The following is a 144,179-nucleotide window of genomic DNA, read 5'->3' on the forward strand; positions in this document are numbered from 1 at the left end:
TGGATAATGGAATTTTTGCACAGCTTTCCTAATACCAAAACACCTAGTGGTAAATCACACCTTAAATTTAGTTTTATAAAGAAATGAAGATCCTCTTTGAAATCAGACTGATTCACAGTCCCTGTCACTGGTATTTCCTCTCAGCATCTCTGTTTGGACAAATTCTTGGGGCAATTAACAGCCAGGTCCTGGGCAGCGTGAGAGGAATGACTAGCAGAGGATAATGATGGATTTCTTCATCCTATCAGCAAACAGGCCATGGCCCGTGCCTGCTCAGCCCTCCCCACCACTCCACCATCTCTGACATCCACCTGTACATCAGCCAGGGTTCATGAAGCATGACCAGAACAGGAGCCAGAGGGGATAAAGGAGGAACATCAGGATGAACAAACTGTTTCAGACTCTACTTCTGCATGCTGAATGCAAAAAAAGTCCAGCTCTGTGAGCAAGTTTCTTTAAAATCTTTGCCAAGTAGCAGTAAGTACAGTTTCTTCTCTATCAATGTATTGATTGTAAGTGTGAAGGCAAATTGAAAGAGACTGCATAAACGTCTTATGAAAGCAATTATGTGGGCCTGGTACCTTCCAGTATGGATGGTGGATTATTGCCTGAAAAGCACCATGGTGCACTGGAAATCAATGTCCATAAGCTCGTAAGCTAACTGAAATGTAGTTGCATACTGTATAGATAATGTAATCTAAGTCTTATTAAAGTATAAATCAGCAAGAACTCTAAGAAAGCATGACCATCTCTGCTACTGTAGCTACAGAGTGGACATTTTGAAAAGTACCTCAAGGGCATATACAACACTGACATATTGATGTTCCAAACTATATCTTAATCATGTTCTGGTTCTTTATTTACACTTTTTATACTTTTGTGACTAGGCTTGAAGATTTTATTTTATGTTAGTTTGTTTTAAGCTGGATCAGATGACCCCGAACCAGCCCTTAGTTAGTATGCTGTAGTAGGCTTAGGCTGCTGGGGGACTTCCCATGATGCACTGAGTGTTTCTTTTTCATAGATATTTCTTCAGATTCTGTGGGTTTATACACCACTAGCACTATTTAACCATTACCAATTATAAAGCTCTCTCTCCTATACCTTGTCTGTTGTCCTATCTCTCTCTGCTGTCTTCTCTGTTTCTTCACCCCGAACCAGGTGGAGCAAATAGGTGGCTGCCCCACCCTGAGCCTGGTTTTACCAGAGGTTTCTTCCCATTGTCACCAAGTGCTTTCTCATAGGGGGTCACGTGATTGTTTCTTTATTTTACTTTACTATATAAGGCAATTTGGTGTGGCAGTTGTTGTGAACTGGTGCTATATTAATCAAATGGAATGGATGTTTTTCTCTTTTTTTAGTACAAGATTGAGCTGATAGCTATACTGAGGGTGAAAATTTGAAATTCCACATCACTGAAAGTGATTTTGTTGTTGTTGGTCCAAGAGTAAGACAGAAAACACCAAAACTATGAAACACACACTGAATTCTCTAGTATGAAAAAGCATTACACGAATCCCAAAGTGTTTTCTTTTTATATTCTTGACTAGTAGCTGCTGTTTCTCATAATGGCATACTAGAGAGCTAGATCTAATCCTATCCCTGTTAAACTTGACAGAGTTTACAGGTAAACCTTTTTAAAGCTTTAACTGTTGGATTTTCCATCTTCCTAATTCTGTAAAGAGCATCAGTTGTGTTGTGCTGAAGTAGTGTCAAGCTTGATTTATACTTCTATGAATCTATGTAGTGCCTACAGTATAGCATATTTAAGTGGCCAACGCTGTTGCTAGCATTTATATTTGCGTGTGGCATGTGTGTGTTGTTCTGCAATTTTGCTACGTGAGATGGGGGTGGGTGTTCTGTCTTTGAGTTGGTCACTTCTCTTGCAGTCAGTTTGAAACAATGGGCACTGAAGAAGTAGTCAGAAATGCAGTTTGCATCACATAGTTTTTTTTTTTCAACTTTGTCACCTTGACAAATGGAAGTGAAGAGAATTGTTGAGTGGCAAACAATTATGTTAATCTTTGGTCACACACACACATTTCTTTCAGTTCAGTTCATTTTTTTCATGTAATGTTTTTGCTGCCAATAAAGAAATAAATTAATTGCATGAAACAATACTTTTACCTCAGAAAAGACTATCAATGATGTAGGAATTGTGAATCTCATTCTGTCCTGTTCAGGGTTTATATTTTGCCCCTACTGGTTATAGTTAGGATCATAACCCTTTAGTAAATAACACAATTGTTGTAGTTTTGCCTTTGTAAACCAGCAAAGTGGATTTTAAACCAAACAATTAAAGTCAATCAAACAACCAAACAAGAAGTTCAGTCTTCAGTTTAATTCAATAATTGCATTAACATTTTCGAAACTACAGCAATTTTTATGAATAGTCCCTATTTTTCAGAAAAGGATTTTAAATTGGATTTTTTTTCTGACCACAGAAAAGTTTCCTTCTTTGCCTAAGTCCATTTTAAAAGAGCTTTGAGAAGATGGCAGTTTTCTGGACTGTATTCATATATGGCGTCTTGTGATATAGCTTTTAACGGCCTCAAGTCTTCGGTACTCACCGGGGCTGCAGATGACCCGGATAATCCTGGATCTACCTGTGTCTGCCTCTGGCTCCTGGGGGCGTTCTACATCACACTTTTCCATTTGTGCTCCTTTTATTAGATTTTCTTAGATTTTCTCTCCCCTTCCCTTTTGTTCCCTCCTGCCTGTCAGCTTAAACATCGTCATACTACACATATGATGTAATAACGGAAATAAAACTAATAGAAATTAATAAAGAAAAACGGGTAAAAGAAAAAATGAATAGGGGGAGCCTATAGAGAATGTATACAGCTCGTCTAGGAAAACCAAAACGTGTTTTGCATATCAGTGCATTCACATCATATTTCTGATTGCAAAAGCTGCCAGACAGGACAGAAATTAATTTAATTTAATTTATTAAATTAAATTGGGTAATTTATTAAATTAAATTGGGGGAAATAAATGGGACTAATGGATTGTGTGAGTAGATTGTATTCATTTGGCTTAAATGTGCAACATTACTGATGTGGTCTTCTTAAGGAAACTTAAACAGAAAAGAATACATATATGTTAGTCTGATGATATATAACATTACAGAGATATAGCTTCCAACATGTATAAAGTAATGACAAAGAAGATGTGAGAGTCTGAAATGTAGGGGTGATCAGCATGCTCCTGCCTCCTAGAGGAGCTGACATCAAACAGGTGGAAGAAAGGGCACTTCTTCCCACATGATTGAGGTGAGGTGGGGCAGTCATTGGACATGAATGTCATGTATGAGAGATCAATGGAGTGGCAGAAGCCAGCAGAGAGGCACAGAGGGCTGACAGCTCTGCCATGGAAATTTACAGCCTGTGTCTGTGGGAGCACAGTTCACCCTCTCCTCTTTGAGTTTGACAGATGCAGCATGTTATGTATGCAGATGTAAATATGTGTGTTCTAATGAGCAAACCCACAGGTGTAAATTGTTTATAATTCATGAAGTAACAAAAGATTTTTGGTTTATTTAAAGTGTAAAGATTTTTTTTTTTTTTTACTTTGTTGGTTTAACAGTTGCTGTTCCCTTTTTTGAAATGTGTCTAGCGTCCTCTAGACTGTGGTACTTACTGGATGCAGTGCAATTTGCGGATTTTTCGTTTTGATGTGATTTAACCAGACGAGGTGGTCTATTGCATGCAAAAATCGAATGTTATAAGCAAGAGAAGCGACAAGTGACATTAAAGCAGAACAAATTATGTCGGTCAGTCAGTCGTACTATTGCTAATATTAGCTGTTCAATATATTCAATTCAGTTTTATTTTTATAGAGCCAATTCAAACAAACTCTTACCTCAAGGCACTTTATAATATAAGATAAAGCCTGTATAATAATTCAGACAAAATAGAGAAAACCCAAACAATCATGAGTTCACCTGACAACAGCCGGAAGGGAAAACTTCCCTTTGATAGGAAAAAACTTCTGGTAAGGCCAGATTCAGGGAGGGGCACATGCAACGACTGGTTGCAGATGGGAGGAAGACAAGACAAACTCCACACTTTGGAGGAGAGCCAGAGATTAATAATAACTAAGGAATAAACGCAAAGTGGCACAGAGACTGAAAGGTGCGTAAAGAAGAAACACTCATAGGAATCCCCCAGCAGCCGATGCCTTACGCAGCATAACTAGGGGAGGATCCAGGGTCACCTAATCCAGCCCTAACTATATTCTTTATCAAAAAGGAAACTTTTAAGGCTAACCTTAAAATGTAGAGAGGGTCTCTGTCTCCTGAATCCAAACCGGGAGCTGGTTCTACAGAAACAGAAGAAAGCTCTGCCTCCCATTTTACTTTTAAATATCCTAGGAGCCACAAGTAAGCCAGCATTGTGAGAGCAAAGTGCTCTGTTGGGGTAATACAGTACTGTGAGGTCCTTAAAAACTTAATATCCTTATAGTATTGTTTTTAGCATAATTACTACATATATCTTTAGAAGTTCCATCCATCCATTCTCTTTGACTTATCTTCATCAGGGTCACACGGAGGCTGGAACCTATCCCATTTACCATACAACATGAGGCAGGATACACCCAGTCTGTTACAGGGCTCTGCAGACATGGCTACTGACAATTTTACAGAAATGTTTAATAACAGCTTTTCAGATTTGTTAACTGCACATTAATTCATTATAAAAGACAGGCTTGAATTCTAATACAATAGAAGGCTCTGTGCACATGCAGGGGTAGTTCATATTTATCAGTGAAGAAACCATTTTAATATCATGCAGGGACTCTGAGTTTTTCTGTTTTGTCTTGTTTTGTTTTTTTGGCGTGTGTGTTTTTTCATTTGTTTCATTTTTTTACTCACCTTTTATTATCACTTTAACTTTTTAGTAAATGTAGGCACTTAAAAATTACTTGGACAGGGTGAGGAAAAAGATCACGGCTCCCCGAGATTAAAGTTTCCCCTTTCAAAACGGGAACTGTGCTTGATGACAGATGACAAGTTGGAGGTGACATATCATTTTCAATAATGCCATAACCCAGTGCATCACTGTGCAGATACAATGACACGCCTAAAAAGCAATGCAATCAGTTAAGTGCATTTTCATTTTTGTGGTATTGTTGATTCATTTATTAAAATCAAAATAAAAGTGCAAAGTGATGAGAGAGACCATAAATGAATAAAAACATATAAAAAGAACAATTAGCCACTTCTTTATTGCATGCATTTTTTTTTTTTTTGGCATACTGTTATTGTTTCTGTTTTTAAAGTCACCTTGATCATAAATTTACAGTTACTGTGTGTTTTTTTTTTTTTTTTTTTTTTTGAGAGCAGATCCTCTGCCTCCTTTTGGAGGCTTTTAAAATTCTTAGTGTTTTTAGTTATTTTACCATAAAATATACAATTGATAGTCATTGTCACACACCTAACTGAAGCTAATTAAAAAAGTTCACCCAGTCACAAATGGCTTAATTGGGAATGGAGAGCAGAAACACAGTTTCTATTCCATTCATCACTTTGGTCAAATTCCTTTTGGAGGTATTTTAAACTGCCTGTAGTATTGATGCCTGTAGTTAAATAGCAAAGGATTATAATTACACAAACAGGCAGCAGTTTTTCTGGATTGTGTTTGGTGTTTTATGTTTTTTTTTTTTTCTTATTATTTTAACTTGCATTTGTGCATGCTGTGATGACGTGTTTTCCTGAGCACACACATTGTTTTCCTTTGTAAAATTATTTGTAGAATTTTTTATTTTTAATGGAGTGCCTCTGAATTTGGTACTGTAGACGATGACATTTTCCTAGGATGTTCTCTTTATGCCAGGTCATGATGCCAGTTATCCTAAGAGTAAAGATGTTTTTTTTTTTAAAGCATTACAAACTCCCTTTAGCCCTCTCCCTAATTTTTGAAACATTTTGCTGGCATAAAATGCCAAGTCAGTTTTAATTTTTCACACATTTCTCAGTTTCATAATTTCATATGTTGTTTTTTTTTTACTCTTTGCTCTACTAAAGTAGTGTTGCAGGATTCAGTTCAAAATAATTCTTAATTATGTTATACGGGGCTACAACCCTGCAATTTACTGACTGCGTGAAACAAGCTGCTTTAGACTTTTTTTCTTTCTGATTGGTTGCCTCCATAAACACAGCTTTTCAGGAGCAGATGCAGTGGCTTGTGTTCTCACAGCCAGAGCTGTGTTGCTGTGATGACCAGGTTAGGGATATGGGCTTACAAGGACATTACACAAAGATTCAAAAAAAGAAAAACAAGAAGAATTCAAAGCTCACAACAAAGCTCACATGGATTCCTTGTATACGCTGACAATGCCAGTTAAGTCCAAGTTCCAAGTTCAAGGCAAGTCTGGACAGAACTGACCCCCTAACATTAATTCAATTTAATTTTATTTCTATAGGACCAAATGGCAACAGCAGTTCCTTCAAGGGGCTTTATGTTGTTAGGTAAAGACCCTACCATTATACAAAGAAAACAGAGAAAAACCCCAACAATCATGAGTAAGCGTTTTGGTGACTGTGGGAAGGAAACATTCCCTTTAACTGGAAGAAACCTCGAGCAGAACCAGGTTCAGGGAGGGGTGGCCGCGACCGGTTGGGGTAAGGGGGGGGAGAAAGAACAAAAGGCATGCTGTGGAAGAAACCAATAATTAAATACAGAGAGGTGTACATTAACCAAATATGAGTTGTGATTATGAACTCATTCAATATTGTCTTAGTTTAAAATTTGTAATACTCATTTATCACTGTGTTTTTGGTACTTATTTGTTTTAGTTTCTCATTTTTACTTACTGTTACACAACATTTGTTGTATAATGTGGATTATACAACAATGGATCGTCTGGCTGAGTGGTGCGACACAAACAACCTGCTGCTTAACACTGAGAAGACTAAGGAGCTCATCGTGGACTACAGGAGGAATGCTGACCCACATCCACCCATCCACATTAAGGGGACGGCTGTGGAGCGTGTGAGCAGCTTCAAGTTCCTGGGAGTCCACATCTCCGAGGATCTCATCTGGACGACCAACTGCTCCAAGCTGGTCAAGAAGGCTCACCAGCGCCTCTTCTTCTTGAGGTCTTTGAGGAAGAACCACCTGTCCTCAAACATCCTGGTGAACTTCTATCGCTGCACCATTGAGAGCATCCTGACCAACTGTATAACAGTCTGGTACGGGAACTGCTCCGCCTCGGACCGGAAGGCGTTGTAGAGGGTCGTGAAAACTGCCCAGCGCATCGCCGGAGCACCACTTCCTGCCATAAAGGACATCTACAGGAAGCGGTGTCTGAAAAGGGCTGGGAAAATCATCAGAGACCCCAGTCACCCATCACATGGACTCTTCACCCTCCTGCCCTCTGGGAGGCGCTACAGGAGCCTCCGGACTAAGACCACCAGGTACCGGAACAGCTTCTTCCCCACAGCTGTCAGACTCCTGAACTCTGCCTCCTGACATCTGACCCACGTTAAACTCATGGACTGAACATACACACACCCACAACCACTAGCACTTTACCACTACTGTACAGTTCTGTGTAAATAATCATTCTGTACATACGATAATTTTTAATCCTACAACTGTTTATAAGTTACATAGTTCACATTTCTGTATAACTGTATATCTCAGATTTCTGTATAGTTTTTATTTCATATTTATATCCTGTTCATAGCCTGTACATAGCTTGTACTCACTACAGCCTGTACATACTTATAGTTATAGAATATTCATAACATACTTCACACTGTGTACATTATAACATACCATAATAGACCCATTTCTGTAATATACTTACACATCTCTATTATTGCTAATATATATTGTAATATATCTATATCACCACTAAAGCACTTTCTGGATGGATGCAAACTGCATTTCGTTGCCCTGTACCTGTGACATGTGCAATGACAATAAAGTTGAATTCTATTCTATTCTATTCTAAATCTACATAACCGATAATGCATACAAAATGCAGCACCTACATGTGCTGGCTAGTAGGAATGAAAACAGCAAGGGCAAACATATTACAGTTATTTGCAAACCATTGCATTCTGTTTTTATTTACATATTTCACAGCATCCCATGTTTTGGGGACAGTTTAAGTGTATCCATACATATATTAGTCAGAAGCAATTAGCAGACACTTCCTATGAGACCTTATGGCGAGCAATCAGAATATAAGGATCTCAGATGGCTTACATTTTTTCACCCAGGTTGTTCTGTAGAGTACATAACTACCCTATTTCCCTCTTGTGGAGAGCCCTTCATCTGAAATGGGAACACTTACCCAAAATGAGCCCCACATCTAAGTACTGTGTGCGGGCGGGACAGGCTTCTTGACTGAAGAAGTGCTATTAACCAATTTCACATACTAAGAAGTCTCCTTTCTAATTTTGAGTAATTCTTAGTGGAGGAGGTGAGGTTGAGAGCTTCGCTGTAGAGCTACTCAGCCAGAGATCAAAGTGCCAACCCCCAACTGGATTAACGGCTGCTCCCAGGGTGATCACACCTCACACACTCAGGTATACGCACAGCGACCCTCGATGTGAAGTGGATTTCTTGTTCTTTTTTTAAAAGGATTACCCCAACACACACATGCGCGCGCCCTCACACGCTGAAGGCAAATAAAAATAGGGATGAGACCACCTCCGTGGTTCAGATTTTCTCAACCTTGACAAAGTGAGGCTGGGTTTAGTTAGAAGCAAAGGAGGGAGGTGTGAGGAGGAAATAAAATGTGAGGCATATATCATCCCTAATGTGGTGATATGTTATACAGCAGTATTTTGTAATGGCATGTATTCATAGTGTCAATGGCTCTGTTAAAGTGACAGGAGTTATCCTGTTAAATTATAGCTCTAATCCCCGCCATCAGTAAAGCTTCACTCTAATATCACTAATGGCCAATATGGTAATTGTACCACATTAAAGGACCCACATGATGTCTTTGGGAAAATTTATGACAATGTTTTGGTTTATGAGTTCTTACACATTCTTGTCCAACTTTAGTAATTTCCATAATTGTGTTTGACACACTTTGGCTTAATGTGATGCATTAAAGAGTGGCACAAACAGATTCTGTGTATCTATTAAAACGCTTAACTGCTTGTTTCTGGATATGCTACTGCCACTGTAAGCTCAGCATTCACACATAAAAGCTGGATCAGGTGAATAATTTATGATTCTCGTTCCTCTCCATGAGAGCATTACACAGTCTGAGTCTGATATTTTAAAAAAAGAAAGAAAAAATATGTTCTATTGCTGCAGTAAACTACAAGGCAGGCCTCAATTGTGCACTGCTGAAATTTGAATGTGGAGTTGCATAACCTGGTGGTGCCTCTGCAGTAGTTCTACGCACTGATCCACTAGTGTTTCCCAGCACAAGCAGAAGCCAGCCAAGTTATCTTACACATGACAGCTTCAGTCTGCTGTGGGATGGCTGAATAATTCAAAGTTCTTACACAGGACCATCTGGCAGGCCAAAGACACCAGCCTTCCTCAAATAGCTTTTGTAAAGCTCGTGTTGGGTGAACCAGCAGGACCGCTGCACAAGCAGACTGAGCTGCTTACCAGCAAAATGAAATATGCTGCGTCAGACTGATGGCTAATTTGTGAGCATATAGGCAATCAAGGCAATTAAGCTCAAATATTGTTGATAGGACATAAAGCCCATTTTCACTTTGCCCTCAGGCTGTACATCAGCTGAGATGTCAAATATATCTCAGTTTCTCACACCCTGCAGAGTTTGCAGAATATTGGGAAAAAAGATATCATTTTGAACAACAGACACATTTGCACTAGCCCACAGTGTGGGCTACACTGCTGCATAAACATCTAAGCAACAGATGCATGCATACAAAATGCAGCACCTGCATGTGCTGGGTAGTAGGAATGAGCACCTTCCAACAAAAAAGGTACCCAAAATTTTATCCTATAAGCTGCTTGAAGAAGCCTATTATGAAGTAAGGTAGGAATATATATACTTCAGTCAATTGCAAGCCAATACCATGCATCGCTAATATAGTTTAAGATTTTAGACATAGCAACTTAGAAGTGGCTGTGGCTCAGATGGTCTGCTCATCGGAAGGTTAGATTTTGATCCCTGGCTCCTTCGATTCTTATGTGTAAGTATCCTTGTGTAAGATACTGAACTTCAATTTTCACCCTGTACACTAACTGTCAGTGTGTGTGAATGTGCATGAATGTTAGATAAAGTGTTTAGGCATAATGTAAAAGCACTGCATGAATGAGTTTATGAATGGTTGAATGAGGCCTCTAGGCTTTGAATTCTCAGTTAGAATTGAAAAGCATCATATAATACCGTTTACCAACCTAAACGTAACACCAGCTTAAAGGTTATACAGTAACAATGAGTTTTCAAGCAGGACCTTTTTGTCTGCATTCACCATCTATTCATGTTGTAAGAACACAGCCAGTTATTTAAGTTACAATTCTCTTACCGGTTTATCAACATTTAAGGTAGTATTGCATTTAGCAACAGTTCACAAGTAATTTAGGGTCATATAAAACAAGCCTATATGAGTCACAAAAATAAAAAAAATATATAGATAGACAGAGATAGACATCATGTTATCTAACACGTATTTGCTCTTGCTTGTGTGAGTAGATTGTCAGGAAAAAATTATTTACCCCTAACGCGTAAAGCCATGCTCTTTAAATTTGCTTCAAGTTGCTCCAAATTTGGTTTTACCCTAAGATTTTTTTCCCATTATCATTTTTTTTTAAAACAACAATAATAAAATAAATAGAATATAATTAGAATATGGAATCTTTCTATCTAACAGCTGGACGCAGGAAAAATAATCCCTTCGTGCTCTCAGAATCACTTCTGCGCTTTTAGAAACTTTTGTGACGTCCTTGCATCCAGCATCGTTGCGCATCCGCCCTCCCTCACCCTCCTCCTCCTTCAGAAATACGCCCCGGCTCCGTCCGTGCCGCCTGGACCAGTCAGCAGCGGTACGGGGTGAGCTCCACGCGTCTCCGCGGCGGAATTGCTAGTGAAGGGCACCGCGATGAGCGTGGACTTCAGAAAAGGCTTCGACTCATAGGGATCCGCGTAAAACGAGAGGAGAGCTGACGCTGTGCTCACTGACGGACGCAGGCTGAGAGTTCCGTTCTGCGTGTTTTTATGATTATTATTTTTAATCTCGCACCTGCTCACCCGCGCTTAGCGGAACATCCCGAGTCGGAGCCAACTTGCACTACCGCACTTGCCGGTAGTTGTCCCGTAAGGAGCCGAACCTGCGAGCTTACGGGGGATGCTGAGAGGGTTTCTGATCTCCGTTACTGCTCCTGCTGAGCGCCGGGCTGGAAGGGTAGCTGGCGTGTCCTGGGGAGGATGCTGAACAGGTAAACACAAGCTAAGAAAACAAAATACGTTCTTATATTAACACTTTGCCCGTTATTTATCCTCAGCCTTGCTGGAGCTGTAGGAGGTGGAGAGGGTTAGTCCAGATTAGCTCTTCTTCTGCCTCTCGACCTTCCTGAACTTGTTTGCTTGTATCTGTGCACAGTCACTCTCATCGCAGGTGATTTATTATTGTCTCAGGCGACAGGTGCTATTTTCATTGCTGCTGCTTGTCATCATTACTCTACATTTACCATCTAATAGGGCTTTTGTTAGTAGCTAAGTGCTTAAAGCTCTGTGGCAGTCTGTGAGAATGAAGATGAAAGGTAGAGTGGGGAGCAGCCAGTGACATTAGGTTAAGGGCTTAGGTTTAATGCCATCAGGAAAATACTGCTGCCTGTGGAAGCTCCTCAGTATCCTTGCTTCTCTTGGCTCAGCCAACTGTATTTCAGGCTTGAACATCCAGTGCTTGCAGTGTTGGACTTCACACCATTCAACAGCTCTGAGACTGGAAATGGAAAAAGTCATTTACATACCACTTCACTAAAATTACACTACAAGCCCAATTCTCCTATAAAGCACTTAATTCTATACATTTTTAGCATTTCATCTCACACTGACAGTTTACCTAACATGCATGTCTTTTATTCATAATGCTCTGAATAAAAAAAAAAAAGAAATTAGGAAGTACCAGCAATATCTGTTTTTGCTGTGGTTTTTCTCAGACATTAAGTTGTTTTGTAACTTGTACCGGTACAAGTCGATATGTTAGCTTTGCAGATCTGAGACCGTGGTTAAATGAATCAGCTGGATTCGTCCTGCAGTGGAAGACACATTTTTCTAGGCTATGCTTTAATATTATTGTCATATTTTTGTTTTTGTTTGTTCCATTTTGTTTAACAAACAAGATTATAAATTTACTGAATTGGTATTTGTTAGTAGGGCTGGACAATATGACCTCAGATCAAATCACCATTAATACATACAGAGTTCATGCGCTCATAGTTCACTAGGTTTTTACTGAAGCTGAGATATTTTTTCCTGTAATATGATTGAGCTCCAAATTTGGACATTGCTTTTTTATTTGGTACAAAGTATGCAAGTTGGGCAGTCGGCTTGGTGTTTGACTTTTCCTCCTTGGTGTTTTCACGTCACAGACTGGACAAGGCAGTCCTGTGACAACACACACATGTATAATAATGAGTGAAGTATTAATTTAATTGAAAAACAAAGTAACTGACACAGGCAAGATTACATCGATTAGAGGTTCTGAATGTCAGTTTTTATTCATTTTCAATCAATCAATCAATTTTCTGTCCCATTCTTCAAACTAGCATCATTTGCTAAAGTTAACAAAAGACAAGGTAACAAGTGAAGGGAAACATTCACAGGGATATGATTCTAACTCTTTAAATGGAATATGTTTTTTATGACATAGCTGGAAGGGTTTTCTTCATTGTGAATACTATTATGTGCCTGCTGACTGGTACACGGGAAGTCTTTAAGCAATAACACTATTAGTTAATAAGCAAAACTGATCCAACCACACTATCAGAGTATGTACAAAGCGAAATATAGAGAAATTCTTATTATGTGTTCCACTCAGTTTCAAAGAATTTTGGTCTGTTTCAGTTCAGTATGTTTAACTGAACTGATACTGTTTGGGCTGGAAACGGACCAAACACTGTCTGTTGTGATACACAGCTATTATTTATGCAGTCCTGCTGTTGGTCAACTGTTCAGACAGCGATCTTATAATCAGTGTGTATTAGGAATGTTTATAGAAATCATTGGTAATGTTTTCAGGGTACTGTAGCATGTGGGTGCAGGAATAATTTGTCTCATCTGTCAAACTGTCGAAATATGTAAAAAGTACTCTGTTGTGTTTGTTTGCTCTGAGGACTTTTTCTTTATTATGCCCATTAAGAAGAGAGAGCAATTATGCAGTCACAATGCAAAAATATTGTTTTGCACTCCCCTATTTTAATCTGGTGATTATAAGTGAAAATATTCTGGTTATGCAGGATCCCCCCCCCCAAAAAAAACTGGGTAATAAATAAGTTATCTGTCATTCTCTATGACTTAAAAACTGGGTTTGCTTGTAAATTGCAGTAGTACCACTAATAACAAGACCATATATTTCTATTTTACCTCAGTAAAACAGTAGACAAACGAAATGCATTAATAACTGTTGTAGCTTTTGTCTAAATGCTAAAAATGGCATTGCCATTGAGCTGCATAATTAGGCTTTGTAATATAGTGGTGGAGACCCTGGGATTTGTGGACAGTGGTAAATTTTTTGTTGTGCTGTTGGATGTTATAGGGACTGTGATAAAAGCAAATGCTGTTATGACTGCATAAAGATGACTTTTTTGCTTGAATGTTATTCTTTTCTTGCATCGTAATACAGTATAGCATATCAATAGACAGTAATATTTCCAACTGTATATAAAAGTTGGATGTAGGCAGCATGATGTCATCCACTGGACATATAAGTAATTTTGTGAAGCCTCAAGCTGAGTGTTTTCGTCCTAGCCATCTTGGCTTTTTTCATACCAGGTGTTATAAGTGCAGCGTGAAGCTGACTGAGACATCGAACAATGTTGCATGCTCATTGGATAACAAGTAGCTTGTTAAGCTTGTTTTATCCTCCTTTCAGATTCAGTAAATTAATCTTTTTTCTTAACTGGTTATCCACTTCAGGTTCATGAAGGGGCGTATTATATCCCAGCTGTCATAGGGTAAAAGGTAGAGTACACTCTGGACAGGTTACCAGTTCATTATAGCTCTAACCTGGTGAGAGACATGGCCAATTTAGAACCATCAATTTACCTTAACAAGCTAAGGAAATCAAACAAAGTAAAATATTGTGAAATAGTAATAGAGATTTGAAAAAGGCTTTCTAAATGTATTTCAAGAATTTTAACGAGGTCTTAGAGCAAGAAAACCGAGGTGGTATTTACTTAGACATCTATATAACCAGGAGTAACCACAGGGGGTACCCCTGCTGGCCATTAAAGAAGCACAGGTGTAAGGCTCTACTGCATTGATTAAACAATTTCCGATTTAATTACTTAAAATTATTGCCATTAAAATCCCTTACAACATGTTGTCAGTTACATTGAATGACATTGAAAAACTGGTTCTCATACTGTAACTGGTTCTTTTAACTTGATGTAAAATTGTAAAGTAAAAAGTCTGTGAAATACTAAATGCTAAACTTCCTCCTGGATGTGATCTCAGTGTCCACACTGGGTAATGTCAAACACTGTATTGGTTTAATGACTTGCATAATCTGTATTTACTGCAACCTACAATTTCTGTTTCACCTTAAAATGACACCCATACATCATATTCTTGAGCATGGATCTCATCAGTGGGTAACTGTAGATGTGTTCCCGAAGGTCTGATTTGAGTTATCAGAGGTCATGATGGCACAAAGCTAGCAGCAGCCAGGACAGCATATTGCTCTATTCATCTTAATAACTCCTGTGGGCAGGGTGGCCACGAAAGTTGAGGAAGGGCCTGAAAACTCTCTCCTGTGACCTTCTGAGAGAAACAAATGGAGCAGCACATGGCTGGCAGACGATCCAGTTGAGCTGCCAACTGCAGTAAAACTGTGAAAAGAAAAGCGAACAAGAGAGAATTAGTCTATCGGTCTGATTTTACAGAACCTTCCTACACTACATTGGTTTGACCTCTTGCTCAACCACACATTATATTTCTCTCACGTTTGTCTTTGCAGAAGCACTAATTGAATTCATCCAATATTAAGGAAAGGACCCACATACTATACTAACTTGACCTTGGCTAAGAGTTGCTAACAACTTGCGTCAAAGTAAGGCCTGCTGTGTCATCACTCCACATTCATGATGGTCAATCTCCTATGTCTAATTTAGAAAACATGTTTGGGTTACTGCAACATGGATTAATTTCTTGCTTACTAAGCAATTATGGTAGCTGACAAAAAGAGAGAATTCTAACTATAGAATTGAAACCTGAGGATGGTGCAGAAATTTGTCAGCCCTCTGCACTGACACCATTATCCAAGACAACTTCTCACGGATGGTGATATATGACTAAGGTGACCATAATCATTATTCACAGAACAGTCTTCTTCTTTTCCCTGGCACCCCTTCATCCTGGGTCTGATCAACTGTGTTCCATTATGCTGCTGTAATGATTTGTGGAGGTCTGTGTTGCTATAGCATTTGAAGGACGGTGTGTTGCAGAGCTTTCCAAAACAATATCATAACCCATATCCATTAGCCATATGGGTTCCATTCCCCAGATTTGCTTGATGCAATTTAGGTGTCCTCGCACAGTAGACCCATGTGACACGCCTAGGATTCAATTAATTAGACGGTATTGTTTTCTTTTTCTAGCTTTTACACCCTGGTTTAAATGGTGGTTTCCACTTTGTATGTCCTATGGAAAAAGCTGATGATCTTCTTTGAGATTACTTTATTCATTAAATGTTTAATCAGTGAATGTAGCAAAAACAACGCTACCACAGTTTATTAAATTACTATTTCTTTTTCTGTATTGATTGTAATGGTCAAAAAACTCCATCAAGATGGCATATGGGATATGTTGCATCATATCTTGAAAAATACATGACAAATTGAAATAAGAAAAGTGGACATTGTTTTAAAGTTCTCTAGCAGATATTACAAACTAATCCCAATGTAGATTTTCTTTTAGATCTAGGGACTCATTTTATGTATGGTGTTTAGAGCACTGATGGAGGTTTGCAGTATTGGACTATTCTTGTACTTGGACGTGAATCTTAACCACGCAATTACCACATCAGCTAAGGTCCTGCAGTAATTGCTTTGTTTTCTTGCTCTCTTTCAGGGGAGTGATTTGCTGATACGTCATATACTGCAGAATGAAATGGCATTTTATCAAATTACCCCAACAGGTAAATTTTTGCCAGGGACACTTCTTCCTCTTTCTGCAGTGTGTAAAGAGAAAATACAAATACTGAATAAATAACAATATTAAATTGTAGTTTACCTTAGAAACCTACTGCTTTCTGATTATACACCACTAATAAAGACTGCATTTCATGGATGGAATTTAGCATGGGTAGTTTTAAGCTTGAACAGTTCTAAATTTTCAAAGAAATTTTGAAACAGATGCTCTGTGTTCCTAACACTCGCTGTAGTTTTCAATTAGAACAGTAGAGTGGTCCTATAAAAAAACAATCTTTGTCTTCATAAAATGTTATAAAAATATGTCGTCTCCATGGTTTACGTTGCAATGAGTCTTGGTAGTTACATCAAATGATTGAAATGGACGTAATAGGTATCTCTCTACCCTACAGGAAGAATAAAAAATGTTTTCTGTTCATCCTTTTCAATTTGAGCGTAATGTAACTGATGAGGAAAACATACTGGACATTGTACCTTCCTTCTCTCACCACAACCGGTCGCGGCAGATGGCTGCCAACCCTGAGCCTGGTTCTGTCAGAGCTTTCTTCCTGTTAAAAGGGAGTTTTTCCTTTTCTCTGTCGCCAAAGTACTTGCTCATAGGGGGGGTCATATGATTGTTGAGTTTTTCTCTGTATGTATTTTTGTAGGGTCTACCTTACAATATAAAGTGCCTTGATGCTACTGTTGTTGTGTTTTGGTGCTGTATAAATAAAATTTATTCAGAATATCCGTAAAAATGGAACACGATCACAGGTGGTGAACATGGGACAGAATTATTGCTGACTTTGCCACAACTTCTCCTTTAGGACAAATGAAAGTAAGGAGATTTGTTATGAAGAGCTCCCATTTCTGTTATCAACTGTTTGAACTAAGCTTGTGGTTCAAACTCATTGGTATTACATGAGGACAAGCAAGCCAAACAGTGCTTGCCATGGTTTTAGCCAGGCAGTGCTTGCCTCATTAAATTTAAAAAGATACATAAATTAAAACATACAAACAACCATAAATTAAAAAACAGTTCTGTCATAAAGCTCCTCCCATACATTACTTCTATCTTGTGTCTTTGGCTACAGTTGACTATTGTACTGAAAGCTCTGCTTGTTTTGTACTCTGAAAATTGCAGAAAGCAGATGTGTCTGTCTCCTGAGCTGAGTTGAGAGCGCAGCAGCTTTCTTTTTTGGTTTGCTCATGCACATTGTGGATAAATCTCTGGTCTTTCACAGGAAACTGATGACCAGCGTGTGAGGCAAACTGGTGCAGGCCCTACTGTCATTGCTCTGAGATCAGTTGCAATCTGCGCTTTGTGTGAAAACACAGCTAGCATTAGCAAGTAAATGAGTATCAGTGATTTATCATTGTAACAGATGAGTTTCCTCTTACTACCTAACAACTTCGCTACCTTGGCCAATGTGTGATGGAGTGTGAAAAAGTTGTTAAAAAGGTCTAATGATGATGGAGAGGGACAGCACCTCTGACCATCTCCAGTGTAATAAAAAAAAGCAAACTGACCATGTGCAGGCTCAGCAGCACTTTCAGATTAGTGTCTATGAGAAATCACTTGGTTGACTGAATGTAACAAATTTAACCAGCTGTTTCTGAACACTGCACCTTCATTTTTCATTAATATGTTTATGATATTGTGGATATTGATAGTTAATGATGTGACACACAGCTCAAGCCTTTTAATTCAAATGATTTTTTAATTATTATATTTTAATACACCTTAGAAAAATCAAGATGTAGACCTGCAACTGTTTTTACTTTTAATACCTTATGTCTCGAAAGCCAGGGATTGAACTCAGAATCAGAATCATAATACTTTATTGATCCCTAGGAGAAATTATGTTGGTTACAGTGCTCCAGTACAAACAGTAACAAAAACAGACAATACAAGAAGTAAGAAATAGCACAATATATACAATATATACATATATATAAGTCACTTACTAATAAATATCTGAATAAGAAAGAAGAGCATGTGCAAAAAGAGTGTAGCTATAGCAGTATACAGTGTGTTAGGTGGACGAGTTGTACAGGGAGATGGCCACAGGCAGGAATGATTTCCTGTGTCGTTCAGTGGTGCTTTTTGGTAATCTCAGTCTCTCACTGAAGATGCTCCTGTGGCTAGCCAGCACGTCATGGAGTGGGTGGGAGGAATTATTATTACTGCCAGAGTTTGCGCCCTTGACCATCATCTGACACACATTGTACCTGACTCCTAGAGTTCCCTAATGTCCTGAATGTTGTAGGGCTGTCTCGGCTCACATGCCTCTGCAATGTCACTTGGAGATCTGCAGTAGTGCCACCGGATTGGCCGACTAGGGTGGTGGTTCTCATCTTTAAGAAGAGGAACTGGAGAGTCTAACCTCGGTTTCAAGAGGAACAACATGGTTTTTGTCCTGGTCAAAGAATGCTGGACCAGGTCTTTATCTTTTCGAGAGTATGTGAGTGTGTGTCGGAGTTTGCCCAACCAGTTTACATGCATTTCGTGGAACTGAAGAAGTCATTCAACCACATCCTTCAAGATATCCTGTGGAACCCTGTGGGTGACCCAGGACACCCCTGGAGAGATTATATTCCTTGGCTGGTCTGGGAATTCTTCTGTGTTCCCTAAGATAAGCTGGAGGACGTGGCTGGGAAGAAGGAAATCTGGGGTACTCTGCTTAGGCTGTTTAGGCTGCATACCCTACTATACGATCCTGCCCCTGATAAGAGAAACAAATGGAGACTTTATGGATACTCTAGAATAATTTTCCAATAATACAGTTTGAGGCATAGCCAGGAATTTTCTTAGTTTTTGATTGCATTTCTTCCTAAATTAATAGTTTGAAAAACTCTTCCGCCACTTGTCATTGTCAGTGCACAGTAAAAAATGTTTGGTTATATATTTGATAATTCTTTTATTCTAGAATTCTTCAGCCAGGAAAAAGTGCTTAAAAGTGAAGACATCCGTCTGAAGTGCAGATAGTCAGCGAAAAGGTATTTTTTTAATGTGATCCAAGATGTTTTTTGTTTCTGTGTTTGTGGTGGTGGGTGGGCAATCATCTCTGCTTGCATTTCACTGCATGCCACTGTTCAAACTGATGTTTTAAGTTCAAACATATTCAGTGACATCAGAAACTACCACTGAATGCTATAAGATAGTCATTCCTTATTTTTTAAAATCACTTTTCTGTTCACTTGCAAAGACAGGGCTGTATCTGTAAACAGAGTTGAAGCATATTTGCTGGTTACTGTACAGCTGCATCTGACATGTCTGTTTTCATCCAAGTAGCTGCACCAGTCTTAGCTAGAGAATACTGAACACAAATTGTTGAACTGACATTCCAGATTGTCTAGTTCCTCCATTGTTGTCCATTGTCCATTATCTAGAGTCATGTAGTGCTATTGTCATAGACAGCAGATAGTTTACTACCTAACTACCTAGCTGTGGACCATCTAATATGTCCCTTCTTTATTGTTTCTCATCAAGAACTCCAACCTTAGTTGAATCCTAACCCTATGTTTTAGAGACAAGCTGAAGATGATGCATTTTGTTTAGAAATATTTTTTTTTGATTGCCAAGAAATATAGGGATAGTGTTAGGAATAGGTTTATCCCCAGTAATTACTTAGAAAGTAAATTAAATTTATTTTAAGCCTCTGAAGCCTAAGAGCATTTAGTCTCCTTATGAAAATTCTAGGCATAGCTTTTGATTTTAGTCATCACTTGCTGAGAACACAGTTTCGGGTCTTTTCTCTTAGTTCTTACCAGAAGTATTATTTCACTTCAATGTCTTTTTATTAACAGCAAAGCTGTAAAGCTTTTCAGAGTTTGTATGCTTTGGGCTGTTAAAAATAGCAACATGGGAGACTTGCAAGGTGAAATAGCCATGGTTAATTTTAAGAATATGTTAAGAAAAACCGAAGAATTATTATATAAAGCTAATTATTAAGAATGCCGCAACAATAGGAAATGATAGTATCAGAAGGCTTGTAATGTGTATGATTTATTTATTTTTCATTTTATCTGATTCACTAGATTCAATTACTGCTGTGCTTGCATTTTAAAACTGTTAAATTGAAGTTGCGCTGCTGTTTTGCATGGATAGTTATTTATTACCACTGCTTTGTTTGCAGTCTAATTGGCTTCTGAACACATAAATAACGACAGCAGTGAGAACTTCCATCCAACTTGTTCTTGCTGCATTTCAGTATCTTTCTGTCTGACTGACCTCTCCAGCATAGAACCTATAGCCCAACAAAGCACATTAAGTTTGACACATAGAACAAACAAAGCTGTAGTCAAGGTGGACCACAGATGTTATTTCCAGGTATCTGAAAATAACACGCTATATCCCATCTAGCAGTGAAGATTATTTAAAGGCCTGTGTTGCTCACTGGAATGAGGGTGAGCGGTTAAATTCCCTTAGGGGGTCACTCGTGTGTAAAATGTAAGCGTGTTCAAATGGCTCTTTTCACTTAGCACTCTTGTGCTCAAGTTAGCTATAGACCATATGACTGACACTTTCAGTCATATGGTCTAAATTGTTCTTGTAAAAATGACAAATCAGCACCCATCCCAAGACAGTAAAAATAATAAAAAATAAAATGCGGAGCTTTTAGATCCGATTGCTTAAAAATGATTTTGGCTGATAAAGACTGGTCAAACACATATTTCAATGTGGATTAAACACAAAAGTTTGCTTATTTTATAATTGCTATGTAAATTACAGAACTGCACATCATTCACCTATAAGCATCTGTAGAAATTAAATGAGTATGAATACAAATAAGAATTTTGATAACATAACTAAAAGTAACAATAAATATTAAACTATTGTCTTGGTCAAAATCCTGTAAGTGAACCCTCTGTTTAATTTTCTTTTCTTATCTATGGTAAAATTGGGTTAAAAAAACACTCATTCACATTAACCCCACAGGCGTAAACATTATGCTAAATGGTACAGAGTGTATTCAAAGGGCTAGATAGCTGATACATCAGTGCCTAATTGAAGCTCCTTTTGACACGTATAGTTTTATTATGTCAGTGAGAATTATATGAGCCATATATTATAGCTTTCCATGGGTTGCAGCACATTAACAGGGTTGGTGGGTCTGATGTTGACACATCTTATACATGGCCTATGTAAGGTGGTCATGTGGCTGAGGGCAAATATGGCTCAAAAGCTGTGGATAAGGAACATGTTTGGGCTGAACATTGCTATATACAGTATACAATCTCTTCAGTTCACATTTATAAATTTAGTTCAGTTCAATTCAATATCAGTTCAAATTTATCTATTTAACAGTGAGTGGTGTGTAAACACATAGTGAGGGAAAAAAGCTGTTCAAGGGAACCCCACAGCAGTGTATGCCTATTGCAGTGTAACTAAGGCAGCATTCAGGGTCACATGATCAAGCCCTAATGCTATGGTTATCAAAAAGGAATGTTTCATGCAAATGGAGTCCAAATGGACCATGTTTCCCACCTCTGTTGGTGAGGGGGCTGTACAGAGCTAAAGCCAAAGGCAGGAGGTGGACACTCAAAGTGAAGGGAGCCAACTGATGCAAGAATGAGTCCTATTGGGCTAAGTTAGCTTGTGGGCCTCGGAGGCAGCTGTCAGGTACAGAGGAAGCAGAGTACAACTTTGTCAGTAGCTGAAATAAAATCTTTATTAACCCCAGATTGCCAGAAGGTAAGAAAATAATTTCCGAAATCCAAAAAGGACATAGTTAGGCCACCCATCATCACTGATGATGACTGGTTGTTTTAATGCTTTTCTTTTGCATTCATTGATGGCGATTAAAGGCTAAGATTAGATTCATATTTGACTTACACTCCCTGTGCAGACAGCTGAATTAATTAAAAGAGAAGCATGTCTTTAATTAGACACTCATGATAAAGATGACACTGTTAGCACTGTCAGACACCTTGTGGCATTTTGGTGCTGAATAATGTGAATATAGTGACAGATTTCACTAAAATTGACTCTGTGCTCAGGGTTGCATCAAGTCCAGTAGATTTGAGTTAACATGCCTGAACTTCATTGTACTTGGAAATATTTCATCACTATTATAGTCTGAGTCACATTTCATAGGTTGCATTTCTGCTGGTCCATCTGTCATGTCTGCGTTAAGCCTTATATAAATGTCTAAAAAGAATCTATAGACAAAAAACCTGCCATCCTCTGTCTGTGTGAGCTTTTTCATGCAGCCCACTGTGTTGACAAAAAAGCTGATGTCTATCTGCTCCAGCTGTCTGCAAACAGGCAGACTGAAAGGCAGAGACACCATCTTTTTTCCCTCTAAACTTTGGCTTCTATTGCATCATGGCTCAATACTTTCTCACTCAGCTTTAGTCCTGCTGCTGCTGCTGAAATGCAGCCATAAAAAAGACTTAAGCTTAAGCTTTATTGACACGCAAGGATATAACACTGTCACACTAAATGCAAAAATCATTCATAATCATATTTCCTGTGGCACGATGAGTTACCCAAAGTCATTTTAACAAAGGGATGGCTTCTGTAAACAAAATGAGAGGCAAGTTCATCAAATTTTGTGGCAAGTGCTATTTTCCTTGGTGCAGTAAGCAGAAGACAGAACAGGTGTTAATTTAGAGAATGCGTTCAGATGCAGTTTTCACTGTACACATAGAAATGAATTAGTTTCTTGTAGGCCTTCTTAAAGGAAGAACGAGGATTCACACGTTGGTTATATACAGCTTCCCGATCATTTTCCTGAGGCCATGCATGTGTCTGCAGACAGGTTTTGTCTGACCATCAGCACCTTTGTCTGTACATATAGCCAGCGATCGGGGCATGATGCTTAATTCTCTCTAGCTATCTGCTGCTATCAATTAGAGTGTTTATGGGAAGGTGCTGTCAGAGTTACCATGGCAACTAATGTCATTGGCAGTGCATTGCATCCCCTGCAGGCCCATGGATGGAGCACTTGCAAGTATCACTGCACAGTGCATTTTAAAGATTCAAAATCTTCACCACTTGGGGATAGAAACAAGAAGTATGAAATACTTACTCGTGTTGGCAGACTGGTGTTATATGTAGACCCATTTTCTCCTCAATTTCTGATCTTTAAAAGTTGTGAAGGCAATTATAAATGTTGATAGAGAGCTCTGACAAGTTATAAGATATTCCAAAAGTATCTAGGAGGCAGAAGCGCTAATTTACTGGGAGCAAGCCCGGAGTTATGTGGCATATACTTATGAATTACCTGCTCCCACACTTTTACAAGCTGCTTTAGGATTGTGTCAAATGAAACTGTCTGACTTTACAACAGGCTATTCTTCTGTAACACACTTTATGACAGGAAATGCTAAGATAATTTTGAGTCTCCAGAATCAGAACCAGAGCTGCCTTTCAGAATGCAGGGTTAGAAGAGTTCTGTAACTTTGGTCTGTGTTTAGTACATTTCTAATTGGCTTTGAAAAAGTATTCAGTCTATCGTTGTGGGTATCTCCCTATTAGACAATTAAAATGCCAGAAGCTTGTTTGATCTTATTAGAGTATATTTCATGTTAAGTTCAATAGAACTTTACAATAACAAACTTGAGGTGTGAGCATGTACATGCGTCCATGTACGCACACGAAGGCTGTCATGATATTAAAAGTGGATAACAATACCTGGAAAAATACTCCATACCATTTTTAATATCACAAGTACAGAAGAGGATTAGGGCCAGCAAAAAATAAAGACACATCTTTTTTTTTTCTCTTCCAGACTTCTGAGAAAAAAAGTCATAATTCCCAGAGTTTCTGAGATTAAAGTCAGGATTCTGACTTTTTTCTCGGAATTCTTTTTTCTCAAAATTCTGACTTTAATCTGGGTGAGGGACCAGACAAAGAGCGATTCAGAAGACCCCTATGACAAGACCATCGAGGAAACAGTTCACCCTGCCCGGGATAGGGTTACCGGGGCCCCGCCCTGGAGCCAGGCCTGAGGAGGGTGCCCGAGGGCGAGCATCTGGTGGCCGGTCCATAGTCCATGGGGCCCGGCCGGGCACAGCCCGAAAAAGGGACATGGGCCCATCTTCCTGCAGGCCCACCACCCGCAGGTGCCACTATAGGGGTCGGGTGCAATGTGAACCGGGCGGTGGCCAAGAGCGGAGGCCCTGGCAGACCAATCCCCGGCTACCAAGACTGGCAATTGGGACATGGAATGTCACCTCTCTGGTGGGGAAGGAGCCTGAGTTAGTGTGTGAGGTTGAGAGGTACCGGCTAGATATAGTCGGGTTCACCTCAACGCATGGCTTGGGCTCTGGAACCAGCCTCCTGGAGAGGGTCTGGACTCTGTCTCAGTCTGGAGTCGCCCCTGGTGAGAGGCGGCAGGCTGGGGTGGGTATCTTGGTATCCCCTCGGCTTGCTGCTGGTATGTTGGGGTTTCTCCCAGTGGACGAGAGGGTTTGTTCCCTTCGTCTTCGGGTCAGGGAACGGGTCCTGACCGTCGTCTGTGCTTATGCGCCGAGTACCCAGCCACCCACCCAGGTGCATGGAAGTTTGCCCAACCAGTCTACATGTGTCTTGTGGACTTGGAGAAGGCATTTGACCGTGTCCCTCGGGGGGTCCTGTGGGGGGTGCTTTGGGAGTATGGGGTGTCTGGCCCATTGCTATGGGCCATTCAGTCCTTATACAACCGTTTCAAGAGCTTGGTCCACATACCCGGCAATAACTCGGACTAATTCCTGGTGGGTGATGGGCTCCGCCAGGGCTGCCCTTTGTCACTGACTCTGTTCATAATTTTTATGGACAGAATTTCTAGGCATAGCCAAGTGGCGGTAGGCTTGGGTGGTCTCAGGATCTCATCTCTGCTTTTTGCAGATGATGTGGTTCTGTTGGCTTCATCAGGTGATGGCCTCCAGCTCGCCTTGGAATGGTTCGCAGCCGAGTGTGAAGTGGTGGGAAGCACCTTCAAATCTGAGGTCATGGTCCTCAGCCAGAAAAGGGTGGAGTGCAAACTCCGGGTCAGGGACAAGTTCCTGCCCCAAGTGGAGGAGTTTAAGTATCTCGGGGTCTTGTTCAGGAGTGACGGGAAAGGGAGCAGGAGATTGACAGACGGATTAGTGCAGCGGCCGCAGCGATGTGGACACTGTACCGGTCTGTTGTGGGGAAGAGAGAGCTGAGTGTAAAAGTGAAGCTCTCATCAGTTTACCGGTCGATTTACGTCCCTACCCTCACCTACGGTCACGAGCTGTGGGTAGTGACTGAAAGAACGAGATCGCGGATACAAGCGGTGGAAATGGGCTTCCTCCAAAGTGTGGCTGGCCTCTCCCTTAGAGATAGGGTGAGAAGTTTGGCCATTCGGGAGGGGCTCAGAGTAGAGCCGCTGCTCCTCCACATCGAAAGGAGTCAGATGAGGTGGTTCGGGCATCTGACAAGGATGCCTCCTGGGTGAGGTTCTCCGGGCATGTCCCACCGGGAGGAGGCCCCGGGGCAGAGCCAGGACACGCTAGAGAGATTATATCTCTCGGCTGGCCTAGGAATGCCTTGGTGTTCCCCACTCCCTCTCCTCAGGCTGGGGAGATGGAGGTCTGGGCTTCTCTGCTTGGGCTGCTGCCCCCGCGACCCGGCCCCGGATAAGCGGAAGAAAATGAATGGATGGATTCTGACTTTAATCTCAGAATTCTGTCTTTTTTCTCAGAATTCTGACTTTAATCTCAGAATTCTTTTTTCTCATAATTCTGAATTTAATCTCAGAATTCTGACTCCCCCCCGGTGGCCCCTATCCTCTTCCGTACACAAGGGTAAAAAAAAAAAAAAAGGTAAAATAAAGGATTAGAACAACACAAACAGTAATGTCAGTGACAAAAAGACAACAATATTTTTAGGTTGTCTATGATCTGGTGACATGGAACAATATTTTTATGATGATCAAATAGCGTTTGTATTGTAGGCTGCTACTATTTATGTGTAGTTGCTGGTAGACTTTCTTCAGCATTGATCTGGGACTTCAAGAGAAATATATCATATTTAGACCAAAATAACTATCTTACTGTTAGAGATGTGCTGTATGTTTGCTGCCTTCCTTAATGACAACCGCTTTTGGGTCATTTCTAATAGCTAACATTAATGTGAGCATTGGCCAGGTAAACATTTATAGGAACTGCTTAATACTTCCATGTTTTTGAAACGGAAGCTGTACTGACTCCTCAGAATTCCCCATGAAGTGTCGTTCAGTGTAGTGAATATCACCTGTTGTTCATAGGATGGCCTTCCTGTGAGCAGTGCAGCTGTGTGAAGCTGTATCAGCCAGAGGAGGTGAAGACGACACTGCTAGCATCAAAAGACTAGTCATTTTTAGTTTGATTAGTATCCGATAATCTTGTTTTTTTAAGCCTTTAAAGGAGCATGTGGCACAGCTGAGTCTTGTCCTGTCCAGGTGGCTCTTCTATGTTGTGCCATGCATTTATGAAATGGCTGTTTGGTCTCTCCAATGTAGGGGTTAAGCATTGCACAGCATACACTACGTTGTTAAGTTTGTGTTTGGGATGAACCATTTTATGTCTGAATGTGTGGCTGGGTCTGAAGTACACTGGGATGTCGTGCTTGGACAAGACTCTCCTGAGTTTCTGACAAACCTGCTACTTAAGGGATAATGATGTTGTTCTGTTTGTCCCTAGTTGGTGTCTGACCTTCTTTTCTGTGCCTCTTTGCTGATTTCATGAAGGCCCAATTAGAATAAACACATGTTTTTAGAGCTTTCTTTGCATGTGTGCGGTCCCTCTTTCGCCCTTCTGGCTTAGAGGAATTTTTTTTTAACCGGTGTTGTACGGTCCCGATTACTTCAAGTTTGTGTTGTAGAGGGTGGTGGGAGTCAAAGAGAATGTACTGGTCTGTGTGTGTGGGCTTCTGGTAAACTTCAGTGTTGAGGTTTCCATTCGATGCTTTGCAATTTCTATCCAGCTCTAATATTGAATCATTTTGTATATGGTTGTGGCCAACAGGGCAGAATGTTCAAAAATGACCAAAAATTCATATATATGCTACAACTAGGCTTAAAAACTTGTATTATGTGTATGCAATTACAGTAAAACGTGAAGAGTAGTATCGGTATCATGTTATATATCATAATGATAAATATAATGATATATCATAATGCTTGTGTAAATAACTCAACATAAACTATTTGACATTTCAAAAAGATTTTAGTGTTAATAAAATGGCTGGACGAAGGGAGGTTTGTAACTTCTGATGGTGCAGGCATGTATTTCTGGGAGAGCAGACAGGATCATCATCTTGGCCTATTTTGTTTGCCTGGAATGCTGTAGTGTTTTGATTTCTTTTTTCTTTTAATTCCTGGCAGACCAGGCCACATATTTGTTTTTCATTTAAAATGTATGCAGACGATCAAATTGTTGGTTTCAGTATCGAAAATCTGGCTATAATAGTTTTGGCTATAAGTGTTTTTAAACCTTATTCTGACATTTAACAGTTCTGAAGAACTATCAGGTCCCTGGTGACCTGTTTAGAGTTAGACGTATGGTTACGGTGATGTTCACATCAACCCCTTTATACCTAATTTCTATCTTTCTTTTTTTTTTCCAAATGGAAATTGTAAAACAGAAGAATTCTAAAGAAGAAAGACTTGACCTAAAAACTAACATCTTCTGTTAATGAAACTATGGTTGTTCAGAATGTGGTAAAATATAAGGACACTGTAACCCAGACCCTAAGTGTTTCATTGGTTAATGTAAACGTCGTATTGTTTTCAAGGTAAAAAGCTCTCACAGTCTTCAAAAAGAATTACTGCCTGGGAGTGGGTCCAAGTTGTTTCAGTGTTTAGAAGAAAAAAAACATGTTGTGAAAGGTAATTGAGATATAAAATGAAATGTTCTGACTAAGCCTTCCTGTTAGAGGAAGGAAGCATTAAAATGTGTGGCTACCTGTCTGTGGAAGGTGACACTGATGAGATGTAATCTGAACCGTCTCTGGGAGTAAGAAAAAAACCACTAACCTCCATTTATCTCCACTGTGAGTTACGGCTCCTCTTTATCTGATGGAGCACTTAAGTCGCTAGCCCTGCCTTGTTTTCAAGTATTCTTTTCACTTACACCCGATCGATCACTGTTGCCAAGTGTTAATGATGAGTCATACTATTAAATGTGATGACCTACGGCCATTCTCTATTGCCTTGCTTTCTTTCACAGGCAGACTCCTGTAATTAAGGCTCAAGTAGATGCAGTTTGAGAAGTGGGTTGAAGCCAAAACTCAATTATAAATAGCCTTTGCATGCATGCTGCCGAAGAAGAAATGTTAAGCACGGTTTAAAAGTATTAATGTTGCACTGGTTTCTGTCGCCTGAGGTGATTAATGTTTTCTTTAAACTGATGGCGAGATAAAATACTGCTGTACAAGTGGCAGGATAATCATTTACTGAAATTAATGGACAGCACCAGGCTTCTTAATTCATACTGTTTTCATTTTTCCATGAAGTCTGTTGGGAATATATGATGAAAGGCCTAATGCAGAGGTCTCTGGTTGGACTGAAGGGGTTTTCACACTCATTAATAAAGTAATTTGACAAAACAGGATGTGACATTATTGCATAATGAAAAGACTCCCTGTGCTCTTAGCGGTCTGTTCTTAAACTGTCAAATGTGTGTGGAGGGGGGAAAAAAAGCAGCGTAGATAAGTGATCTTTTTGACTTTTATCAAGTTAATGTCAAAGGTCACTGAATCCCTTTAGACTGGCTGTCACATGGGACAATAAAACCATGGGAAACAGCCATTTGTGCTGGTCGTATGTGGGCTATTTCAGATAGTGGCTGAGCTACTTTCATTTAATACCAAGCTGAATTATTCATACGATAAGAGCGAATCAAACGCTTACTTTAGAATTAGTGATGTCTGGCTGCTATCAGCGTGGGTTTTCTTTTGATAAAAACAGTCAGTAGTCCCCCTGAAAACCTACACATGTTTTAAGGCTGGCTTAATTATGGCTTTATTTTATTTTGTTTTAGTGAAGACAGAAAAATTAGAACGAGAGATGAAACACAAGTCAAACTCTAGAAGTGAGACAACAGAGACTCAAATTCCTCAAACCTGTCTTTGACAACCCTTCTGTTTTTTTAATTCTTCTTATGAAATGTTATTGTTCATTAGAAACCAACAGTGGATAGATGAAAAGAAATACAGGCAATTCTTTGAAATGCTTGAATTTGAAAGTTTTTAAAGTTTTAAAATTGTCTTAATAAATTGTAAACCGGCACAGCAGTGATATTGGCGTTGTGTACAAACCCAAAGCTTAAGATTGATTTATAACTCCATCTGTCAGTAAAATGACTGAACCTCACTTCTATGGCGTTATTTCTGTGCCTCTATTCTGAGCGCACGCAAATAACTTTTGCAAGTACAAATGTTGCATTTTGAGGATAAAATTATTTTGAGCGAAGAAAAGCTTCATTGCTGCGTGCAAGAATTGTATGTCAGCGTTTGCTATTATCCATATACACCCACAATAACAGACCTCTTGCTCAGTTGTTGACATTTGCTCTTGCTCAGATCTCTGTTCTGTGTGCTGACAGACATTTGCAGACCTGCTCTCAGTGTGTTGCTCCCGCTCTCAACATCTCTGCTCCCTGCACGCTCAACTCTTTCTGTACACCGTTATAAATGTGCCACAAAACCAACCAAACACAGACTTAGATGGAAAAATTCTGATTGGCTGTTTTGATCTCCAATCAGCTTGCTAGCTATGGCATTCCGGAAACATGGTCCAAAGTGTAGCTAAATCCATTTTCGGTTAGTATGTTTAATTAGTTTATTTTAAAATATAGACCATTATTGGTTTTAATCTAGTTTAGACCAAACCACTCCACTAGATTTAGCTATATTCTGGACTGTGTTTCTTAAGTCTAATTAAATGGCTTGGTAAATGGTCTGTATTTGTATAGCGCTTTACTAGTCCCTAAGGACCCCAAACGCTTTACACATCCAGTCATCCACCCATTCACAGACTGGTGATGGCAAGCTACATTGTAGCCACAGCTGCCCTGGGGCGCACTGACAGAGGCGAGGCTGCCGGACACTGGCGCCACCGGGCCCTCTGACCACCACCAGTAGGCAACGGGTGAAGTGTCTTGCCCAAGGACACAACGGACAAAACACAAGTCCACAAGAAGCCCTCGAGCTCAAGAAAACAAAAAGGTCCGTGGAGAGCACTGGAACTCAAAAAACCAAACAAAAACAGGCTCACGACAGGCGCATGCGGCCAGGAAAACAGTTCTGAAAAAGTTCAGGGAGCCGGCCCGGAGGTCGACGGCCCGAGAGTCCAAACCCGGGCAGTTCAGGAGGCCGGCCGCGCGCAAGGCAGCAGCGGCGACGGAGCAGGTCAGAAGGCCAGCCACAACAGCGATGATGTCCAGCCAATGACCTGGAAAGTGGCCGGACAGGACGAGGACGTGCAGGCCAGACACAACAGCGATGATGTCCAGCCAATGACCTGGAAAGTAGCCGGACAGGACGAGGACGTGCAGGCCGGACAGGACGAGGACGTGCAGGCCGGACACAACAGCGATGATGTCCAGCCAATGACCTGGAAAGTGGCCGGACAGGACGAGGACGTGCAGGCCGGACAGGACGAGGACGTGCAGGCCGGACAGGACGAGGACGTGCAGGCCGGACAGGACGAGGACGTGCAGGTCGGACAGGACGAGGTGAGGCGGTGCTTCCACTGTGCTCAGTCCCACAGACATAGCCCATAGGCTGTCGGACTGGGATATGCGGTCCAGCAATTTAACCAGCCTTTCCATCTCAGCATCCAACTCCGAAGTGAAAAGGTCTGCGGGGTCCATGTTCTGGTCGCGATCTTCTGTCAAGTGAAGGCTGTGTGCAGGCAGGAGTGGTGATATGGAGGACCCAAAGTGCAGACACTCGGAAGTAAAACGTGAACTCAAAACAGCTTTAATGCTGAACTCCAAAAAAGTAACAAAACTGAGAATCCAAGACAGACAGACAGACAGATCACAACACGGACACAGAGAAACACAGGGCTTAAATACACAGAGGGAGCAATCAGGGAATGGGAAACAGGAGGGAAACACAGCTGGGGCAAATCCTTTGCCTAACGAGACAAAGGAAGCAAAACCAGACACATTAACATGAGACATGGACTTTCAAAGTAAAACAGGAAGCATAACACAGAGACGCAGACTTGACACGGGACTACAGCAGACAGGGGAGACAGCAACTATGGATACAGAACAGAAACCAGAAGGCACAACTCTGACAAAGAAACCAAAAGACTGGAAATGATAAATAAAGGCAAAAATCAAAAAACTCAAAACTCTGGATCAACGACCCAGGCACCCCAACATCGACGAAACGTTTTGCACCGTCAAAGGCACCTGCGGGTTTTGGTTTCATTCTATAATACTGAACTTATTTTTCTACGAAGGTTTGAACTTTGAGAGTGTTTAAACAAGAGAGAAAAGTGTGAAAATGATCATGCCTGTTTGAGAAAAGTGTATTAAGTGTGTAGTGAGGGGTTTTACAGCCTTAAAACATCTGTAATAATAATTGTAAAAAATAAAGTTGGCTACTTTGCAAATTTCACCTATCGCGGGTTATTTTTAGAATGTAACTCCTGCGATAAACGAGGGACCATTGTATACAAGTTTCAAGCAATTACCAATCAAAGCTGTCATCGTGATGTTGCACCCACGTTATGCAACATCACGTTAGACATTAAAATCAAACTTATGAGTAACGTGACCCCTTGAACCCAAGTCAACATGAGTAAAAGTAATAATAATGACAGAAAATGTCTTTGGGAAAAATTTGTCTAAGGTCAGTTTTTTCAGCTTTCAGTGTTGCAGACTAGATGGGGCAGAGTCACGTGGCGGCATATGCAGCTGTTACTGTACTGTGGATTTAATATCAGGCTTGCAGTCTATTTGATCCTAGACAGATTTCTGACTCCCACAGACTGATTGTGTGCCCATATAGCAAACACACTACAATCAATCAAATAATCAGTTAATCAATTAAAGATCTAACTTTGATGTAGGCATTAAATTTTCAAGTTACAACTCACCTTTCCTTCTTTTCCTGGTTCTCAAACTAAATCAATTTAAAAAAAAAAAAACCCACATCCAACTCCAGATGGAATTCACATTTTTAAAATATGGAAAAGCCACAGCCAAAAAGGTGCAACACCTGTCAGCATTTACTATAACAAGTTGTCACCTTCTGTCACAACTCCACAAAACCTTCAGTAGTAAGAAAAGACAACATTATGCAACCTGTTAGAATTGAGAATCGAGAAACAGGTGGGAAGTGTTTCTGTGTCCCCTCAGGACAAAGCTTTCTCCTACAATACATCAAGAGTTTTTGTCACAGGATAGAACGAGGCGGAAATTTGTTTCAAGTCAGGGTACAGAACATCCACTGGGATGTAACCTAGATGTTTTTATCTGCTCAGATCTGCTGCCATACCTGCTGTGTCTCTGACTCAATACTGTTGCTCTGTTGACCTTGGGGGAGACGTGAGGCTGGCAGAGAAAATAGGATCTACAGTTTATTACCCTGCAAAAAGAAATCTGCTAACCTCTGAGCCAGTTTGTTTTAGATTGTATTTGCTCACAGATGGGAAGAACATTTACACAAGCAACTGCAGACAGAGTGTCTGGATGCTGCTCCTGGTAAGGAAGTAGATAGATTGTGTAAAATCTCTGAGGCTGCAATTAGAAGTGCTGAAAGAAACACATCCCAGGCCAGAGGTCTCATTCTTCAGCCCTGTTCTGCTGAGTCTCCCCTTTCACTTTCTTCTCACCTGCACATAGTACAGCGATGAATGAGCATTTCCCTCACTTTTGCTTCTTCAGCACAAACATTGCACATTATCACCTTCTCTCTCTCTCTCTCTCTCTCTCTCTCTCTCTCTCTGTGTGTGTGTGTGTGTGTGTGTGCAGAAGTCTTGAACCACCAGTCACTGGGAAATAAGGGCAGCAATTTATTGAACATGCAAATGTACACGGAGATACAGAATACAAGGCAAAAACAGAGATTGTGCAAATGTAATGAGGTGGTCATACCAATATTTGGCATGACCATCTTGATGCTTCAACACAGTCAAGTTTTCTTGTAATTTCTGTAAATATTCTTCAGGAATACATCTCCAGGATTCTTAAAGGACATTCCAAAGCTCTTCTTTAAATGTTGGCTGTCCTTTCTTCCGTTCTCTGTCAAGATGATCTAACACTGCTTTCTAACATTGTCATTAAGTGATGATGTATGAACCCTGCTCCCAGGCCCAAACTCTTTATTAAGTCTGTTGTGTTTTTAACATGTTTTAATGCTCTGTATCTTGTTCTATTTATTCTGAACAAGCCTCTAAAAAAAGTCACCACTGTCAGCCTGTCTCTGTTTTTATTATCACTATTAATTTTAAAGCTCAGTTTTTAAAACCTTATGATGTAGATACAGCCCAGCCCATGCAGCAGTATATTAATGACTAACCTCATATTGTGGATGATTTTCATGCTGAAAATTTGGCATTCTTCAGCATTTTCTAAGACTAAGACTATTTCTGGAGGTTTTGGTCAACAAGAAAGAGTTTGTAAGGACACACTACAAATATTTCACCTTGTTGCTACAAAAATACTACCCTGATACCTTATAATTGTGTTATCTTTGGCATTTCTTGATTCATCTTAGGAAACTGCAACAAATCATGTGCTTTGTTGAGGGAGTGGTAACAATAAAGTGACTAAAGATTGGTTCTTTAATAAGTTTGCACCTTTTTAGTTTTGAAAATGCTTTGAAACTGACCCATAGCCTGTATTTGTCTAAATCGAAACCTCACATTAATAATTAAAAGAGAGTTTTTCCTTTCTACTGTCACCAAGTACTGCTAATACACACATTCCTTTAAAGCTTGTGTTTTTTTCTTTGAATAGCTGTGAAGTCTCTTCAGGCTATACTGAGTAACCCTCAGTTATGAATGTGACTGGCTGCAAGTAGGAACAAGGACAGTGCCATTTGTGCTTAATCAGCCTATCCTGGATAAATTGTTAAACCAAAAGGAATGAAGGAAATGGGCTAAAAAATGGAACTGACTTAACCAGTGAAGCTGAGGGTGTGCCCTATTATTTCATGATTGGGTGGGGCTTCTCCTACACAAGCACTGTGAAATGGGGAAAATGCTGGTGGAATGAAACACCTAAAACTAGGACAAGAGTCACATATAGTAGGGCCATCCATTCTGAACTGGCAGCTACACATAAAATGTGGATGAATGCCTAGAATTTTAGTGGTTATCTTGAGTAGAGATCACTGACCTAGCACATTGCTCCCTTCTTTGACAAGCGGCAGCCATTTGATCATTTTTCACCATTGAAGTTTGAGAAGATTATTATTGAGCAGCTTATAATCTTAACTTAATAAGCAAGTTAAATGGAAATGATTTGCACATTGGTAATTGCAATCGGTGCTGTACCTGCGTATGTATGCAAAGCACAATGCATTAAAGCTGCGGTCAAAATGAATGACAACAGGCAAGACTTTAATTTGTTCAGTCAGAGGTTGTTGTAATGTGCTTTTGTTTATTACCAGTATTAGTGTCAACATATTCATGCAGATCTTGGTTCTCTCTAAAGCTGACTTGCATCTCTTTTTTTGCCACCGTGATAAATATGTTGCCCAGTGAACACTTAGAGTCCCAGTGGTATGATCATTTTCCACTCCACTGATCTGACTTTGGTTTAATGAGGCTGACACCTTCACGCTCCACATAATGAACCCACCTGTGACTTTGCTAACTTATGCGACCTCATTCTTTAGATGTGAGTGGGAAGTATGTGTTTCGTTGCATCATTTAAACTAATTACACCATGCTAACTTTGCATTTAGTGGTGTGACTGCTAATTTGTTACGTTACAGAAGAGATATCACAGATGTTACCTTCAGAACAAGGTTGATTCTCTCTTTGTCTGCCTTTGCACTTTTCCCTCTATAAAAAATGTATGTATATAAACACACCTTCTCTCAGGTGACCGAAGTGTGTGCCTTTAGCCTATAGTCATCTACTGCATACCAAGGTTTATAAGCAGGCAGTCTCTCTTCTTTGGATAATATATGTAGTTCAGCCAAACAGTGTACCTTTAGAGACATAATCCACAACATTTTAGTTCTTCATATGTGCTTGCCATGTCTTATTGCTTGTAAAGCATAGTAGTGTCAGTAGAGTTGTTAGCACTCAAGACGTTTTAAAGGTAGTTCTAGTTTAACACAAGCTGTGTTGTATTTTTTTCTATTATTTGTCATTGTCAACCTGTCTTTTTGCAATACTTTTTATTTTCTTTTTACAGAAATGTCCTTTTAAAGTCCTTAGTCGTTATAATCTTAATCTAATATTTACTGTTTCTGCAACTCTTTGCCTCTCAGGCTACACACCGTGCACTCTGCTGATATAGTTAGTGGTATAGTTTTATGGTGGAGTTCCCTCTCTTCAGGGCTAGAAAAAAATAGTTGCAATGTGCTCCTAATCAGACAAAAAACCTAACAAAACAGAACAGAATAGAGTTTTGACTGGCTAAAGGGATGATTGGTGGACTCAGAAGCAAAACCCAAGCAAGCATAGGGAACATATGAACATACTAAACAACTAATTGTGACGAAGGGGAGATTTCTTGCTAGGGGATAGTGAACAACAGGGGTTGGGCGTGGTCAAAGGGAGAAGAGACGGGAATTAGTCCAGGCAGAGTTTATATACTTATATTCTCAGAGTTAATATTCTCAAGGAGATTTTCACGAGTCAAACAGGAACTAGTCAGAATGGTTACTGGGGATCCACGTTTATCCAGGCAAAGGACCAGACTTCCACTGGTCATGATTATGGGAAAGCAAGAGCTATCGGACGGTTGGCAGGTGAATAATGATGGCAGTTTGTAGAATGTTGCTGAGGAAGCCAACAGGTGAGTATCTGATCTAGGTAAGGTGAGTGCCAACCAGTGTCCTATGGAGATGAGTGAGTATGTGGTCTGGAACCGCACACAAGACCGGCAAGGCATATGTTAGAGATGAGGACTACGTTGTCAATATACAAAGCAGATGTTAATGCTGGTGGTCTTGCCACACTGAGTAAGATGATGATCTGGCAAGGTCTGGATGGCAGTGCTGGTCTCTTTGATTAGGCTGATGAATCCCAGGTGGTTTAGCCAGGGAGTGGAAAGACTCCAACATCTGCCGCACACCTCCAACACTCAAAGGAATCAAAACATTCACCGGCCAGTGGCAGACTATAACAAATAGAACATTACATCAAGCCAAACAGTGTCACATAAACACAATTTCACGTGAGGTCAGGTTTAAAATACTCACATATATTGGTCAAAATCAATATATACTTTATATATACTGAGCTGCTGAGGATGATGCTGCTGCTGAGAAGAAACCTCTAACTGCTGTAGACAGTGCAGAATCCAACTCTTCTGCTGGATTACACTGTACACTGTCATACAGGGAGGAGACAAAAGCTGGGGGCAACCTCCCCATTGGCTTTTTGTCACAATAATGTTTTTTACTGTATAAGAAAATTAATGCAGTGAGTCTTTGCTTATGTCCACTGGCATAGGGTTTATATAGTCAAAAAATATTATTCATGCATAGTCAAAGTGTTGAAGAATTTGAGTAAATAATATTTTTTAACATCTTTAGCTATTTTTAGGTCTTTGGCATAGCTGGGCAAATGGTTGTTGGCAACTGATAATAAAGTAGGATGTAACTGATATAGTTTCTGTCCGTCTCATGAGAAAAGTGGCATTCATTACAGTTAGACTGATAAATCAGCCAGCCTGATATTAGCTCATTATAGTTATGTTGGTATTAGCGTAGTTGCTAATAAGCCAAAACACCTGCTTAACAGGCTATTGGTCCTTTGTCTGCCTTAACATGTGCTATTTTTGGTCAAGACAGAATATCTGTGTGGCTGAGGACCCACTGCTTTACTTATGTTCTGGCAGCAGAGTAGACTTCTAACCTCATGTTTTAAGTGGGCAAAGAGTGGCCATCGTGCTTAGGGAGAGAAAGAGAGCATGAGCTCCACAAATCATCAGTAGAAGTAACTGAGTCTCTCAGGAATAGAGGGTTCAGTGTCCAGAAAACTGTGACTTTTTTTTCTATTGGTTACTGTATGCAAGCTGTCCCACACAACTTTAATAACATGGTTTTAGAGCTTGTTATAGATACTGTAGATGCAAGCTTTGGTGGGAACACATGTAGACTCACAGAACTTGATATACACAGTCAGCAAAGGTGTTGCTATGTCCATAACAGGTGTTACATGTTCATAACACCTAAAAACACTTCAGGCAGTGTGTTGTCAAAACAGTCTATAAGTAGGTCTAGAAATGATATGCTTCCAGTACGAAGGACTAACACTGAAACCAGAAACCAGTGTTTTATCCAGCCTGGTGGGAATTTGCAGACTTGTATCTATGTAGAGCCTTCTTTATGATGTTGGCTATCATCATAAAAACGATAGACAATTCTCTAGGCAGATAAAAGGGTGTGCAGTTAACTGTGAGAGAATCCAGGTTTAGTGAGCAGCTGTGTGACAGGGTTTTGATTTCATACACCAGTTTTGGCTGATGTAGAACCCATCATCGCATCCCACTGCTCGAGAGAGCCACTGGTAGAGCAGTAAAAAGTCTTGTTCACACGCAGCCTGCTTTCTGTTAAATGGATTTGAGAGAGGAGAGGATGGAAAATGGTAAATGGACTCATTCTTATATAGCGGTTTTCTACTCTATCTGCGTTTTACACAACTTACCTTATTCACCCATTCACACAAGCACTTTTTTATGCTGTTTCTAAGTGCAGAGAGCAGTAGGCTCATCCTGTCTGCCAGAGAATGAATGTTGGAGAGGATCAGGCTATACGGTTTCCCTAACGTCTTAACCGAACTAATGCTCCCCCTCTCTTGCCCCTCTTCTGTGGCCTTTGTTTTGATCATGGGAAGATCAGTGATAAATTAGGCAGAAGTGCCCAACAAAAACTGTCCCGTTAATGGACACGTTCAGAATTGTTTCATTCCAGGGACCCAGAAACACACAACAAACAGGGAAAGCAACACCACCATAGGACTGCACCATCTTGGTGCATCTTTTGCATCTTTCTTTTAGCTTTTTTAAATTTTTTAACCACTGAGATCGCCACTTTTTTTCTGCTGTAGAGAAATTGTAACAGAAGTTGAATTCCATGTATGGACATGTCTTTATATTTTCTTAAAATCTGGAACTATTCTTTTAATATTACTGTAAATGACATTTCAGCATTATATTTACATATTGATAGATGTCACAGCAGGAAATAGTGCCGTCTTCACTCCAGGCCTCAAGAGAATTATATGCATTTTCCTTGTCTAGCGATGCATCTGTAGATCGCTCACAGGCTGAGCTCCCTTCACTGGAATAACTCCTGATTTGGCTTTGGTGACTTTCACTGCCTCAGTTGATGTGATTTACTCCAGGCCTCCAGCTGATGATCTCTGCATTATTTGTCAACACAGCCAAGCATTACTTATTAATGAGTTCTTCATACTTTATTAAACTTACTGTCATAACACCTCATCAGGGACCAGGCAGGGAGTCCGCTCATCCTCCTCCCGCTGGTGAAAAATAACTCTGTCAAGCTGAAACCTGAAGTTGTTTATTTCTCATATTTACTGCATTTTGTTCCCGGGATGTGACATGCCACTGATCACAGAGCCCAGAGGAAGTTAGATCAAACTTTAAAGGATGGAGCTGCTTGCCAAAAGCAAAACTTGATGATGTGTGCTGGCCATCTTAGAAGAGACTGTGTAACTTAAGAGGTGTGCTTTCATCAGTCATCTGGGCAGGCAGGACATCAGCTTTGGCTCGCTCGTTCATCACCACATATCTTCAGTGTTGGCGTCCATTTACAGAGCTTCACACCTGATGATTTTAGCAATCTAAAGTTATCACCTGCTCAACAGCAAGTGTCATTATGCCAGACTGGCCTAGTGCCAACCAACAGGACCACAGTCACCATTGTCATCTACCCTGAACAGCTTGCTTTATTTTAGGACAGACCTCTGCTTCGGTATCCCATGAAGGCATGCTGTCATCTTTATTGATGTCACTCGTTCACAAACACAGCATCCATGTTTGCCATGGCGTTTGTTAAGAAGTTCTCTAGAGGAGGCTTAGTGCCAGGGCCAAATTATGTGAATCCCTCCCTTAAAGATCCAAAAATGGCTGAATGCCAGCTCAGTAGTGTCAGTCTGTGTTTCTGTAACACACTTACTTCGCTGTTTAATCCACTTCAAAACACCACGGGTTATCCTCAGAAGTCTGTGTCTGTCATTTCTTGAATCGTGTTTATCTGCAGTGTTGTAATACAAACACCTGGACAGAGCAGATGTGATCCAGTTTCCCTGAGTACTTTCACAAAGACAAAAAGGAGATAATATCATCTTTACCTGAATCTGGCACAATGTTGCACCATCTCAGGCTGAATGATCAAAGACAAGAAAAACAAGTTAATTGGCACTCCCCTGAGACTCTGAGCTGGAGGATAGAAGCAGCCTGTCTGCAAACAGTAAAAATATTCTCTTTGAAATTATGTAGCAAAAAAGTTTGTACAGTATGTCATTCAGACAGGCTGTTTAAAGTTGAAACCAGACAGGACTCTAAAATATTTTGCTGTTGTCCAAAGTTTTTACTGAACTGGCACATTACAGAGCTAAAAGTTTCACTCATCAAACCTTGGCTCTGTCTTGTTAGCCTAAAACGAATCTGCAGTAAAGAAATCTTCCATAAAATCCATTCAGAAAGTATTCAGAATTCTTTACTTTCTGTACACTCAATTTAAATTTTAGTTCGTTTTTCAAAATGTTCTAATCATGTGGTGTGGTGCCATTTTCTTATAGCCCAGCTGCATATCTCCATTATGCTCAGTATTTCAGTGTTTGTACAAAGTCTGTGGTAGGACAGTAGAGTGGCAGTTGTCATAAAGTTGGTGGAGACTGTGTCTTTGTGTTCCATTTTATGTTTACTTAGCTTCACCTCACCATGTGGTCTGGGATAGTCTTTGAAAAGGATTTGAAAGTATTTTGAAAGGTACTAGAGTTAGGAACTACATCAATTTGGCTACTAAAAAAAAGGACCTAGAAATGACCATTTGGTTAAATTTAGGAAAACAACATAATTCACGTTGAAATCTGATACTGTACAACGCTACTCTGCATGTTTAAAATGAATGCAGTTTCAGCTTTGCTTCACTTTTACACCAAAGGACAGCTTGTGGCCAGCTGAGACATGGCTTTGACAAAACTCTATTATTTGAATAACAGATTAATAATGTGAAAGCAGCTTTTACAAATTAAAAATCAGAAGCTCAAAATTAATTTATTTGTAAGTTTCAATCCTTAAATCAATCATTTATAGAATCCACTCTGGCAGCAGCCAGAGGTTCTTTTAAACCTGGATCATGCCGGATCCGTTAAAGCCAACTGAGCCCATAAGCTGAGCCAGACTTTGTTTGGGGGGGCAGGGCATGGCAATCACAAACTAAAGTTTGGCCACCCCACACTAGGGGTGGTTGGATTGATCCAAATATCTATATAATTGACTTAAAAATGTAAATATAATATTATAAACTATTTGACCTACAGCCACTAGATAGATACACAAACAGACATCAGTTTTCCTCCATTGCAATTACAGTAATGGTTTCATCCATGCCACCCTTTCTGAAGATTTCATCTGACTCTGCCACTGCACAAGGTCCAAGGCACTCCGAGGTTCATTGTCCATAATAGTAGGTGCCACATTATCCTGTGACAAAAGCACAAGTCTGACAAAGCTCAGTAAAGACAGCTAAATGTCTTTAGTATGTAGTTCAGTTGTAATCTAAGTATAGTATGTGTCTTTTGTGGCCAAAACATGCACAGATATATTCTATTAAGAGCGTAACATACAGTAAGTCCTCATTGGCAACTCACAAGAAAAAAGACTGATAACTTCAGGGCCTGCGCCTCATTGTTTCTTTTCCGAAAAACATGATTGTTGAATCATTGACCTGTGACTATCTATTTTCACAGAGGTGAACTATTTTAATATAGCTTGTGATGGTGTGATGTTGGATCACATGATGACAGCTCCTAGGTGAAATAAATGGTTAATGTTAGGAGTACCTTGGCAGTCCATGGGCAGCTACAGAGTGCCTGTCTACCTGTAGCGAGCATCTGGTGTTAGATGGGGGTTAGTGTTAAAGAAATGTACTAAATGTACACTGCTTACAAGGAGCTGTTACAAACAATCCAAAGTATTCACTGCAGTCAATTTCTATATTATATTTAGTATGCATTTTATTTATTACTATTTTTGATCTTAATGGAGTTTTTTGTTCTTTTGTTTTGCATTTCTTCTGTTCCTGTTGATGTTCCTGTTGCTCCCTTTTCTTTTTTGCTCCACTTGTCAACCAGTCTACATTCAACCAAGACACACTCAAGACACACTCATCCATGTCAAGCAATGTGCACTTGGGTGTTTGAAGGACTCCAAGAAGCACGTTTGGATTAATTGACAACTCCTCTCTATAGGCTTTTCATAGGCACAAATCGACATAATTGCATTATCAAACATAGGGTGCTTCATGTCCCTACTAGACCCCAAAAAAGTCAATAGCACAATTCCTAGTCAGCCAATTCCTATCCCTGATTTACCTAATTTACCTAATTTTACTAAATATTTCCAGATGTCAGGTCATTACTAAGAAAAGTTGTTTTAGATCTTTATTTAATTTCTGAATCTATAAAGATATTTATGTTTTTCTAGTTTTAATACTTTAAAGATTTTAGGCTTAGCAGTTTAGCAATTAAGTGCACTACAGTGAAGGCTACATTACTCTTTATGGAGCATTATCTTAGCAGGCTACAGAATCAAATTCAGCAGCAATCCCAACAGATCAGCTAAAGTCAATGACAGTCGTCAGCTGATGTGGACTATCTTTCTGCTGGGAGGTCCATGAGCAGAGACATGCTGCCAAATATACCCAACTGCAAATGGAATAACAATCCTATTTTAACAAAAGTGCACCTAAAAGAAGTGACATGCATTCTGATAAATGTGTCAAACCTTATCGTTATCAAGGCATACATTTTAGAAACGGGATTGTCTACTTGTTTAAAATCAACCAATTACAGCACACTGCATTTAGTCATCAGTCCTGGTCAGACTGTGTGCCTCTAACAAAATAGTGGTGTGTGCAGAGTCTTTATCATTTATCATTTTATTTCTTTATCTCATTGTACCAACGTCTTAGTTTCAATTAGACATGGGTAGAAATGCACGTGTATTCAAATTTTCTTTAGCTGAGTTTTCAGGAGTTCATGCTGCAGTTTGGTAGAAACCTGCCTTCCTTGTAGACATCCATTGATCTCACCATCCATAACAAGGGAATTACACCTTGTTTTATAGGCAATTTATTTCAATTGCCTGCCTTTCAAGTTTTAAGAAGGGTAGTTAATAATAAGAGCTGTTTTGTGGGATCAGCTGTACTGACAGTTAAAATTACAATTAAAATTATAAATGAAAATTTGACAACAAACAACTAATAAGTACTAAACATTAATGAGAAGTAAATACAAGGATATTCCGATGTCTAAGCGCCTTATTGAACCACAGGCAGTGTTGGGCAAGTTACTTTGAAATAGTAATTCAATTATAGTTACTAGTTACTACTTCAAAAAAGTAACTGAGTTAGTAACTGAGTTACAATATTCTAAAAGTAATTAATTACTTGGAAAAGTAACTATTGCGTTACTTAAAAAAAAAAACAAAGAACGTTTAACCCCCTGGGGTCCAGGGTATAATTGGCCATTTTTTTACTACTCTTGATTTTCTCTCCACATTTTACCTTTAAAAACTATTTACTTTGCCTTGTTTGGTATCATTCTTTTTAGCGCAACCTCACGTGCCTGAATTTACAGTTCTGTTTTCATTTTGACATACTGTATAACCAGAATTGATCTAAAATCAGACAAAAAACATAAAATCACAGTAGAAAAAGTTATATTTTTACTGTAACAACCATAAACATGTTTAATGAATCATATTTCATAACTTCAAATGCAAATATTAATTGTCAATTTTAAAATCCTATGCACAAGTTTTGCAAACAACAAAGTTATTTGCATCCATTTACCTTTTACCGTTTTTTTAAATAACCATTTCAAACTATTTAAAGAACAATCAGCTGTTCTTCAATAAGATGCCACACAAATTATTTGTGCCACTCCAAAAAAATAATTTCTGTTCACTACAAAGGAGAACATCACAGCCTGATACCTGCAGGTCTGACAGCAGCAGGTGTATCACTCCTGTTTCTACCTGGAGACAGCAGTCGCCTCATTGTTCTGACACACAACACAAAACTATCCACAACACTACACACTAACTACACAAGACAACACATTAACTACACACTCCAAACACGCTAAACGTCACAAATCTCACATCTCAAAACTCGCTCTCTCTCTTTTCCTGCTCTCTCTCTTTCTCTCTCTCCCTCTCTCTCTCCCTCTCTTTCTCTCTCTCTCTTTCTCTCTCTCTCTTTCTCTCGCCGTCACTCCTAAAACTTTTTTTTGTTTTGTTTTTTTGCTCATAAGCAGAGAGTGCTTGCTAGCGCTAACGTGGCGAAACTATTGAGGAAAAAACGCCGCGTATATATTGTTTATCATATCTGGTTTTACGTGGTCTATCAACACAATTTAAAAACTGGTACCTTGTTGCTTTGTCTTTAAGTGGTCATGTGATTGACTTACCACGACTACTTTATTCTTCCTCAGTCAAACAGCAGCACTCGATTGTTTTGCCTCCTTAGCTCCAGGTGTTGTGCTAGACAGTGATCGTGATTACCATCCGCGGGAGCGCGCAGCTGCTTAAAGCTGTAGCGTCCAGATTACTTACAGCTACTTCCGTGCAGCTGATATAAGATGCGGTAAGCTGAACACAGCTTCAACCGTCTGTTTGTTGAAAAATAGTAACGGACCGCGTTACCTTGTTAGTAACTGTAACGCCGTTGTAACGATAGGAATAGTAATTAGTTAGATTACTCGTTACTGAAAAAAGTAACGCCGTTAGTAACGCCGTTACTTGTAACGCCGTTATTCCCATCACTGACCACAGGGCAGGAAAAGTAAAGAAAATACTTGAAGCTGCCACTCATTTATCCTCTGTGTGAGCAAAACAGGCAAACACAATCTGGCTTCTTAATTCTAATGAGCCTAAATGGGTCTAAATGTCATGGAACAAGAACAGTGGCGGGAGCCTGGCAGACCCCTGTCATAGTAGTAATAGTTGACTGGCACATACAGGCTGCCATGGGAGCTGGGCAATTATGTGTGCAGACAAACTCCCTTATCTCTAATGAACACTTGCAGTAGCCTTAAAAGCTTTCACATCTGTCCTAGCAAAGAGGGTGGTTGGGTGGAGAGGGTGGGGAGAGGAGTTCTAGATGTCTTTTACCATCATGCAGTCTCCTTTGAACTGCTTCAGTAATCTGTCTTTTGAGAGAAAGTGGGGAGTTGATTGTTGCTCTTGAGGGTTATTTAAAGGTTGAACAGAAAGTTTGGGCACCAAGCCCTAATCTTGGTGTCTGGTCTCTTAAGGTTCCCTTTTCATTCCTAGCGCATTCTATTCATACATCAGCCTGCTGATCGAGCAGTTTCTTCTGTTCTATGTACCAAAAAAAATGTTTAAATTAACTTCAGCAAGCAATTAATTATCATCCTTGTAGTGCTATATAGCCACAGGCCATGTGCAATAACTGCACACGGCTTAAAAGGAAACATGCATTCCTCTACCCAAGCACATGAATAGAGTCAGTAGCAGTCATCCCACCATTAATATGTTTTAGTTTCAACATCTCGAATTTGTTAAGGAATTTTTGATATTAAGCTCAGTAATTCATCTGGTTATAGAAATTTTAGAAATGTTCCAGTATTAAGTATGCAGCATCATGTGGGCAAACACAGGAGAAAAATAAATCACTCCATGTTGCAAGATCAAATATGGTGCTACATAAGTGTTGGACATGGACAGAGTTGACCAAGGAAGTGGTTGGCCAACAATGCCTCGCTGGTGGACATCTGTGTGGATTTATATAATTGGTTGATTTAAATATTTTCTACTCTTCGCCTATTCTATTTAAAATGTCTGTAATAGAACCTGACCAATTTATTGGTGGGATTATATTATCAGCTAATATTAGCTATTTTAATCTGTTTTTATCAGCATTGATAACAGCCAGTGAATAAAACTTAAAGTTTGTCTGAAAGAGAAAAAACACATCACCTTGTTTAGGTCAGATTTTTAAATCACATATTGTAAAAGTCTGTAGAGCTCCAGTCTGTAGTATGTTTTTATCTGTAGTATTCTTTTAGGACAAGCAAGACACACAGTGCTTGCCTTACTTGCCATTAACAATGACTGAAGCTGGGCAAGCTGAGAGGCCAGCACCTTTTTTCTCTGTAGTTTGTGAATGCACATTTTGGATAAACCGCAGGTCTTTGATGTTAAACTGATGGGAGAGCAAGGTGCAAGACAAACGAGAAATCCCTGACTGCAGTGTGCAATTGGGAGGGAGGCTCAATGTAGTTTGGCTCAAATGTTTGACTCCGCCCATCTGCCACTACATTCAACTGGACGGGGAAGACTGCATGAGGGCAGTTGAACAGCTGCAAATGCCTGATGGCCTGAGGGACTTCGTAGAACTGAAGGAACTGTTTATGTTCTGTTTTAGTTCCCAGCTGATTCCGGGCCATTTTGTGCTGAAGTTATTAAAGTGAGCCAATTGCGAATTTTTCTGTATTTTAAAAAACATGAATAAAGTCATGTTCGAGTGCTCATTGTTCAGTGTTCATAAAATGGCACAAGCATCACTTCAGTCTCTGATCTCCTTCCTTAACTGATATAATGTAATGTATAAAAGAAATTCAGCATTTGTACATATATGCACATGTCATAGCCAACCAGGGTAATTTTATGTTATACTTAAAAAAATATAGGCAACATGGAAAAAAACTATGGATTGTAAAAACTTCAGCTAACTAATCAACTGCGTCCTTACTTTTAATATTTAATCAATAAGTGAGTTTTTTGACTGCTCTGTCAAAAGGTGATTTTGCAGTATTGATGATTATGGCTGTACTGCAAAGCCTCCACCACCAGATGGTTCCCAAGAATGAATCATGTAAGGTGGAGTCTGCCCATGTTTAGCACCGCCTCGAACTGCATACTGCAGTTTTTACTGCTAGTATTAGCCAGAAAATGTACCAAAGTGACTTAGAATTGTGACAGAGATACTTTTGCTAACTACCTTGGCTAACATGTGCGAAGAAGTTGTTAATAAATGCTTTAGTAAATTAAGCAGGAAAACTTTTATGATGGCGCAAAGGGGATGGCAACTCCATCTCCGGTTTAATAAAACAGACAAGTTGAGCAGGTTGCCTGTGAGTCAGTTGCTTGGTAGATTCGAGAACTATTGATTCCAAACAATGTGTGTCTTAATCTTGTTATCCACCAGATCCTGACTTTGGTTGTGCTTACACACTTGTATGTTCACACTCACTGACTGTCAAACGTCGGGCTCAATCGGCAAATAAGACACTTGAGCACTCAAGAATCCTCAAGAACGAAAGAGAAACACATTAACCTCGCTCCTAGTTGAATAGTTTTGTCTATGTGCTTTACAAATTACATCAGATAAGATAATGAGCATGGATTAGTATGAAAGCCTGACATAGCAAAATGAAAGGCTGAGACAGAGGGGATGAGTAGGTGATCATTACGGGAAATTCTCAGAGCAGACCTATCTCTGGCACACACACTGATGATTACTGCGCTATCATAAGACCAGCCAGCACAGGAGCCAGCAAGGAAAAAGAGAGCCAGTGGTATTAACTCTGTATAAAGGCAATGCAGAGGGCTACACACCCTGTGGAAATGATCACTGGAAGCTGAGGAATAAAGCAGAATAAGGCCAGCGCTATCAAACGTCTCCATCCGCCACCGCCACCAGTCACGAGAGACCAACGGACCGTCTGAGGAAATGTTACTGTGGCGTCTGCGATAGCAAGCACTTACATTTTTCTTTGAAGCTACACAAGGCAGTCTAGAATGTTAGCAGCAACTCATCAGCAAGAGGTCACGTCATGTACTGTGATGTAAGTAAAATGCACTGAGAATGCTCGCGTTTACAAAGCAAGCTGCACAACAAAATGTTCAAAAGGACATTAAAGGTCAAAGGTCAGAGGTTTGTCAGCTGTGCTTTTTCTACACTCAGTCACACAGCTGTTTCAAAGACCAGCAAGAGTACTGACAGGGACTAGAAAGAGAGAGCATATTTCTCCTGTTTTGGCTTCCCTTCATTGGCTTCCTGTTAAATCCAGAATTGAATTCAAAATCCTGCTCCTCACATACAAGGTCTTAAATAATCAGGCCCCATCTTATCTTAATGACCTTGTAGTACCATATCACCCTATTAGAGCACTTCGCTCTTGCACTGCAGGCCTACTTGTTGTTCCTAGAGTATTTAAAAGTAGAATGGGAGGCAGAGCCTTTAGTTTTCAGGCCCCTCTTCTGTGGAACCAACTTCCAGTTTGGATTCGGGAGACAGACACTATCTCTACTTTCAAGATTAGGCTTAAAACTTTCCTTTTTGCTAAAGCATATAGTTAGGGCTGGACCAGGTGACCCTGAATCCTCCCTTAGTTATGCTGCAATAGACGTAGGCTGCCGGGGATTCCCATGATGCATTGAGTTTTTCCCTTCCAGTCACCTTTCTCACTCACTATGTGTTAATAGACCTCTCTGCACTGAATCATATCTGTTATTAATCTCTGTCTCTCTTCCACAGCATGTCTTCTATCCTGTTTTCCTTCTTTCACCCCAACCGGTCGCAGCAGATGGCCGCCCCTCCCTGAGCCTGGTTCTGCCGGAGGTTTCTTCCTGTTAAAAGGGAGTTTTTCCTTCCCACTGTCGCCAAAGTGCTTGCTCATAGGGGGTCATATGATTGTTGGGTTTTTCTCTGTATTTATTATTGTGCTATCTACTGTACAATATAAAGCGCCTTGAGGCGACTTTTGTTGTGATTTGGCGCTATATAAATAAAATTGAATTGAATTGAATTGAATGGCTTTTTCCTTAATGTAGCTGGAGAACCTTTATATAAGGAGTCAGAAATTAAAAACAGCCATATCCACCATGCTTAACTATTATGGTTTTATGCACTATTTTTCAATGTTGCGCTGGCAAAGTATAGCAGACAAAGGTCTTGTCAGCAGTTCAGATTTTTTTCTTGAAAATCGAATTAAACCAGTCTACACAAACATAAAACATCTGCTTGTTGTATCTTTGATATTTCTCAAAGTAGAAATTCTAGTACTGTGTTACAATAACATATAACAATGAAAAACTACCAATTGCTTATAGAATCTTTGTAACTCTGTACTTTGAAACAATGATGCTACACATTTTATAAGAATTCAGCTTAGTGTAGCTAAATTCTTAGCTTAGTTTAGCTTTTAGTTTAGCACATTAGCATGCTAACGTTTACTAAGTGCTGCCAAACAGAAGGTACAGCTGAGGTTGACAGGAATGTCATTGCAGATCCTGATTACTGGACAGAGCAAAATGGAAAATCAGAGGATGAACACAATTCATTCAGCTGTCCTTGAAACAGATTTCTTGTGAAAATGATTAGCATTTGCCCTCTGGAATCCCAACAGCTTTCATTATTAGTATTTCAAGCCTTTAGTGTTTTCTGGTTTCAGACTGTTAAACCTAGCAGTAGTCAAGTCCTTTAAAAAAAAAAAAGACAGACAAAAGCATGTAAGGTTACTTGTGCATCTTTCAAACAGAAGGGGTTTAATCTTGGATATGTTGCATTCCAAATGCGTCTAAATTTAAGCTTGATTAGAAAGAACACATTTTAACCATATGCTTGAGAAAAAGACAATATACAGTTGTGGTCAGACGTTTTACATTCACTCATCAGCGGCATAAATGTCATGGTGATTTTGGGATTTAATGGTGTCTTTTAGCTGACCTTTTCCCATTGTGGACTAATTGTACAGCATACCTGCACTCGTTTAAATTCATTTTGGATTTTCTTTAATCCACACAAATTATATATACACAACAAAAAGAACACTTCTTTGACTGAATATTTTTTACTTTTTTGACAGCCGGCTTAGTCTTTAAAGTCTACTCAGTAGATCTGTTCCATAAATTAAGTTGTACAACCGAAGTTGGTTTATCCCTTTTAGGCCAGTCTCTGATCACTGGTGCCATGCAACTGATGGAAACAGCTTGTAAAAATCTAACAAACAATTCTCTTTGAGCATTGAGTCCAATTCAGCAATTACTACAGTTCATTGCTGAATTGGACTGAAGTAGCCTCTGATAGAACTAGTAATTCTACTGTTATCTGCAAATATTTGGAATTAATACAAAGCAACCTCTATATTACAAAAAAAATTATATTGAGTTCTATATATGGCAGCTGTTGGACTGTGATCTCTTAAGGGATCAGTAAACTCGGGCATCTTTTTCATCAAGTGCCACGGAAGAGCAAATCAGCCCCAAACCTCATCCTTTTCAGTCTTTATGGAAGCTGTCAAGTAATTGGCTGTCTCCAGTTATGAGTTTTGTACGTATATTCTTGAAGGCTGACTATCTTTTACTAGAAGCACTTTAAAAGGCCTTCCCATAGAACTGGGTCATGCCCCCTGTTCAACTAGCCCCTGGCATTACAAGCAGCAGGACATGTGGCCCCTTGATGAAGCATCAAGTGATGATGGTGAGTTTGAGTGGCCTTTGTTTGAAGCTTGTCATATTTACAGCTGACCTTGAGAAGAGATCCTCCCAGTAATTTATAGCAAATAGCGTTCTGAGTCCCATTTCAAAGATTCACTGTCACTTTTTATGCAACTGTCACCTTGTCTTAAAAGACAATCACAGCTCCTGACAACACAGTCTTATAAATTATTATACTAGCCAGCTTGCAGTCCTTTCCAATTATATGAAGATAGAATGAATGCTTTTAAAAGCAGATAGTTTTTAACAATACAAATGGTTGTCTGTCTTTCTGTGTTAGCCTTGCAATAGACCAACAACCTGTCAAGGGTGTACCCCACCTCTTGTTCCATGACAGATGGGATAGTCTGAGCCTAAGTCAAAGTCCGTTGACTTAGGGAGTCACAAACAGAAGTAGGCTCACTTTTAGTGCTGCACATATTGGCCATGTGACAGAAATGACATATTACATACACATTAGCTCCTAAGATGAAAGAAGCCTCTGTAATGACCCCACAGGTATTTGTTCAAAATCTGAACTGAGGTCATTGTATTTTGTCTGCTACCAATTAGGATTTCTTTTTTGACTGCTCCTCCTATCACTCTTCTTATTTTCACTTTCTCACTATTTGAACTCATGGGGACAGTTCCCTTATAAAGATTGTCTAATTTACAGTTACGATTGTGACAAAAAAGACACCAGACCCAGCAAACAGGCCCATGGTTTGCTGGCACATTATTTATATTAAGGAGTGATTGTTCTGCAAAAGATATAAGGTCATATTAATCCATAATAATTCAAGTTGTTCAAATTGTCAAATTGTCTCAGACTAACTTGTTTGATTTGATTTGATTTGTTTTACAAAAGATTGGAGAGACGAAAATCTCCTGGAGGTTGTATCAAGAGCCATGTGGTGACCCTTTGTGAATAAAGATTATTTTTTTTCTTTTAGAGCAACATTCTGGTCGACATTCCTTACCAATTGCTGGTATTGTACAGTGGGGCACATGTAGGCCTCGCTCTATGGTGCCTTGGTCAGCAGCCAAGGAGGGGTGCAGTAAGGAAGCCCTCACCTACGGTGTGGACATGTTGTGTGTACACTGTGGTTGCCCACTGTGGGCCCCCTCTCTGTTTAGTATGGGTGGCCCATGGTGTGGTCTTACCACTGTGGGCAGTGTGGATTTGCCCACAGTTCCCCTAAATGGGTTTCAAGGGGGCATGTTTCCTGGGAAAGTAATAGTCAGCAATCAAGTTGATCATTTTGATTAAGTAAGCGAGTCTATCCAAAATCTGACATACATACCGTGTAATATATTTTACACTAATAGGTCATTACTGCATTTGCATCCAAATGTAATGTGATTACAACAATATGTTACTTTGGAAAATCTTATATCCCCCAAAAGGTAAAAATGCCTTTAATTAAGTGATAATGCTTTTCCCTGTTTCCATCCTGCTTTTCAGTCCACCTAAGTGATTGTAAACAACACAAGCAATCCTACTGACAGTAAATAAAAGTGTAAGCCACTGCACAGCTCTGGCTTTGATGAAAACCAGCAAGTCTTGCACAATAATAATTGCAATCAGTCACACAAGGACATCTGTTTCCCAAGGCTGTATCAGCACATACAAAGTAACTTGATGCAAGAGGGCTAATAGTGGACTCACGTGGTTACACTGCAGTTTTTCACCCGATCAGCCTGCCTGTATTTCCCTTTCAGCAGCTGTCTTGCTGTCTTGCCAGCTTGTGTTATAAATTAATGCATTAACAGCTTTGGTTTGGCTTCTCTAGCATGATAAACACAAGCTACAGAAGAGCAAGATCTCCACAGCTGTGGAGGTGGGATAGGAGCAAGTGGACACGAAAGCTATTTGTCTTTGTTAATTATTTGACATCATTTGACATCCAAACTAATTAACAACCATAAGCAGGAGAGCAGCAGGAGAGTAGCAGGGGACATTGTGAACAGGTTAACACAGGGGATTGTTTTAGGCATTCTTCAAAGACTTTAACTTTAATAAACTGACTTTATAATTGAAACTTTCAAGTACTTTGGGTACAGAATTTGCTTACTTAAAATCATGTTTCTAATATTAAAAAAGCTAAATACTTTGCTAGATATGAAAGAGATTGAGTAATGAGGTTATTATTATTGTTTTATATATTGGCCTGCTGGCATTATCTCTATGTATGTATACACCAATGAACCAAATCACTCTGACTCTGCTTGCACAATATACCTTTAGTCTCCTTAAACAGCTCCAACCATTGAAGTATAGACATGCACAATGCTTCTGAAGGTGTCTTTCTGACAATGGCACCAAGGTGTTAGCTCCAGATCCCTGTCTTTGAGTAGAGAATGTTCTATGGGTCAGTCTAGTTCCAGCACATTCCCCAACACACTCTTAGCAGTTAGGAGTGTATCTTTGTAAATCCTTTAATTCAGTAGTCTGTCCATAATGATCTGGCTCTTGTCAACCTGGATCGGATCTTTACATCTACCAAGTTCCTTTACATCTAAAGAATGACTACAATAAACAATACTACATTTTTTGTACACAGAGAGACTGGTTTCTCTCCCAACTTCCACATATGGACACCATATACAAATGCTTAGTCAGGACCAAAACCATGCTGTTTTCCAAAACCTCAGCACCCAGGTGTGGTGCCTAGAGTTCACCAAAATGATAGCCAAAAAGAAGTGCACAAAAAACCTCACACATGGGACGCAGTTTTGTGACATACTCTAGAACTACCAATCACTGTGCAGAGTCATATTGTAGGTGTTTGAATAAGTATATTATTCATATAAGGTAGATTTAACCTCTTAATTTCCACAAGGTTGCTAGTCGACCACTTAGGAGTAGGCTTAGAGTTAGTTTTGCCTGACTATAATCCGCCAAGTATTAGATACATCAGTTGAATTCTTTAGGGTATTAAAAAATACTAGGGGGACCAGACATAACAAAGAAAACTTCAAAGTGATTTATGCTAATGCAGAAAAAGAGTTGGACCCAATCTCAGAATATGTAGAAATGTTTTTTGTGTTTCATTTTATCAGGTAACACTAATGTAGTGCACCAGCTCATGTCCATTTAATGTGAAGCAAATTACACTTTTCTAACCCACATTCTCAGGATAGTTTCTCTGATACTTGATGTAATTGCATGCAATAAAGTTTTCCATTTCACCAGTGGGAACCTTTTATCATTATGCAAGAGCCCCATCAGCCCTATACGTTCCATTGAATGATACTTTATGCATTAAAATACTATTGTAAAGCTGGGAAATGTGTTTGTCAAATTAATCTTGCTCATGCTTCTTATCATAATAGCAGGGATGCATTTCTTCTTATTATTTTAGGCTTTAAAAGTAAGCAAGCATTGAGAGTGAGAAGTGGTGCTTGCAGATACTTTCCAATAGTGGAGTGACAAAACTATTCAATGTTCCCATTTTCTCACGATGTACCACTTTATATCTCTTAACCTCTGTGTCCTTCATGCATGGTGCTGTATAATCAGTGACAATGAAACTATGTACTTTTATTCAGAGCATCAGAGCATTCAGAGTTGAGTTCTTAGACTCTTTTCTATGGCAGAGGTTTGGGTCTTTCATAGTTCTGCATAGTATTTCTACCTGCTTTGATAATACTATCTTCTTAAATAATTAGGGATGCTCTGATCCAACTTTTTTCCAATCTGATATACTTAATGCTATTTGGCTTTGGACTGGTCCCTCTTCCCCTCTGTTTTTCTTTCCCTCCCTCTCTTTCTTTCTTTCTCCCTTTCCTATCCCCCAGTCATGCCTGTCACATCTGTAACAACTGAAAATAAAGTAAAATAAATAAATAATAATAACAAAGGTCAATCAAATGGACCAATACGGCAAGGCCGTGATGATCCACTTGGTAAAGTAAATCCGTTGGGCATCTTTCTTGGCCTTCAGACAATAATTCTGATGGCTAAAGAACCAAACGAGTCAGGCAAAAGAAAAGAAAAAAAGTAGTGGGTATGCATAAAGATCCAAAATATTCTAAAAGGCACCAACAGCACCAATGCTGTGAGTGGAATAAGCCGTGATTATACCAAGCAGACAGCTTTAGGCTACAGTGGCTTGTATCTTCTAATACAAGCCACTGTATCTTCTTAAGATACAAGATAGATGCTAACTAAAGCAGCCCTGCTTACTATGGATAAAGGATGCCTATTTATAAGACACTGTAAATATTTCAATTTTTGTTGTAAAGCTGACTATTTTAACATGGGACTCTATGTAGACTGACTCCATTTTAAAGCTAGCCTCAAGTGGCCATTAGAGGAACTGCAGTTTTTGGCATTGGCATGTTGTATTTATTTTTGCCAGCTTAATATAAGCACTCATTTGGAACGCAGCTGAAATGTTTCCTCCTTTCAGGTCTTTTTGAGTCTTCTATACCCTTCTGCCCATCAAACAACATACTTAAAGACTCTGTGCTGACAGGAACTGCAGAGTAAGATGATACTTTTTTGTAATACTGTCATTACGAGTGACCTTTTTTCATGCGGTTATTTAGAGCCATTGTAAATGGCAATTGATTGATATACCTTTATTGATTGATTGATATACCTTTATTAATCCCACAAGGGGAAATTTCATGTTAAGGCTGCCGACCTATTGCACGCAATGGCGGCGCCATCTTACCCATCCGACCATACATACATTACACAAACATCACATGGGGAAGACAGGTCAGAAGGGTATAACATGGAAAAGCACAACATGAGGAAAGATAAGGAGAAAAAATAACTCCCCCCAGACTGAGCTCCAACAGGGAGGTCAGTTTGAGAACAGAAAAAAAAACACCTCTGCACATAGCACATGAAAAAACTCTTAATACACCAAAGAACACATGACAAGCAACAGGGGTGGGTAAAGGGTGAGAGACATCCAATGTAGACAGTACATCCGGGCCTGCAGCCTGTGCGCTGGTCTCCATGATCCACCGTCAGCATCGGAAGGGAATAAGCGTCGAAGGCGTTTGGAAGGGGAGGGGGGATGAGTGTATATCTGCATGTGTATATGTCTGTGTGCGTGTATGTCCAGAGTTCAGCTGAGACAGTGTCCTTCGCCCTGCCAGGCTAAGTAAACAGTCTTCCAGCCAACCCAGGTGGCCTTGCATGGAATGGGAAGGAACAGACTCAACACAGTCGTTATCAGGGAGTTTTTGTTCAGCTCCAGCCTTGAGCCCACAGCTGGTGCCGAAGGGATAGCCGCATTATGATGGTGATTTTTCTTTTACAAACAACTCATGAGAATTTCGAGCTGTTTTTAACACTCCGACACTGGTCTCTCAATCTCCCGTTGGATAGCTGCCAGTTTCTCCATGATGTTATTTACCTTCAATTCCGTGGTCTTGACACTCTTTTGCTCACAGAGCAGATTCTGAGACCTCACGACCACAGCCAACTGATCCATGATGTATTCCAGCTTCCGCCCATAGGTGTTGTTCTGAGCGTTGTATCTTCCCTGCTTAGCTTCTTATGTCCTTGTCTAGTCTCGTGTTTTTTTGTATTACTTTCCCTGGAACACTCTCTCACAGTCTGTGTCTAAAACCTAAAAGAGAATTATGGATTTGATCAACTGGTCTCTGAATGCTATTGACACCCTTTTCTCAACGAGAAGTCTGGGCTCAGGAGAGCCCAAGTGCCCTGGATGGACTTTCCCTGCCGGATACACGATGGATGGGTGGCAGAAATGGAGGATCATGTGCCTGGCGGGACTGTCGATCGAGGACGCTGAAGATATCTACCTATTATTAATTAATTAAATTAATTAAAACCTGCTCTATCTTTTTTTGTCAAAGCAACCACATTCCCAGATCTCATCAGTGGGTGAAAGAAACACCTATGCTATATTTTATTGAAGTAAAATTATCCAACAAGTTAGAGTGCACCAGTTTTAATCAAAGCTCAGCTTGGGGAGTTTAAGATGGAGAGAGACAAAGAGAGTTGGGAAAGAGACAGATGGGCCAGAGAGAAAGCTAGATATCAACATAGCATCAGAGTGTGAAAAATATGTTATCTCCTTTTGACTCACATTGTGTTCCGGCCACAGGGAATCCTGCTCCCTCCCAGCTCTGTTCTGTTTCATCCATGTACAACACTGCTGTTAGTAATTAGAGAGTAGGTGTAAGATGCCGCAGATTCACCATCAGAACAATCTGTTGCACACAGAGCTGTCTCATTTAAATAATTAAAATGAATCTACTCTTGTTCATATTTGCATAAATTAAATTAATATTTTCCCGCAAGGCTCGGTAAACACATTCTTTTCACCACAATGTGTAAGTATGGTCATGATTTTCAGAATCTGAGTCAGGGTCTAAAGCTTCTGCAATCTGCACACTGCGGCAGTGACGCAGAAGGGCTTCACTGCAATATATGTGACATTGTAATGTGTGATTTATTGATCTTCCTCTCCATACAGTCATTCTTTTGCATGTTTTATTTTTGGAGCCCCCGACCTCCTGGGTTAGCCTTCAGCGTTATAATCGGAACAGATCCTGGCAACTGTGTCCAGCTCTGCCTCCTGGCCCCCGTTTAGGCAAGGAGAACCACTACACATCGTATGGTTGCTATGTGATATGCTATGTGCTAATAAATCAGTTTTGCTGTACTAAGAAGCCCTGCATGGGATAACATATCTAATTTTAAGTAGAAAACAGAGAGAAGTCTGTGGATTATTTTTTGTGACAGAAATTTCATTTCTTTTCCTTAAAGGCAGACTTTTTGCCTCTTTTCTTTGTTTGTTGATCTTATAGTAATGTTGTTCTACACAGCGGCTGTTGTTGTGGCAATAGGACTAGCACTGGATTGTTGAAGCAGACCATGATATCAGTATTTAAGAATATAAATTGTCCACAATAATAATTTCCTTATTTATTATTTGTTATTATTCGCTGTTGATATGTTAAAAAAATATTCCTTTAGAACCTTTTAATTGGATTCTCAGAAATAATGACATTTTCTTCACACGCCCATTCTCTGTACACCATCTGGGCCGGGGGCGGTTTGCTTGCCTCCACCCCAGGGAAAAGGGTAACATCTCCTAGGTCTGGGGGTTGATTGCCCCCCTGGGGACCGTGATACCTGGATCTGGGAGTATGGAGTATGTTTGGGGAGTGTGAATGGGTATATAGTGTTCATTTCTGTTTGTCTCCACGTTGGGTGAGTGCTGAGTATTTGTATTTATGTGCATGAGGGTGGGAATGTATGCTTGTGTCTATTTGTGCCAGTTTGTCTATGTCTATATGTCAGGTTGAGTCTCCACCTCCGCCTCTCTGGGAACATCTCAGGCCCACCCAGGTGTGGAGGCCTGTCTCCACCCACCACACTCCCTACCGGTGGCTGTTGACCTTGGCTGTTGGTGCATTAGTGGTTTTTAGTGTCCAGGGCTGGGCGCTCACTCCCGGCGGCTGCTTGGCGGGGCTAAAGCACCGAACGGGACAGGCAAATAAATAAACAAAACAAAATAAAATAAAATAAAATAAAATAAAATAAAATAAAATATTGACATTTAACTGATATATTACGTTGATATATTATATGGCCAGATTTTTTTTAATCCAGATTCCTAAATCTAGAGTAGAACATTATTAAACAAATACTACAAAAGCATAATACTACTGCATAAATTTACTGTGAAAAATGATTCAATATTAAATATGGTTTTAATCTATTTAAAGAGCCCAAACATTGGTCTTCTGTCGTGTTCTACGTTTATAGAAGTGTACCATTCATTAATCAAAGTCACAACTCTCTTCCAAACTGGAAAAGGTAAAACAATTTCCATGGAGTGTGTACTCCACCAATCTATGGTCATGAAGGCCTTTTACAATTCAGTTGACTTACTGCTCTGACATGAGTGGTTGTCCAACAAAAAGGCCAAAGTGTTCATCAAGAGCATAAGGTCATGTCTGAGGTTCAACAGGCCTCTCTGATATTGGCTGATATCATTGTTGAAGAGTGTACAATCAGACAAAAAGCTACTGAGAGAACGTCGTATACATCCATCCCAAAATGTTACATTTTTACAACATTTTCTATTCTGGTTTTGCATAAGTGTCTTTTTTCTTGCGTAGTTGACTTAGTCTTTAACATCTTAACATCCACAGTGTCTCCAGCAAACCATTGTCATATTAGGGGTATGGTTTGGATCTACACCCATCTCTTTCCCTTTTTAAATGACTTTTGCCTATTTGGATCAACACAACGGAAAACCACAGCAAATCTGCAAAGCCTGATTCAATGCATTAGGGTTCATTTCAAAATTTTGATATTATTTTCAAAATCCAGCTCCACTCCAAACCCTGGATGGGTTGCCACTGACATGGTGGATGTGAAGAAATCAATCTCTTTGCAGTAAAAACCTCCATCACTGGATGAAACAGTTTACAAACCAACACATCGTTAATAATGTTATAATGAATAATTTGAGGTTGTTACCCATAAACTACCAGAATCTTGCACCAGGCCTGATGTTGAAACATGCAGCACGTTAGTCGGGATCTTTAATGTGGTGCAGCTTATCACAGAAAGCATTTGTTAACCTACATAAGTGGAGCATACACAATTTATTTAAATAGCATGACAATTTCATTAAAGTCATTCGTGTTGAGATTAACATTATCTATAGGAGGATGTTTTGTATTCCTTTTAGAATGTCAGATTGAGCTGGCCGGGCTATATTTTTATATTATATTATATTTTGATGTCTCAGTGCCCTTCTGTTCTAAAATTCCAGACTCTGATGCCGAAATCAGGGCTTTGTGGAACCTGTCACAGGCTCCTCTTGTAGCTGAAGAGGGTTCTTTAAGACCCTGATGGGATTTTTCTGGGCATTCTCTGCAGAGCACCAAATATTTGGCTAGGTTTTACACAGTGGTGGTCATGTTTACATCACCTGTTTTCTGCCTTTGAAATATTAAAATCCTTAGGGCTGCTTTTTTAATTAACTGAAGAGGGGAGCAATTTTACACCCATGAGTTGTGTTTTATTTCATTCTGTGAGTATATTTGAACTATGCACACAGTCTCCCAACTGCATGCCAAGTGTAGCTTCCCATTTGTCATGCAAACTAGAAAGTAGATGAACCTCTCCCTGGGCTCAGGAGCTGAGTTTGCTTACACACTTCCATGATGTGATGGTTTGTAATTCAAGACAGATGGTGGGAGGATATTTTTCATTTAACCCTCTGCTTGTGTGCTGGAATAGAAATTAGTGGTTGTCCATTTGGTGAAGAGTAAATTTCAGTTTCTCTATTTTAGATACTGGAGCAACGTGAGTACATAAAGAAGTATCCAGGTGCAATACACCAGCTCTGGCAGTCATGAGGAATAGAGGGTATGTACGAGCTCTACTTCTCACTTCACATCACTCCTCTCATCCATGCTGAGTGAACAGAGAAACTTTCCGGGTTTAAATGCAATGGAGATGTCTTACCTGCGAGAAAATAAAACAGTGTCTTTTAAGAAGTATAACACATAAACACACTCAGTGATCTTATTTATGTACTGCACAGTCAGTACTCTGAAATGCATTAAATTCATATTTAGAAATAAATTCATTTATAAACTCAGATTTATGACATGTGCTATAAGTGTAGCTTCACACCAGGCGAGGTACAACAAGAGAATGAGATAAATCATAGTTTAATATTTTCCAAAGGTGTCATTTGTCATAAACTAGCTTTGTGAAGCAGGTGGGATTGTACCCGAACGCAGACTCGCAGACAGGACTTTAACTCAAAAGACACTGATTTATTGCTGGACGGGAAATAATAGAAACTAAACCAGGAGACACACACAACCGTGGGGAAGATCGCGACAACGGACAGAGGGCTTAAATACACAAAGAATCATGAGGGAATGAGAATCAGGAGAGAAACACAGCTGGAGCTAATCAGACACGACGAGACAGGGGAAGCAAAACTGAACATGACATGAGATCAGGGACCTTCAAAGTAAGACAGGAAGTGACATTCACAGTGAGAACCAGACAAAGACACACGAGCTTGACAAGAGAAACACGGGAACAGAAAAGGGAAATGAGACACAAGGACACAAACACAGAGGGGTACAGAGGACAAAAACACAAGGGGAACCTAGCTCAGAGACACAGAATAACTCGTAATAATAACTAATGAAAGAATAACTAATGAAATGAACCTTAAACCAAAACATAAGACATAATAGTCACCAAAAACATAAGTAACTCCAAATGCTGGGTCAAATGACCCAGAACCATGACAATCATTAATCATCCAGCACACTACTAGAAAAACTAGAGTTATGTTAGGGAACTGACTGACCACATGCACCATTCTTTGGTTTACAGTGCTCCCTCGCTATAACGCACTTCACCTTTCGCGACCTCGCTGTTTCGCGATTTTTTTGTGCAATTTTGCATATTTGCATGTTGGCTGTAGACCAGTGGTTCTTAACCTTGTTGGAGGTACTGAACCCCACCAGTTTCATATGCGCATTCACTGAACCCCTCTTTAGTGAAAAATAAAATATGATTTTTTTCAAATTCAAGACATAGATATGTTTTTTACTGGTGCACAAATTAAGTCACGGCGGAGGCTCTGCCGAACCCCTGAGACTGGCTCACCGAACCCCTAGGGTTCGATCGAACCCAGGTTAAGAACCACTGCTGTAGACCATTGTCAATCAATCTCCTCCGTGCTCCAGTACAGAATGCTGGACAGCATTCTGTACTGGACAATTTACATAAATCTTTGACCGCTAGCAGTTTGACTCTGAAGTGCTGTACCGTATGTTTGTGAGTTTTCTCCCCAAAGCCTTGGGTTTCATTCTATAATACTCGACTTATTTTTCTATGAAGGTTTGAACTTTGAGAGTGTTTAAACTCTGTTCATGCCTCTCTGAGAAAAGTGTATAAAGTGTGTAGTGAGAGGTTTTACAGTTTTTGTGCGAAAATGGATTTGTGCTAACCACAAGTGCAGAAACAAACTGCCACCCCTTGCCATTAGAATGCAAACAGAAACGTGCTGAACAAGTTAGAATTCCACTGGCTCTGTGTTAAAGCATTTTAGAATGAAAGGATCTGCTGCTAATGTGTTGGTGGCACTCTACATGTACATGTACTGTAGTATTGTCTGTGTGACTACTCTATCTTACCACAGATGTGGTTCAACATGTTTGCCTGGATGATGGCTCATCTCTAATTGTTGTAAAATTATTGCATTTATAACGGCTGATAAATCCAAATGAACAAAAGTAAAATAGAGATGAGCAAAACACCCTCCAACCATGATATGAGTGTTGGTGTCACATAGTTTATCCAGCAGAGGGCACGTTGCACTTGTTGGCATTGCGTGTCACAAACTCAACAACCAGCTGATCCAAACAGAGTGGATTCGAATAATCCACGACTAACTTACTTCTTTTTTTAAACAGCATTGTCAGTTTTTCTAAAAAAACTCCATATAACTCCAATAACTACATATAAGAAATGCTAGGGAAGTTTATGTTAGATTAGCTAATATATCAGATTTTTAAATCTCCAAATGTTGGTATCAGTATCAACATTAAAAATCACATTATTGAGCAAGCTCTGCAAAAGAAGACGAAGTATAACATTTTCCTCTTAATAATAAACACCTTCATTTATAAATGTAATTGTATTATCTTTGTCTTACATTTAAATTTGTTTGATAATCTGAAACATTTAAGTGTGACAAACATTCAAAAAATAGGAAATCAGGAAGATTTTTCACACCACTGTAGGTAATGTGACTAACAGCATGGTCCAAGTTCAACATCATTGTGCTGTTTTAAAAAGCTTAAAATGTGAAAAAATTTGTTTTCATGTCTTTTTGTCAGTGCCATCACGCAAAGATTTGCCAGATGTCCAGAGATGTTGTAATAGCAGGAGAAGGACCAGTTACTTAGTTTTCCTATGTTTTAGCTCATATAACTTTTAATAAACATTAAATCAATAAAGAAATGCAATTTTTACTGAGAAAAATTTGGTGTTTTAACACATAACACCAACGGAAACACACTCCCATGGCTGTAGTCTCCCTGTATAGGAAAATGCACATTGTCATACTGCAAAAACTGCTCAAGGAACACAACCTGGTCTCCAGACTTCCCAGTTCCAGTCTTACTGTGCACCTGTGGGATGTGCATGAAAAACTTGATCCATAGAGGTCCCAAGCTACAACATACAGGTCTCAAACGATCCACTACCATCATCCTAGCTTCTGATTACACATTATACGCAATATTAGACAGTATTAGGTTTTTATATACTGGCTGAGCATTATATTAGTCTACTATCATCTCTGCTCTTATGAACACAGATGCAAATAGTACTTCCCTGCCTGACCTTGGCATTTGACTTTGTCCTGTCCACCTGTGTTGCTTAGATGGCTGATGGAACCTGCTGCTGCTTCTTCTGGCACATGCTGTTACTTTAGTACCAACCTCAGGTGGGTGGGGGTGGAGTTGAGTGTAGGTAGGCAGAGAACTAAATCCACACCACACTCATCCATCAGTGTGCCCCATCTTTCTTCCCTCTCCCTGCATCCTATTTCCTGCAGCTTAGCTGAGGTACGTCCCTCTTTATACACATTCTGTGGCACATGATTAATCCCACCTCTCATATCTCTTTTCATGTGTCAGCACCTTCAGTGCTTTATAGGCTTATTCTGAGATGAAGTGACAGCTCTACTCTGAAATATCACCAAATTAAGACTGCTGGCATGTGTAAACAACGGAAATATACACCAAAACCCACAAATCAAATGGAGGGCAATGTCTAACTCTCCTATTAAAACTTTGTTGACCCTGTAATATTTAAAGGTTGTTTTGTGTGGTTCAGCTGTTCTAGGTTGGTTCAACATTAGTCATGTCTCAGCTGACTCTTTGTGATGCTGGGTGCATTCCTTCTTGAAAAATTGCATTCATAAGTCACAAGTGGATTTATAGGTCCCAAATAAACATGGGCATGTGGGAAATGTTAGGAGCCATTTGTGTTGCATGTGCCAGATAATAATATAAATCCCATCTAATTGACTTCTTTATATAGAACATTTATCTGAATAACAAAAGAACTGCGAGTGCAGAACATAGATTTGAAAGGTAATATCTTCTAGTTTCTGAAACTATGCTTGCTAAGTGTTTTTTACTGACCTGGTGGATGTTGACAAGTGCCCCAAAACAAGAAGCGACTAAAGCTTTCAAGCAAGTACAATGTATGAAGTAAAGAATTTGCATCCAAAACACTGCTTTATTGTGTTGTGTTTGACCAGTTGTCCTATCCATGCTGTGCTATGTCCATTTTTGATATACAGTCTGTGGTCAGGCAGTGTAAAATAGCTGAAGGCTTCAAAAGATTTCCTAGATTCTGGGAGATTACACACAAGCACTATAATTTACATATTTGTGATGGAACATTACGCAGCCATTTACATAAATGCATACATGAAGGAATAAAAGAGTAGAGCGTAATGGTTATCCATCTCACTGACACACATCTAAATGTATCTGTGTTATAAAGGTTATTGCATAGTCTGTGGAACTAAAGAATCATCAAGGAGATCCAGATACATTCAGTGAGAAATACTGTTGACTCTTTTAGGGAAGAATGAGTGTCATCCCACCAAAGTCACTGCAACTGATTCATATAAGAATGCTAGTCAACAGAAGCACTTCCTAGACAGGATATATTTACAAAAATTTTCTACAAGAGTGCTGAAATGATACCCCTTGTTAGTCTGAAGTCACAGAAAGTTCTGCAGGTTTATATAAGAAAGGAGACATTTGATAAGGGAGAAAAGAAAGGGAAATTATATCTCTAGAGCTGGGGATTTAGCAGGCAGTATTCTGTAAAAATACTTTCTTGGCTTCTGAGACCAACACACCTGCATATGCATGAAGTTAAATGTTGTGAACGAATGGAATTCACTCAAAGGAAATATGACAACCAATTTTTATACAACTGGCATGGAGCCAGCTGAATGTAGCGCACATGCACATGCGCATACAGATGCCTTGTTACTCAGAACCAGCTGTTCCAGTGTGTTTAAATTATCACCTGTCAGCACAAATTTACCCTGATTCTGAAGGAGCTGGAATTCAAAATTTGCCATACTGTTGAAATCACCCACCACCCTCCTTCTGCTGTTATCCATCATAAAGTGCAGGCAGTGAAGGGCTAGCCATTAATTTTCCTCGTTTCCTTTTAAGATCACAGGGATTTAGCTCAGTCTTTCTCTGGCAGCTCTGCATAGCGACCAAACAGGGAGTAGGGAAAATGTGAAGACTTTTAGAAACTAAAATGTACTGTAAGGCAGCCAAATTATTAGAAACATGGAAAATCAATAAAGGCATGCTTTTATCTTTATCTTCTAGATAAATAATACATTTATCATAAGACATTTTCTCCTTCGTATTGGACTCTTTTGTAGGCCTTCATTAGCTCACAAAAAAAGCACTAACATCCGTCAGCTGTAGCTTCCTCCAACGAACATATGCAAACTGTGTAGATAAAAAAGAAATTTGTACTAACCTTAATGATAGCCAGACAAACTAAGAAGATAGTAAAATCTTGGTTTCCTTAGACACCGAAGATATAATTTCATGTGATGATTGATTTTTTTGCATTAAAAATTTAGAGACTACATACATATTTGTTCGAGATGACAGACAGAAAAGAGTGTTCTTTTCACTCGTGTACAGATTTTTGGGGGCATATAAAAAAGAATAAAATTCACTTCCCTAAAGTGAGTTTTCCATTCAGATGTGTACAGACTTCCAGCTTTTAGCCTCACTGTTTATGTAAATGCTGCCAGGTAGTTTACCCTGGACAGTCTCACCATACACCATACACTCACAGCTCATGCAGATAGCATCATAACAATCTATGTTAAGATCTGGGATATCTTAGACAGCATATAAACTCTTGGTGCTTTTAGTCATTGTGTTGGAGCTGGATAACATTGACAGTGGCGAGTGGAATGCACTCAGTCCAGCGTGGGACCAGCTTGCAGCTTACATGAACTTACAAAGAGCTGTTGCTGGAGTAGTGCTAACTTGTGATTGCAAAGTTTGCGTATCAGTTTTAATGACACTTCTGAATAAATGAAAGAAAAGTACTATAAAATACTTTGTTGGTTAAAATGTTTCCATGTAAGTACTGATCCTGTATCACAAGACTCTGGCACTTGACAGACTTTCTTGTGTCACGCGAAGGGTCAGCAGACAATTAGTTTATTTGGGTCACCAGTGTCCACCAGCTTTGTTACTTTTATACACTATATTGCCAAAAGTATTCACTCACCCATTCAAATCACTGAGTTCAGGCGTTCCAATCAATGCGGTGTGTTAAACCAGCTGTGGAAACCGTGCCACTGTTGGTCAAAGACAAAGGAGAAGACAGGGAAGGCATGTTAAAAGGCAGTGAGAGAGAAGGAAAGGCAATGTGGAGGTGAGAGTAGGGTCTTTAAATCTTGAACTATGACTGGTAAAGGGAGAAAGCTGGTTGAGATTATAGGGAGAAGGAAGTCACATATATTAAATGAAAGAAATGACATTGGATTGGAAGAGAAAGAAGATTTCTGGAGTTAGTTGGAGGAAGTGGTAGAGAGTTTCTCCAACACACAGAGGGTGATGATTGGAGCAGACTTTAATGGACATGTAGGTGAGATGATGAGGGGTTGGGTGGGTATGGCGTTAAGGAGATAAAGGATTAAATGGTGGAAGCTGAAGAAGGAAGAATGTGATAAGTTGAGGAAGGAGCTGACATAGGCTCTCGGTGGTAGGGGAGAGTTACCTGGTGACTGGGAAGTACAGCTGAAGTGGCAAAGGCAAAAGAAAAGGTTTATAGTGAGTTGTATGTGAGGCTGGATACTGAGGAAGAAGGAAAGGACTTGTCTTGGATGGATGGAGAGATCAAGTTGGAAAGGATGTGCAGCTGTAGTAATGAAAGAGAGATAAAGTTAATGAGCTATACCACGTGGATATTGGAAAGAGTTGTAGAAATTAGCTTAGTGGCTTTATTGCCATAATAACAGAAGAATTGTGACAATTAGTCCAACAATAACCAAAAAAACAAAATCAAAACCCTCAAATGAAGATAGGAGATGGGACAGGACTGATGGATTATACCTGCTAATCAATGCCAAGAGAAGTGAAAACTGTTAGAAGTTTGTCTGCTGTTGTTTGTCTGCTCCTCTGATCATTCAAAGAGTTTCCCATGAAATAGACATCATTTATTCTTATACATTTCCTGCAGCTGTACTAGTGTTTTAATTAAGTGATCAAACACTCAGGAGCAGCCAGGGCCACTGGTCTTTGGCTGTGTGGTGAGCAAGGTTTGCATCTTTCTCCCAGAAGCTCTGGAGTTGAAAGCAGATCAATTGCAATACACCCTCAGAGGGATCATTTTGATCTTGTTTGTGGCTCTGACTCTGGTTTCTCCTTTCCCAAGCCTCTGCCTCATACATAATGATAATGGTAATAGGTATAATGACACAGTTAGGACTAATTCAGTGCAAATTTGGAACTCCGACAAACCTCAAACCTTTCGTGCTTCATTCATCCTCAGGCCATGTCAGGTACCTGTCCTATTGTGGCTTTATTGTTTCACAGTAACCATAAAAGAATGAACAATTTTACAAAAGATCTTGTGTAGTCAGCTTATTTATGGGTCCTCTTTTAGTTTGCAGGGCAGTGCTCTGCCATGGTCTAATGAGGCAGAAGACAACCTGAAATCAATAGCTGCTCACAGCACAATTGAGAGAACAGCCCCAAAAGAGGACTCCAGTCATTAAATGTATTTTACTGTGTATAACACACGACTGTTTAAAGGTTGGAGGGGAGTTGTTTTTTAGAGTTTGTCTGAATGTAGGTTAAATGTATTTCTTTTTCTTGGCCTTATCTCCTACTCTAGCCAGTAGCGAGGTGCTTTTAGTCCACAGGGTAATGTGTCTCTTCTGGCCTCGTTAGTGTTAATGCATAGAGATTTAATGTCTTCTCTGCAGCAGACTTCCTTGGCCTCAGTGTAGTACTTGATGAGGTAAAAATGAGTGTTTCCGAGTATTTACCTTGACAAATCCACAGTGAGGTTGAACTGGCCTTACCACACACCAATCTGTTTATTATGGTATTGCAAAGAGGAAGGGTTTAGAAGTATTTTCTACTGTCCAATTATTCTGTTTCAAAGCTAAGCTGGGAGCAGCACAGACTTTTAAAGTAATACTGTAGGTTATTATATCCACTTAGACTGAGAAATCTAATTTTTTCATCAATTTACTTAATAAAACTAAACAGCTCCATATATTGTAATACTCAAGTGCCTCATCGTACATTTTTATGGAAATTAGGTGCCTGAGCAAATGTGGAAGTCTTTAATCTGCTGGAGCTCTAGCCTATTTTTGCTAGAGATTCTGTTTCAAGTCATGTCAGAAGAACTTCAACTCTTTGTTTCTTATTCAATCCCCTCACCCCACCCTGCTCATGTCATGACAGCTGAATTATTCATAGAAAATGAATGCCTTCCTCTGACAAATAATGCCGACTTCAGTGATTCCAACACAGGCTGTACTTGGGTGGGCTATCAAGAGTACATTAATATTCACCAAATTATACTGAGCAACAAATATTAGATTTTGAATTTATCTTTTAATCCGACTGATTGAATGACTACATCAGCAGATGATTTGCTAGATTTGCTAGCTGTTCAGCAGCTTAGTGGCTGCTGAACAGCATCTGCCCTTCTATTTCCCTACTGTCTGGCTTGCTGGCCACGTTTCTCTTCCAGAGGCCTTTGACTTCATTCAGCTGCTTCTTCAATGAGACTCATGCCCTGCTGTCGGACTAACTCCACCTTCTTTACAATAAGTGGTCATTCATTTCGACACCTAAGCAATCTAAGCAGAACCTGAAACCAGTTAAGAACTAGTTCTTATGTGAGATAGATCAAATAAAAATGACACATAAAATAAATATAGATAAAGTGAGGAGGTAAGAAATAATAACCAGTCCAGTTCTGGGAGAAGACACAAATCTCAGATCACAAATCAAACACGTTAGCTACCTGCTGTTGATGATCCCTGATTAAGGGAGCAAAAGAAGTGACAAAAGAAGCTGTGTCTAACGTAAACAGAAGGTCTATTGTTATGCTGTGTAGTGTCATACCTACAGAGCATTATCATTCCCAATGCATAACATACTGATGATTTGTCACGGCCCAAGGCGTGTCATAGTAACGTGAAAGGTACACCTCTGCGTCCTTATTAAATGCTCCGGATTCTTGATTGAAGCGGAATAGAAAGCTGCCCGCTTCCCTTTTTATTCGCTTCACGGCTTCCTATTGCAGCACTAAACCTAACTTTAACCCTAACCTTACATTTATAGATTCGCTCCAACCTGCTCTCATGCCTCGGAATGCGTAACATGGTTGGGCGCCCGAAAACATAGCAACAATTTGTCACATAGCGTTGGTATGTTATGTTTTGGGATGAGAACGTGTTGCATACCTGTTATGTATTTTTTTTTTATATCTTTAACTTTATTTACTTAGGTTTATTTGAAAATATTTGCATTTACATCCAAAGCGTTACAGCGAAAAAAATGATTTACTTTTTGCAAATTTGTGAACTTACTGGCAGAAATGTAGTGATAAAAATGATGAGCAACATTCAGGGTTATTGCCTCAGGCTTTGTGCCTTTTTATTGTTGCATATTTCTGCTGGCGACTCCAACAAGCTGCTGGTGATGAGCCGTAATTGAAGTTGATGTTAAGAGATAGAAGCAATTGCTGAGTCCTGTGAGGAAGGGACCGGGGTCATTGCTGCTCAATGACACGTCGGTGTAACTGCAGTCACCTTTCCAGTATACTTGATAAACTGCTGCCACCGGGCTACACAGGGAGCAAAACAGACACATAAACTACTGCCCTTCACACAAGCCCTTAACTTCATTGCGTTGGCATAGCGGCAGCGTCACCACTTAAGATGTAGTCACAGGATGGTAACATGAAGGAGAGAGTAAAATGCAAAATGACATCAAACTTAGCTCAAGCTGTTTGTATGCTCCATGAAGGGTAACTGCTGCATTACTGAAACACCTGCTGGGCATTATAGCCCACAGCCATCAATTTTCAGCAACATTAATTTTTGGCCATGCTCATTTCAGCTTAGATTCTGCTGACAACATAATTCTGATAGAAGGCAGGAAACCGTTTCGTCAAGTAAAGACTAAACAACAGGTGTGCAGCAACAAGAATACTTCGGCATCTCTTTGACTTTATGATGTGCGGTTGCACTTCATAAAACTTTTCAGTGCCTGAAAATGTGCATAGAGATTTTTTTTTTTTTGCACCCCAAAAAGTGGTTTTAGCCCTTATCACAGCTTAATCCTGGGTGTCAAAATAAAAACATTTGAGAATATAAATGAAGCATTCTGAGATTACAGTATGGAGCTTTCTTCTCATACGCAGCAGCTGTATTTTCACAGGTGCTGGATCAGCCAGCTAAGCTGCAGCATTCTGGTTTTGACAGGATCCAACTTTTATGCTGTCTGAACACTGTGCAGGAAATCCTCTCGGTTACAGCCCAGACTCACCTGGTAGTTTTATCAGTAGTATATTAAAGCATATCCACACCCTTTCCTGTGTCACAGATGCCCATGTGTCATGTTTCAGCAGCATTGCAGGTCAATATCACATACTCCTGGTATCTGAGCAACTGAGGACCTATTGGATTTACTTAACTTTCCACAACTACACAGAAACCAGTATGTGTTTACTGTAACAGTTATCCACAGCTGATATTACATCTTTTTGCTTCTGCTCTGTTTTTTGTACTCACATTTCTGTACTTTCTTTTTCATGTCAGACGACTATACGGGCATGAAATGCAACAAATTCCGACCAATTAAGACTAATGTGACCAGCCTTTAATTTCAACACATTTTCCAGCGTACTTCTCTTCACTGCTGAGGCCCTTTCATCAGACGAAAGCTCTTTTCAAAAATGTTAAAGACTTGAATGTTCCAGTGTTTCATTCATATTCATGTGTAAAATGGCCTTTCAGAAAGAAATTGGAAGTCATATGTGGCTAAAGCTTCGTGTTAGCAGATTTACTGATGCTTGTTCTTAGTTGTTCTTTAGAACACTACGCTGGTTACGCACGTAATTAAAGCTACCTCATTTTCAAGATGACTACTATCTGGAGAGTGGAAACAGGCATTTTTCACACGGAGTGAAGACGAATGTTGTGGAAATGTGAGTATGAAAACTAGTATTTTTTTTTTTAACATTAAAGCATGGAACCATACCCCAATCCACCATGATAAAATTGTAAGCCTATAAAAAGTCAGTTCATCAAACAGCAGATATTAAAAGCCCTCCCTGATAACAAATTGGAAAGTGGGTGCTTGGTTTTCTTTTCCTTTAAAACTCTTATTTTTTACTTGTTCTATTTTATCGACATTGTAAGTGTAATTAGGTACCTGTGGATATTTTTAGGTACTGGAATTTGTACCCTTTATTGGATCATAAATGTTGGGAAATTATACCAAAAGTTGCAGACTGTGAAGTAAAGTTATGAAGTGCTACCTAATGTATTTTTGTAGGTGCTACAGAAGTCCTCTGACTCAGTCTATTTCTAGGATCATAGGTACAGCGAGGTCTTTGTAATCTGTCATACTGAGCTACTAATGTCACTGAGATCCCAAACTCCCAAAGCATAAAATATGCACTATACAAATGCTTTCTGTAAATTAAATTATATCATGTAGGAACACTTAATGATGTTTTTTTTCCCTTAAAAATGCAACAGCTTGATTTTCTTAGGAATGCTAAAAGCAGTTTTTGAAAATCTGATTCAGTGCACATTTATTCCGTAGGTGAGTTTAAAATATGATTAAAGTGAAAATTTTTCCAGATTGCCTCAGACTGTCTGCTGTAATCAGATTTCCAGCTGTGCTTTATTCCACTTTGCAGCACTTAAAGCACACAGTGTAGTCAGCTGGACTTGACATCATCTGCCTCACTGAAGTTGTGGGCACCTATTTGCCTTTCTATTATTCAAATACTTGGTTTTCTTTGTAGTTAAGCAAAGCAGAAACCAAAGCAGATTTTTGAATCAGTGGTGGCGGAGAGTCTCAATCTGTCTTAATAAAGCGTTTACATAATTCAGATGGGTCTTTGTTAAGACTGAAAGACTGAAATCAGCTCAGCTTTTTCATATATGAGCTAAACTGTACTGTCTGAGAAGGAGACAATATTCCACATGAACAACATGTTTTTCACAAGCATAAGCCCAGAGCAGCCTTACCTGTACGTTTTTCTTTCATTCTAGACATTGCCGAACAGAAAACAGCCCATTGATTTCCATTTTTGTTTTGCAGTAGTTGGTCCCTCCACCCTAATTTCGGTTAAATTACACTGTCTGGCTGTAACAAACAGAAATACTGTGAAGTCTGAACTGGAATTGTTTCACACTTGTCGACCAAGAGTTCTAGAGCTTACTCAAGATTAACTAGTCCCACTGTTTAGTGTATTACGTTATCCACCTCCTTTAGTTTTAGTACGCTGATTTTTCACGTGTTTATCAATTTTTTTAAGTAATTGTAGCTTATACTGCTGATGTTTATATGCTTACATATAAACCAATCAGACTGTATTGACTGTATGTCACTCAAAGGTTCCTCTTGTGCTATGGTTGTTCTTTGGTTTTCTAGATTGCATCTTTAATGTGCTCTGGATGTATCCTCAACCCATCGTGTGCAGAACTTAGAAGAATGTCCAGGTGTCCTTTTTCTGCCAAATTTAAAGCTACCTCATTTTCAAGATGACTACTATCTGCCAATTTGAAGTAAAGCAACAGTCTCTTACCCGTGTTTGGTGATCATTGTGTTCATCTAAAATCAAATCTATTATTCATGATCCGTGCTCTTGCTGCAGTCATTTTTGGCAGTAACAAGCTCTTTGGTTCGGTCTGCCCCTGGTGGTACCCCTGCACATACTTACCACACACTCTCTATTCCAGCTGTGTAAGATGTAGGGTTTTGCCTAGTTAATGCCGTCAAATGAAATATTAATTGTAATAAGTGGAGTTTACAGGCTCTGAGTTTTATTGCGTCCTTATTCGCCACTCTGTGACATTACAGAAATGGCAAATGTGTCCAAGACAGACGGAGCCCATTAATAACAGAGCTTTGTTTCCTTTGTGACTCCAGGCCTTTCTTGACTTGAATGAGCCTTCCAGTGTCTGGCTGTGGGGGATCAAGAGACTTTTAATGGATTCTCCTCCAGCCCTTGCATTATAATCTTATGGCTTGTTTACTGAAGGACAATGAGGATGCTTTGCAGAGCGCAAAGGTTATTTGGACCAAATAAAGAGACAGTGTATAGAGCTTAAGCCAGTGGAAATTTGTCAAGGTCTGTGATACCATGTCACCTCCACCACAGCTTTTTAAATGGGTACATTATCAGCTGTGGTATCGTTCTTTGAAGAGGGCGGCAGATTTTTAGATGGATTCTTCGCTTTATTGTCATCTTGATTAATCCTTTTTCATAAGGAATCATAATTAAGAGAGGTCCATATGACTCATGTCATAATTGACTACGAATCAGAGGCAGAGTCTGATTTATTACCTTCCTTTTTTTAAAAGCACTCACTACACTAAGGATGAGGCTGTTCTAGTTCTCAGCTAAGGGAGTGATAGTGACAGAGAACTGAAACACGTATCACATATGTAGTGCTTGTATTTTCATCTTCTCTGTCTAATAGTGTGTACTCTCACAAAGTATGCTATTGAAGCTAATTCGCTGGGGTAGCGCACTGACATATAACAGTGGTGCTATGTATCCTTTGCAGGGGGTAAATCTTTGTACCCTTATGGTTTGTACAGTCTTCTAGTTTCTGAAACTATGGCTGTTTAGTTTCTGGTTAAAAGGAAACCCAGTCGTAACCCTCCTCGGTTAAGTGGTGACTGGGTGAACGTGAAAGGTTAAAACACTGTAAAATGCTTTTCTCCTGTCACTGACCTCTTCTTACCTATCTCACATCTGCACATCTCTGCATATCTGCAGCCATTCTGAATCATCAGTTATCCTGATATTCATATTCCTTGGCACCTCTGGGGCGGGGGGTGATTTGGTGTGTTGGGGTGAGTACCTCGGCGGTCATCGGGGGCTCTCTCCTGTGTTATCTCTTGGCTCCAGGTAGGGCAGGAGTTGCACTGGATATGTGGGCTTGTGGGTGAGGGGACTGCTGGATCCTGCTGGTTCTTTCTGACTTGGCTCTCTGGCTCCCTCCCCTTCCCTTCTTTTGCCTTTTCCTTGCTTTGCCCACCATCCATTGTCCTGGCCCGTGTGGTGCGGTTTTGGGGTCCTCCTTGCAGGCCCGCTGCTCTGTCCCTTCGCTCAGCTCTTTGGGTTGGGGTGGGTGTGTACAACCAGGCTATGAATGAGTAGATACAGCTGGTGATAAGCAACCCAAATGTAAACAAATGACTTCACTGAGCATCGTTGGACCACTCACAAGCTGTACTTGCTACCTGCACTCCAGACAGAGCAAATGTTGGATAAAAATGACTGATGCTGTTGCATTGTTGGAAGCAAGGACTTTAACCAGATACAAGATCCCAGGTAGAAAATATTTTACGGTTTTATTATGTGACAACAGGCTTCTGAAACGTCCCAAAGTTATGGTATTTTATTTGTGGTTAAGCTAAAATGTTAGTGAGTTATGTTATACCATCCATCAATCCATCCATTGAGTCATCCAATCATGGGGGCAGCAATCTCAGTAGAGAAGTCCAGACCAATCCAGCCAAAAGAGATGTAGTCTCTCCAGTGAGGCCCCAGTCTGTTCAGGGCCTCCTCCTGGTCTGACATGCCTGGAATACATCACCGAGGAGGCATCCACCAACTTCCCGAACCACACCAACTAGTGTCTTTCGAGGTGGAGGTGCAGTGGCTTTACTTTAATTTGCTCTCAAATGACCAAGCTTCTCACCCTATCTCTAAGGGAGGACCCTTCAAACTTTCTATGGAAACTAATTGACACCCCTTGTATTCATGGCCTTGTTCTTTTGGTCACTACCTAGAGCACGTGACCATAAGTGAGGGTAGGAACGTAGATCAACCAGCAAATCAACAGCTTCACTTTAATGCTGAGCTCCCTCCTCACTACAACAGATTGGTGCAGCACACACATCACTGCAGGCACTATACCAAGCTGTCACACAACCATCTAATCATCTTTCTTTCTTTGACAGAGACTATGAATGTTAATGAACATCGAATGCTAAAAAATATATAAAGTAAACATGCCAGATTATGGCAAGACTTCTACTTTACATTTGTAGTCCAACGGCAAGTTACATAAAACTTTATAATATGGAAAGAACTACATCAATGACAATGGCTTATTGAAAAAAAGGATGGTAAATGCCCTTTGTGTATTTATACTCATAAATGTTGCTACCTGCAAGTGGCAAAAGTTATATCATGATATTTTGAGGCTATATTGCCCACCCAAGAACATTCTTCTAGAATTTGTAGTTCTTTAGCAAGTTTAAGCTGTGCAGCCATGTTTCTTGTAGTCTGAATAGGGTTTTTTGGCAAATATTTCAAACAAGCCATATTTGTTCAGTCTTTTACTAAATATGCTGTCATGAACTTTAAATGAGGCTGTAGTCTGAGATGTAGGTCTTGAGTTTTTTACATGCTCTGAGCATTGAAGTGACTTTGCTAGGAAATCTTCTCCCGGGAAACTTGTGACTTTGTGTTAAAACACAAGTAAATAGCCAAAACTTATGCTTTTATAGAGGTGAATCAATTAGTCAATTGTGTTTGATTAGCAGCATCTGGCTGTTATTTATCCTCTTCAATCCTAATGAAGGGTGTACTTAGTTTTCCACAGAACTGCAAAGAGTCCTATGAAAACTTCCTTTTTTAAGCTACATATTAGCTGTCTGTTCTGTCGTCACTTGGACTCCTCTCTAACAGTCCAGCTGTGGACATTGCTAAGCTGTAATTCTGATCATGAGTGGTCAATAGAGGCATTCCTACATATTTTAGTGTAGGCAACACCAAACAAAAAGAACCTGACAGATATTAAGTTACTTTAACTTGTAGTTCCACAATTCCATGAAATCTGGCAAGAAACATCACCAAAATGAAATAAGGCAGGGGCAGTGCAAAATAAGTTAAGTGCTTCTTTTCAGCCTTGAAACACTCAAGCAGTGCCTCCCTTAAGCCATCTTTGTAATGTGGTTTGTGCTGGAAACTCTGGCATTACTTCCCATCCTCAGTCAGATTTGATTGAAGGACTATGGGACTGGGATGATGGATAGTTAGTTTCAGAATCTGGCAAATATGACTCGTGAAAGTCACACTGTCTCACACTATCTCACCACCTTTTCTTACGACCTCTTAACATGCAGCAAGCCATAGGCAGACCACTTAGAGGTAAGGTAGTGTTTTAAGGGTACATTGCATTTCAGCCATATGCTAAGCAATCATAGTTCCAGAAACTAGAGGTTGCTGACCCTCAGATCAACAGTCGAAGATCCATTTTGGCTTTACAGTTCTCCTAAGATTTCTATTTGTGGATAACAATAAATAAATAATAAATGGAAATTCTGCATAAAGGTCTAAACCACTCAGAAGTGGATGCAGCTAAGCCACATGATAAGTAAGCATAATTTCAAAAATTGGAAGTTTTTACCTTTCAAGTCAAAATTTGCATAAGTCCTTTGGACTCACAATTCTTTTGCTATAAGATTCCATTTGGGTGTCCAGATACGTGAAACTTTCAAATGACAGATGTCAGTCAGGTGGTTGCCAACCACTTGATAGATGTTAAGAGATTAAATCTTGACATTTGTTTAAGATTGTTATGAAAGATATGAATTCCCACAATGTTAATAATGAATAAAGTGATGCATAGAATGAAGAATATTGTGCTACATAGTTACTCTCCTTCGCAATGCTGTCTGCTGGGCCATGTCAGTTCACAGTTCACTGATGCTAGGATGAAACTTTGCAGGGAGACACAGTTAAATGGACATGTGAAGAGGAATCTGCCTAACCAAGCAGAGCTCCCTGCCCTGACTGGCAACAGCTGACTGGCTCCCTGAGCAGATGATGGGCAGCTCATTGCTGCTTTCTCTCACAGTGTGAAAACAGAATCCTGCAGTCTTTGAAAAATAACCTCTCTTTTTTGTGTACCATTGCATTTCACCTCCTACTTAAACCATTTTAGACATCAAGTGCACTTCTAGAGTCACCTCATTTTCAGGCAAATTTTCAAGAGCTTTATGGGCAGACGAACTGCCACTTCTAGGCAACACAAAACTGTTTCTATCCCTTGGCAATTTGGACCTTATTTCCTCACACATTTGTGGTGAATTTATGACTAGTGATCCATTCAAGTGCCAATTTTCTACTCACTGATGCAGAGTGCATACTGGCAGAGCATCCACAAAAAGTACACACCCTATGTCTTTGCACAAAGTTTGCCTTTAAACATCTGTATCCAAATGTGCTCCACCCCATATGAGAATATAAGAGCCAGTTTGCCAACAGCAAAGAATATAAAGATCTTTCCTGTGTGAAATTTAGCAAAGAGGATAGGACCGAAATGCAGGAGATAAGCATCAAAGTCCACATAACCCAAAACATTAAAATGTCCTTTTTAAAAATATAATGGGAGCACTCAGAACAAAATTCTTCATTGGTCGTCTTTTATTCCTGACTGGGATCTATAAATGAGCAGTAAAATGAATGTAAAGTACCGACCATCTTCAAGCCAGTACATCAGGTGATTGCCACCCCCCATGAGCTGATGACTCAGCTGAGTGGACAATCTATTGGACACACTATTACATTTCTTTAGTCGGCAAACACAACACACAAATCTATTCATCTTTCTTTCTTTGACAGAGACTATGAATGTTAATGAACATCAAATGCTAAAAAATATATAAAGTAAACATGCCAGATTATGGCAAAATGTCTAATTTACATTTTTAGTCCAGTGGCAAGTCACATAAGACCTTATAATATGCAAAGATATACAAATATACAACAAAAAACACAAAACAAATCAAACAATAATTAGTTATAACTGATCTGATTCACCATTGTTAAAGTCTTGATTACCTCTGCTGAAGAGTTGTTTCACCAGTTGTAGAAACATTTTAGCTTGAGTGACTATCAGGAATAGCTTAATCTATTTAAAATTCTGTGAGTGAAATTTTACAGCATCTTTTTATCGTGGCTTTTAAATGTAGAGTCCAAAGTGAGCCCAAGATAACCAAGTTCATTTACAATTCCAAGCTCCTCCCCTTATATCAGTTCTACTGTTTTTAACTAATGAATTTCATGTATGTAGATGAGAGTAGTAAGGTAGTGTACCCTCTCACAGAGAAGAGAGCCACCCTTCCATTAAAAGTTGCAGTAACAAATAAAGGCCATTTTTGTTCACTGTGGTTATCCTGACTGAACTATTGTTCAGCTATGGGACTTCAATTGTAGCCCACAGATCAAGAAGGGAACAGTAACTGTGGAGAATTATGAATTAAGATTCAAGATTCAAGATTCTTTATTTGTCACATGCATGGTTATACAGGTATAACACGCAGTGAAATGTGACCAAAATTAATGAAAATACAAAGGTATAAAAGTTGTGAAACTGACTCCTTTTTATGTGGCAAACCATTTTACAAAGGTGGCTTGACCCAGGAAAAATCCCAGCAACCGAATGTTAGTATACATACAGCCAAACAATGCATGACTAATGTGAGATGATGATGATGCGACTTGACAGAGTGTGATAGGGACAGAGTCACTTCAACATGGAAACATGTTAATCTAAGTATCGACATGAACAACAGCGCAAAGTTATTAAATATGAACATGAGAGCTATCTATGAGTTGCACTGACATAATCAGCATTTTTTTTCTCATCTGTGTAAAAACAGGGAAAATCTGACAATCCACTTATAACTATGCATAGTTAGGTTTCCTTTGATTTTAGAGTAACGAGTCAAACCAGCTCATCTTCACCCAATGTAATTAATTGTTAAAAAGTTACTATTAACAAACAACTAACAATATCCTATATATGCATTTTAATTACTCTATGTTAGCTGCACAAAATTATACAAAACGTGTTTTTATACATGTGGGCCTTTAAACTGTTATAGGTGTCCTCACTTTGGGAAATTTTCTAACTAATCGTCATTTTCTCCTATAGATCAAGGTTTTTCCTGGCTCAGAATGAACTGCATTGGGTTAACTATGTGTGTAAGGCAGTCAATTCTCATTCCTGGGGAATGAGATACTGCAAAATATATTTAGAAAAATGAAATAAAAATGCAAAAATATAAATCAATCTATACATACAAACCACAATTTTAACCTAAAACAAAACAAGTCGAGTAAAAGCAAAAGAAAAACATTAATGAAACAAGTGGACATAAAGAGGTGGCTGTAGTTCAGAAGGTAGAGCAGGTCATCTACAGTTTGGAAGGTTGGTGGTTCGATCCCTGTGTGCATACCAAGATACTAACCCTAAGTTGCCCTGCGATGCATCTATTGGAGTGTCAATGTTAGCTGGTAAGCATGTTGTATAAAGTGCTCTGGGAAAGTAGAAAAGTGCTATATACAACTTAGTCAATTTACCAAATAAGAGAAAATGTTCAGATTGACTTTGGAACTTTCTCCTGGCAGGTTGTACTGAGGCAGCAGACAGTGACAAGAGCCTGAAAGTGGTTTTTGACACAACAAACTGCAAGATGAAGCCCACTGATTTAAAAACCTTTAGTAATGACAATGAGTCTTTGCTTGTTATTTCTTGTAAACAGTAATATCTGTACACGACTACTTTTTTGGCTATGCTGGAAAAGGTTCTAAAATGTTCTAAAAAGCAAAAAATCCTATATGTTTATTAAAATGGGCAAAATTCTTTCCTGTTCTGACCTGTCTTTATCAGTGTTGCCAAATTAATAGCAATTAACTTAAGTATGGTGCTGTTAGTGATGGGATCTCTATAAAAGACCACCCGAAACTGAAGGATATTCTGTATTGGAGACATCCTGGCTCCTTTACTAAGTAAAGGAATCAAATATTTAGAACATATACTAGAAGGAACGGAATTTATTTCATTTGACAGACTAGTTACACAATATGGGATCAACAAGAAAAGATTTTTAGAATATCAACAAATTAAATCCATAGTAAAAAAGAGATTTAAACCGGGTCAAGTTGAACTACAAACACCACCAAGTGTGGTTCAATTTCTTACTCTTAAAACCCCCAAATTACTATCCAAAATATACAGAATGCTTTCTAAAACAGATGAATCAATATCACTTCCTATTGCAAAATGGGAAGCGGATTTATCAGTTAACTTTGACCAAAACTTCTGGTCTCAGATTTGCTTAAAAACTTTTCATCTAATTAGAAATCCCAGTCTTCAATTAATTCAATACAAAATACTACATAGAGTGCACTATACAGGTCATCGGATGTTCAAGATGGGCTTTACGTCTACCAACAACTGCTCACACTGCCAAACCAATTCACCGGACAATTATATCCACGCACTTTGGTTCTGTCCACCAGTTCAGAAGTTTTGGCGCGAGATATGTGAAGACTTATCAAAGTGTCTGAAATGTAACATTCCAACTTCCCCTTTAGTATGTTTGTTGGGCAGCTTAGATAATGTCACTCCGGAAAAGAATATAGCCCATATGGTTTTTACTGCCCTATGCATAGCCAAGAAAACAGTCCTCATGAACTGGAAAAATAAAAATAATCTTAATTCTAACCAATATAGAAATTATCTATTAGATCACATTAGTCTTGATACAGCCTCTGCCACCACATCAGATCAATTGCTCTGGGCTCCTTTGATCAGCTCCATCACCTAGTGGGGGTGGGGGGTCTTAGTTTGGTCCCACCTTCACTGTTGTGATTGGTGTGGGGGTAGGGACAGGCTTAGGGCATCGGGGGGTTCCCCGGGAGCATCTTCCTTGGGGGGCTCAACCGGGGGTAGCGGTCATGGCCAATTAGGGGCTCTGTTGGCTCTTAGGTGACGGTTTCCTCGTGGCTGCGTGCAGCAGGGCTAGGGGAGGGTCTGTGCTGACGGACGTGGGTTACTGACCTGGTAGCCTGGCTACCCCTGGGTGGGTCCGGGATGGGCGTGAGGTTCTGGGGGCACTCCGTCTCTGGGCTGGGGCCCTGGCCAAGCCTCAGGGGCTTGGGTCCTGGTTGGTGTGTTGCCGGGGTTGTGGGCGGGTGGGTGTATGGGGGCCCAGTCCTGGCGCAGGGTGCCGCCTGTGCATCGAACCACCTGGGGGGCTCTTCAACTGGTGGGGGAGGTTGTCACATCCTGCAGGAGCCTTCCTCTCTTCAGGAACTCTCTCTGCAGGAGGGGGAGATACAGGAGAGGTGGAGGAAGATCTCAGCCTGGGCGTCTATTGTCTTGTGTAGTCTGGAAGATGAGTGGATGATGGGGTGGGTGCAGTTTTCTCTGTGGTGGGGTCAGGTGGACTGTCCCGGGCTCTGTGGGGCCGGGAGGCGCTGCTCCACTGGGCCCCGGTCTGGATGGGCCTGGGCCCCCTTTCCCTGGCGGGTTGCAGAGTATGGGGTGCCTACTGGGGTCAGCGGGGGAGCTGACCCCAGGGAGGGGTCACTTGCCCCTCCCTTCCTTCCCTCCCCATCTCCAGCTGCCTCCCTCTTCCCGCTCCACCACAATCACCCACACATGCAGGGCCTTGGGGTAGGGGTGTGTCACCAGGGTGCAGAGGAGACATCCCCCCCCTCTGTCCCCTTCTGGCTGCCTCTGCCTCAATTTGATCCCACAACTTAGACATTCACATTACTCACACTCTCATTACACATACATATAGGATCTTGGGGGTGGGCACGCTACACGGATTCCAGTCACCATCAGGGTGTACACCTCACCCCTGGCGTCGCTGCCCACCTCTCAATTTTAAATACACGTAGACATTGAGGGCTAGCAGGAGGGGCTATACGCTTACCTGCTGCTCTGGCAGGTAGCTCCATGCCCTCCTGGGTTTTAAATGCACCTTAGAACACACATACATCAACACTACATATGAGCGGGTGGAGGGAGGTTTGGAGTCTTCCTACACCCCCGTTCTCTGCGGCCTGCTGGAGCGGGGGGGCTAGGAGGAGGAGTTGGCCGTCCGACTGGGGTCTGGAATGTGGGGCCTCCCTGCTGCTGCGGAGTCGGGGCGGTCTGCTTCTCCCCACCGCAGGGAAAAGGGTAACACCACCTGGGTCTGGGCGCAGTTTTCCCCTCCAGGGGCAAGGGTACCTAGACCCGGGGCTTAGAGTACGCTTGGGGAGTGTGATTGTGTGTACAGTGTCTCTCTATGTCTGTCTCCACGTTGGGTGAGTGTTGAGAGCATGAGGGTGGGAATAGATGTTTGTATCTGTGTGTGCCTGTTTGTCTGTGTCTATATGTCAGGTTGGGTATCAGACCCCACCTCTCTGGGGACATCTCAGGCCCTCCTGAGATGGAGGCCCATCTCCCCCCACCACTTCCCCTGCTGGTGGCAGACGCCCTCAGACATCGGTGCATTGGTGGTTCTTTGTGTCCGGGGGTGGGCGCCCAGGTACCCACCGGCTCACTCCTTGGCGGCTGCTTATCGGGGCATGGAGCCTGGGGCTCGCTCGGGCCACTTCGGGGATGGGGTGCCCTCGGCCTCTCGGCCCGGGGCTCGGTCACTCAGGCACAGCTGGCTGCCGGCGGAGCTCACGGGCACGTCACTGCAACCCCCCCTGGCTTCTGCTACGCGGCTGCTGAGTGACCCCTCATCTGGGACTCTCCTCAGCTCTTTCTGGGATAGTGGCGCGGCTGCCCCTCTGTTGGTCTTCCTTGGTCTCTTGTGTTCTGGGGGCCTCTGGATGTCTGGAGTTTTGATCTCCTCCATACCTGCTTCATGCCCTGGAGGTCGGGGCAGTGGCCCCCCACACCCTCTAGCAGATCATTACATGAAGGAACCTTTTAAAAACAAGCGCGTTCATGCTCACAGGTGTACACACGGGTGATCACACACACAAACTACACCCTTTTGGGCTCCTACCTCAAAGCACACTGTGCGCTGTCGATCTCACGTGCTGCACCATAATGTTTAATATTTAGTATTTACTGTCATATTCCCATATATCATTGTGATCTTGTTTATTACTCTCGTCTTCTTCTGCTTGCTTTCTTTTTTCTTTCTCAACAGGTGATCCAGGTGATCGATATATGTATTTTTTTTTGTCTGCTTATTCTGTTGGTTTTTGTTTTTTGCCCTTTTTCCCCGTCCCTCTTCTCAGGTTTTTTTTTTTCTTTCCCTCTTTCTTTCTCCCCTTTCTTTCCACCAGTCAAGTCTGTCCCGTATTCAGCAAGTGAAAATAAAATAAAAGGTGAATCATATGGACCATTACGGCAAGGCTGGGATGGTCCATTTGGTAAAGTAAATCCGTTGGGCATCTTTCTTCGCCTTTAGACAATAATTCTGATGGCAAAAGAACCAAACGGGACAGGTTAAAAAAAAAAAAAAAAAAGGAGACATCCTGGCTTTAAGAGCCTGATATATATTACATCCCAAGTTCTCCTTTGTCAGATAATTTATTGATGCCCTGTGAATGGTGCACTGTGCCAAGCAATCAACTGGGGAGACAGGTGGATGATGATGAGTTCACTGGGGACCAATATACTCCTTCTGATCAGCATATTTAGATTGCGCCAATGTTAAGATGATTCATAGCAGCTGCAAAATTTTTTGATTACATTCTTGTGTAAAACAAAGAAAGAAATGTGATGGATGAACTGAGTGGATGAGCTGAAAGGGTTAATGTCCTGCTGAGCTGTGCTTCTTGCTGACAGCCTGATGGAGAAATAATCCTGGACAGTGATGATAGGCCTCTGCTGAGAGAGACAGATGAAATTTTAAACACCTACGCGTCTTTATGCAAAGTGGAGCAGAGGGTCTGTCAGAGTAAATCAGAGGGTGCTTGATGGCTGGAAACAGTTAAAAGGCTTTTGCATAAGTGCCGCATGGCCAATTAGCTCTGTGCACATGTCAGCTTCACTGCAGGGCTGCCCCTACACCTACAGCTACCTCTGCTTCCCCCACCTTCCCTCCCTCACCTCATCTTCAACAATCCCCAGGATGTTCACACAGGCTGTCAGACCCAGTTTGTCGAAGGGCATACACATAAAGCATTCACTGCTGATGCCTGACTGAAACTGCACGGTCAGGATGCCCCCAAGGTTGCTGCATTTCAACTCAAGATAAACCAATCAGAGACTGAGTTGATGGTCAAGAAGGTGAATGGCACAAGCTGGTCATTCAGCAGGGAGATATCTCAGCAGTCCCTGCAGTGTTGTCATGACTGAGATTCTCATCACTTACACATTACTCAGCTTTAACCTCGTCCTCCCACCTTATTGTCACTCCTCGATCCCCCGAGGCCTTTGCTAGTCCAGGTATGAATGCCATCACAAGGTTTTTTTTATTGTGAATGGTGCTGGAGTGTTTTTCAGTGGCTGTGGCTTAGGTGGTAGAATCTACCAACCAGATAATTAGTGGATTGATCCCTGGCTCCACTAGGCCATGTGTCAAAGTAACTAATTAACTAATCCTAACCCTTGGGCAAGATTCTGAACCCCAAGTTTCCTGCGATGCATACGATGTAGTGTGTGAGTGTTAGATAAAAATGCTCTGACTATGTGTGACTGGGTGATTTTGTATGGTGACAGTAACTTTAGTGATATTTTAATAACAGGAACCCCAAAAGGTTGATTCTGTTCATCTGGACATAACGTTTTCAGTAGGAGAAACGTTTCGTCACTCATCCAAGTGACTTCTTCAGTCTCAGCTGACTGCAGGTTTCCCCAATCTTATAAATAGTACATTTGCACAATGACTGAAACCAGATCACTGAATGAACAATGGGCTGTGAGGTCAGTTCCTTGATCATTAATATGCAAACTGTCATGACCACTGATCAAATCCCATTGATCAAAGACCATTGTTGATCAACAATGACAGATATCCAGGTTCTGCCACCCACACAGGTACTTTATTGAGTGAGGATCAAAGATGGTGGCTAAATATTGATGGTGTATTGGCAGTATAACTTCACATGTGTCGCTGTCGCCATCACATTTTGATTACTAGCAAGCTAGCTAAGCGCAGTGATGTCTAGTGATCGATACCCTGAAAAAAAGGTGTTTTTTTAATGAGATTGATTGTCCTTGACTTAACTTAACGAAAAGATGATAGGTTACCAACATAGATAATTTAGGATAAATTAAATAATTAAATTAAATAAATAGCTTAAACTGTGCTCCTTTTTGTTTTCTTTATTTTTTTTAACCTTTTTTCAACAAATGCTGCATAGCAACACCTAATCTTGTACTTTCTTTGTTCTAGATACAGTGATCTCTGAATATTATGTCAAACAAAGCAAATTAAGACTAATTTCAAGTTATAACTTTAAAACATGACATCAGGCTTTTTAAATAGCAATAAATATAGCTTTCTTCATCACGAGCTAGCTGGTGTTATCTGTGCTGGTAAAATTCTAGAATAACCCAATAAATTGAATTCCCTTTTTACTTACCATGTTTTATTTCATAGTAGAGGAGAGGTTCAGTGATATCTGATCAGGTCACAGTCTAATTTAAAATGGTCTTTTGTGAAGAATGATGTGGCTTCTTCTAAAGCTTGTCCTCAACCCAACCATTTGGGTATAATTTTGACCCAATATTTGATCAAAGCTACCCAACCTATGAACCGACAAAATTATTCAAGCTGTGGAGTTACTAAAAGAACCCAGCAGATCACCAACCCAACTCCAGAGTCACAACTTTTGGCCTAATATTTGGTCAAACTAACCCAACCGATGACCCTACGGCTTTTACCCAGAAGTCGAGTTATGTGTGTACTTAAAACACATCAACACAGAACTTCCCTTGCTAAATAAATCTGGAGGTAGCTTTGGATAGAGGTACTTTCAGCTGTCAAATCAACAATTTGCAAAGATGTGTCTTCTTCTAGCTTGCTCTTCCTGTACATGTTGTGAACACACTATGGAACTGAATGTCCGAGTACCTGAAGAAAATCAGATGATCTGAAGCTGCAGAGGCAGGCTGCTGTTGAGAGTTCTGGGAACAGAAAGCAAACACAATAGGTGGCATCAGGAGGCCTGCCATCACTATCTTTATGTCTGTCTGTATGCCTGTAGGTCTGCAACCATCCACCAACAGCTCCTTAGTCCTTTCGAAACCAGAAGGTGGACGGTTGTTAGGACACAGCCTCTCCTCTCAGGGGGTTGTTCAGCATCAGCAGGTGCACAGATGCTGTTGAGGCCTCTCAGCTATCAGGTGTTTGTATCTTATGCGATGTAGGTTTCCCCAGAGACGGAGAGAATCCAGAGCCCTTTAGTAACACACACACACACATACACACTTCTGGATATCCCTTTTTACATGCCCTCCACTCACAAATCACAGTGCACTTGGCTCAAAAGATAAAAACAGACTCACTTAATCATGTTACTTGTCAAGTACAGTGATATAGGCAAAGATGTGACGTGAAGCACGCTCGCATGTCAGCCTCAAAATACAAGGCAGTCACAAGCCTGCTACTCAAGCTTAGTAAAGGATGAAATCTGGCACGTGCTAGTCAGCCTCAAGATTAATAGGTTCTAGAAACTGAAAACAGAAAAGCACCTTGATAAACTTAACAACCATGATTTAACCTTTCCTGTACAGTAAAGCTCCAATTCTTGAGACAGTTCTTTCATATGCTTATTTCATTATAAATCCCACTAAAAACCCTGTAGGGTTCAGATCTCAGGTAGCATGATTACAATGATTACAATACATAATTGCATTATTACAATATGGTGATTTTTAACCCAGTTTTAAACCAGTGGTATGATTAATATTCTTTATAATAATTTAATCTCAGGATTAAATGGGACATTTAGGCGACCAACACTTGTGCAAGGTATTCCTGAGGATTGCCAGTAGGGGTGCAAATGAACAGGAAGAAGGGGAGTCTTTGGGAATAAAAAAAAGTAAGCATACTTCAAGTTTGCCTTTTTTTTAATTGAGGGGAATTTTTCACTGTTGAACAAACAGGTAAGCTTCTCATGCTACCTCAGTGTAGAGGCTGAACTAGACCCTTTTAGGTGTCAATTGACAGTGTGTACACATTATCAATTCTTGCACTTCCACCATTTTTTAAGTGAATGTCCATGTTTGTGGAGCAGCTTTGCTGATCTGTCATCATCATCTCTAAAAAAAAGCAAGTTGAAAGCAAAGACATCAGATGATTGGTGGAATTCTTGTTTGGTTTTGCTGGACACAAAAGGAAAGGGTTTGGATTTTTTAAAAGAAAAGATTTCAGGTAGAAAGGCTTAAAGATTATCTTTCATCTACTCACCAGGTACAGTCCAAACACTATTTTAAAGACTGCCACGTAATGAATGTTAAACATGCAGAATGATGCATTCTGTCCATATCATCATACTTCAAAATCTTATCCTTCTGAAGGGTTTGGACTTTTTCTTACTACCACTGGGTCCACATGTATTATAGTGACATGAGGAACTTTGGCCCAGTCTTCTTTGCAGAATTCTTTCAATTGACCCATTGGAGGATTTTTTAGCTGAATGGCCTGTTTAAGGTCATACCAAAGAAACTATCTGATTTGAATTCTGAATTTGAATAGGTCATTTCAGGACACAAACTGATGCCCAGACATGACCTTCTGGAAGAGAGTAAAATTCATGGTTCCACCAGATACCTGTTCAGGTCCCGAAGCAGCAAAGCAGCCCAAGAACATCACACTACCACCAGCGTGTTTGACTAATGGTATGATTTTTTTATGAAATGCTATGTTACCTTTACACCTAATAACTGAAGCCTTCCAAAACGTCCAACTTTTTTCTTGTCAGTCCACAAAAATGTTTTCCCATAAGTCTTGGGGATCATCAAGGTGTTTTTTGGGCAAATGAACCTTTGTGTTCTTTTTGGAGACCACTGCACTCTCCCATGGATGCCATGTTTGCCCAGTCTCTTTCTTACTGTTGAATCATGAATGCTGACCTGACAGTTTTTGAAACAAGTGAGGCTTGTAATTCTTCAGATGCTGTTCTGGGTTCTTTTGTGACCTCCGAGATGAGTAGCTGATGCACTCTTGGAGTAATTTTAGTAGGCTGACCACTCCTACCACTCCTCTGTTCACCACTCACTAAGACCAGGCATGAACCCAGGACCCACTGCACCAGCATAGGATCTGAGAGTGGGTCCAAGGATTTCATCCCAATAACCTGTAGAGATCTGTGCGTCCCTCCATTGATATGCATCTCCAGACCATCACTGGCCCACCATCAAACATGGTGAACAATGTTACAGGCAGCATTACATTCTCCACGGCTTCTACAGATCTTTTCACATCTGTCATAGGTGCTCAGGGTGAACCTGCACTCATCTTTAAAAAGCACGGGCACCAGTAGTGGACCTACTATTCAAATTCCAATCGGGTTCCAGTGTGCCAGGCAGTGAACACAGGGCCCACTAGAGGACGTTGGGCTCTCAGATGACCTTCAAGAAGTCTGCGTTTGGTCAGAGACGGTCACACCGCTGGCATGCCAGAGGTCATTTTGTAGCTTCTTCTCCTGTTTGTCTTCCAGCTGAATGTTTATGATTGCTGTCTTGTTTGAAGGTGACACAGCAGTCCAGCTATACTCCTGCCACGTCAAAACTTGATCTGAAGTTTGATAATTAGCAGCTTATGTTCGAAGATGAACACCAGCATTGCAGCTGTCCAAGGGTTTACATCCAAGGTTGACTTTTCTCACAGCTGGAGAGCATGCAACCAACAGAGCAAATCAGGTTTAGGATTTCGAACAACTGTTAGATTATTGTCAGAAGCTCAAGCAAATTAGAGCTATCTCCTTTGTCAGCAATGGACAGTTTCACCTAGGATCTCAACCTAAAGCCACTGGCCAGTCTAAGAATTTCTCTCAATATCTTAATTTTAACAAATTTCACTGATGTTAGTTTCATGCTTTGCTTTAAAATCGGTATATCTCATTCTCTCTTTTTAGTCGAATAGCAAAACTCGCCATTGACCGTTTTTGATCCAACAGTTATACTCAGCAGAATGTCCAGGTTATCATCATATGAGGACATCAAAACTGTGAAATATTGTTTTTTGAGAACACCTTCCCACAATCCCATTCACTCAGCCAGTTTCTATGAAGCCATATGGGATGCATCATCTGGAATGCTTAAAGAAATTCCTGTATTCTGATAGCATAGCACTTCTCTGCACTCTGCTGTGTATTTGTTCCCAGATATCCTCAACTGTAACATAGTAACAGTTCATAGTAAAATGGTAGCAGTTGCCTCAAAGCACTTTATATTGTAAAGTAAAGACTCCTCTACAATATTAGAAAGAAACCTCAACAGTCATTCGATCCCATATGAGCAAGAAGGTGAAAGGACAAAAGGCAAACTTTTGAGATAGCCAGAGTTTAAGAATTGGTAAGGATTAACCACAGTACTGTTGTATTAAATAGTTGATTTGTACTATTTGCTTCGTGGGAAATAAAAGAAAAAAAAACAAAAGCAAAAGCTAGATATTAAATCTGGGTATCATCTTAATTATTTTGGTCAACAGTGTCAAATGCTGCACTGACATCACTAGTGCTGTTTCTGTGCTAAGATGCGCTCCTGCGAATCCTGACTGAAACTCTTCAAATAAACCACTCCTTTGGAAATGATCAGTTAAGCTGTTTGGAAACAACTCTTTCAAGTAGTTTTGAAGTAATTTGAATATATAATTTCATATATATTCAATATATGAAAATGATCTGAAACATTGTGACATATGTGCAAAAAATGAAAAAATCAGGAACATTCAGTTGTTATTTTACATTTCGCATATCCATAGTTACTTACCGATTTTAGTACTTGTTAAAAGTAATAACCCCTGAGCGGTAACGTTTTCAGTTATAAAATAATTATCCTTGAAGTTAATTTAGATGCTACTCTCCCTGCAGTAGAAACATACTTCCAACCAATGCCTTTGGTTAACTTGGGAAACGTTTTTTAAATCTATCAGATTATAAGAGTTCTGCATTCTGTCCAGACTGGTGTGCTGGTGTGTACTGTATGGTGTGTGTGTGTGTGTGTGTGTGTGTGTGTGTGTGTGTGTGTGTGTGTGTGTGTGTGTGTGTGTTCTTAAAGATGAATACACTCTCCAGGTTATTCAGTTTCAGATATGGGAATTCAGAGATGGTGCAGGCCGATTATATTTTCCAGAGCATATTGGCACATATGCAAATGCATTCATGAGCCTGTGTGTATTTCCTTGCCTTGAAGCTTCTTATAAAATACACATATCACAATGAGGATAAGACGCTGGCAGCGTAGAGTTGGAGACAATGGCATCTGCAGCGACGGGTGATAAATAATGTAAGTGTAATATCACAAAATGGGCGTCTGGTTTGGAAGAGTAGACTTGAGGTCGGAGGAGGGCGGAGCTCAAAGCTGAACAGCAGAATCATTCCCTTGTGCATAAGGCAAAGATCTATAACAATAATAAAGCACACAGTGGTGAATAATTCATCAATGCTCTGCCCTCTCTCTTCATTCCTCACAATGTCCTCAGCTGACTATACTACAGCTGCTGCTGCTGATGTCTGTCTTCATTTAATTTTGGAGAAATTATTTTCACCACCAAAGAGCCAAATCCATCTCGTTAGCTTTGTTTGCATGTTTGAAGAAGCCCATCACAGGCATAACCCATGACTAACGATAGCGCATGGCCCTCAATACACTACATTGGTAACTTCAATTGTTCTGTTACATCTAGCTGGCAAAAAATAGAGTTGTTGTTTTAGTTGGAAGTGTGAGGCCAGGGCTGCCGTGATACATGATACATTACTGATTTGTCCTAGCTAGGTTAAGTGAAATACATGTGAACTGCTCTGAAATTTACTTCTGGTAATTTTCTAAGTATTAGCATAAAGTAACTACTCAGTGAGCCCACTCAATTAACATAATTTATTATTGTAAATTCATTTCAATTTTACCAAAGTATTTGAGAACTGGATGGCTGCTTCATGTTGCCACCCTTACAGATCCAGATTGTCAAACAAGAAATTAATTTTATAGTACGGGGAATTGGCTGATGGAAAACCAGAGGGGAGTATGGATGTACAGCTACCTTTAGATAGTTTTTTTTTTTTTTTAACATCAGTGGTAAACTTATGCATTTGTGGTTCTCAAAAATGATAAACGGAATTACTTCTTTACACTTTTGTGTAGAAATGTTAACTATGTGAGTTAAGTAATAAAATGCTTAAAAGGTTTTTTTAAAAAATGCGGGAAAGTAAAAGTACTGCTTTGTTTTCCCAATAGAAATAGGGCTTTCCCAATAATACAGTACCATTTAACAACACCACTCTGGTCTGTCCTGACATCTGTGGACACTGTAAATAAATTGCACATCAGCTGAGGAGTATTCCTGTCTCCAAGTATGCTTCCTCCATTCCATTAAAAATGGTCTTGGAGAACCAGTTGTTGCTGCCCATTAATTTGGGAAGGGTTATGTGGCCATTTTCAAAAGTCCATCATTCTACAGTGAGAAAGATTATTCACAAGGGGAAGACATTCAAGACATTTGCCAATTTTTACAGGTATGGATATCCCAGCAAATTCCCCCCAAGGTCAGACCATGCAGTGCTCAGAGAAAATGCAAACAATCCAAGATCAACATTTCAGATTCTATAGAGTTCAGTTTGCATGTTAAATGACAGGAGAATTAGAAAATTTAAAAAACAAATATTTAAAGCTATAAAGGTTATTACTGAATGCTATTGCTGCTAAAGGTGGTTCTACAAGCTCCTAAGTTATGAAGCGTAGTTTTTCACACATCGCTTCTGTATTTTGGCTTAGTGTCTGTTAAATAAATAATAACGTGGTGTAATATGTCATGTTTGGTTGTCCGTCTGGTTGTGTTTAAATATTTTAAGATCGAAGAAGAACCAGACGACGTTTTAGTATTTCCTGATACAGAAAACTTTGGAAATGAAATGTAGTGGGTTGTCTTTTTACTATGACTGTAAGTGGGACTGATACCATACTTATTTATCACTATTGTTTTTAGACTGATACTGAACTCAGCTACAACAAAAACAGAGGGGTTTTTTATGTAGATGAGGATAGCAAAAGAAAAAAATTATTGGAAAAGGTTTTTATACCTTGGACATGAAAATAGTCCCACTGTTTGTCAAGTAACTAATGTCCTCTCCATCTAGCTACACAGTCCTTTCCCCTGTTAAAACAACAAAATAAAAGGGTAGAAACTCAGTGTATTATGTAAAGTGGAGAAAATGACATTGACTTGATAGATCTTAGCACGTCCCCATGAATACTCTTCCATCATACCATCCAGCTGTTATTGCTGCTGCCATCCTTCTGAGTCAGTCTCAGAGCCCCACAGTTTGTAGTTAATGTGTGAGACAGGTACACTAAAGGGAGTGCTGTTCTTCACCTAACAGGAGTGTTTTCAGTAATACAAAGAATAAACAGAAAAGGAAGGATTCTAATAAGAGCTCAGCTGCTGTGGTCTATTTTTACGATTGCCTTTGTGTGCTCCTGCAAAAATGAGAACAGTGTGCAGAATATTAGCACAGCACAGCATAGGACCTTTATAAGTAAGCACGTTTTTTTTTGTTGTTGTTGTTGTTTTGCTTTTTCTGCAATGACATCCTAAATAGGCACTTTTTTTAATTCCACATTCTGGTATTTGGAAATTAATTATACTTGTTATCTGGGCTGTAAACAGCAATACTCTTCAGTGTTTTAATTAAACAAAAACAGGCCAGTCAGCATTCTTCTAATCGCTCAGTGTACGTGTGTTTTTTAAGGGTTTACTATTAGAGTTTCTTCAGCCTCTTAGGGTCAGGGTTAGTGCAGTAATGCTGTGAGCTCATGCATGATGGATCACTAATGACACATGTCAGTCAAAACAGTGAAGAGCTGAAGAAAAGGCACAGTCCATGGAAGATTTCGCAGGAAAGCAGGGTGATCAGAGTGAAAAAAGTGATAGAGGATGGTGATCTGTTCAGACTAGATGTTTGCCATCTCCGTCCCCATGAATAACACACATCTTTCAGCTAGCAGTCTTTTTAATTGCCACAAGAATTGTATTTATATGCTTCAACAGACAGTAAAAATGCAATAGTACAAGGGTTTGAACTGAGTTATTAAATTAGTGCCTTTTAGAGATAAAAAGATAATAGAAAAATTAAAACTGATTTTCCTTTAATTTTTTTCCAGAATACTTTTGACAGAAGTGTTAAGTTTAGATTCACATCTCCATAAAAAAAATGGAAATTTAATAACAGCAAATCTGTGAGTGTCACGGTTCTGGGTCATTTTGACCCAGCATTTTCTGTTTTGGTTTTTTTTATTTTATTTACTGTTTTATGATTTAGGCTCTGTAGATGGAGATCAGGGGCAGTACCCCTGGACTGGCAGACCGGGGTGGTGGTCCCCATCTTTAAGAGGGGAGACCGGAGGGTGTGTTCCAACTACAGGGGGATCACACTCCTCAGCCTCCCTGGGAAAGTCTATGCCAGGGTGCTGGAAAGGAGAGTTCGTCCGTTAGTCGAACCTCGGATACAGGAGGAACAATGCGGTTTTCGTCCTGGTCGCGGAACACTGGACCAGCTCTTTATCCTCTCAAGGATACTTGAGGGTGCATGGGAGTTTGCCCAACCAGTCTACATGTGTTTTGTGGACTTGGAGAAGGCATTCGACCGTGTCCCTCGGGGTGTCCTGTGGGAGGTGTTGCGGGAGTATGGGGTGTCTGGCCCATTGCTACGGGCCATTCGATCCCTGTACAACCGTTGCAAGAGTTTGGTTCGCATTGCCGGCAATAAGTCGGACTTGTTCCCGGTGGGTGATGGGCTCCGCCAGGGCTGCCCTTTGTCACCGGTTCTGTTCATAATTTTTATGGACAGGATTTCTAGGCGCAGCCAAGTGGCGGAGGGCTTTCACTTCGGTGGCCTCAGAATCTCATCTCTGCTTTTTGCGGATGATGTGGTTCTGTTGGCTTCATCAGGTGAAGGCCTCCAGCTCGCACTGGAGCAGTTCGCAGCCGAGTGTGAAGCAGCGGGAATGAGGATCAGCACCTCCAAATCTGAGGCCATGGTTCTCAGCCGGAAAAGGGTGGAGTGCCCACTCCGGGTCGGGGATGAGTTCCTGCCCCAAGTGGAGGAGTTCAAGTATCTCGGGGTCTTGTTCGCGAGTGATGGGAGAAGGGAGCCGGAGATCGACAGACGGATTGGTGCTGCGGCTGCAGTGATGCGGACGCTGCACCGGTCCGTCGTGGTGAAGAGGGAGCTGAGTGTAAAAGCGAAGCTCTCAATTTACCGGTCGATCTACGTCCCTACCCTCACCTATGGCCACGAGCTGTGGGTAGTGACCGAAAGAACGAGATCGCGGATACAAGCGGCAGAAATGAACTTCCTCCGAAGGGTGGCTGGCCTCTCCCTTAGAGATAGGGTGAGAAGTTCAGCCATCCGGGAGGGGCTCAGAGTAGAGCCGCTGCTCCTCCACATCGAAAGGAGCCAGTTGAGGTGGTTCGGGCATCTGACAAGGATGCCTCCTGGGCGCCTCCTGGATGAGGTGTTCCGGGCATGTCCCACCGGGAGGAGGCCCCGGGGCAGACCCAGGACACGCTGGAGAGATTATATCTCTCGGCTGGCCTGGGAACGCCTTGGTATTCCCCCGGATAAGCTGGAGGAGGTGGCTGGGGAGAGGGAGGTCTGGGCTTCTCTGCTTAGGCTGCTGCCCCCGCGACCCGGCTCGAATAAAGCGGATGAAGATGGATGGATGGATGGATGGATGGAAAAACCTTGTGGCAATCAGTTCTTAGCAAACTGTGCTAAATTTAACAATGAAAAGCAGGTCTTATTTTACACCTAATATCTGAATGATAATGGCCGCTAGGAAAATTTATTTGGAAAGAGAGGTGGAGATGTTGTCAGAACAAGTGCATAACTGGCACAGCTGGATGGATCAAATCAGCGAGTGTAGTGTTATTTCACAGTGTTTAGAGCTGAGCCCCACATATTTCTACTTTGCAAAAAAACTGGGATTCTACTGAAATAGAAGAACAACAGGACAGAGCTGAATTTAACAGAGCACTAGAGGGAAGACTGTACACAATGAAATCTCTTCCTGACTTTTCCCAGCAGTGCACACACAGAACAACATTCATGCTTCTTTTTCCTTTTACTTCCCTTGATAGGCTCTATTACAAAACATATCTGTAAAAAATATATATATTAATGGGACTATGTTGGTACATTAGACTAATGCTTGAATCCTATAATTTGTTAGAATTAGGATTAGTTAATATGTGCAGTACTCTCAGTCTCTTTCCTTTCTCTTCAGATCCTGACAATTGGACACAACACCAGAGGTTTAACCTGCCGGAGTTAAATCAACCATTTAACTATATTTCCTATTTGACCATCTGTGCCGCTTAACTTCAGTGTTTAATAGAAAATGAGGTCAAAATGCATCAGTACAACATGCTGTCAGTTTAAAGAAAGGATAAATATACACTGTAGTAAAAACCAGCCTACTTTTATGACAGATTTTTTTTTTCTGCTTCCCTCCAGCGTGCGCTCGTGGGGGGTTGCAGTTTGTTTGTCTTTTTAATTTTTTTTACCCACATATGTAAAATACCATTACATATGTGAAAAGCTGCAAACTACAAAGAGCTAAAGTGAAAATGAATTTTAAAAACAATCAAATGTTTCCATTGCAGCCACCACCTCTACTTTTTATGCTGTATTTTTAATCATTGATTATTTTTTTGATGAACTCTCATTGTCTTCCCATCTTTACCCGTTTTACTTGTCAAGCAATCAGCATTTGACTGACACATACAGTTAGGTCCATATATATTTGGACCCTGACACAAATTATTTTTTTACCTGTTTACTGGAACATATAATAATTATAGTTATATTTAGACATGGAGAACGTGTAGACTCCCTGAAAAGCCTTCACACATCCATTCATTCTCTTCTGCTTATCCTTGTCAGGGTTGTGAGGGGTGTGTAGCAGTTCATTATCTGAACTGGTCTGTGTAGCAGTTCATTATCTGAACTGCTACACGCTGTTTCAGAAAGAACCACTAATTATTTAGAAATCAATTTGCTCTGCTTATGGTAGAGTGCTGGTCATGAATTAAATAAACTAGCTCCAACTGTTTGTTGATGAATGTAAAATTATATATAATTTATTTATAAATTTGCCCCACCTGTGGCTGAGAGAGTCACATCTAATGTGGGGATTCTGCATGGTCTACTGCAGAATCTGCGTGTTGATGCACCAACGTGTGTTTGACGAAATCAACTGACTGTGAGTGTCAGTTGAGTAAAGTTTGCCTTATCTGACTGTTTTGTTTCGCTTAATGCACCTTATGGTCCGAAAAATATGGTAACTTCTACCTTCCCTTAGCATGTCCAGAAGTCCACATGGTTAGCATCTTCCTCTGCCTTTTGGGTGTTACCGCAGGTGCCTTTGACAGTGCAAAACATTTCATCTACATTGTTGTGTTTGTTGGGGAGAAAATTTACAAGCATACAGTACAGCACTTTAGAGTCACACTGCTAGCGATCGAAGATTTATGTAAATTTGACAAGCTGTAGCATTCTGTACTGTACAGGAGACACGGCACGGAGGAGATTGATTGACAATGGTCTACAGCTGATCAGGACGCAGAACACAATGTGCTGTAACAAAAAAAAAAAAAAAAAAAAGCATGCAGAATTGCACCCCAAAAAAAAAAAAATCCGCAAAAAGCAAGGCCGCGAAAGGTGAACCATGTTATAGCGAGGGACCACTGTATATGAAGAATTATTATAAAAAATATTTTTAAAAATTCTCTCTGTAGCTGTAGGTTAGGTCCAGATACCTAGAGCTACCAGTGTTCAGGATGTAACTCAGTGACAGAAAGCTGTGTATTCTTATCAATAAATCATAAAGAACTTGCAGTAACTGATGTTCTCTATTTATTACTACAATATAGTATCAGGTAAGAGCTTCTAAATGTTTTTGCAAGTCAAAAGACCTACACTCCAACAGTTTGGACCTTAATATTTAATGGGTTTGATTTTTTTAGTGTTTAGAACAAGCTCATTTGACCTTAGCTAAATATTCTAGCTTTCAGACATTCGCTTATGAGACAAGTGTAGCTTTTGAGCAGGGTGACCATTTTCATTAGCTTTTGGATTATTGGACAAAATATTCTCTGTGGGAAGTAAATATTTTTTATACTTGCATGTTTTATTCAGTGAGATAATATCGACACACTTTCATCCCTTTTATGATTTTTAAAGTGCAGTTGCAAACATTAAAACACTTCCTGAATTCCATAGTCTCGTTTTGCTCTGTGTTACCAATGTGTAAATGATTTTAATACTTGAAACTGTATTTAATCTGTTTTGGGGAAATTAATTCAAATCAAAATGCAAGTATAGACGAGACAATAAAGTCTGTAACCATAACTCTACAACCATGCAAAAAGAAAAATTACACAGTGTTGCGGTCCTGGGTCGGTGACCCAGTGTTTTGTATTTTGAAATTCCTGTGTAGTCTTCTTCTTACACTCTTCTTTGACAGGATGAAACCACCAAACTATTCTCAGAGAGAAAGTATCTGACTCAAAAGTAGAAGAAAGAAAAAACAAGCACTGAGAAAAAATAAAAGCTGGTCCGGTTGGTGAAGCCATTAACTACAGAGCAAAAAAGGAGGGTGGGGAAACAGAAACCTCTGAGTGTACTGAATGCAGATGGGCTGAAATGTTGTTATTATACACAAATAATAGATAAGAGGCTCATTTTAAATCAGTTTATAGTACAAGGGGAAAAAAATCACCTTGATAATATAATCTCAGTTCTTGTTGTTTTGTTTTTTTTTACAAATTACACAATCTGAATTGTGGATTGCTTGGCACTTGGAATGGTCTGTCTTTGCACAAAAAAGTATTAAACTGACTTTTTTCCCCCTTCATTGGAATTGACTGACGTCCCACTTGTTTTAGTGATACAGGCTGTAATGAAAAACATTTCTTTTCTAAATGGGACTCCACAGCCACAGGGCTGGCCCCTGGCTAAGTGGCTTTATTCTCCTGCTTTGTCAGACTGATGAAATTGCAGTTGCTTTGCAGGTCTCCATTCAGAAGTCACTACGAGGCATTATGAGCAAAATGTTTTCCACTCATGGAGGGGTCAAAAGCCATCCGTATTTATTTATGAGGCACTGGAGGACCGCTCTGTCGCGAATGCTGGCCTGTTTTAAGGGCTGGATTAGACTGCACTTTCAGAGGCCCGTTTTTAACAGTGCCTCTGCCTTCTGTATTGAACTGCTATTTCATAATGTAATTTACCTGCTCATGCTGTGCAAAGATTGCAGATGCACAAAGGGTTCAGACACTGAGAGCGAAACAGAAATGGCAGTGAGACCAGTGCTTCTGCACTCCACTGAAAGGATGGAGTGCCCTCTCTTGGCTGAATATGAGATTTTTTTTCAATTTTGAAGGTCAACAGTACAATATGCATCACCATAATGTGACTAAGCTTTTGGGGGGATTTTTTTCTCAACTTCTCTTTGAATGTTTTTACAAATACAGATATGATGTTTAGTTTTAAAGTGAGGACAGACATTAAGGACACTAAGAAGCTAAGAAACATCATTTATTTATTGAGACAGTTGAAATAAAACAGTCACAGTTTCTTAATAAATTCATTATGTAACAGTCGGGATGCAATTATTAAACATTGTTAATTAACAATGGGTCAATTTACAACATGATCGAAAAGCTGAGTTCAGTCATGTGAATTTGTCATTGTAACACATAGAAGGCTCTCCAAGGCTGCTTCTTGGCTTCTCATCAAGCAATAGAAAAACCTTAACAGCAGTGTAGTGTTGCTGAAAAGCTATTTAGACCTCAGGGTAGCTGCAGGACTGGCAGTTATCTGCAGGTTATTCAACAGAAGGACTTCTTTCAGAATATTCACCGTCATGTGGTCGTTCTCAAGAAGTATTGATTAATGAACTGAAACTTGTACATACAGAATTGTTCATTTGGAATGCTGAAGACAATTTTTTAAAACCGTAGCAGTAACTGATCTTTCTCAGCATGCCAGTGTATTCCATTAAATCAGATTCTCAGCTTGTCTGAAATAAATAAATAAATGTAACAAAGTGGTGGTTGGGCAAGCCTTTCCTTTAATGGCAATGCAGCACTTTTCAGCCTTATGTGAGCGCGGCTTAATCACTTGTAAGACTTGAGTGAGTGTGTGTGTTAATAAACATTAGGCTGTCTCTCTTCCCTCGGTGATTAGTGGTTTATGTGCTTGGCTCTCTGCAGGCTGAAGTCACAGTCCTGAAGATTGATGGAGGGCCATGCTATTCAAACAGCAGGCATTGCTGAGACAGAAGCTCTTCGTTTTGGGCAGCCTTGCTATCGGAAGTGTCCTCTATCTCGTGGCCAGGGTTGGGACTTTGGATAGGTAAGTCATGGCGGGTATATTTTAAAACATACATTGCCTTAATTTAAAGTTGCATTGCATTACACTTGCATTACAAGTTTCAGTGTCCTATACTTTTTAAACCAATCACAGTGTATTCCAGAAACATTTCTCTACTTTATAAAATCTTGAATTTATGCATTCATAGACATGCAACTTGGCAATATCTAGTTTTGACAGGTACACATTTAAATCATTTGTGAAGTTCTCCTGACTGAGGCAGATTTTTCTGCTTTACATTAAATGAGAGACATTCTTCCTGAAAGACTAAACTTTGGGCAACATTTCCCCAGAGAAGGAGGCGTAACTGCTATTTACTTAGAAAGACAGAAAAGAGAAAACCTTTTAACAGTTTCAGATGAAAATACAATTCTTTTCCCCATCAATATTAAAAACAATGACCTGGAGCCAATTGACTTCTCTGATATGCTCAGTCTAATCTGTGCAACCTTGTTATGCTTTTGCATATGTACTGGACTTTTACCATCTACTGCGGTTTTTATTTCTCGAGGTGAAATTTTTCCGCTAATAGGTGCCATCAGTTATTATGAAAACAAACAAGTCGTATTTCTGGTATATGCACTGCTGTAGTCATCTTCATTGACTAAAATGTGGTGCTCGCAATTTTGCGTGTTGAAAAGGTGGTGTGGTGTGAGGACTTGGGTATGCATAAGAGAAATAACATTCCAAAGAAATGAATACCATAGTTGATGAGGAACTAACCATGAACCAGTTGAGGGATCTGTTAGACACAGACTGTAAGTAAAATATGAATGCAGCGTTCAAGTCCAAAAAGTGGACACAGTTTCTTAAACCTGCAATCTTATAATGGCCAGCAGGGGGCAGCAGCTTTGGCAGTTCATGGCTGTTTGTGGTTACTACTCGGTGACTGATAAATCACTATACTTCCTTGTTTTAAAAAAGCCTTTTGGTGACAGTGAGAATATTCAGTTCAATACCCCAGAAACAGGACAAACCAGTGGGTGACTTTATGCTTGCTGTGTCCTTGGTGCTAGGACGAGTCTGCTGTGGTGGCTCTAACTTGCAACTCACAGTACTTTAAATATCTGCTGCAAAAGCCTTTGTCTTAACATACCACAGGCTTTTCAGAGGTCTCAGAAGGTCATAGATGTTTCAGGATGTTTCTTTGCATTAGCTTCAGAGAATTGTTCCATTAATAATAAGTTTTACATTCAAGTAGCTTATTTAGTCAAGATTGAAGTGATAAATGTATTCTATGAGCGATAAAATTGCTTATAGAATGAGATACAAAATAAGATACATGTGTTCTTTTTGTCTTTCAGGCTACAGCCCATTTGCCCAGTTGACAGCAGACTGCCCACCCCTGAACCAGAGCAAATTCCTCTCCGCACTCTGCAGTTTAAGCGTGGCCTCCTACATGAAATCCGTAAGGGCAATGCCACCAAAGAGCAAATTCGCCTGCACAACCTGGTCCAGCAACTGCCTCAGGCCATTATCATCGGGGTGCGAAAAGGTGGCACCCGTGCCCTGCTGGAAATGCTCAACCTGCATCCAGCAGTTGTCAAGGCTTCACAAGAGATCCACTTCTTTGACAATGACCAAAATTACGCTCGTGGCATCGACTGGTACAGGGGGAAAATGCCCTTCTCCTTCCCTCAACAGATCACCATTGAAAAGAGCCCTGCTTACTTCATCACAGAGGAAGTCCCTGAACGGATATTCAAGATGAACTCTTCCATCAAGCTGCTAATCATCGTGCGCGAGCCTACCACCAGAGCTGTGTCAGACTATACCCAAGTGCTGGAGGGCAAGGAGCGCAAAAACAAGACCTACCACAAGTTTGAGAAGCTGGTCATTGACACCAACACCTGCGAGGTGAACACGAAATACAAAGCAGTCCGGACCAGCATCTACACCAAACATTTGGAGCGTTGGTTGAAGTACTTTCCCGTGGAGCAGTTTCACATTGTGGATGGAGATCGCCTTATTACAGACCCGCTGCCAGAGCTGCAGCTTGTTGAGCGCTTCCTTAACCTCCCCTCCAGGATCAGCCAGTATAACCTGTACTTCAATGCCACCAGGGGATTTTACTGTCTGCGATTTAACATTGTCTTTAACAAGTGCCTGGCAGGCAGCAAGGGCCGCACCCATCCGGAGGTGGACCCATCAGTAGTGACTAAACTGCAAAAATTCTTTCATCCCTTCAATCAGAAGTTTTACCAGATCACTGGTAGGACATTCAACTGGCCATGATGAGCTCAAACTCCTCTGATGAGATTCTCTGAATTGGTGTTTATTTAAAAATGCCAAATTCTGGGACCTCAAAAGACATTAATAGCACTTTGATGGCATTTAATACCAGGATGACAGTGTGACCAAATATAAAAGGAACTTGATGTAAATTTGTTTTCAAACGTGTGAAAGAAAAAAAGAACAAAATAGTTCCATGGTTTGACTAAAAGCTGCAGTTCAAAGCACTTGATCTTGCAAATGAACTCACCTGTCTGTCAATGTTTTCCCCATGTAGAGAAAAAAAACAGTGCTGAGCTGTGTGATTAACTAAAGAGATTATTTTTAAGAGACTATCAAACACTGACATTCATGCTGTTAAGATAAGCTATAAGTGTGATGCTTTTTTTCATGAAAAAACACCTTCAAAACCGAACAGAAAATGTTCATCATTCCTTATTGTGGTGTTTACCTGGCCAAAACTGCATGTGAAATCCAGTTGCCGGTATAACACAGTAGTCTTTTGTGTTTGCTCATTGTGTTTTATTTAACGCCCGCTGTGATCAGTCCTTTAGAAGGTGGCCTCCTTTAGTTTTTAACATAGTACCTAGTCTGTAGAACAGACTGGCTTATCAGAATAGGTATAAGTGTTGCAAGCTTGGCTGTCACCATGTCCAAAACCTTTAAAGCATTTAAGACTTGAGCTTGTGTTATTAAATGTAAGTATGCTGTTCTTTTCCCCTTTCTCAGCTTTCTCATTGGGTTACCAACACTTAGTGGAGAAAAGAAGGTGTCCTCTGATGATTCATGTCAAACCAGCTGTTTGTTCTATGCTGATTTTTTTTTTTTAAAAAGAAGTCTGTTCTGTGCAAATATTCATTCTGTATCATAAGTGTGTTGTTAAATTAATAGAATGTGTAAACATTTGTGAGAGGATTTCATGTGTATTGGTGTATTTGAATATTCTTTTTGGGGGTACTAGATCAGAAATAACTGATCTGCAGACTTACGCCGTGGTTGTGATTCTGAGTGGTGGAAAGAAAGAAACTACATGGGGTACAAACCAAAACCACCATCGGTGTCTCCCTCAAGAAATGTTCTATTGATTCATGTTTCTGGACACAAACGTCCCTACATTCATTTCATATCCCTGAATATTATTTTTAATCTTGCTTTGTACACAATATTGTGGCGAGCTCAGACACGGAGGAGACAGAGGTTTCTTTGGGAGCACCCGTTTATTTACAACCGGCCCAGAACACTGCCGCTACCTCCCTCCTCAGCGCGGCAACAACAACATAACAACAAAAACAGGCGCTCTCTCCCCGGAAAACACAGTCGCCGAGAGAGCGCGTTACTCATCACCCTGACAACAGAAAACAGAACTATAATAACAAAACCCCAAAACAACCCTGACCCGCTACATAGCCCCCACCTAAGGGGTCAGTCATCCCCGACAGCCCCATTACCCCACACAAAGCCCTGTAAGTGTCCGGGTGCCTTCTTCTGGCGCACCGGCCGGTCTCGACCGGCAGGGGAAAAGTCACTCGGATCAGAACCTGGGGTGTCACCAGCATCCCCTGCCCCGGCGTCTGCCGGAGCGAGCGGTCGGTACGGTGAAAGCCTGTCCCGGTGCAACACCACCATGCGCCCTGGGCCTGGCATACGGATACGGTACACCACTTCCGTTAGCCGCTCCACGACCTCCGCCGTCCCTTGCCAGTGACTGCACAGTTTGGGGGACACTCCTCTCTTGCGAACCGGGCAGTACACCCAAACCTTGTCGCCAGGCACAAAAACCTCCCCCCGGCACTTGGTGTCGTAGGCTCTTTTCTGTCGTACTCCGGCGCTGGCCTGGGCCTGGCGGGTGTAGTCGTGAACCACCTGCAGCCGCTCCCTCAGCCTCCTGTAGTAGTCCATCTCTGGCCCACCGTCAATCTCCGGCTCGGGGGGGACCCAAACACCAGATCCACAGGCGTCCGGAGCTCCCGCCCAAACATCAAAGCGGCAGGCGTGCACTGGCTGGACTCCTGAACCGCAGTCCGATACGACCAAAGGACCAGGGGCAGATGTTGGTCCCAATCCCGCTGGTGGCGGCTGGTGAGAATGGCGAGCTGGGTAGCCAGTGTGCGGTTAAAACGCTCAACCAAGCCATCGCTTTGCGGGTAGAGCGGTGTGGTTCTTGTCTTCTCCACCCCCAGCCGCCGGCAAATCTCCCCAAAGACCTTCGATTCGAAGTTGCGCCCCTGGTCACTGTGGAGCTCAGCTGGGACCCCAAAACAGGTGAACATCTCCTCCACCAGCCTCTCTGCCGTCGTCGTCACACTCTGGTCCGGTACCGCGTAGGCCTCCGGCCACTTTGTGAAATAGTCCATCGCCACCAGCACGTACTGGTTCCCTGACTCCGTAACGGGGAAAGGCCCTAGGACGTCCACTCCCACTCGCTCCATCGGGGCCCCCACCAAGTACTGCTGAAGGGGGGCAGTGGAGCGTTGAGTGGGGCCCTTCTGCGCCGTGCAGGTGTCACAGCAGTGCACGTGAAGTTCCACATCCCGTCGACAGCCAGGCTAGTAGAACCGTCCCCTGAGGCGGCGGAGAGTTTTGGCGTTCCCATAGTGGCCTGCCCCCACCGAGCCGTGGACAAGCTCAAGCACCTGCGACCGCAGCGACCGAGGCACCAACAGCTGCAGGAGATCTCTGCCCTGACCGGGGGCCTGCCATCTCCGGTACAGGAGGCCGTCGTGGGTCTCCAGGTTGTTGTGCTGGGAGTAGTAGGCCTTCACCTCGGGCTCCTGACCCGACACCCCCGTCCAGTCTGGGCGTTGCGCCGCCTCCAGCCAGGCCCCCACCTGAACCAACGTCGCGTCGGCCTCCTGCTCCCGCTTCAGCTGCTGCATTGTCAATGGGAGCCACCCCCCTCCGCTGGCTGTGGCCTGAGCAGTAGCCACCCCCAGCACCTCCTGGGCCCGCTCCTCCTGTTGCAGACAGTAGCGGCACTCGACGGCCATGCAGGGCCGTCTGGAGAGGGCATCAGCGTTGCCATGCTGCCGACCTGCCCGATGCTGGATCTCAAAGTCGTAGCCCTGAAGGACCTCCAGCCAGCGGGCCACCTGACCTTCTGGGTGTTTGAAATTCAGGAGCCAGGTCAGAGATGCATGGTCAGTGCGCAGGAGGAACCGGCAGCCGTGCAGGTATGGCCGGAAGTGCCGCACCGCTAGCACTACGGCCAGCAGCTCCCGCCGGGTCACGCAGTAGTTGCTCTCGGCTCGCCCCAGAGCACGGCTGAAGTATGCCACCACTCGTTCTCCAGCCTCGCCCTGCTGGGAAAGGACCGCCCCGACTCCTACATTGCTAGCGTCAGTGTCCACAATGAAAGGTTGCCGGGCGTCGGGGTAGGCCAGAACTGGGGCTCTGGTGAGGGCCTCCTTCAGCTGTGCAAAAGCCGCAGTGCAGGCATCACCCCAGCCAAACAGCTGGCACTTGTCAGTCAGGCGGTGGAGGGGGCTGGCCATCATCGCAAACCCCTTGATGAACCGACGGTAGTAGGAGGCTAGGCCCAGGAAGCTCCGCAGTTCTTTGACGTTCGAGGGAGTCGGCCAGTCCCTGACCGCAGCCACCTTTGTGGAATCGGTGGCGATACCTTGAGCGCTGATCACATGGCCCAAGAACGTAGTCTCTCTCGCCAACACCCGGCACTTCGCAGGGTTGAGCCGCAGCCCAGCTCGACGGATGGCGCTGAAGACCTCGCTCAGGTGAGACAGTGCACTGTCGAAGTCGCCACCGTGCACCAACAGGTCATCCAGGTACACAACACAGCGGCTACGAGGGATGTTCACGAGCACCCTCTCCATCAGCCTCTCAAACGTCGCTGGCGCATTGCAAAGCCCAAATGGCATGACCCTGAACTGCCACAGCCCCTGTCCAATGGTGAATGCAGTCTTAGGCCTTGCTTCGGGGGCTAGCTCCACCTGCCAGTAGCCACTGCGTAGGTCGAGGGAGCTGAACCAGCTGGAGCCGGTAACGTAATCCAGGGCCTCGTCGATCCGTGGAAGCGGGTACGAGTCCTTCTTGGTGACTGCGTTCAGACAGCGAAAATCCACGCAGAACCTCAGGCTGCCATCCTTCTTCACACCAGGACTACGGGTGCCGCCCATGGGCTGTTGGACGGCTCGATCACCCCAGCCGCAGCCATCTCACGGATCTTTTCCTCCGCCACCTGCCGTTTGGAGAGGGGCAGCCGGTGCGGGTGCAGACGGATGGGTTGAGCAGAGCCGGTGTCGATGGTGTGCTGGACCAGCCCCGTCTGCCTGCAGTCTTTGTCACTGGCGGCAAAGATGTCCACATTCTCGTCCAGGAGGCACCTCAACCGCTGGCGCTGGTCAACGTTGAGACCTACGCTGCTGCGCTGCCACAGGTCACCAACAGCCTCGGTTGTCTCGGTCGAGGGAGATTTGTCGGGCTGAGAGGCCGGGGCTGAGGTGAGTAGAGATGACCCGGAGCCACCAGCACCCGAAATCTGCTGAGCGGCAGCCGCCCGACGCCTGTCTCGTCTGGCTCTGGTTCCCTCTGCTCCCTGCTTTTGACCGCACTGGAGGGCAAGAGTCTCTGTGCCAAGAGTGATAGCCCGCTTTGCGGTGTCGACGCAGGCCCCCCAGTGGGTCAGCAGATCAAGGCCGATGATGCACTGGTCTTGAATGTCAGCAAGCCAGAAGTCATGCACCAGCTCCAGATCCTTCACTCGGACCCGCAACGGTTTCTTCCCCCGCATATCAGCCCTCTCACCCGTCACCGTCATCAGCTGGGTGTCGGTGGGCGACCAACCCTTCACCAATGGCCCGGACGTTCCAGGGAGCACGCCAGGTCGTATCAGGGAAATGGTGGGGCGAACATCTCCTCCATGTTTGGGGGGGGCACCTGCTGGTTAGGTTGCGAGGTGAACACCAGCTCGGCCCTCTCAGCCTCAAGGAGCGCCTCACAGAGAGTTTGAGGCATGGCCAGGCGGACGTGTTGGCATAGTCGCTCTGGAAAACGTCCTCGCAGAAAAGCATGCAGGCTAAGCTCCTCATGGGCTGCTGCTGGGAACTCCGGGTAGCCACGACGAGCATGCAGCAACACGTCCACTGCAAAGGTGCCCAGGCTCTCCCCCGGCCGACGGCTCCGGTTGGTCAGCTGCTCTCTGCTCTGATCAGTGGAGTGCCGCTGCCCGAATCGCCTCTCGAGTGCTATGGTGAGGGCCTGGAGCTCATGCTGCTCCGACGGGGCTAGGTCAAGGAGTACCTGCAGTGCATCTCCTTCCAATGCTAGCGCTAGGTGTGTAGCAGCCTCTTCGTCGCTCCAGACATTATGCCTCGCGGCTAGCCGTACTTGTGAGAGGTAGGGCTCTAGCGGGGTTAGCCCGTTGTATTTCGGTACCTTAGCTGGCGTTGCAGGCATCACTGCTCGCTGTCGGGGGCTCGGTGTGTCGGTCGACAGAGGCAGCCCATGAAGCATTGCCCCAGCGTCTGTCGCGATGGGCCGCCGCTGCGGTGCGCTCGCGCCGTCGGGACCCGTCGGGGGACTTACATGGCTGCTCGCTTCCTCTCTCCTCGATCGCCAGCTTCCCAAGCAGCGGATGCTCTCCTCGACAGCTTGCTCCAGCCTCCGAATGTCTCTCTCCATTATGGCGAGGGTGAGCAATCCCACTTCTGACACCAATGTGGCGAGCTCAGACACGGAGGAGACAGAGGTTTCTTTGGGAGCACCCGTTTATTTACAACCGGCCCAGAACACTGCCGCTACCTCCCTCCTCAGCGCGGCAACAACAACATAAGAACAAAAAAGGCGCTCTCTCCCCGAGAGAGCGCGTCACTCATCACTATGACAACAGAAAACAGAACTATAATAACAAAACCCCTTAACAACCCTGACCCGCTACAATATCAATATTTTTTTTAAAGTAAAAATGTCTGCATTTGGAAAATGCAGGGGCAGTGGAGCAAAAAATTTACACACTACACATATAGTCATATATATCAGAGATTTCTACATTGGCATTGATTGCGTTGTATCTGAACAGTACTGTACAGGATTACCGGTGCACAAAGAATTTGGAACCACTTATGTCAAGCTATGAGAGGATTCTGTCTGCCATGATTTTCTTTAAGTGGACATTTCCCCAACTTTCACTATATAGATATATAATGTTCAGATATCAGACTTGTTAAAATGTGGTCTGGTTCTCAAAAGCCTTCCACTCAGATATAGCTCCATAACAACACTTTAACTGTGGATAAGAAGAAGAACTGATTAGTACTCTTGTACAACCTGATAAGTTAACAGCCCCAGCTCTGCCTTAAGTCCATGTGCAAATCTATACTGGCTTTTTTGATATTACTCTCTTAAAATTCCTTTAAAGCGCAGAATAAAATCAGGGCATTGCCCAAAAATGACTTTTGTGATATCTAGCACAATGCAGGAAATCAGAAAATTCTCTCTGGGATAAATATGCAACCAAACCAGGTGAAAACTGGAGAAAAAAAAATCTAATTCTAATTCTATTGCATGGTAGTAAGAAATTAATTAATGTAAAGGATAAAGCGGTGGAACTGAATTTTATGAAGCGCGTTTTTACCATGTTTCACACATCCTTGAAAGTCCATTTTACCATACTCTGGGTTGAGTGGGACTCCTCGCGGTGGGGTAAGTGGCCTACCGAAGTTGTCTGACCCGCCCCTCCCCGCCGAAGTTGCGCCTCCCATTCACCGACTTTCCGCCGTGTGTAGTTATGTGTTGATGCCGTCCATCCCATCTTCTGTCTGCTCAAGCACATTCAAACCAACTTTTTATTTCTAGAGGAACTTTTAAAATGGCTTACACGACCGCAGGTGGGACAAAGAAGAAGGTCTGCTACTACTACGACGGTATGGGACATCCTGAGCGTGTGAATGGGGAGCCCAAACTGAGCCATCTGGCAGGCTAACGCTAGCCAGCTAGTCAGTGTAGCTGCTGGTGAATGGTGAAAATAACACTAGCAAGCTAACGAGTAGGCGCTAATGACCAGCGTTTGAAAGGTCTCCGCGGTGCAAAGAGAGTATTCGTGTGTTAACTGTTAAAATGAGTAAAAGTTTTAAAAAATCACCTTACGTAAACCGAGCCAGAGAAAAGAGGAGGGCTTCGGTTAAATTAATGTTGAGAATTAGCGACACAAGCATTCATTGTCACGATTGTATAACTTTGTGCACGGGCTTTGTACACCTCGTTACCTCTGTCAAATCAAAATGATTAGGAACTGATGAGTCGACGTCAGAGTTACATTCGTGAAAATAATAAAGCAAAATGTGCCACTGTTGCACACAATTAAGTGCTCAGGCCTTATTAGAGCGTATCACCGTGTTGTCTAACATCACACTATCTCATAAGAGAAACCACTTATTTGTATTCCTCGTGTACAGGGAACATAGTTACAGTGTCTTGTCAGAGGTTTGCAGAGACTCGCAGTAAAAACTAACTTTGTTCACACATAGCCCTGCATTCAGTTTACATGTACTAGAACTCAACCGTGCATTCAGTTTTCCTCTGAATGTTTAACAGTCAAATGCTGTGTTATTGTTGTTTTTATGTTGCTTTTTATGTCTCACTAAACACAACAACCCAGTTGTTTTTTTCTCTTTTCTACTGTCCGTGCTATTCCTCTGAGGTTGCATTTGCTCTTGCACCCGTGTACTGGGTGGTTGGCTACAGCCTCGTGAACTTTATACTTTTTAATAATATTGGCAACTGAGATCAGGAGTTCATTCATAGTCTGAAGAAGGTGTAGTGAGCTATTGTAGGATAACTGCATGTGCAGGTAAAATTGAAGTAAACATCACTGTTTGACCTGCACAGTCTTGTGATCTACTTCTTGGTGGTAAGCAAACATAGTTTTCCAGTTACATTAAAAATGCTTGAATGATACTTATGGTATTACACCGTGACTGATCTTGCTGTTGTTGCCCGCTGTTGTTGTTTTGAGAAAAACTCTGTTCGCTTTCCTTTTCTGTTATTTGCTGTTCTAGCATTATGCTTGTGTCATGCTAGTTGTTAAGTTAGCAGCCACAGAATATCTCAAAGATTTAAAACAGCTAATACCTTAACATATGGGGGTTTTATTTGGTCTTTTTGTTTGGTGTTTGTGGTCACTATTAGAACAGGAACAGCCAATAATTAAGAAGGGGGAAAAAAGAAGCACAGTGCACACATTTTGCATTTTGTCAATTTTGATGAAAAATACAAAATGTGCTTTTTTATAGAATATGTAAATGAGTGACTGTGACTTGGAGTGTAAAATCTCTTTTGTTGGTCAGAGAGACCCTGAAAAGCATCCATTTTTATTTTCATTCACAGCTTCAATTAATAATTATTATCGGATGGAAATGTGTTTCTCATCTCGTTCCTTTTGTCTTTGCAGGTGACATAGGAAATTATTACTATGGACAGGGGCACCCCATGAAACCACATCGTATCCGGATGACCCACAACTTACTTCTGAACTATGGACTGTACAGGAAGATGGAGGTCTATGTATGTTTTCCAAGCATGTGACACTAAGCATACCGTAAGTTCTGGCCTTCCTTGTTGTAGTTTCCACCCAGCTGGTTTGTCTTGTGTTTCAGAGGCCACACAAAGCCACTGCAGACGAGATGACAAAATATCACAGTGATGACTACATCAAGTTCCTCCGATCCATACGACCAGACAACATGTCAGAGTTCAGCAAACAGATGCAGAGGTGTAAGTCATCGTGTCCTCTTTGGGACATTACAGAATTTTGTAAACTATTCCAAGTACGGAATACAAGGAGCTCCTCTGCTCTTCTGTTTCCATTCATACTGCTCAAACTATTTACTCAGCCAAAGAGTGTAATTGTCTGAGATGTGAACACTGAACAGTCAGGAAGTTGTGGAGTTTTAGGTTATGGTGTATGAGTAAGAAAGTTCTGTAGTAGGAATTTTGAACACCTTCCTGTTTTGGGGTTTCCTATTTATTTATGTATTTATTTACTCTGCAGTCAATGTTGGGGAGGACTGTCCGGTATTCGATGGCTTGTTTGAGTTCTGCCAACTGTCTGCTGGTGGTTCAGCTGGTAAGTTGTGCTAATGATGAATCAGATGTTGCTAAGCGGTCATATAAAAGGTCTTGATAAGTCAGTTGAGTCAAGCTATCTGAATGATTATGTTAGAGATATACTGTAAAATAGATACTCAGATCCTAACTGATACTAAAACTGATGATCGGATTAGTTACTCATTTATAGCAGTATCAGTGCCCACAGTGCTGTCTTTGCCTCTGCCAGCTGACACACTACTTCCCACAGAGCCACAGCAGACAAGCAGGAACATGCACCACGTGATGACATTCACAACACTCACAATATTTTGTGAGGAACATCAGGAAGTCATAAACCTCCTGTTTCAGCGACATTGTACCTATCTGTAACAACAGTCCTGCCTATTTGTAACATTAATAGACGCTGTCAATTTAACAGAATAACACAATTATTTGTATCTAAAAAGTCTTGTGGTTCTCAGTCATTTCTACATTGTATTTGGAAGGATAATATTCCTAGAGACATGACTGTCATTGGAATAACAGGTCAGGATTGAATCCCCTACAAGACCCTATAATAATGAATACTAATCTTGTTTTGCGTAACTTTGTGAACCACCTTTGTAATCCTGAGGATTTGGTGGGACTCCTGAAGTTCCCTCACTAAACCCCAAATCCTGCTTTGTGGTACAAGCTACAAGCACTGTGTTTGTTGACAAGTCATCAACCTGAGTAGAATGAAACATGATCTGTATAGTTAGCCCCAACCATTTTTATAAATAGTCCTCTATAAAAGGACAGACAGAAAGCTGTAACTGCTCATGTAGGACCTCATTACTGTCAGTCAAATCCTTGAGAAGCAAAGTCAGTGCAGTGGTCATTAGACTGGGGCAGCAAATTCTTTTTATTGTCACCTGTTCCTGGAGAGCACAGTTACAGGAACAAGTTCTTGGCTTTCTGTTGTCCAGCTGTTTCAGTGCCAGCCTTGACTAACAATTTTTCAGGTTATGACAACAAAGTTAGACTAAGTGATTAACTCATCAGATATATATCAGTTTCTTTACAAACCACATAATCAAACATGTTTCCTGTTCTGCACAGCTGGCTCAGTGAAGCTGAACCGACAACAGACAGACATTGCAGTGAATTGGGCAGGAGGACTCCACCATGCAAAGAAATCTGAGGCCTCAGGGTTCTGTTACGTCAATGACATTGTGCTGGCCATCCTGGAGCTGCTCAAGTGAGAATATTTCCTGCTTTGTTTCCCATCTACATATAAAAAAATCATTAAATGAAAGCAGGTGAAAGACCCATTTCTCACAACATTGTTTCTATGCAATGTTTGTACTCATCCGAGCTCTGTCTGTGGCCCTCTTTACCAGGTACCACCAGAGGGTGCTGTACATTGACATAGACATCCACCATGGAGATGGAGTGGAGGAGGCCTTCTACACAACAGACAGAGTTATGACTGTGTCCTTCCATAAATATGGGGAGTACTTCCCTGGAACTGGTGACCTTCGGGTGAGCCTTACACTTTTCCTTCAGCTGGTTACTAAGAAGTTATAATTTCTTAATTGAAAACAGCAAAACTCTGTATGATGATATCATAGGATAGTTTTGCATTTGTGTTAGTATTTATTTTTTGTTTCTGTTCATGGAAAGATATAAGGGCCTTGTTAATTTGTTGCAGCTAATACATGCATTTGTACACTGCTGAGGAGTCTATACTTTGAGATTACTCAGTATGCACTTGTTGTCGTTTTTACCTTTAGGATATTGGAGCTGGAAAAGGCAAATATTACGCTGTCAACTTCCCACTGCGGGATGGCATAGATGATGAGTCATATGAGCAAATCTTCAAGCCTGTGAGTTCCACAAACGCTTGTGTTCCACTGCAAATATAACTGACCCTTTGGAAGTCACAGCACTTCGTTTGTTCGCTCCTACCAAATGGTCTAAAAATCTGAACTGATTCAGAAGGAAATGATTAAATAGTAATATATATAATTTAGGGATGTCCGCAACTAGTTTCCCAGCTGACTAGTCGTCACTAGTCAGTACCAGACTTGCTAGTCTAATTGTTATACTTGTTGAAATTTTAATTGATGCCCAATGCTGCCATCTGCCACCATGTGGCAGATTGTTGTTGGGAAACACCATGAATCTGTCATTCTAGGCCAGTGTTAGGCAACTCTAGGCCTCAAATGCCGGTGTCCTACAGGTTTCAGATATCACCCTGGATCAACACACCTGAATCACACTACCGGGCCTCTGGGGAACTTCAAGACATATTGAGGAGGTAATTTAGCTATTTAAATAAGCTGTGTTGGATCAAGGACACATCCAAAACCTGCAGTAAACCGGCTGTTGAGGCCTGGAGTTGCCTACCCCTGATCTAGGCTAACATTATTAGAATGAGATTGCGGATACAGCTGGAGGAAATTAGCGCTCTCTGACAGGATGCGATAGGGTGATGAGTTAGGTCATTTGGGACGACTTCAGAGTAGAGTCGGTACTCCTCCATATCGAAAGGAGATGGCTAAGGCTGTCGCGTCCGGGGTAAGGTGTTCCGGCTGGGCGTTTATCTGGGACATGCTTGAGAGATTACGTCTGGGAATGGCTAAAAGTTTCCTGGATAAGCTGGAGGAGGTGGCGAGAGGGAGGTCTGGGCTTCCCTGCTGCTGCCCCCACGACCCAACTTTTGATTTTCTTAGTTTTAGACTAGTCGGGTAGTCTAATTTTTTTTCCCACGACTAGTTGTCTAAGAAATTATTCACCAGGAGCATCTCTAATATAATTAATAATTAAATATATTGTTGGGGGAAAAAAACAACAGATAAAATAATTGTATTTTCCAAGGGAAATCAATAGAGAATTATCATGTTGTCTTTTAGCTCATTGTTCTGATTTTAATTCTAGCTACAGCAGGCAATTCAGATCTAAAGTACTGTTGTCACATAGGAGACAGATAGCTAGACTCTTGTTTTTTTATTGATGCTTGCAGCTGGGACTCACTCCTTCTTTTCAGATGGACAATTTGTGTATCTAGTGGGAATCTCTTGAAACGGCGTTACGCAGCATTACAGTGCAATAGTAGTGATATGTTTTTATCCAGTGACACAGCGTAAGTCAAATATTAGCACAAAATTAGCTTAGGCAGTGTTTTCACAAGCATGTTCTTGCAAAATGCTGTGCTTTATTGGAAGATGTTGAAGCAGCCCCCTTCTTAGATACAAAATTTTTGTTGCATGGCTCTTGCTCTTAGATGCACACAGGCTTGTGTCGTCATTATGTTTAAAAGAAATTATGGTGCTTCCTTACGTCAAAACAATTAGAGATAAATATAAAGGTGTTGACAAGGAGTCACAGATTTTTCTACTTTGATTGCATAGGTGATGGCTAAGGTGATGGAGATGTACCAGCCCAGTGCTGTGGTTCTTCAGTGTGGTGCAGACTCACTCTCAGGAGACCGCCTCGGCTGCTTTAACCTCACCATCCGAGGTAAACATACACAGTACAGTAATGCTGAATGATGTAATGAAGTGATGTCATAAACCATGCTGAATGTCTTGCATTTTGTGTGTTTTTTTCTGGGTCTTTTATTCCTAAAAGGGCATGCCAAATGTGTGGAATACATCAAGTCATTTAACCTGCCACTGCTCATGCTGGGTGGAGGAGGATACACCATTCGAAATGTGGCCCGATGCTGGACCTATGAGACAGCTGTGGCTCTGGACACTGACATCCCTGACGGTTAGTCACTTTTTCCATGTCAGTGAATGACAGTAGTTAAAATTGTCTTGGATCTCTTTGCTTTCTTTGTCATACAAGAAAAAAAGCTAAGTGTCAATCTGGTTGACCGAACTGACAGTTAATAGGTGTCCTACGTTAATAAAAAGAGCGATTAGTTTAACTCGCCACATCATTGAGGTGACCAGGGCCGTTGTTTGTCACTGACTCTTTTCATAGCTTCAATGAACAGAATTTCTAGGTGCAGCCCATGGTTAGAGGGTCTCAAGTTCAGGGGTCTCAGAATAACCTCTCTGCTTTTTGCAGATGATGTGGTTTTGTTCATTTCATCAAGCTATGACCTCCAGCTTGCACTCGGGTGGTTTGCAACTGAGTTTGAAGTTAGTTGAGATGAGAACGAGCACCTTGAAGTCTGAGGCCATGTTTCTCAGGTGGAATTGAATTGAAAATTGAACTGATGGTTGGACAGATCCAACAGGGTTAACACACACATACAGTCCATATGGTTAGCTTAAATTTGGGTGCTATCTATTTAGGGCAGCAGTGTTTTATAGCACTTTTTGTTGCGATTTTGTTGAGTAGTTGTGCACACCACTTACCTGATATATTATCTAATTATTACTTAAAGTAGAGCCTGCTGAGGCTGAAATAATCTGGGTGTATAAAGACCTCTATAGCCACTCTTGATCTCTGTGTGAAGTTAGAGACTGCGGGCTACATTAGCAGTTACTAGCTTCTTAAGAATTGGTGCCAGAGGAGTGTACTATGCTTGCCATAGACAAGCTTGACTCAACGAAGCCTAAAACACAAAATAAATATGACTGCAGGACCATATGTATATTCTTTTTAAATTTTGCAGGTATAGATCAAATAAGTGGAGCATGTTAAACAGTGATGCTGGTCATTTAAAGTTTAATGTGTGTGTCTGTAGCCTGCAGTGTGGGGCTTGGTGGAGGTGATGGAGTATTTAGTTAACTTCACCTCAGGGAAGGGCCAACCTGCTTCCTGCCTTTGCTCACAAGGAGCTGAGTCAGCAGACTGTCAGATTTCCACATAAAGAGGGGGGATGTAATCAGAGCGTGGAATGGGACAGCAGTTCTCTTAACGGGATTTTGGCACATTAACTAACCTCCCTACACATTTCTCTTCATCTTGCCCTCACTCATGATCAGTGTAGGTTATAAAGCTTCAATAAATCTTAACAGGTGTGGTAGCACCCCTTTTTCTTTTAAAGTGATTCCTCATTTGACAGATTTCCTCCAGCAGTTTTTTTTCTCATCTCATTGATGTTTCTGTTGTAGAACTACCATACAATGACTACTTTGAGTACTTCGGGCCTGACTTCAAGCTCCACATCAGCCCCTCCAACATGACCAACCAGAACTCACAGGAATACATGGACAAAATCAAGTATGTCAAATGTGAAACTATTTGTTTTCTTTCTAGAACTGCCAGAATTCCAAGCCTAGAACTGCTGGAGATTTGCAATAATTGTGGAAAAAGATTGTTATTGACAAGTTAAAAATACATTTTGGACAGTGTGGTATTAGTTTAATTAAACTAAAGAAGGAATGAAAGCAGATTGAACTTAGAAAGCTGACCTCACAGTTGGCTAACTAAATAAGAAACATGCTAATAAATGAATTGTTGTAAAAGTTAGATAGTCACCGTCCACAACTGGACCAGCAGCTTCTCCACTGTCCACGGTGCTCCACCTCAGTTCATAGTCCTTCACCTCCTCGGCGCTGCTTCTCAGGCCTGAAACCCTGAGACCCATCCAGTTCGGTTGCTGTGCTCCAGATTTGACTCTTTATTTGCTCAGATTAGTTCTCCACCCTCTGGATTCTCTGCTCATTTCATTTCCCCTGCTCCTCCGCACAGCCAACAATCTGCCCAATATTCCACACATTCAGACACACACTCTCCACACGCTGACGCCTCTGCCTGGCAAAACATCTATCACCGACCCATTCAGTTCTACAGTCATTATTCCCCTTATATATTAATCTGTCAGTCAACTCTAGTTAACTGTACTTATATCAGCCTTCATATCAATTCAGCTTTTTCAGTTCTATTTTATTCTGTTCTATTTATCACTGAAACACAACAACATAGATTCGAGGTTCTTTAAGACCCACAATAACAGGCAGAAAATGTTGACTTGCTATGAGCAAGCAGCAGTGGAAAGGAAACAACCACCTTCACATTACAATGTCAGAATGTTGCTAGGCTAGAAAAGTGATGTACAACAACAATTGATTAATAAAGAAATTGAAATGCAGATGATCAGTATGTGACTTTGCAGGCAGCGGCTGTTTGAGAACCTGCGGATGCTGCCTCATGCTCCAGGGGTTCAGATGCAAGCCATCCCGGAGGATGCCGTCCCAGACGACACAGTGGATGAGGACACAGAGGATCCTGACAAACGCTTGTCCAGTAAGACCGTCTTTCGTTTTCACACAGCAGCATCGGCTTCTGTGGCGTACGTTGCATCTTTTGTTATAGCTTCTTTGGCAAGCCTCTTTCTGTCGTCTGCAGTTATTTTCTAAGACAAGATGGGGGAACAGGCACAAAACAGAGAAATAAGAAAAGCCTTCTGAGACACAAAGTGGCAAACAAGGTGGAAATTAAGATAGAGCGGGATGTTATCAGTGCAGTTCTGCAGTATCTTCATTTCTGCATTGTAGCCTGTACCACATTAGCCTTACGGTCCCATTACTCTGGCTCTCAACTTATGAAATGATCAAAAATGTTTTGGATCAAAGGGTGAAGAACAGTATTGAGTGTGAACACTAAAATTGGAAAATGCCTGCAGTGTTTACCCAGACATGTTTGTCCTTTTAATAATTTAGACCAGGGGTCAGCAACCTGGGCACTCGTGCCATAGCTGGCACGCGAAGGGTTAACTGATGGCATGACACGACACGCAGTGAATTAATCTGAGAAGGTGCATTAAAAATAAATGGCTGGGCCACCGGTGCACATCGCAAATTAGCTCGCATAGACACATTAGTTTTGCCGCTTCTTAATGACGGTATCTTAGCTAACAACCCCAACTACCAGATTCAACTTTTAATTGGCTAAAAATCACTTAGCCTACCGGTCATAGGGATGTTGAAATTTCCACATTCAGACACTTCAAATGCTTCAGGAGCTGTCTGCTCAGCGCAACATCAGCACCACGGCAATACACACAAATACAATACTGCACTATGCCAACATCTGCGAACAAAAATAGTTCAATAAAGTTGTTCTATATAGTGTGTAACTGTCTATATAGAGTGTTATTAAATTTATTGCTAATGCAATGGTTGATATGGCACAATGGCCTCTGGGGAAATTTTAGATGGCACTCATCATCAGAAAGGTTGCCGATGTAGTGTAAAGGTTGCCGTGGATGTAAAACTGTTGATTAGAAGTCAGCAGTGGTGCAGTGGTCAGAGCATGTGCTCAGGTGTGATGGACAGAAACTGTTTTTCACCAGAGTTTGGTGTTTGATTGCAGTCCGTGCTACAGATAAGAGAATAGCCTGTGACGAAGAGTTCTCCGACTCTGAGGACGAAGGGGAGGGAGGCAGGAGGAACACAGCCAATCACAAGAAAGGAGCTAAAAGGCCCAGAGTGGACGAGGACAAACAGGAAGGAGAGGAGAAGAAAGCTGGTTGGTTACTTTGATGCTTTCTTGGTTGTTGTTATTAACAGTGTAATGATGTGTAACGCTGGGTGTGATTAAAAGGTTTCTTTCTTCACCATTTGTCCCACCTTAGATATAAAAGAAGAAGAGAAGACAAAAGACAGCAGTGCTGAGAAGACTGACTCAAAGAGGTGAATGTTTGAATTCATTCACACACTGTGCTCTTGCTCCTTTTTAAATGCAGTTTCTGCATGCTTTTTCAAACTGAGTATGAGGTTGTGTTGTGCATGACAAGCAGGGCTTTTATATGCACAAATCTGATTAGGGTACAATACTTCAAAGATGTGGAGAGACTCTGGGATTGTTTTCATTTGTCATGAAGTTATTTTTACTGTGACATCAAAACACAAAAGATGCTTCAGAAACTCAAGTGAAAGTCATATTGGGCAAACCAAAGCGCCAGTGCAGTCAGCTGTTGCTCTGATCCTGAGCTGTACCTTGCATTCAGTTCTCAACCACTGGGCTACCACAGTATGTGCACACATTAGTAGCCTGTTGTTCTCATGTTATATGTAGCCAGTACTTAACTCATCACTGTTGTTTAAACTGACCGATTTCTTTCTTCCTCAGCAGTGTGAAAACCGAACAGACCAGCAGTACCTAAAGTGTTCTTATCCAAAGGTCTTAACTGGTGCTCTCCAGCTTCGAGGATCCTGCACTTCCCCGAAACACCATTAAGAAGCATTATATTTATTATGACTCTTCGTTTTCTACTTGTAAATTGTCTTTGTGTTGTGTGTCAGTGGTTATCCTGAATTCAGCCCTTGAATTTGCCAGATTTGATGCTCTTTAAACTATGTGAATCCAATGTGCTTAATCTTCTGAATCAACTCTTTTGTCTTTAACGAGGGCTTAAACCCTTACATGAACCTGTAATGATTTTACAGCTGAATTTTGATATTTTGTTTTTGTCAATAAAACTTTTTATACTGTTGTCTTTGAGATTGTTGCTGCAGCTCATCCCAGATTCATGTTCTGAACATGTTCAGCCACAAGGGGGCTTTCTAACCCAGGAAAAGGCATCACAGTACATGCAATTTATTTCCCAGACACAGGTGGAATGAAGGATTATTACTGGCATGCATATGTAATACATGTAATGCATAGCTTTCATACAGTGTTGCTGTGATGGAAGCCCACCTCAGTAACTAGGAGTAACTAGTGACCCAATAAAAAGAACTTGGTTATTTTCATTCAGCTTCTTCATTCATATAACAAGCTAAATGAAAAGGAAGTATTGACCACTTGTCAGTTTCCGGTCTATTATAAATATTTTGTTCATAGTTCTCAGAAGTGGTTTTACGGAATAGTATGAATAGTGAATTGCGTATCCATTTTTGCTGGACAACAGCCTACAGTTGTTTGTTGTAATTTTCAACGAGTCTTGCGCATGTGTCCTGAGCAATCCCAGGTTTTGACAAATCTCTCAGGCTCCTCCATATTTGATGGTCTTCTGGCATGTACCTTGCTCTTTAGTTCAAAACTCCCTGAAAAGCCTTCAGTTGATCCAAAATGTTGCAGCAAGAGTACTGACAGGGACTAGAAAGAGAGAGCATATTTCTCCTATACTGGCTTCACTTCATTGGCTCCCTGTTAAATCCACAGTTGAATTTAAAATTCTTTTCCTTACATACAAGGTCTTAAATAATCAGGCCCCATCTTATCTTAATGATCTTATAGTACCATATCACCCCATTAGAGCACTTCGCTCTCAGACAGGGCTCACTTGTAGTTCCTAATATTTAAAAGTAGAATGGGAGGCAGAGCCTTCTTATCAGGCCCCTCTTCTGTGGAACCAGCTTCCATTGTGGATTCGGGAGGCAGACACCATCTCTACTTTTTAGTTTAGGCTTTCTTCCTGTTAAAAGGGAGTTTTTCCTTCCCACTGTCGCCAAAGCACTTGGTCATAGGTGGTCATCTAATTTGGGGGGGTTTCTCTGTTTTCTTTGTGTTATTGTAAGGTCTTTACCTTCCAGTATACAGTATCTTGAGCCAACTGTTGTTGTGTTTTGGCGCTATATAAGTAAAACTGAACTGAGGTCACCTGGGGAGTTTCAAAGGGGGTTTAAGTCAGGGGTTGGTGCAGGCTGGTCAGTAATGTGTGACTTTAACCTTGACCCAATTTTCATTAAAGTTAAATCAGTTCAAGCTGGTTTTTGATATCAACCATCACATAACATTTGAAGTGAAATATTAAAAACTGGACGGGAGCCTGCTAACAAATAGACAAATGGAACCGAGTTGATAACCCCTTCCTTTTGGAGGGAGGAAAATTGGTTTGCTACTACATATCTGACACATTCCTCAATTAATCTCAAATATTGAATCAAGTGTGATGGCCTAGAGCAGGGGTCGGCAACCCGCGGCTCCGGAGCCGCATGCGGCTCTTTAGTCCTTATAGTGCGGCTCCGCGTGGTTTGGGAAAATAAATTAGAAGTATTTCGCTGAAGTGTATTTTATTTATGTTAGTTCTTTTAAACTTGTAGTTCTAAATTGGAAGATTATTGTGATATTGAAATATAAATATAAAATTATATTCTATTATTTTTTCCTTGCTCAAAATAAGAGTCACACTCGCGGAAGCTGGTATTCCCGCCGAAACACCGTGCATTTATCGAGACTTTCAACCCCAGGTAGGCCAATTATGGATCTTCGGACCCACATTATGTCAGCAGCTCCACCGTGAACTATGTTAAAGACAAACACTGCTCACGCCTCACAGACGACAGATGACAGCTTACAGTCCTGCGTAAACTGACTTCGCACAGCACCAATTAGCAGACGCTGTGAGCAGAGGTTCAGGATCAGAAGTCCCATTGTAAACACATCACGGCAGACCCGACGATGTTTGCATGAACGCGCTTTTCAGCATCTCTTTATTGACCACTTTTCACACACGGTTGCTGTACGCATAGAGCCGGCTGTAGCTTCGCAGCTCACAGCCCGACACACACCACCAACAACAACAGCAGAGAGAGCACAGACTTTAAGGCGGCGAGGCGTGATTGCGGGTGCCGCTCAGGTGCGTCCGCCTCCCCTGCAGCGGCGCTGCAGACCACGCCTCCCTTATATAAAGCCCAAAGGCGATATAAGGGAGGCGGCTCACAACAGTTTTTGTTTGCTACATGGATCATTTTAGTTCAGCTGGGTGTCTTTGCTTTTGTTATATTTCTTTAAGAGTTCAAAATGTGTTGATTACATAAATAAAATGTAATTTTCTCTGTAGCACTTCATGGATTTCATAAGCAGCACACCTTAGTTGTTCACACAAAGGTAGAAAACAATATATACAGTGTTATCTTCATTTTAGATGTCAAAAAGTATTTGCGGCTCCCAGTGTTTTCTTTTGCGTGGAAACCGGGTCCAAGTGGCTCTTTGGGTGTAAAAGGTTGCAGACCCCTGGCCTAGAGAGTTATTTATTCCATTGGATAACCAATGGCGCTAACAGATTTTTCCCCAAATTCAAAGAGATCGATCTTTTCAATATGAACTTTGCTTTGTGAAAATCTAAAAATAGAAATACACTCTTTCTTGAATTATTTTACTATAATAAAGACGCTCGAATACCAGCCTAATATCATTGTTATTATTATTATTCTTACAAATCCTGACTATGAAATCCTCATGCCTTCCTTCAGCCCTCACAAATATAGCCCATAACAGAATCTTATAATCAGTGTTTAGCAGAGCGATTGGTCTTAAATTGTCTTTGGCAGATTTAGTAACTGTTTCAAGCCCAGCATCCATTCTTTTCTTCTCTGCATATTCTTATAGTGCCAGATATAAGAGGGATCTTAGTTCCTTCCCAAAGATAAGGCCATAATCCCGTCTGTCCCTCGAGAACTGTTTAAAGCCATTTTCATGTCTGCTGAGCTCAGTTCCTCAATTTCAAGCTCTGACTCACGCAGATGTTTAAAGGAATCCTCAATACACAGGATGATGTTCTGAATCTTATCAAACACAAACTAGAGTAATAACTAATAAGAGAATCAGTAGTGTAATCAGCTGCAGTCTGCTATATTACAAGTGGTGTGAACGTTCAGGATATTGCCAGTGCTATGGTATTTAAGAGAATATTGAGTGAATGGATGTTTTATGGGCACACATTATGAAGTAATGAGAGGTTATGATGTGCTGTTTAGTGCAGCCTTGTTGAACTAATTGTAGCCTAGAAAAAAAATGAATAGAAAAAGTACTCTTGCTTGATTTAAAATGACTCATCGAGACTTTTTCTGCCTGTGCTTTTGAGACAATATGCTAACTTGCAGGAATATCAGCAGGTGTTACATCATATTCATTGGTAAAGTCGTTGTTGTTTGTCATTACATGTTTCCAGTAGTCTGGTGCCTCAAGGTTCACACTCTACATTCATTGAACCAATCGTCCTCCGCGTTGCATGGTTTAATTCTGTTCTCTCCGTCATTCTCCCTTTCAGACTTTCTTTCATGCCACCTACCTCATCCTCATCTACATCTCAGACAGCCCAGCCAGAGTCCTATTCAATACTGGAATAGTATTGAAAAGCCTTCAATTAATCCAAAATGCTGCAGCAAGAGTACTGACGGGGACTAGAAAGAGAGACCATATTTCTCCTGTATCGGCTTCCCTTCATTGGCTTCCTGTTAAATCCAGAATTGAATTCAAAACCCGTCTCCTCACATACAAGGTCTTAAATAATCAGGCACCATCTTATCTTAATGACCTTGTAGTACCATATCACCCCATTAAAGCACTTCACTCTCCCACTGCAGGCTTACTTGTTGTTCCTAGAGTATTTAAAAGTAGAATGGGAGGGAGAGCCTTCAGTTTTCCGGCCCCTCTTCTGTGGAACCAGCTTCCAGTTTGGATTCGGGAGACAGACACTATCTCTGCTTTTAAGATTAGGCTTAAAACATTCCTTTTTGCTAAAGCATATAGTTAGGGCTGGACCAGGTGACCCTGAATCCTCCCTTAGTTATGCTGCAATAGGTGTAGGCTGCTGGGGGACTCCCATGATGCATTGAGTTTTTCCTTTTCAGTCACCTTTTTCACTCATTATGTGTTAATAGACCTCTTTGCGTTGAATCATACTTATTGTTAATCTCTGTCTCTCTTCCACAGCATGTCTTCTATCCTGTCTTCCTTCTCTCACCCCAACCGGTCGCAGCAGATGGCCGCCCCTCCCTGAGCCTGGTTCTGCTGGAGGTTTCTTCCTGTTAAAAGGGAGTTTTTCCTTCCCACTGTCGCCAAAGTGCTTGCTCATAGGGGGTCATTTGATTGTTGGGTTTTTCTCTGTATGTATTATTGTGTACAATATATAGCGCCTTGAGGTGACTGGCGCTATATAAATAAAATTGAATTAAATTACTGGGGGAGTATCCTTGTCTTTACAGGACCCATATCCTGACATAATCTTTAACAACAAAAAAACAAGGGAAAGTTTCATGATGATGTCAGATATCTGTAGAGATGTTCTGTTTCAGAGAAATTTCAAACTCGATGTGTGTCTATATATGTTGATTGTTTTTAGTTAACAAGTTTAGTTTAGGGTTAACTCCACATCTTATTAAATTTCTTTCCTCTGGACTTATTTTTTTCAGCATTCATCATTCATTACACAAACTTCCTTTTCAATCTCTTTTCTGTTACTGTCTAATTTTTGCTGCTGCTGTGAGCTGATCAAAAACGGACCTGTCCATTTCACATCAAAGGCACCATCTGAGAATTCTTCTTTGTATCTCTGAGCAGGTTCTCAGTTATCCAGGTCATGGTAGCCTAAGGAGATTGGAAAGAAAGCCACTGGACTTCTTTTAAGTTTCCGGATAGGAGGTGAAACATAGTCAAGAAGCTCAAAGAAGTCCAGTCACTTTTTTCCCAAGCTCCTTAGTCCTCGTTGTGTCGCTCAAATAGATAGATATGACTGGTTGCTAGAAGTTTCAACGTTTGAGGAAGATTCATCACCTATATGAACAGAACTATATTATATTGTGTACTATATACAAAAAATATATGTGTATTGAAATGCATGTATGCATATTCAGGTGTGTGTGTGTGTGTGTTTTGATCTAAATGTGTGTACTGAGATCTGTGTGTGCGTATTCAGATTAGGGAGTTTGTAAATAAACCTGTAGGCGTGCACAGATATCAGTCACAGTTCTCTCAGCCTTACAATTGGCTATTGTTTTTACACCTGACCTTTGTTATATAGCTGCTGTGGCAGATCCACAAATGCATGTAGTGATCTACAAATGCAGACAGTTATCTTTCAGTTAGGGTTTTATTATCCCTGAGCTCAGGCTCACACACTCAGGTTTCCAGCAATGCTTAGAACGTACCAATATATGTGGCGTATTAACAGCTATATGATTAGGCTCCATCCTTGTTGTGGTTTAGAGAGTTGTTATTACGTCCAATGATGATAAGGCTAACCACGGTAGCATTCCCATTAAAAGAAAACTGCATTACTGAAAATTAAATTTTGTGGATGTGGCCTGTGTCCTCAGTTCAAAGTACATAAGGTATAAAATGTACTAATATCCATGGATTATATAACACTGCTGTAAAAATGTAATTTGACATTGAAGAATGTGATTTATTCAAGATCTGTATTCTAATTAAATCCACAGATGAAGGATCAGTTCAGTCAATAAAGCAAATACCAATCTGTTAGGGTTTTTTTTATTGTTGTATTTTATCAGTAAGTTTTGCATAAAACTTATGCAAATATGTAAAATTAAAATTATTTACTTAAAAATTTGTAAATAAAAGTTAAGTTAAGGTCTCTATGTAAGTTATTACATAACTTACATAGAGACCTTTCCTTTCACTTCATTCATGATCTAGTGATGTGTGATTAAGTAAAGGTTTAAATCTCATAAAATATACATTTAGTATATTTGTAAATGATGATCACTGTTCTACTCTACTTGAGCACTGTGTTTCATACAACATCCCTATTTCACACCTGTTCACATAGCCAGTGTTTGAGTGCCTAAGTGCTTTCTAACATTCACACTCCAATGGGCACACTGGAGAGCAACTCAGAGTTCAGCATCTTGCCCAAGGATGTCAGACTGGAGCAAGCAGGGATCAAACCACCAACCTTCCAATTAGTAGATAGGTCAGTCCACATATGATTCCCTGTGTATGGAAGTTCAGAAGTCTTGTCGGTTCTCTGTGGTTCTTCGTGGTGTTACAGCGGGGTGGCCAGGTCGAGTGAATGGACCCAAATGCAGATACAGACAGAGGCCCAGATTTGAAAGTGATAACCAAGCTTTATTTACAGAAAATGTTGCAGTGCTTAGAATACCACACATAAACTGTGAGCCTGAACGCAGGCTTCAAGGAATGGTGGACATAAAGTGAGAGCTAAAGGGGAATTTGGTGGTTCAAATCGTGGTGCTCTGAGTCACTGTAACAGAGGGATACAACCAGTGTCTTGTCAGAATAGAGAACTTCGTTAATTTTAGCGTCTTACTGGTTAGCAGGTGGAGCACAGCGTGGGGGAGACGGTCAGAGAGGTCCAGGTGAGTATCCTGTTGGTGGTGAGTCCAGACAGAATGATCCAGAGAATCCTGGAGCACGAGCATGAATTGTGGCTGTGAAGTACCGAGAAGATCTGCATGTCTGTTATCCTGTCTTCCTTCTCTCACCCCAACCAGTCGCTGCAGATGGCCGCACCTTCCTGAACCTGGTTCTGCCGGAGGTTTCTTCCTGTTAAAAGGGAGTTTTTCCTTCCCACTGTTGCCAAAGTGCTTGCTCATAGGGGGTCATATGATTGTTGGGTTTTTCTCTGTATGTATTATTGTAGGGTCTACCTTACAATATAAAGTGCCTTAAAGCGACTGCTGTTGTGATTTGGCACTGTATAAATAAAATTGAATTGAATTGAAGATCAGCGTCCAGGTGAGCGTGAGTATTGTCGTGGAGAAATGAGGATCCGAGGGATCACTAAAACACAGGGAGAGAAACGAGGTAAGCGTGATGCGATCACTATGAACGCACAAGATTACTTGCCGGGCTTTCACTAACAAAAGTTAGCAGAAGATCTGGAGAAGACTTAAATACCGGTAACCAAATCACCACCAGGTGCGGACAGCAGTCGGTCTGAAGAGACTCCACCTGTTACCCCTCCCTTTGTTATGTGGTGTGTCTATGTTGTCTCTGCTTCTGTTCCATTATTGTGTTGTCCCTCACACCTGCCTGTATCCCACTTTTGCATATCTGTGCTCTGAGACTGTTTATTCTAGTGTTTTATTCCTGTTTGTACATGTACTTTAGATTAATTGACATTAAATGCTTGTTTCAGTTACTCCTACCTTTTGTGTCTCTCAAACTGGGTCCACAAATACAGACCCCACACAGCCAACACTAATTTGTTAGTCTATGTAATGTTGATGGAAATTTGCCCCCTTACATCATACAGAAAAAAAGTTCCTGCTTTGAAAAATGTAATATTGGAGCAAAAACTTTTAGCACTATGACATATCGTACAAGGCCTCTACCAAGTGGTTTGAGATCTTAAAGGCCAAGAGCAGCTCAGATGAAACAGAAACCTGTCACATGTACAATATGACACTGGAATGACGGTAAGCTTCACTTGTTCTGGGACAAGTTCTAATCATTAAGCATGAGTTTGTGTTGTGTACTCCAAGTACAGACAATATCATCTGAATATCCCAAGAAAAACTGACACTGATTAGACCAGGCAACATTTTTACAATCTTCTGGTGTCTAATTTTGATGAGCCCACACAAACCATTAGTTTCACATTCTGATACGGAACCTCGAATATTGAAGGAACTTAACATAAGTGTTGCTTGTACAGTTGTCTATTTATGTAGTGCTAGTCCACAACACACATGCCATTTTGTATGTAAGGTAAAGACTCTATAATAAAGACATTCAATAAGCTTTACAAAATCTAGATACTACTGCTGCTGCTATCACAATTGCACATTGTCTATCTAGTGGGATGCAAGGCTACATGGGTTAGAGGTCAGATGAAAAACCTGGGACCTGCAGATGGGGATTTGGGAATGATGAAAATGTCACTCTTCCAAGTACAGCGCGGTACTGCAGTTGATAAAGAGCTCTAACTCATCCCTCTTTACTGCCTTTGAATATGGACACCAGCTTACTGGGTTTTCTTTACAGAAAGAATATTTTGTACAAAATGAATCTATATACTGACACCGTTTCCTCATTTGTACAAAGTGACAGGAGTGCTCTCATAGTTAGTAAATGTGGCAACTACACATGTATGATAACAACAACTGTCATTTCTTTTAAGAATTTCTTGGTGGGAAAACTCACCACAGTACTGCAGCCACTTTTAGTTGGGTTTGTGGAAATGTAATTGTGTGTTTCTGCCACAAGAGGGAAGTGTGGACGAGTTGAAAGGAAAGTTGCTCTTCCTCAAACATGCAGTGTAACAAGATGGCAGGCCTTACTGCATATATTTTATTTTGTCTCAGATGTACCTCTTTGACACATCGCTTATGGTGCAACTGAAGGATATATTATTACTGCTGGGAAGCAGCAAGTTGCCGTTTATATATAACAGACTGTGAATCAAGCACTTATTTTTTATATTTATACAGAGGAAACAAGGAAACCAAGTGAGTTTAAATTATGAACCTGAGTTAATACTGTGGTTTTCTTACAAGTTAAATGTGGAGAGATGCGATATAAGAATGTGTGACTGAATAGAAAAGAAAAATGGGAAATTATATTTATTAATAAAGTGAATCCTGAAGACTGAGCATAACTCAAGTCTCCGAGCTCAAGTTTCTGCATAACCAAAGGTTTGTAATGTTTAGAAAGACACAGTCGGCCTTTTTGGTGCCATTGTGTGATATGCAAATGCCTGCACAGTGAACTTGTACCACAGAAAATCTCTTCATCATGAAGATCACATACACTACTTGAAAAAGAATGTGTTTGTAAATATGATCTCAGAGAACTGCATATTGCTGAATACTGAGAACCATTCTTGTCTGAGACATCCCAGACAAGCTGCATGTGACAACAAGCTTAAAATGTTAAACACAGCCTGTTCCAATTAGTTAGTAAGATAACAAATATATATTTATTGTTTTTTTCATATGGCGTGACTTTCATCTGAGCAACTACATACCATTTTAGATGGTAACATGAGAAATGTTAACCTTGACAACAATAACATCTAGTTTAAGATGTGACAAAAAACATCATAGACGCTAAAAAGGATGCGCTTCTCATTCAGTTAGTTTAAATAAGTTGCACCTGCTTTGAGTAAAACTTCAAGCTAAAGCAAGACTTGAGCAAAACCTCAAACATTAAAGCCTCAAACATTAAAGCCTCCAACTTTCTGTTGCTGCATTAGTGAGCTGCTGTGAATCATGTATAAAAAAGTGTACCTTTTTTTCCCCAAAGACTTCTCAGCTACCTGCACTCATCAGTGACTGTAGAAAGACCAGCTTTTTACTAACCGAGAAGAAGATACATAATATATTTTTGCAGGATTTACATGTTTTTACTGCATAAAAAGCCATTTGAGTCAACACGTACTCACCTTTACTTTTCCCATAATGCTCCACAGCGTAGTGCTTTTGACCTCAGTCACAGTGTCTCGCAGTTATCTAAAGCTCGTTTTTGATGCCAACCACTTCCTGTAATTCAAAGGCATATGCCTCTGCTGCTCCCCTAGGGTGTGCTGGGTCAGGCGTAACTCCCTCCAAATGCAGAACCTTCTGTAGAGAGTTTAAAAAAATTCCCCTTCAGAGAATTTTTGCCAGTTCATCAAAATAACTCAAAAAGTGATATTTTGAAGTGAAAAAATGCATGAATATGGCAGCCAGGAGCGACCAGTGCTGGCCCCTGCTGACTGGCGAAGCCGGGAAAGCAGTCTGTCAGTATAAGGCTGTTGTGGACGTGAGCGCTTCTGGAGAGTCTGCTGCCTTACATGTAGACCTTGAAGGACTGTCATACTTTTTCTTGTGATTTCAAAAACTCCACCCTACTCACACACTTAACAGCATTACCCTCCACCTGCTTTATCCCACTGGTTGAGGCTAGATCGAGTCTTTTATTACAGTTGCAATGAATAGTCTTAAAAAATCCCATTTAAAGATTCATAATGGTGAACATATTTATTAGATAAAAAATATTCAATATAATTAGATTTGAGTTTCATAAAATAACTAACCAAAACTATGCAGATTGTGAAATTCTGAATCGTTACAACTTTATGGCATAAATGTTATTTTATTACCCTGTGATAAATCAGCAGGTATGAAAAACCCACTCTCTGGCCAATCAGCGTCACCATTTGTTGGAGATCCCTTGAACCTCTGTGAGGAAAGTAGGAGGGTCTAAAGTTTTTCAGTTGCATCTGAACTCTCAGTGCATCATAGGAAGTCCCCCAGCACCCTAAGCCTATTGCAGGCATGGTTCAGGGTCACCTGATGCAGCCCTAACTATATGTTTTATCAAAGAGGATTGTTTTAAGCGCTAAACATACAAGTAGAAAGAGTCTCCCAATCCAAAACTGGCAGCTGCCTCCATAGCAGACGGACCTGATAGCTCAAAGTTCTTCCTCTCATTCTTCTTTTAGGAACCAAGTGCTCTGCTAGGAGAATAAGGTTCTATAAGGTCAAATGAAGAATTAAAGGATAGGTATAAATTTCCCCTATGAGATGTAGAAAGCCATTGTTGCTAGTATCCCTGGGTGCCTCTTTCTTTGCTGTCTCAGCCTTAGCACGGCAGCTTTTCCTGCCACCTGTACTTAAACCTTGTCTGTGTTGACTATTAGTGTTTCTGATAATCTCAAGAAATGCACAGCTTACATGCTATGTGGTTCCATGGACATATTCAGGTGAAGAAGACGCCTCTTTGTCAAAACATCCTTGAGTAGGCCCCTCCCTTAAGCTACAGAAGCAGAAACTATTGTAGTGAATGCAATAGTTTCAGAATGCAATTCAAACTGATTATTTTGTTTTATAAAAGATGAAGTTATCAGTTATGCTTCACCCTCACAGCCACACATATGAGGTGCACAGCTTCTTGACTTGATGACCTCAAATCACCCAAAAGCACATGGACCAATTCACAGACCCCTATTGAAAAGTCACCCTATTGAAGATAATATACTTAATAAAAACTGTATTGTTAAACACTGATTATTGTCGTTATTTGGTGAGACCAGCTTTATTCGTCAACACGGTCTGAAGTCTCTTCCTTTAAGCAGATGTATTTATGTGGTATATGACATCAAATGATGAAGAGCTAAGTGATTTCAAGACAATTTATTATTTTTTTAAGTATTGGCATCAGCTGTCAAAATAAGATTTGGCTTACCTTGAGGTAGAGAACAAAATCTTTCCTTCAAAGAACTGATGAAGAAATGATGACAGATGCAGCTGAAATTTTATTCACATTTATTGTTGCTTTTAGTGTGCTCACAGAAAATTAGAACACCTTAAGCAGAGGAGTTTAATAGCAATTGGTTTGTAAGCAAAGTTACATTCCATCTCTAAGTCAAATTGGTCAAAGCTTCTCCACTATTTACAAAAGGAAAAAGAGAGAGAAACAAGATGCTACACAAACATTTGCATCTGATAGATTCCTTAACTCGAGTCAAAGACCACTGGAAAAGAACTGTCGGCTGGAATTGAATTGAAAAAAACAAAAAAAAAAAAACCCCATACAGTATATAAACAGTTTACCATTCCACTTATCACAGCTTGGTTTTTTAGTTCAAAATTCCTTAAGGACCTCTTGTGTGTTTGCATGTCTGTATGTGTGTGTTTGTGTTGGTATCATACAAAAACGAGCGGGTGGAAAAAAGAGCAAACATTATGTGCTTCTTGAGATCAAAATTTCATTTTGTACAATAATCACAGTTAAAAAGACCCCCGCCTATACATACTTACATTTTTATTAAGGTCATAAAACCAGCAATAAACAATAAAGCCTATACAACTTGTATTTCTACGGAATCACTGACAGCTAATGAGAAGTGAAACGCTCCTATGGTTTTATATGACTTCCTAAAAACCTAACTCTGGGACTCGTTGTCTTGTAAAAATGATTTTAGTGTTGTAAACCGTATGGTGGCTATAGATCTCGGTCTTGACTGCTCTTGATTATTGCCTGTAGCACATTTCCCAGGACAGCCCCACCCACCCAGATGTCCTTCCTGAACCCTCCCCCACCTCTTCATTTACAACTGTACCCTGGTCCCCTTCATACCATGGGCATGTCCATACTTTTTTGTTTATATTTTGTATAAAAAACGTAATACTGATGTAAAAATATATGGCAGAGTGTGGATGTACTTAATCAGTTGTACATATTGAGGCCAACCCATCTCCACAGCCTGCTGGAATGCTAGTAACAAAGGGACGAGATGGGTTTTGCGTAAGGGGAGAATGGAAACTAAAAATAAGGAAAAAGCTTTAAAATATCCCTGGTTAAAAAAAAGTTCTTCAAAGCCATGATGTGGCATCTCTCCAAGCAGGGAAATGTTCTTTGATTATCTTTTTTTTCCTCCTTAAAAAAAAAAAAAGAAAAAGAAAAGAAAAGGAACTTTCTTCCACTTTCAGCTTTTATTCAGCAGCCTCAGTGGGAGCAGCTGGAGCTTCTGCTGATTCTGCTTCTTGTGAAGCTGAGGGAGCCTCCTCTGTTTTGGGTGCCTCCTCGGCCACAGGTTCAGCCGACTTCTCCTCTGCTTTTGGCTCCTCTGCGGCTGGGGCCTCCTTGGCCTCCTCTGCAGGCTTTTCTGCTGCTGGAGCAGCCACCGCCGCTGCCTCCTCCTCCTCTGGCTTGGCCACTACTTCCTCCTTGGGCTGCTCGGTGGCAGGTGCAGCCTCGCCTTCAGCAGGCTTGGTCTCCTCGACAGCAGCCGCCGCGGTTGCCTCTGCGGCCTCGGCTTTGGGCTCCTCGGCTTTGGGCTCCTCTGCAGGTGCCGCCGCTGCAGCTCCCTCCTCGTTCTCAGCCCCATCACCAGTCTCCTTTTTGGACTTCTTGAAGGAAAAGCCGCTGAGCTTGAAGGATTTTTTGAAGGAGAATTTCTTCTTCTTCTTCTTTGGGGTCTCGGTGCTGGTAGAAGCTGCAGCACCATCCTCAGCCTTGGCAGCTGCCTCTCCTTCAGCAGGAGACGCTGCCTCTACCTTCTCTGCATCTGCAGCCTCCTTCTCAGTGGGGGCGGCCTCGGTTTTCTCTGCCTCCTCCTTGGGGGTGTCCTCGGCTGTTGCGCTGCCATTGGCTTGCACCTCCTCTTTTCCGTTTTCGGCTGCAGCAGGAGAGGCATCTCCATTGGCTTTAACATGTCCGTTTTCCTAAAAAGAGAGACAGAAGCTGTTACTGCCATGCATAGAGCTGGTCCGCTGTAAGTACAGTACCACTGATGAGCAGCAGGGGCAGCATACACCATCAAACTTCAGCCCAGGCTCGGTTTCTCATTTTCAAAGCGAAAACAGTGGAACACGTCTAAAAACCGCCATCGAGCTATGTGGATAGACCACACACATAAATATGTTATGAGGTAGCAGCTTTCTGTTTTTTCACCCAGAATTTCATTCACATCCTGAACACGAGAGAGCAAGGACCGCAAGGGGTCGCTACGTGGCCGTTCCACAGCAAGCCAGCTGCTCATTAAAACAGCAGCTGCTCTTAGTCCCCCAGATGACCGCGAGCAGAGTTCAGACGCAATTTCTTTTTATATTTAGTGAATCTAAACGAGCTTCCGAATTATGGTCTCACCTAACCTGTGAAATCCATCTAAAAAGAAAAAAGAAAACGTAGGCTGCTTTCTCTCCGGGGCGCACCGCTGGCCCCTCCCCAAGCCTCTGGCCCCCTCCTGTGTGATAGCAGGCTGCCATCTCCACTTTCCAGCCGAGCATCTGTAACAAAAGGCGTGGTGCTCCGAGCGCACGGAGCCTTTGTTGGCCGTCGTGCATCTCGCCTTATTCAGCAACTTCCCAAAAGACCTCATCCAAAGCAACAGCACCTCATCATCGTCTTAAAATGAAGAATTAAATTCTAACTCGGCGAGCAGAAATTGAATAACGACTCCATTCTTGTCTTTTGATTGGCTTTGTCACAAAGACCCGAGCAAATGATCTCAGTCTATGAAACTGCTTTGTTTTAATAGATGACCTTAAAAAAAAAAGAAATCCGCGCGCATTTTCCCCTGATAAACTGCAGGAATCAAATCATCCGTTAAATTAGTTGAATCTTTTCTTTCTACATTTAATATCCGTTCCATTCATCCACAATTACGCACGGATGGCGCCCCCAGTGCTCAGCGTTCCCCCTCCCTCCCTTTCCACAACAACCAGATTGTCCCCTGACGGATGTTAAAATATCATTTACCTGTCCGTTGGTCTTGGTGGGTGAAGCTGCCGCCTCTCCTGGCTTTTCAGCCGCGGTTTCAGCATTTTCAGCTGTCTTGGACAATTGCGCTCCCATGCTTTTCGCTCCAACAAAGAAACTCGACCGATCCAAAAAAGCGAACAAAGACCCACAAGCCTCTTTGTTGAAACGCAAAGCTCTTCACTGGTAGCCCCCTCTCGCTCTCCCACTGTGTGTGTGTGTGTGTATATATGTGTGTGTGCGCGCGCGCACAAAGAAAAAGTTCACAGGGAAAATGTAAAGCAAACTCCAGTCAGAGTGTGGAGGGTTCTTCAGCAGAGCAGAAAGCTGGCAGGTGAGGTGAAGTAATAAAATCCCAGGCTGGTGGCCGTGTCGCTGTAGACAGGCTGCAAAATGGAGAAATTTCCCTTGTTGCTAATAAGACGTGGGGTCCAACGCCCAAGTGCAGGGATGAATGGGCGCTCCGAGCGATGACGGCACCGCTCTTTGGTTCGGCCAATTACAGCTTCCACTCAGGGCTTGGGCGGGGTTTAGGGAGGGAACAATAGACGGCAGCGCTGCACTAAAGGTACAGAGGAGTAACTGAAGTAAGCTACATTTATGTGACGTCTCACTTAACCAAGCCATCACTTTTTTGCATTTAAATGGAAAATGTCTTAAAAATAAATATATAAAGTGTGCGTTTGGCAACTAAGATATGAAAGTTAATCAGTTCAGGAGCGCCAAAATTTAGTTTAGCTCAAACAGGTGAGGCAAGTGTTGCTGTTTTACATTTGAGACACAAAAAAATCTGATCACCTGACCAAAGCTTTTACTTGGATTGACAATTCAGGCATATTAGCAGCCACCCAATGATGTGTTTTTCCCTTGTTCTTTGTTTTTATCTGTTGATAGGAGAACAGTATCCATCATTGATTTATTAATATGACTAGGTTTTGACCAAACAGAGGTTTTGGATGAATTTAAATCACATCTTGACATTATATATGGATGTAAAAACCTACTACCTGCAATCTACTACAGGTAGTTGAACTGCATAGAGCAGAGACCATTTCTGTCTGATAGAAAGTCAGAGGTGGAATATTACCAAAACAACACCATGGCTAAAAGATGACAATCAGGTTTGGGTGGATTCAGGAACTTTCCCAACAAACAACAAACACCTACTGTACGTGTGTGTGTGTGTGTGTGCTTTGGGAGGGTGGTAACGTGCATGTATATAGAAAGTTGGGGGCTGGGAGAGTACCAGCTGCAGTCTTGTTGACGACCGTGCGATGTGCCCCATGGGGGAGGTTGAGAGTGTTCAAACAGGTCCCTCAGCACACATTTGCAATGCAAATCCATTACAGAGGCAAAGGCAACTGTCCTCAGCTCACCGAGACAGAAGCAGAGCTGGCAAAGCTAGTTCTGTACAGTAACAGGTGGGCTTCCTGGAGCAGTTTCAGTTTCCCGGTTTTTAAAATGTTATCAAGTGCAATGCAAAGCAGTACTTTTCCCCCCTTTGGCCAGAGATGCAAACCATAGAGTTAACTCAGGTTTTCAGAAGATCCATGATCACAATGTTGAGCAAGTAATATATCAGTAATATATCATCATTTACATGTACTTTCAGTACTATTCATACTGATTTAGAAGTGCTTAACTTCAGTAATCACTTCCCCCAAACTATCAGTGTGAATGTTAGACCCCATTCCTACAAGACTGCTAAAAGAAGTTCTACCATTAATTATAGTTATAATTTAATTATAACTTTCATCTTAAATATAATCACCCTATCTCTATCAATGGGTTACATACCACAGGCTTTTAAGGCAACAGCAATTAAGTAATTGCTTAAAAAAGCATCACCTGTCTTAGCTAATCATAGGCTAATCTCCAAACTTGCTTTTATTTCAAACATTCTTAACAGGGCAGATGTAAAAGAGCTAACAAATCATCTGCAGATGAATGGTATATTTAAAGAGATTCAGTCAGGTTTCAGAATTGACAGTGGGCTCAACTCTATGCTTGTCCTCCTGGACTTTAGTGCAGTATTTGGGGTCTTCTTCACACACCAAGGTTAATCACGGACTTCCAAAGGGTTCTTTGCTGGGACAAATTCTATTTACATTATACATGGTTCACTTGGGCAGTATTATTAAAAGGCCTAGCATACTTTTGTTTTTTTTATGTATGATACTCATCTTTATCTATTCTAGGTGACACACACCAATTGTAAAACTGCAGGAATCTCCTAATGACATAAAAAACATCTGGATGACTTCTAATTTCCTTTTTCTAAATTCAGATAAAACTGGCGTTATTGTACTCTGCTCTAAAAATGTTACAAACATGGTGTCTAACCAGATACTTGCTCTGGATGAAATAACCTTGGCCTCAAGTAACACTGTGAGGAATCTTGGAGTCAATTTTTGACCTGGAGTTAAAATTAAAATAATTCTTCTCACATGTTGAATAATCAAGTCCAGTGTTATCTTAAAGACCTCATAGTAACATTTCACTCCAATAGAGCACTTCACTCTCAGACAGCAGGCTTAGCTGTGGTTACTAGGCTATTTAAAAGTAGAATTGAGAGCTTTTAGCTTTCATGCCCTTCTTCTGTAGAACCAGCTCCAAGTTTCCCATCAAAATACCATCCATCCATCCATTCGCTTCCGCTTATCCTTTCCAGGGTTGCGGGGGGCGCTGGAGCCTATCCCAGCTGTCATAGGGCGAGAGGCGGGGTACACCCTGGACAGGTCGCCAGTCTGTCGCAGGGCCCCATCAAAATTCCTTTTAATTAAAAAAAAAAAACCCAAACCACTAAATAGCTAGTTGGCTGAAATTCTCAGGTTTCGTTGTTTCAGATAAGAATAGTTCTGTGTCTCATTCTCAGACATCTGGCAAAGCATGTGATTACAAAAAAAAACCCCTTGGATTATTCAAAATTTTTGTAAAGATTTCATATAACAAATGATGAATCAGAAACTCTTCATTTACAATTCGATTTGTTGTGGGGAAATCTTTAAAAACCACACATGGTCTAGTGGCTAAAACACTATCAAGTCTTTCTTATGTGGGAACACTAACATTTGTATTTAACAGGGGAAACCCACAAACATTCACAGGCTTCCTTATAATTCCTCATTTCTCATTGAACATAAAAAAAGATTTACAGAAAGAAGAACTAATACTTGTGCAGTCTCAGAGCTGTTGCATTGTTTTTTATAATCAACATTTTAAATTCCCCTTTTGTCCATATAAACCTTTTCATTGCCATAACTGAGCAGCTACATGCCCAGTGGCACCAACTAGAGCAAGGTTTTCCATTTCAAAGCCTCAGCTTTAGTCAGTGGTTGCTACCAAGTTGGTGTTTCAGAGCCACAACCTACCAAATGTGGACAGGAGTATTAAGTGTTAAGTTAGCACTAGCAGTCTTGGTCAGCAGGTACGTCTATCCACTAAGGAAATGAACTGGTGAGGGTAGCATATGATATCAAATTAGTTGCCGTGAAGCACTTACAGGGACTTAGTTGAAAAAATGGTGACAAGTGGCTATCTTACCTATCATGATCTGTAAAAATAGGCCAGGTACTGCTATTTGTGCTAAAGTGACATCAGAACAGAGAAAGGAATGGAGAGGGCCACGCTGGTGCTTAGTTTTGAAGTATTTGACTATAGGCCATAGGATGCCATGTTTCCATAACACTAGATCCATTAATCACATAAAGCTTAGTATTGCTGTCATTTTCAGTGTAACTAATGTAGTTCCAACAAAAATAGCTGAACCACATGAGAAGGTTGTTAATATGGTCAAAATCCATTAACCATTTAGTACAACATTTTAATTGCACTTTTATGTTACGGTTGTTTACCAACCAAACCATTAAGAAAGCAGATCGTTACATTATCAGAGTGAAACAAAGATCCTACAAAAAACAAGGGAAAAAAACCAACAAAAAATCTACCAAAAAACTGGGAGGGATTGGACTTGGAGTTGGTTGGAGGCCGGGCAGACCAGGCTCATCTTATAACCTTGCTAGCTACGTGAGCACTTTATGCACTCACTGTAGCTCCAAATATGGTGATTTAAACATTAAAATAGTAAAAAGTTTAGCAACTGCCAACTTTCTTTCTTTCTTGGCCTTTTTACAGTGAGGAGTGACAGGAAAGCAGAGGGAGAGAGAGGGGAAGACATGCGCCAACGGGTCACTGGTTGGATTTGAACCGGTCGACCACTTTCAGCCATGGCTGAGCCATAGCACCTGGTCGCCTGCTCAACTGAATGAGCTAAACCGGCGCAGAGACATGAAGTTATTGTGTATCCTTGTGGCACTTTAGTTACAAACGTTTCATGCAGAATGTCTGTGTGGACTTTAACTTCAGACTGAGCACAATAACACCATTAGCCTGTCCCAGTACACAAAGTCTACAGCAGTGGTTCGGCTGATTTTTTCACTTACTATTACCTAATGGTGGAAGTATGTGTACGGTTGATGGCTTTCTTCAGAGTAATTCCACTCTCATCCTTCTCCATGTAACACAACTGTTGTGATTCAGAGTTTCAGAGCAATCACAGCTTTTTTTTAAGCTGGACTTGCAGGTGTTGTGGTTTTCAAAGAGGGGGATAGACAATTATATATTGTTCTGCTAATTAGAGGATATAGAATTTCAGATAGAAAGGAAGTATGCTGAGCTCCACAAGCTCAGTAATCTGAGACACCTAGATGTCCCTGTACAGTGATTTTACTAGAATGGTTGGCACTGATCATTGACATCAGTTGATGATGCGCTCCAAAATGTACATTATGTGCATTTTCAAGAACTACACAGCAAAGAAATCCTGAAAGTTACTGAAGCAAAAACTTGGTATATGTGAAAAACTAATGTATATAGAGCATATTTTGACAGAAAAAATAGAAAATATAACATAAGTCAGAAGAAGGAAAGCTTCAGATAAGATTATTTATCCTGGTAAAATGGTGAAATAAGATAAAAAGAAAAAGAAGAAATGTTGATATTAGCCAAACTGTTAATTTAATATTTATACAATATTCGATATTAGTATCAGCTGAGAAAATTCACAACATATTTCTATGAATGACACAATTATATTTATGTAATCATTTTTTACTGTCTGCCATTTTCACAGGAATTGTATGATAGAAAATGGGCTGGATTCCATTTCATTGTCAGTTTTGAGATCCTAGTGTTGGTAAACTTCCACCTGTTCTCTTTTTCCATAAAGGTCATTTTTGGTGTTAGTGCCTTTTACTTGCACTGGGCGTCTGATAACAAACAGACAGTCTCTTATGCAGTTGTATTCATGAGCCAAACAGCGTGTAGCGAATTGTGAGGAAAGGTCCAGATGTTTCCCCGAGAAGCTCCATTGATGCAACAAAATCCCAGGCTTAAATAAGCAGCCCTGCCAGAACAGGAGCTGGCAAAGTTAGCTCTGCTTACTGGATATTTAGGTTTTATGGCCATTGTTAACCCAAAATGATTAGCTGAACATTCTTGCTACTGATTACATTTAAAGTCCCTCCGAGGACTTTTAGTGATCACAGAGAAGGAACATATAAAACTTATTTGGCCTGGTTCTCTGACAGTAAACGTTACTGTTGCCACCATGCAAATTACATACTGAACAAACAAACCTTCATAACCCATACCCTTCATGCATAGGTGTCAAACACTACACTGATGCTGAGTCTGGATTGTATTTATTAATCACAATGCGGTTTCATCACCACCAAAAAATCCCAGCATGTTTGTAGTACAAACTAAAAACATACTTTAGGTTTTGTTCCCTGAGTCAAATCACCCTGCTGTTGTCTGCATTAACTGCTTTATACCTCTAATAATACACCTGCCTTTTCAGTTGTAATTGTACACAAACAGCCTTAGGGTATTTTTAAAGTTTGCTTAAATTTTGTCTGGCATATACACTTTACAGTATGTAAAGAGGAGTAACATTGTTTAACACATAATAAAGACAACCATAATACTCAAATTCCTATAGATTTTTCAATCCATTCCACTAGCCCTGCCTCCTTCTTTTTTCCCAAAGACCAGAAAGCTTCTCTCTAGTTTTTTCTGGAACAATGGGAAGCCAAGACTCAGACTTTCTCTCCTGTATTTGCCCTATGATAGGGGAGGACTACAGTTGCCACAATGCTTTGGTTTTCTAAGAAGGTTTCCTTGCCCTGTCCATGAAAGGTTTGGCACTGGATAGTTATTTACATTCAGCATCACTTAAGAATTTAAGAAAAAAATACTACTAATCCCTTTGTAAAAAAAACTCTATTGTGGTTTGACACATAGTTCAAAAAATGCTGGACGACCCCATTGGGTTGTCCTGTTTCTGCCCGATCTGGGGTAATGAGCTTTTTACCTCAGCACACAGGTTTTAAAATAAGGATGAACAAGGGCATAGTAAAAATACAAGATGTATATGAGGATCATAATCTAATGTCATTCAGTGAGTTGACGGCAAAGTTTGATTTACCACAAAAACACTTCTTCAAATATCTACAACTTAGAAGTTTTATCCCGGCTCAATCAAATAATTCAGTGCAACAGCCTTCATTTTCCATCCTAGAAACACATTACAAAAAACATTACAAAAAGTTGTTTCGGTAGAAGACTGATCTCTCAGTTTTATAACATGTTGGCTGAGAAGCATAGAGTCACCTCAGACAATAAGCGACAGGAGTGGATACGAGGCAAGAAGCAATTTGACCCATTGAGTGGAGTAAAATATGTTTAAAGACACATCTGACTGAGAATGATTCAATTTAACTGGATAATGCGAACATATGTCTTACCTGTAAAACTAAATTTGATCCTAATATACTGGACATATGTTATAAGTGTACCAATCACCAAGGTTCATTGCACCCCTGTTTGTTTAAGTGTGAAGAGATTCAAAGGTTTTGGTGCTCAGTGTTAAAATATATTTCTCGGATCACATCTTCCTCTGTACCATGAAGTCCTAAGGTCTGTATTTTAGGCATTTATCCAGATGACTGTAATTTATCTCATACTGAGAGAAAAATGGTTGACCTTTGCTTACTCCAGGCCAAACGTTGCTGGAAGAATGTTGGTGGCTCCTCTTTTAACCAATGGTTAAACAATGTAATGTCAACTTTAGTTCTTGAGAAACTGACCTATGTGGTTAGAAAAAGGTCTTCGGAATTTTTTGACATTTGGAAGATGTTTCTGGAACTATTAAAAAATGGGGAAGTTGAGAGTGAGATAATGAGAAATATGTAACTAAATTTGGGAATGTACATAGTAACCTGTGCAAAAGTTGTGTTTTTATTATGCATTATGTCTCCCACAATGCATTGTTTCTGATACTAATTAGTTTTGCAAGAATGTAATTTTTAGAACAAAGGTTGGTAAAGCTTTGTGGCATGCTTTAAACACTGTTAACATTTGAGTTTGGGTTTTTCTTTTGTTTGTGTGATTTGCTAAGCGTCTGGTACAGCCCAGAAGCTATGCTTGCAAACACCACTTAGGAATGCGAGAGGGCATCTGGACAGCAATGAAAACAGAGGAAAGTTTGAGGTAATGAGTGATGGAGCCCTGTGAATGGCATTGCACAAAACAGCAGGGAGGAGCCCACTGACCTTTCTGAATGGGACAAGGGCACAGTGAGAAAGAGGCTTTTAATCGGACCAAGTAAAAACTGCTTTTCTCATGCTATTACAAAAATGCTATTATCTATTGTACCTGACTCAACTTGGCTGCTAAGACTGGAGATTTGTCTATGTGCTTCCTATACAAAAGATATAGGAACCGTACACTCGGGCCCACACAAAAGATGCGGAAATGTGATCTTTTCATATGGCTGAGTTTTGTGTGAGAGGGGAGAGGTAGCTGTTTCCGTTGGCTTGTATAATTGCAGGTCTCCACTCCCCACTGTGGATCTGGCCCTGGTTCCTGATCCTGTCGTTTTGTTTCTTCCTCTGCGCAGGTCCCCCGCCCTGGCTGGGAGAGTTCAGGGAATATCTCCTTCTGTTTTGGGTGTGCCTCTGTATCCTCACAGATGGCAATTCAGGCACCCTGCATGTAAAACACCAAGCTGATCTTATCACTAGAGGTGACTTCACTGGCAGTGACTGCTTGTTCCCCGTGACAGGTTTTATTATTTGCATATATTATGTGTTTGAACAGGGCAGGGGCTGTTTGGTAGGTGGGGGAGATCAGATAATAAACACAAGTGTTCATCTTTTGACACAATCTCACTTTTGTGGCTGTTTACTCAGGATTAACCGGTTAACAAGCAGCTTCTGAATACTCACACAGAGGCATGTTGAAAAACCAAGGCTGCTCTAACCACATCTATCAATGTACACTGTAAAAACTCATGGACAGTTTTAGCTCAGTTGCAGCTAGCTGGCTATCAGTAACTTGCTTGCTTGCCAACATTATTGGTAGCAAAAAAGGTGGAAATACTTGTTGGTTAGCTTGCCAAATTACTTAATTGGTTAACGTAATTTATGATATCATGTATAAAGTCAGAGAGCTCTTATTTTAATTTAAAAAATGTAACCAGCCCTCCAATTACACTGAGAAGGATAAGCGGGAGAGGATGGATGGATGGCATTCTAATACATGAGGGTGGTTAGCCAGTTTTACTATAGTAAAGTTATTTGGAGTTTTTATTTTTGTCAAATTCAATCAGTGTTGTTCACATTTTACTAAAAAACCAGGACCAGCTCGTCATAGCTTGATTTTTTTTCACGCAGTCTTTTTTGAATTTTTCACAAAAATGCAGTACGTTACACAACAAGTGCATTTTATGTCACTTTTTCATAACGTCTCAGTGTTTAATGGCTTTAACACTTTATACAATGAACTAATAGTTTATACACTAAATGTATCGAATAAAGCACTGTATGTTTGGTTAAATCTGGCTAATAATCTAAAGTGCTTTGATTGGTCAGGAAAACTGCAAAATAAAGGGTGTAATAGAGTTTAATAAAGGACAAGCAACTTCTGAACCTCAAAGAAAACACACTTTACACATGAGTGGGAACATGCAAATCTGGATGAGATGCTACAACCTTCTCTTCCAGATATACATTCTAAATCTGTGAAAGTGTCCATGTGCTTGAGTATCAGCTGGAAGTAATACTAGCCCACCACATTCCAGTACTGCTGTTAGTGTTTCTCATTAGTGAGAGGAAAAGGCCCTTTCATGTAAAGAGTGGGCATGACTGCATTCTTGCAGCCTATCCTCAGGCAAAACACCTACAACATCCTTTATTTTTCATTTACATACCTTCCTCTTTCATTGTGATCACCCAAACAGCAGGTCACAGAGCGTGATTTCAATGTTTTCATTTAGTGATTTGAGGGCTTTGAAGCATTGACAACATCTTTTTTGGGGGGCGCTCAAGCAACCATAAATTAGGGATTAAGTGGCAGAAGTAATAATAGTCATAATAAAATATTGTAATATCTGACATCATCTTATTATACTTAGTGAACTTGAGATGAATGAAAACAAGTTCTTGACATCATGATGATACAGTACACCCAGAGCAGAGTGGTTTGTCATTACAAAATGTTACAAAAGTGCAAATTGTTCTGGTCTGCAGGGTCATCCCAGTTAATGAGATTGTTTTTTGAAGCTAACACTGTAATGTTTGAATTGAAGTTTTCAAAGGCCAAAAGGACTGAACATGTTTGCAAACAGTATCTTCCATTAACATCAGTTGTGAGGCACTGTATGCTTTACATTATGATTGTTGGCTGAGCCCCTCCTAAAGATTTGATCCCACAATCACCCCTTCTTTGAAGAAGTTATTTGAAGTGGATAAAGGAAATCCATGGATGTTCTAAAAGATGCTGAAGTCATCACATGCTCTGTTAAGTTTGTATGTTGATTCATCATTCCCCTTTCTCTGAATTTGATTGAACGCAGGTGTGTAGGCAGAAAAAGACTGTGCATGTCTGTTCTCTGCAGTTTTTAGAGCGATGGGAAGGTCAGACTGTTTGTGGTTGTTGATATGACTTTTGTTGGCTAGATTGCTGTCTCAGCAGAGGCAGGCTGCAGCCACGTGGATGCCACTGGCTGACAGATTCAGCAGGAGCAGCATGTGTCTCACAGAGTGGCTCTTTAGTCCCCCAGTGCACCGCATGCTGTGCTTGTTCACCGTAAAAATAAACCAGTCTGCATGCCCCATCTTTACATCATCTATTTGCATATTTATTTTAAGGCAATTAAAATGAGCCAGTTGTGCTTCTTTCAATTTGGCTTATTTTACTTATTTTACTCCCACCCCCCACCCAATCACAAAAATAAAAACCACTCACTTTAATCATTGTCTTGGAAAGTTTTTGAATTGTTGACTGGTTAATTTTCAGGAATGTTACCAGAGTAATTACTCAGGTTGGCTAAATGACTGGATGTGTTCTAAAGTCATTTTTTTCAGTTTTTACATGAGATTATTCACTATTAACTTTTGTTTACCCAGGAAGTGAAACTCTTGAGATTGAGAAGGCCTTTTGCAAGAGTGTCCTGGGCCCAGATGGGCAGCATTAACTATGTTTTTGGATGGAAGAAGAATCTGGAACTTCCCTCTGACCTATCATGCTGCCTAATGATTAAATTTGTCAGTTTTTTTCATTGCTGACCAGTTTCTATGAGTTTCACAATTATAGTACAAGTATAAAAATACTTGTGTGTTACCCAGCACTAATGAAACTGATTAAAATTCAAAGTTTTCTTGACTTCCGAGATTTGATATCTTGCTGCCAGCCAGCAAAAATAGAAGTCAGATCAGTTTGCATTATTTCTTCTATTAGTTTACGTGGCATCTTTGTATCAAGTAGCCAAAGCCAGAGCTTATAAAGACCGACTAAAGTTGGGTATTTTATCTACTTTGACTCACAGTAACTATTCCTTAAAGGTAGGTAGTGTGCAGCAAGTCGTGGCATAACCAACTTAGATATCTGTTTATAAGCATTTAATGGGGCTTCTGGAAACCCCGTGTAGGTATACCTTCAAAGTAAAAAACACATAGGGCACTTTCCAGAGCCGTTTTTGATTTGTCACTTCTAGGCTAATATAAGCCCCAACAAAGAGAACCAGCTTAGTATAACTGATACATTTATGATTTTAAAGGACTAACTTTAAGCAATGAAAGCACAATAATTCCCTGTTACAGGTAGTTATACACCCGAAAGAAATTTATTCTGTGTTCCATTTTTATTCAAGTCTACACCATGATCTTTTTGTATCCCTGTTGGGTCTTTCCCTTACAATATAAACCACCTTTTGGCAACTGTTGTTG

General features: G+C 40.9%; 3 protein-coding genes and 1 long non-coding RNA gene across 9 annotated transcripts; 2 read left to right on the forward strand and 2 right to left on the reverse strand.

The window, feature by feature from the left end:
- The first annotated feature begins 10,919 nt into the window (after positions 1 to 10,919).
- Positions 10,920 to 101,981, forward strand: LOC100690217 (heparan sulfate glucosamine 3-O-sulfotransferase 5). 5 transcript variants are annotated; one of them, XM_025899005.1, is made up of 6 exons: positions 10,921 to 11,384; positions 16,240 to 16,306; positions 19,229 to 19,298; positions 59,442 to 59,517; positions 98,676 to 98,817; positions 100,140 to 101,979. In XM_025899005.1, the coding sequence occupies exons 5-6, from the start codon at positions 98,711 to 98,713 to the stop codon at positions 101,068 to 101,070; spliced, it is 1,038 nt and encodes a 345-aa protein (XP_025754790.1). In that variant the 5' UTR covers positions 10,921 to 11,384; positions 16,240 to 16,306; positions 19,229 to 19,298; positions 59,442 to 59,517; positions 98,676 to 98,710; the 3' UTR covers positions 101,071 to 101,979. The 5 variants fall into 5 exon arrangements, with proteins under 5 accessions (XP_003453031.1, XP_025754790.1, XP_019201892.1 ...); XM_019346347.2 differs by lacking the exon at positions 19,229 to 19,298; XM_005457918.3 differs by lacking the exon at positions 16,240 to 16,306.
- A 5,770-nt stretch (positions 101,982 to 107,751) lies between these two features.
- LOC100697280 (histone deacetylase 2) lies at positions 107,752 to 118,497 on the forward strand. 2 transcript variants are annotated; one of them, XM_003453010.5, is made up of 14 exons: positions 107,752 to 107,945; positions 109,472 to 109,584; positions 109,677 to 109,794; positions 110,072 to 110,146; positions 111,211 to 111,349; positions 111,492 to 111,633; positions 111,885 to 111,977; positions 113,505 to 113,613; positions 113,725 to 113,865; positions 115,164 to 115,272; positions 116,168 to 116,298; positions 117,367 to 117,522; positions 117,629 to 117,686; positions 118,126 to 118,497. In XM_003453010.5, exons 1-14 carry the CDS (start codon positions 107,891 to 107,893, stop codon positions 118,157 to 118,159), a joined length of 1,473 nt encoding a protein of 490 aa, XP_003453058.2. In that variant the 5' UTR covers positions 107,752 to 107,890; the 3' UTR covers positions 118,160 to 118,497. The 2 variants fall into 2 exon arrangements, with proteins under 2 accessions (XP_003453058.2, XP_005457977.1); XM_005457920.4 differs by having other exon boundaries at positions 118,129 to 118,497.
- LOC112842437 (uncharacterized) lies at positions 116,178 to 125,280 on the reverse strand. Its single transcript, XR_003214198.1, has 2 exons — positions 125,012 to 125,280; positions 116,178 to 116,407 (listed from the first exon to the last, which is right to left on the reverse strand). It is a non-coding gene; the product is annotated as an uncharacterized LOC112842437 (long non-coding RNA).
- A 4,656-nt stretch (positions 125,281 to 129,936) lies between these two features.
- On the reverse strand, positions 129,937 to 133,359 carry marcksa (myristoylated alanine-rich protein kinase C substrate a). Its single transcript, XM_003452984.4, has 2 exons — positions 132,892 to 133,359; positions 129,937 to 131,855 (listed from the first exon to the last, which is right to left on the reverse strand). The coding sequence occupies exons 1-2, from the start codon at positions 132,985 to 132,987 to the stop codon at positions 131,124 to 131,126; spliced, it is 828 nt and encodes a 275-aa protein (XP_003453032.1). The 5' UTR covers positions 132,988 to 133,359; the 3' UTR covers positions 129,937 to 131,123.
- Between the last annotated feature and the right edge of the window lie 10,820 nt (positions 133,360 to 144,179).

The sequence above is a fragment of the Oreochromis niloticus genome, linkage group LG15 (assembly GCF_001858045.2).
Source record: "Oreochromis niloticus isolate F11D_XX linkage group LG15, O_niloticus_UMD_NMBU, whole genome shotgun sequence".
In the NCBI taxonomy this organism is placed as follows: Eukaryota; Metazoa; Chordata; class Actinopteri; order Cichliformes; family Cichlidae; genus Oreochromis; species Oreochromis niloticus.

Bases quoted from the DNA above. Each gene is read 5' to 3' on its own strand.
- LOC100690217 (XM_003452983.4), top strand. From the start codon at position 98,711: ATGCTATTCAAACAGCAGGCATTGCTGAGACAGAAGCTCTTCGTTTTG. The intron at 98,818-100,139 runs GTAAGTCATGGC...TTTGTCTTTCAG, and splicing joins AGGGTTGGGACTTTGGATAG to GCTACAGCCCATTTGCCCAG.
- LOC100697280 (XM_003453010.5), top strand. From the start codon at position 107,891: ATGGCTTACACGACCGCAGGTGGGACAAAGAAGAAGGTCTGCTACTAC. The intron at 107,946-109,471 runs GTATGGGACATC...TTGTCTTTGCAG, and splicing joins GGTCTGCTACTACTACGACG to GTGACATAGGAAATTATTAC. The intron at 109,585-109,676 runs GTATGTTTTCCA...CTTGTGTTTCAG, and splicing joins ACAGGAAGATGGAGGTCTAT to AGGCCACACAAAGCCACTGC.
- marcksa (XM_003452984.4), bottom strand. From the start codon at position 132,987: ATGGGAGCGCAATTGTCCAAGACAGCTGAAAATGCTGAAACCGCGGCT. The intron at 131,856-132,891 runs GTAAATGATATT...CTCTCTTTTTAG, and splicing joins CCACCAAGACCAACGGACAG to GAAAACGGACATGTTAAAGC.